Consider the following 144,179-nt stretch of genomic DNA (forward strand, 5'->3'; position numbering starts at 1 on the left):
TGTCTAAATACAGCATCTTTCCATGTACAGTAATCTAAATTACTGTAAGTTAGGTTTTAAACTGAAAGTTAACTGTTTTGAATAGAGTATCTAAACATCTGCAAAAAATGCTGTAGTTGCACAGCGTTTTGCTGGTAGTGAACCTTGACTGAGACAGGTATCCATGAATTTCGGAAGAAGTGGTCATTGACTGCATTTGTATATAAGCATAGGGGCAAGTATCCACAGTTTGGTTCACATAGTCTACTGGTATGCTCGATGTGTTAAGTGTTTTGGGAATGTGTACATGGTATTGAGACGAGTAAAAATTATTGGAAAAACCGTAAGAACAAACTTTTCTGTTGGTTTGTAGATACCAGTTTTGTGTGGCAAGATTGGCAGGCGTGATAAGTGGTACAGTGGTTAGTGTTGTTGGCTAACAAGTAGCTGACCTGGGCTCAATTCCTGGGCAATGAAAAATTATATTGTAAGTCACTTTGGATATACATTTTTGTTGTAGTTCCCTTTTTGGGTCACTTTGTCTCGTTGATGGCCCATGAATTTCATATGCAGCCGTAATAGTGGGAAAATGTCTTCAGTGACACTTACATCTATATTTTACACACATGTACATTTCAACACAAATGCTGTACTGCAGTATAGTTTGCAGCAAGGCTGCAAACAAACAAAACAAAGATGGAAACTAAATACATTTATGAATATTAGTAAAAAACTAAATCTGTCTTATTTCAAGTGTATAATTTAATTTGTCTGTGAAAATACAGCATCTTTCCATCTACAGTGATCTAAATTGCGTCTGGTTTTGAACTGAAAGTTAACTGTTTTGAACAGAGTATCTAAATATCTGAAAAAATGCTGTAGTTGCACAGCGTTTTGCTGGTGGTGAACATTGACTGAGACAGGTATCCATGAATTTTGGAAGAAGTGGTCATTGACTGCATTTTGTATCTAAGCAATGGAAAAGTATCCCATTTAGTTCACATAGTCTACTGATATGCTGGATGTGTTAAGTGTTTTGAGAAAGTGTACATGGTATTGAACAAAGTGTGAAAATGATTGGAAAAAACTGTAATGGTCTCACTTTCTGAAGCTTGTCACCTGAGTCTGCTATCCTTGGGTTTGAACAGGGTACGTATCTGCATACTCCTCATACCTATTTCGTGGCATGGTGTCTGCCACATAGGACACTTGTAAGGCTGGATCAGATGAACAGTAGTCAAGATAAGAGGGTAAATGATGGATACCCATGAGGATGTTTATTCCCACAAACACCTTCACCTCTTCCACAAATGTATTGCACCAGGATGCATTTGAAGAGGCATAGAGGTTGGTGTTTTCCACCAAATTAGCAAAAATGTTGGTTATCTATATGGTTTAGTAGTGTTAATATTTAAATATTAAGTTTAATATCTATTTATTTATTTACAAAATATAAAACAAATACTAATTAAACACATTAATATGATATTAAATGTAATAAATAGGTCTGCAGTACGGTTCAAAACTTATGAATTTGAACTTTAGGGTGTATGTAAAGCTATGTATTTTAATATTTGTAGATGTCACTAATACATATTTGATATCATATTAACAAACAATTTATGCCCTTTCAAACAAAACAAACTTGTAATTGTAATTTTTCTTTTGTTTTCTAACTGTAACTGTTTGTTTACAGAATAACAAAAAATACAGGAATTCTCTGGTTTTCGCAGTAATATGCTGCAGTTCTAGAATTCTATTGGGGTATAGAGGGTTAACTATAGCCACGACATAGCGAATCGAGGATTTATTTTGCGTTATAAATTTCTTCTAAAAGTAATTTAATTTGAGTGGATTAAGTCTAATAATAGGCCACACCTCCAATCGAAGCGTTGGTGTGATCATGGTTCAGATGTAGCGCGGTTGGAGGTGGGTATTTTAGGCACTTACAAGAGCAGACATTATTGCTGGTTGGCGTGACTGACATTTTGAAGCAACGAATCACAGCTTCCCTTACTGCAAGAGCTGTTTTTCCCCCGGTAGTATAAGACCAACCATACGCGTTATTAGCGTATGAGAGACCTTATAGGAGACCGCTCTTTTTATCTGGTGTGTGATTGTAGCATTTTTTAGAATATCCGTCCATAAGGAGATTTACGCCGAACTCCGTTGTGTTGTCGTCTGATAAGGTAAAAGGTGAGTTTTTTAACCAAATTGTTTACCAGTCCGCGTCTTAATTCATTATTCCGCTACAACCGTGGCCTTGTCATTACGTAATGAGGCCTATGCTAGGTTAGCTTCAGCCATTTGAGATGTTTCAGTGGAGCAACATAGGCTACATGGATGGCGTTGGTTAGGTTACATTGTCTCGCCGAGTTTTGTAACGTAATAGCCACACAGATTACAGTTGACTCCGGCATCAAAGTCAAACAAAACCATTTAAGAATAAATAAAGGCAAAGATCATATTTGTTGGTTGATTATTTAAAGACGTTTAAAACTGAGTTGTGCGTATTTATTCACAATGCTGTGATTGAGGCAATGCGGGGGAAATATAACTGTTAGCATGTATCGGCTTTGTGGCGAAGCATGTAGCCGTAGTTACGTAAGTCACATCGTTTCGGCTACCTCTGTATAGCTACACGTTCTGCAGTTATAATTGTTGTCATTGTTTTCCGCAGATAGTAGAGAACTCAACCCTGCGATGTCGGACACGGAGCAGCAAATCATGGAAACTTCTGAAAACGGACACGAAGGAGAGGAGGACTTGAATGGAGCGGAGCCTACCGAAGAGACCGATGCAGCTGAGCCTACCGAAGAGACGGAAGAAGCTGAGCCTACCGAAGAGACGGAAGAAAATGTAACCCTGAACGAGGAGGCAGAAGTAGACACGGAGGAAGTTGGTGAGAAGGCTACCGAAGAAGATTCGCAAAATGGTGCGCCGGACGGCGGACAGATTAACGCCAGTAAAGGGGAAGAAGACGCAGGGTAGGCTACTGCTTCTTTTTCTACGGTCAAACAAAGCTTTAACATTTTGTTGGTTTCATTATCGGTCTTTGTTCGGTGAGCTCTTTGTTGGCGCCATGTGCTCCACGAAGGGGGGATGGGCCCAGTGGTTTGCCCAGCGTTACGTGATTCTCTGTGTTGCTGGCATAGTGTAGTAAATTATGTATTGGTTCTATAATTATTTTGCCATTTGCACTTATGTGGTGTGTGTGTGTCTACTTCCTGTAGGAAAATGTTTGTGGGAGGATTGAGCTGGGACACTAGTAAGAAGGATCTTAAAGATTATTTCTCAAAGTTTGGAGAAGTTACTGACTGTACCATTAAAATGGACCAACACACAGGAAGATCAAGAGGATTTGGTTTTATCCTGTTCAAAGAGGCTTCAAGTGTGGACAAAGTGATTATTATTATTATTATTATTATTATTATTTTTATTATCATTATTAATTTTAGTTTAATTGTAAGTAGTGTCTGAGTTTCTTGTTTAGATCAGTTGATTTATTATGAATAGTTACGAATCCTTTACATTACTTGTCCTCAGGTGCTAGAGCAAAAAGAACACAGACTTGATGGGCGACAGATCGACCCAAAGAAGGCAATGGCAATGAAAAAAGAACCACAAAGGAAAATCTTTGTGGGTGGCCTTAACCCAGAAACGACCGAGGAGAAGATTCGGGAATATTTTGAACCTTTTGGAGAGGTATGTTCTAGTATTGAATTGATGGGTTGTTGCATAAAATCCTTGTGGGAATGCCAGGTACTGCTTTTGTGCCTAGAAAATTATTTTTGCTCATCCCATCCCAAAATATGCCCATTACCTTTTTCCAAAGTGACTACTAGAATGAAAACTTTAAACTAGAATGTGACTTGACACTAGGTTCGCAGATGGTAAGACTAAACTGTCGTTTTAAAACCTGATTGTAGATTGAAGCCATTGAGCTCCCTTTGGACCCAAAGTCAAACAAAAGGAGAGGGTTTGTCTTCATCACTTTCAAAGAAGAGGAGCCAGTCCAAAAGATCCTTGAGAAGAAATTCCACAATGTTAGTGGCTCTGCAGCAACAAACGGCAAAGAAGGACTGGTATGAATTGAATAATTGAATATTGTATATTTGATGTGATGTTTCACAATTTGCATTACATACTGTGATTTGTGCTAAACAGTCATTTAATCAAGACATAATGTGTGTGTGTGTTTCAGTGTGAGATCAAAATCGCCCAGCCCAAAGAAGTATACCAGCAACAACAATTTGGGGGCCGATATGGTGGTGGTGGTGGTGGGGGTAGAGGACGTGGACGTGGAAGTGGAAGTAAGTTTCTCATTGTATTTTGTAGTGCTTAAGAGTTAGGTTGTTGTAATTAGTTTGGTCTTGAGAGTTGTGGACGGATGGAATACCTTTTCTTGTCATTCGGCTGCATTTTGCTAGGTTTCATTGGAGTCTCTTCTTTTGTTTGGTGTCCAACACAGGAACCAAGTTGATCTGGACAGTTTGGGGATGTTTAATGTTTTAATGATGCTGCTAACACTGCTCTCTTTCTGCTCATTGATGCACAATGTCCAAACTTCAACTTATTTTCTCTATGAACAAATATGAATTGCACCAAATTACCAAGTGTGTGGCCTGTTGCATGGGGAAACTAGATTTTGTGAATAGTGTTTTGGATTGCCTGTTGTCTTTCACCAGTTAAAGTGAATATTAATAGTTAACTTAAGTTTATGTTCCATTTGTGAATGTCAAATGTCATTTCATATTGCAAAAGTGTTTTGAATTTGCCAAAGTTAAGCACCTAAATTGTACTTTTATTGTGCTTTTAATTTCTATTTAATTGAGCCATCAAGCTTGCCATATAGCAGATGTCAAATGTGAGAATTGAGGTGCCCCTTTAGCTGATGCTTCTTCTGAGGTGTTTCTTCTTTTTCTTTCCAGGTCAGGGTCAGGGTCAGGGTCAGAACTGGAACCAAGGCTATAACAACTACTGGAATCAGGGTCAGAACAGTAACCAAGGATACGCCTATGGAGGACAGCAAGGCTATGGAGGATATGGCGGCTATGGCAACTATGGAGATTACTCAACAGGTTATTATGGATATGGGGGCGGCTATGACAACAGTAAGCATTGACTTGGAGAAGTTTTTGTCTTACCCATCCGTTGGGGTCTTTGAGACACATGAAGAATTCAGAAATGCCTGCCTTCACCTCTTGTTTTCATCCCTCAGACCAGGGCAACGCAAGTTACGGGAAAACTCCAAGACGTGGGGGCCATCAGAGTAGCTACAAGCCATACTAAAAAACTGCAGGTAATGTGGTTTGAAATGCATCATATTTCCATGCCTGTGTAATGTCTAATGATCGTCACCTCTCGTCATTTCTTTATCACCCCAAACTCATGGGAATGGTTTGGGCAAGTCACCCTAAACATAACAGGAAAATTGCTCTGTCAGTTAGCATTCTGCTAGCTTAGCTGCGCTTTAGAGCCGCACTACTTAAAGCGGAAGTTGAGGAGTTTAATGTGGGAGCTGTGTTTTAAAAAAAAAAAAAAAAAAAGAAAAAAAAAAAAAAAAAAAACCTTGGGTTCAGCTGATGCGCAGCTAACCCATCTGGAAACCGCAACTCTGATATGCAGACCGTACAATGATGCAAGAATGCTGTAAATAACATCAAGTTAGATCCGTGCAAATATCAATGCTATGCTATAAAAAGCCTATATAGGCTAATAATACAATCGCATCCACAAACAAATGTAAGATTTTTTTTCTTTCTTAAACAAATAAAGAATATAACTGTTACACTGTCACCATTGTTGTGTGTTTTTGGTTATCCACAGCCTGTTCATTAGGAATCAATATTAGAACATATTAAAAAAAGTAGGCTACATAAAGTTTAACTACGGCAAGCCTACTCATTTCGAGAACCTCAAATTTAAACAAAGCAACCCAAGCGAATGTGTTTTTTTTTTGAACGACACAAAACCAAATCATGCATCAAATCATGCATATTTCTTAAAAAAAAAAGAAAACATACATGGGTAAAGAAACACATAGCCTACAACACTGCCATCTGTTTGATGGATGTAATATCAGGATAATTCTGGGGGGTGGGGGGTCGTTCTAATCTCTCCTTAAAACAGCATCGCACCAGGTTTAAGTTAAACCTTTTAAGTGACCTAGTGCCAATTGAGATTAGCACAGCAATTGAAACCAACCTGAGCTATAGCTTAAACCACAGGTGCTTATGATTCAAGTTACAGAAGTCATGTGGCTTTTTAAGGCCCATTGTTGCGAGTTTAAAACTGTTGAACTCTACATCGCAGCTAAGCTAGCAACAGAGCAATTGCCCCAACAAGTTCATGGCATGAACAGGCTGTATCTTTTCCATAAATTAGAGTGGCTAGGGCAATCAAAGTGAGGTTGAGTTAACACATTCTCAACTTGACACATCAAACACATCACATGAAGAACTGATTAGTTCTCACATGGATCTGTTGTTGTATGTTCTTTAGAGGGACAGGAGTTAAAAAAAAAAAAATGTATATGGCAGAGGCTAAAGGGTATGTAGCATGTAAACATTTATGTGATTTAAAGATGTCTCGGCAACAATTAGATTATATCTACATGAATTGTGGGTTCACGTGTTACGATAACTGAGTTTAGGCAGATGCACCTCTTTAGATCTCCATTTACACACTCTTGAGAGAGCTGACCGTCTAACTGCTTATGTTTTGTGACGGGCTTGCTAGCAAAGGTATGTATTTGCACCACAACTACACTTACCCATCTTTTCTTGCTGCTTTCACGATCCCGCTCCCAGAGAAGCTGTTTCGCAGCAATGGAACCCCACCATTATCCTTTCGTTTTGCACACCTTCATGTGAAGGGGGTCGGGGTTTCCAGTAGTCAAAACCAGGGGTACGACAGATTTCCCAGAATGTGTCGCAAAAGCTCTAGAACCCATCAATACAAATATTTTTCTTAGTAAAAAATAAATGAACAACTGTAACATGCGTAACAAAAGGGCTAGTATCAGAATGCTTAATGTCAACTAACTAAAGTTTTTTTTGAGCATTTGTTTTTAAGGAGGAATTGTGCATGACTCTCCTGCATTTAAACATTTCATGTCGCATGTACTTTGATGCCATATTATGCTCTACAATGCTAGGCTGGCTGGCTAGGGTCTTGAAGGGCTATCCCATTTCATAGGTGTGTATTTTAACCACTTCCCCCTGTAATTCTGTTTTGAAGGGCAACTCCAAAATGATGGGACACTCAAAAACAAGGGGTAAGTGTAAAAAAAATAAGACATGGGTTTGGGCCTGGGTTTCTGTGATGGAAGATGCTGGAGATTCTGAAACCTGTTCAGCAGGAAAGCATCTCATTAAATAATATGGCAATGTCCTTGTACACGTTATCCTTTGAGTTAGATTAGACTAAATATGATTCTAAATGCGTCATAATCCACAACACTTGGATTGTGGATATTATTTAAACATATTTCAATACAAAACACAGCTAGCTCAAATTAACACTATGTATTACTATTTATCAGATTAGACTGCATACTTCTTAATGCAAATTTCTTGCAAGGAACAATTTGTATATTATGATGGCCTGCGGTGTATGCTAAGTAGATGTAATCAATTAAGGCTGCAACAACTTGCTATCTAACAGCAAACTGACCATGTTATCTGGTTTAAGAGCCGTGTCTTCAGGCAGCCTGTGGTTGATTGCTAAATTAAATTCTATTCAAGTGACCATTTTAAGGGCAATACTGTGCCGAATGGTTGAAACGTAAATGTTTTTTTTTGTTGTGGCTTGAGACCCCAAGCCTGTAGATGGCCCTGTCTCGCACTGGCCTGATTGGCTTGTAGATGGCCCCGTCTCACACTGGCCTAATTGGCCTGTAGATAGCCCCGTCTCACACTGTCCTGATGGCGGAAATGCGGCAATTGTATTTTTACGTATTTCTTATTGGTCTTCTGAATTTATTTATTTATTTTATTTTGAAACCATTTGTCCCCTACAGCCAATGGAACCAGGGCCTGCTGGGGACATCGCAATAAACTAAAAATGTTTTTTCCTAGTTACTTTAAATATGTCTGCCATAAAAGCAATGCGTCATTTAACTACAGGGGGGCTGTGCTGTAGCCTGACTCATACCCCAGAAATGTAACTACACTGTGACGGTGATACAGATCGCAACAGCTGTAATTGGTCCCCCTGCCCAATGTTTGGGGGTGTATTGATCAAGCCTTTGTAGACATTATAGTGAGATTGAGCAAGGAATTGCTGACAGCTGTAACATTAAGCTGTCTACTTTGTCTGTAGTTAGCTTGCTAACACAAGCTTATGCTAACATTGTTAGATGGTTGGCTGACGGAAGCTGTCTGGCTGCTTATCAGAGATTATACCAAACCTAAGATGTAAAATGATTGCGTGTGTGTCGCTTCATGCTCTCATTTCAACATCGCCATTACTTTTACGTACCTAGCTGTTATCAGTGATGTACTGGCATGTGACAAGCCTTCCATTGAACAATAGTCAGTGGGACTGCATGACTGTGCTCTTACAATCACTGCACACCTGCCGTGCCCTCACAACTTATAGATTGAACCTAACGTTTCAACCGACTTCATGGCTACAAATCTGCTGTATCTAAATAAGTGAAGCCACCAACACTGTGGATGCTTGTGCAATCACAAATTGTTAAGTTTTTATCATTGTTATTATTATTCCACTGGCTTTTCCTGTTTCCTGGCTACCTGTTTTATGTAGTTACGGCACATAAACTGCAGATTAGACTGGTTAACAGAACTACAACAGGTCGATGTAAGGATGAGACAATCAATTTCATTTCTGATTTAGTCACTGCATTCAAAAGAAACAAACGTTTTCCTAAACGTTTGTCATTGACTGTAGTGGTGACGCAGTGAAAGACGCCTCCAGTGCTTGATTCACTTCTCACGTTCTTCAGTATAGTCTGACTGGACTTGATTTCAGACAGTGATTGATAGGTTATGATTTTTACATATAGCATGAAAACCCTTTGACTGAACAATATCTCTGCTACCTTCAGTGTCTTTCAACATTGATTGGCTCGTTTGTTAATGTAACAAATCTCAAACAGAGCCTGTGGGTCTTCATTGGTAATACTTTGTCATGTTACACTTCAGGGGTCGGGTTTGGTATATAGAGTTGGAGAGTAACTAGTTGCATGTAACAGAGCTAAGCAACTACGTATTTAGTTAGAGAAAAAAGGGATTTACATTACTTGCTAATCAAAATGTTGGTGGTTCCAACGGATTACATTCTTGTTGATAAAAGCTTTAAATCTTATATGTAAAATATAGCAATTTAGACAGGCTCCATTCATTTGGCAGTATGCACTCTAAGTTTAAGTGCTGTTTTTGATCGGTTCTCTTGTTTGAATTTGCACAGCCTCTCGTCTGCCATTCAAAAAGTAATTAAACATAAATAATTGGGATTAGATTACTAATTGCATTTTTAACCGGGTAATCTGTAACTTATTACTTTCAAAAATAGCCTTCTCTACTCTGGGTATATACAATGAGCTGCATAGCTAAAATATTGTGATTGAAACGGTTTGCTTAAACTACTTTGAAAAGGCAGTTCAAATTACTACTTTTATTTCCTTGTTTTTCTTAATTCTTGCTCCTCACTTTTTATGTCATATGCGGTACGTGTCGTTGCTCTTAGTATCATTATTTAACAGTTTAAATTAGTTACGCTGCCATATTCTATGCCAATTCACCAAATTTCGGATCTTCGGCCGTACAAAATATATTGACTTTCTGTTTTAAATTATCTTTTTAACATGTTTTTTACTTTGTCATATTTTGGAAAATCTTTGGTCAATTAACATGCAACTTGCTGTGACGTTTGGCTGCCTCTTCGCTGGTTCATAGTCAAGTTCATGGTTTTTAAGTAATGCTGTATGATACGGTAATCTGATGACTAATGTTTCTATATGACTTTTTTTTTTTTTTTTTAAGGTCTGAAATAACTGCTGAACAGGAGCCCATGGTGTGGTCAGAGGAGGAACACATTTTCTTTTCCCTCTCTTGGATTGAATGGCAGAATGTGGGTTCATTGGGTTCATGTCTGGACTGAACAATTGAGGGAATGGGGAAGCAAATGTCTCATTTTTTTTTTGTTGTTATTATTTTTTTTTTTTTACAACATTATTTTATCATTCTTCAATTTCCACATTACATTTCCATGATGGAAGTGTTATTTTTACTGTACTTTTTGGTACCTTTTGATTGTAATGTATTGTTGTATTTTACATGTCTGCTGGACTTAACAGAGGTTTACTCAGAACAATTGGAATGCTTTTGAAATAAATGTTTTGAGTTTCTTTTCCCCTTTTCCCGTCCTCCAACTGTCTTTTTCAAGCAACACAATGTAGTTTAAGGTTTGTTTTTTTTGTAGTCATCTAGTTATCACATTCTTAAAAGCATTTTGACGGAGGCCTACATGGCCCTGTGAAAAGGAAGCATGGCTGTCGTGCCCATGAACTGCTTACAGCATGGCAAAAAAATATTGTTAATTTATTTGCAAGAAAATTGCATAACTTTTATCAGCGACAGCTATGCAATTGCTGTTTTCAAGGTAAGTCTGTTTCTGGTTAGCTTGTTTCATAGTTTTTTGACATTTCTTATTTCTTGATTGGCTTGGTTGCACGTCATGCGAGTTTTGCAAGGATTTTAAGGTGGATGCGATGGATATTGAAAATATCTGTAGTGGCTTACAGGGTAGTTAATATAGTGACTCCTTTTCCATTTTTCTTGCAGGAAGAGTAGATTATGGTTGGTAGATGTTACAAGAGCGTTATTGGGAGTTGCCACTTACTGTCAAATATGTCTCTGCCTTAGCTGACCACAGCAATGGGAGAATCATTTCACATCTTTGACCCTAGGGACATACCAAGCTCTAGCCAAAATACAAAGCTTTGGTACCTGTTCTGACTTAACCTGCTTGCTGTACTCATCGATGCCCCCTTTCATCACTCCACAAATCCTGCCTCATTCCTCATACTTTTGGCCTTTTTTCCCAATAACCCCCCCTACACCCTTACCCTAGTTCCACTCTGTTTGCTGGTTCACGAGGGGAGTCTGTCAGAAATGATCACAAAAAGCAGGTAGTGGTAGAAAAAGCCCTTAAACGGCTAGGTTGAGCGAGTCTACGTCGATGCAGGCTTTGCAGAAGTTTTTGCGTGTATCTGCTGAACCTTAAAGCAGCCGGTATGCTTGACTAATTGGTCATTGTGCACGTCAAAGGTGACAACACGGCGCCAAAACCTTTTAATGCTCCCGTGAGTTGCTGTAATCTTCTCAACGAAAGGTGTGGCTACTGAGAAAAATGCCACCTACACCACTAGAAAGGAAAATGTGCCGAATTAGAGCAGTAAAATCTACATGACTAAACTATCACCAGTATTCATTTGTGGATTAACCACTGGAAGCAGCTCGAGGTACTAATGGAGCATAGTGAAATAGCCTAGGCTATATGACATGACCGTTAAACTGGATCACCTTTGTTCATATGTGGATTAAACTGGACTGGATTCAAAGTTTCTGGTTAGTGTTTTATTGCTAGTCACCAACAAAACTAGCAACTGTAGATGAATGTAACGTGTTATGGTAACAAAAGAGGATGCAACTGCATTATGGAGAAGTGTTTTCGTCAAAAGAAAGTATGTTACGTTTTGGCACAGTGTACATGCAAAGTTTTGACCTTCAGGTCTCCATCACACCTGGTTCAGATAGACCTGCGACTCATGTCTCCAAGTCCTTCATTTTGCATATGCACCGACAGGTTCTAAGAATTGGGAGGTATGCGGTCAGCCGAAACAACACCAACACGCGCCATCGGAAATGCTGTCAATTTTGTCACATGCCGCCATGCAGAAGGACTTCAACAAAAAATTAGTATAAATTACCCTTAACTCTACCTCTGAATTGACTGCTTGGTGTTTTTGTTTAGAGTAAAACCAATAACATTTTATTTATATAGCGCCAAATAGGTTCATTACTTAGTAAAATGACCCAGAAGTATGTAAGTGGCAAAAATATGTAATTGTGGATGGGTTTAATTTGTGCGCTGACCACTGTATAAGCGACATAATGTCACCATCATTCTTAAAATATTCCTTGGGAAGGGGTGGGTGTGAAGTGGGGACCGCCAAAGCAAAATCTGGCCTAGGGCTCCGACACTATAAGAGCCGGCCCTGACTTGGCTGATACACAAACAATCCTGTCTTCATCGGTTTGTCTGTTCCCTCTTAAATGCCCCATGTTGTAAGCACTTGTAAGGGAACTGGCAAGTTAATTTGGCAGCTTAGTAGGATATTCATCAATCTATTTTCATGAAATCACAATATCTTGATGGTTATTGGGATGTATAATTACGTGTTTAAATGTATGCTTGGAACTAATTTGATACAAATTGATCAGACTGCATATATGTGGCAATATTGAGGTATTGCAGGTATCCAGAAATCCAAGGGTGGCCATTTCTAATTCTTCTTTATCATTTTTGTTATTAACTGAAGTAATGGTAATGGTTGAGGTCGTATTATTTTTTATTATTACAGAAGTAATGGTTGTGGTCGTAGTATTTCAAGATTGCTCTAGACAACACTACATATTTTGCTTAATGACTTGCAGGATGAGAAGTAAATAATAGAGTGCAGTACTACAAGCGATTGTGGTCTATTAAAAGTCAAAACTTTTAAGTTCAAAAGTTTTTTTTTACTTTATATGGTATCTGGTAATAACATAGGCCTATTTAGCTCTAACTATAGGCTACAAAATGTCCAGTTATGTAGTGGCCTAGCCTAGAAAGAATAACAGCATTTGTACTTGTTCAGTACATATGATGGGATACATTCCATTTTCACTGTTACATAATGGTATGTATGTGTGGGTTTGTGTCTTTTTTTGTATGTATGTTTTTTTCTTTTCACTTTCAGCAGCTTTCTTGTTTCCTTGGTTGGATTTAAAAGAGTCTTTTGGGCAATCTGAGGTGGGGTAATATACGTATGTGTAAGATAAATATTCTGGATGCACCATCAGTGATGTGACCTGGGGTCCTTGGGTGTTTCGGGTCTCTTAACATCAGACACCCTCACCCAGGCGACCCAGCCGGGGCCATTTCAGGCACTGACTTGTGTTCCACTAAGCGTCCTACAAAGCCTCTGCAACCCACCTCTATGAGTTCGTAGTGTGTCTTCCAACCTCTGTCCCGGCACTTTTTCCACCAGTTACTGGTACTTTGTGTGTTTCCTCTCGTTGGCTTCGATACGGTCTTTCCCAGGGCACTGTGAGTTCAAGCATGATCAGTTGTTTTGTCACCTCAGAGGTGTTGTAATGTCAGGCCTTAGTGATGTTGTTATGATGTGGTGAGGAAACAGCTGCTTGCCAGTCAGAGGCCATGTGTAGGAGGCCCGTCCTTCATTTTGGTTGTGGGCGTGGTTTCTCTCCTGCTCTGACAAAGGTGATTGGCTTCTTGTGGGCGTGGTTTCTCTCCTGCTCTGACAAAGGTGATTGGCTTCTTGTGGGCGTGGTTTCTCTCCTGCTCTGACAAAGGTGATTGGCTTCTTGTGGGTTTGGTGGTGTCTGCGGGTGGTGATGGCCATGGCTCTGCTCTCAGCCATCGCCTCGAGCATCGGGTCATGGCGCCAACAACAGCGGCCTTTCCCAAGGGCCTTTGGGCAGCTACTGAGAAGATGTTTTAAAGATCCTCTTCCAGAGCAAAGAGGGTGGTGGTGGAAGGTGTCTCGCTCTTACCTCAGATGTTCAGGTTGCTGGGCTGTGTAGGGCATCGTAGACAGCTTGGAAAAGGAACCAGGTGCAATGGAAGTCAGCATAAAAGATGTTTGACCAGGTAATCCTGCTATACATTCCCATGTGCCAAGGGTTTTGTGCCAGGGACTGATTGCTTGGAACTTTGTGTTGTGTTGTGGACTATTTTGCTATGTAGGGAATTGTGTTGCTTCCGTCCCGGAACAGGGGGCACAAAGACTGCAGGAATAACCTGGGTGCCCTCCTTCAGGCCCCAGTGTTAGCACATGCCGATTTCAAGGCTTCTACACTGAAGCTAGACTGCTACACTAGCTACACTAGCTACACTGAAGCTACATAACTACATAGGGAATATCTTGGAAGGCTTAGTGGGAAAGACGCAGGTATTTATCTGTCTTTCACATGACCATATGCTATCAAAACGAAGCTACGAAACCATACCTAAAAAAGTGTCAAATTGTTGCATAGTGTTACTTTAAACTGGAATTGCTTGTGCTTAAGTGGGCGATTGCGGAAACGTTTCAGGATTACTTTTAGGAGGCATCTTTTAGGGTATACACAGATAGCCGGCCCTTGACTCATCTCCAAACGGCAAACCTGGAGGCAACAGAGCAGTGGAGACTAGCTCAGTTGGCAAATTATAACTTTGACCTTTGACCTACAGGACTGGGTCCACAAACCAGAATGCCGATGCACTGTCCCGGAAGCCCACTGATGTCAACAGCAACTAAGTCGGGGTAGAGTCCCTTTTCCACCCCCCAGGGGGAGCAGATGCTGTGGTGTCCCTGGGATTGATTGGCCAGGCCTGCAAAAGGTAGACCCAGACCTTGGATTGAAGTAGGAAAAGGAGAAATCCCACCGACAGCTTTACCCACAGTCCCTCACGCCTAATGGCCGGATGCTACTGAGGGAGTGGGAAGGCCTGAAGCTGTGTGAGGGGGTCCTGGTGCGATTGAGTTGGGACCCGTCGACTGGACAGCTTCTGACACCGGTGGTGGTGCCAACAGGGAGCAGCACATTCGCTGATCTACATTGAGCTGCTTATCCCTATATACAGTACTAGTGGTCACTGATTTATTCTCTAGATATTAGATATGAAGACTTGTAACTTGTAACTTGATATGCTGTGGCGGTCCTTACGAAGGACCAGGTGGCCCAGACTACAGTGAAAGTTTTACGAAGGAATGTTATTCAGCTATTTGGGTGCCCAGAACATATACTAACTGACTGGGGGGAGCTTTTGAATCCGCAATGATGAGACAGCTCTGCCAGGTGTATGGGTGCACAAAGAACCACACAACCCCTTACCACAATCTGGGCTTGTGAGCGGTTCAAGCAGACCCTCCTGGGGCTCTTGAATACCTTGGACCAGGAGGGGCAAGCACGATGGATTGAATAGCCGCCATACTTGCTACAGGCTTATAATAACACCCTACACATTTCCACTGGCCTGGCTCCTTTTTATGTTTTGTTTGGGAGACATTTGGGAGATTACCAGCCTTACCTTATTACCTTATTATCTCCACCTCAAGCTCGGTGCTCAGCGGACGACTGGGTACAACATCATTAGCGACAGTTTGTAGCAGCTTATAAACAGGTGCAGGGGCACAGTTGCCACCGGCAAGAGTGGGATCAGCATCGTTACAATCAGAGGGCCAAAGCCCTTCCCTTGATCCATGGGGAGAGGGGTACTGTGCAAAAACGTAAGAAGGCGGGTCAGGGGCAAGTAGGGGCCCCTCCGGAGTTCCAGAGCCGTTTGTCATTGTCTCCCAGCTCAATGTAGATCAGCTAGTCTATGTGGGGTGCCCCGAAGGCAAGGAGGGGCCCACACGGACTGTTCACAGTAATAACCGGCGGCCCTGTCCAGGGGGTTGGACTATGGGTAAAGGGGCAGGACCAAGTAGAGAGACCCCAAGTGTTAGGGTAGGGTTTTGGCCAGTCAACTTCAATTATGATTCTAGGCCTGGGGTCCTGGGTTGGAACCTAGACGCTCCAAGAGGGGTAACCTTGGGGTCCCTCCTGTAAGGTTTGGGTATTAGCTTGGTCAGGGGGGAGGGAAATGTCAAGTGTTTTGTGCCATGGACTGATTGTGTAAGGAATTGCGTTGCTTCTGTTGTTATGAACTGGACACTGGGCTGCTTGATGAGCTGGATTGGAGCGTCTGGTGGGGATAGGTCCCTTCCCTCTATAAAGAGGGTAGTCCAAGCTGACGAGCGGGGTGGAGGCACTGACTGGGGGATGTGACACAGAAGTCGGATGAGGAGCCAGGACTCGCACTACCGACACCGGGGATTGCAGCTCAACGCCTGATAAGTATTCCCGAAAGTGATGTGTGTGTTTCTGCTCTTGTGTGTCGGTACCTGTATGATGTGCAGCTCGAGATCGACCGAGGACTGCGGTGCCTGGACTGGTTGCGTGTTTAACTACTCAACGCTCTCCAGCTGCCAGTCAAAGGGAGATTATTGCTTTCCGCATACTGTTCATTTAGTTGTCATTGGATCTCCCCGCTTGATGGCGCATCATCAGAGTGCTACTGGGGAGCGTTCCTGGTTGATCAGGCCTGCCTAGGGAAGATGCTGCCTGAGCCCCACTGTCCTGCTCACTCACTCGGCCTCCATGCCTGCTTGGACTTCTTCCTGGATTAGATGGTGTCTTTCCATACCCTGGGCCTTGCCATAGGGCTTCTATTCTCCACCATAAACACTTCAGTGCGGCCACTGAATGGGAGCTTTAAGATGCTACTAGTCCTGAACAGTACTGCACTGTTGAGTCTGCGGGGAAGGCCCAGCCACTTGCTGAGAAAGCCACTGATCTTCCTTTCGAGGGACTCAACTGTTGTCAGTTGATTGTAATCTTGTACCACAGATACATGGAGACTCAGTCAGACAATGGTCGAAAAATCAGGAACAAGGTTGTATTTACAATGATGCGCATCAAGGGACAGAGAGCATAGCATCACATAAATATTCACCAGCTTTTCTGATTAGAACAGAGAAAGTTTAAGGACAGGAGAGGGTGAGGTACCCCCTGAGTACCGATGATGTTCATTCTTGTATCTCTTTTGTCGAGCCACTGATTTTATCTAGGAAAACTTCCTTGTAAACATCACATGATAAGCTAATGGACATATCATTGGTTATTGGTTTGTTACTACTTAAGAGAAAAAGCAGATTTGACAAGTGACTTGGCACTGCGTTGGAAGAAGAAGCAACTGGAGACATGATGCATCACATCCTCCGACTTCACATCACCTGAGGGAAAAACTACTGGATCAACTAAGGTAAAGATGTGATTTTATTTGTTATTAATACCGTTTACAGGTTATTATTTGAAAAGCGGTCTTATTTAGTTATTTATACCAGTAGTTTTACTGTGCGAGTACGACCGTATAGCGTTTTCACTTCAGCAGAGCAGGTAACTTAGCAAACTAGCAAATTACCCTTTTATTACTTTAGATTACATGTCAATCATGATTATACAACTACTAAACTACTGATATTTTTATGTTTATTTCATTTTGTATTAATCTGTCAGGTAAACAAACTAACTTTCTAAAATTATTTCTGGCTGCAACACACTCCTCTTAGTCTGTAAACTTCGCTCTCAACAATGTACACCTATATAAAAAAATCACCTAGCTGACTCTATTGTTATTCCGTCACATTTTGTCGTACAATTTACTAATGTATGTAGCCTAGCTGGTTAGCTTGCTAGCTGTCAAATGTTTCAAAGATAGAACTGCACATCAAAGAATCCGAGTTGCGGAACAATACTAGAACGCTCTCTCCCCATTTTATCCGCTATTAATTTTATACATCATCTTTATGTTACATGTATCGTGTACATTTGCCACATGTATTCTAGCATGATTATCCTGATATGTGTATGAACTCATCTGCCATCTTTCTAATTCTCATAATAAAACAAGATAACTCAATCACAATGATGTGTTTTTTGAATTTAAGATGGCTGGAGAGAAGAACCAGTATGTGCAGCTGCTGGGATCACTGAGGTGGAGTGAGCTTTGGTGAGCATGACCTCAAGGGAGGGATGGACATCGAAGAAGAGGAGTACTTGAACAGGCAGCTGCTGGGATCACTGAAGTGGAGTGAGCTTTGGTGAGCATGACCTAAAGGGAGGGATGGACATCGAAGAAGAGGATGACCTCAAGGGAGGGATGGACATCGAAGAAGAGGAAGAGGAGTACGAAGAAGAGGAAGAGGAGTACTTGAACAGGCAGTTGCTGGGTAAGTAGGAAGAGGAAGAGGAAGAGTAGAGTAATCTCCCATCATCCTCAGCTGGGTTACTAGGAAGAGGAGGAGGAAGAGTAGAGTAATCTCCCATCATCCTCAGCTGGGTAAGTATGTTTGTGTTTGTGTATGCACGTGCACATGTCTAGTTGTAAGAGTAAGAGTATTGCTTATTATAATAATACCAATTATAACAGTGGAAATATTCAGTGAGTTTACATATGTTATTTACATTTCAACCTTATCATTAATATACTAATATGCCAATTTCTTTATTTTGGGCTTGGTTAGCCATTCCCGGACAGGTCCCATGTCAGGTAGAAAGCATAAACGCTTCTGTGACACCCAAATTAGTGGGTCCAGCCGTGAGCAAATGTTAAGAAGCCTGATTACTTAGTACAGATGTTTCCCATGGGCGTAGGGGTATAAATAATAAAATGACAATCCGACATGACCTGAGATAAGAGGTTGTGAAAACACCCATTCCATCTCACCTCCTGCTATCCAGACACAGTATTCCAGATGGCACTTAATCAGAGGCCCTTACATTCCAACCTAAGTCTAATTAAGAGATATATGGATGCAAAATACAAAGGAATATGAGATTCATTGGATTACTGATTAGTGTCAATCTTTATTAATTCTGATCTTTAGTCCTGATTCACAACTCAGTCACAAGTCAGATTTTTGCAGATGCAGTTTTGCAGTCACGGCCTTCAGCAGATCCAACACCTTATCCGTCATCATTCAGTGCAGCCATTTAAAGACATAGGTCACACAGTTTGGTTTGATCCTTTCTATATGTCACTAGCTCTTATAATCAGGCTTAGGGAGTGGGTGCTTAATGCACGTGGTATGTGTAGGGTTAATAACAGGCAAAACTACTTTTGATTTTAAAGATGTAAAGAGATGGGAAAGAAGGTTAGGATATGAGGTGGTGTAGGAGGAAGATCTTTAGTGGTCCAATGGAAGGACACACGTGCAGTCATATGCCTGTCCAAGATCCAAACATTTTTTAAGAAAGGATACAGTCTGGGACAGAGTAGTAGTTTGCCAGCCATAATTAATGATTACAATAAAAATCATGGGCGGCGTTGTTAGGTCAGATCAATTGATAAATGCCTATAGTGTTCTTCAAAAAACACACAAGTGGTTTTCACGTTCTGTAGGTTGGCTAGGTATAGTCAGCTAAATTAGCTCGTCAGATGGCAGGTATAGTCAGCTAAATTAGCTCGTCAGATGGCAGGTAAAGTCAGCTAAATCAGCTCGTCAGTTGGCAGTCAGATTTTTGCAGATGCAGTTTTGCAGTCACGGCCTTCAGCAGATCCAACACCTTATCCGTCATCATTGTCATTTCATATGGCTCATGTTACTGTACTGGAGGAGTGACCTAAAGCTGTTGGCTTTGATACAGAAAATTTAAGATAGAGAGGAAAACCAAAATGGCTTCCACGGCCCCAGAGGGTGAAAGGTTTTGTGTAGTTAGTGAGCAGAACTGATTCTTGGTGTGGCGTCTGGCCCGAAGGCGATGAGTTTAGAGATTAGGCCTATGTCCATTATGTCTACTGTCAATCATCACCAACTTCTCTCCTGCGTTACACTTGTCATTACCATTATAGCACCACCTACAGTACAGTAAGCTACACCACATCCAGTCTTATATCTTGCTTAGATGGTTAAAACAACTTACTTTGCTAAACGACCATTATGTCTATGTATTATGGATGAAATGTCAAATGGGGTAATGAAAATATTTTACTCGTTCAACATTCTTCTTGTTACCACAGCTTATACAGTTATCAGAATTTGTTGGAACATTCTGAAGAGCCGTATAACAAAATTTGATTCATTGCATGTTTGGATTTTGACTTCAGCATTTTCAATAAACTGTAAAAAGGCCTTTATTCCCTCTTCTTTTCCATCAATTCACACTTACTTTGCAAAATGATTGTGTAGTGAGCAGAGGGGGCAGTGGAGAGTGGGGACTTACCTGTGGAACATCTATCTCATCCATATGTATGATATAGTCCACTGACTGACTGAAAAAAAGTGTCACTGCAAACTTATAGAAGTTTAGTAACAAAACTACATGAAACTGATGAATGTTTAATTGCCTCTATGTAGCTAACACCCGTGGCTACAATGTTCAGAGCTCAAAGGTCTTGGCGACAAAGGTTGACTTATAAAGAGTGGCTTAATGGCAGTTGTTTTTAATGACTTTGCGAAAATGCCTGATGCTTAGAGCCATTAACTATATGTTGCAAGTCAGTTGCAACAGAGCTACAAATTGTTTTTAAAAAAGTCAGATGGCAGTGTGTCAAGACGATTTAAAATGTTGGACTGTTTCCTTTGGAGTTTTTTGATTAATTGTATTAAATTGTGAATATTGTTTCTAGGTGATCAAAAAGATGGAAGTTTCATTGTTTGACTGTTAATGGTGGTGTTAATGTTTCTCTGTGAAAAGGAGTTCTGGGGGCAGCTTTTTTGGGGGGTGTTGGGGGTTGTAAGCTTGTCAACAATGACAAATATAGTGTGGGATGTAGTTGTCTAGCCCTGCAGAACTCAAAGGCTTTGTTTTATAGAGGTCAATGTGTTTTCTCTGCTTACGCTTTCTGCATTCTCTTTTCAGGGCTTTTACCATTTTGGTGAAGTAAAAAAAAAAAAACATTTTGTAAACAGAAATGGAGTTTATTTGAACATGTGGAGTGATCAGGAAATCAAAGAAGACACATAAATGATTAACAGTCCTTAATCATAACAGAAGAAAAGTGTCAAAACCTTTCGAAATAACCAGATCCAAAGTGTATAGGGTCTTTCATGTGTTTGCGAGAGACTAAAATGTCAAGTATTGCAAAAAGTTATTTGGCATTATTGTCCATATTATGATAAACAGTTGTAATCAATGGAGATGACTTTGCTTAACTACTGTAAGTTATCAGTAGCATTTGCAGTATCTTGGAAGTCTGTAAATAGTTATAAGTACAATTTTAGGAGCAATCTTCAATATGAAACAGAGGTATTCAAAGAAATAAAATTTACATTATTAAGTGTAATATAGTACTGCAGAGTATGCATCTACGTACACAGATCTGGTCCATAATGTATCCATTACCTATTTGGAAAGGTATTCTTCCTGTGATCTTTGCTTTAAATTAACTGTTGAGCAATTGTTTTTCTGTCCAAACAGTCCAGCTTTTCTTTTTCGACATGACATATCACTACAATGTTGAGCTGTGGCAGGGACACAGCACTCCAAAGTCATGTTTTTAGTCTAAGAAGGTTGCTAAAGCTTTTCTCAGCTTTAGCTCAGGATACAGGGACATAATTACATTCAGTATATTTAAACTAAAGTTATTGTCTTCATAACAACAGGTTGTTATTTAATGTAGCAGATAATTGTTGATGTGAGGATGAGAATAACACAAAAATTAGAAGAAAGAAAATGACAGGCGATTTGTACAACCACAGTTCTGTGAATTCATTTTTCCTCAACATTATGAAGTGTTTATCAGATGATCCTCGTTGAAAGACTGTTGAATTTCATCCTTGGACCATTCTGAAAAAGAGCAGTCTTAACAATGTGAATTATGGTTGTACATTCTTTTCCCATTTTGAAAACATTTAGTAAGATCCCAACTATGTACTACATTGCTGCTAACTGGAAAAGCAAAATTGTGTGTATATTTATAAAGAATATCTAGTTTGACCCACTGGCACGGCTGTTACCTGTAAGAATCTGATCAATTGCCTTGGCAACCCGCTCTGCATCTTCCATACTGAAACACATAGGTGGTTTGAATTTGATGACACTTTCCCAAGGACCATCAGTGCTGACACAGATCCGTTCATCTTTCAACCTAAGTGTAAACAAACAACATTAAATAAAAGGTTATTTGGAAAGGTCAAAACATAGTCACATCAGATTATAGTATATCCAATCAGATGAATTAGGTCAAGGTTGAGATAATAAATAAGCACCTTATTTTAACAATGTTATGTTATTGAAATGAATATATATTGAACACAAGAGTGTAAAAGGTGTCAATGGATTCTGCCAGCAGAGCTCAGTTACTTTCTGTCCACACTTCTCTTCACGAGTAGATCTATACGAGTATACACCATCACAATCTTTACGCGTTATGTACAGATTTGACACATTATATATTATGAACTGGAACATGGGTTTAACTGAAAGGAAGCACAATTCCTGATAGAGTAACAGAGAAAAAAAGAGGTTCTCCGAATTCCCCCACTGTAAAGTTATATTTCCTCTTCAAGATCATGCCATTTCTGTGTGCATTTGTATGTTCCTCAACCTCCGCAGGGACAGTATGATGGGAGAAGGGGGTGTGGAGTGAGTTGGTTCCCACACTAGGACCCGTTAACTTTAGTTATAACCTCCTGTTCTGCCTGTTTTGCTACTGTCCCGTAACAAAAGGTGTGCCTGCTTTTAAATATTTCTTTCGTTCCTTTTATATGCTAGTCATTTCGATTTCTGTTGTAATATTATCTTGCACTGGATGCTGCAGAAATTTGCAGAAATTGCATAATTGTGTATTCCGATTTTTTCATTTAAGTCGTGCACTGCTTAGTTTTCCCATACTGTAGCGTGTTAGTGTTGCTGCAGGTGCATAGCGATTAAAGGTAACAGCGTTGGTGCTTTCCTGGCACGAGCAAAGTTTGTTTTAGCACCATAGACATTGTGTATAACAAGCAAATCAGTTGCAATATGATGTTAGCATGTGGTTAACCTGTTTTATTTGGCGGGAGTTCAGAAGTAGCTTGCTCACTCCTTTCCCTTTTTATTTTTTTCCCCTTTGATATCAGGTATCATCACCAATATATATCTATATTGCGGTATATATCCACTGTAGTCATGCTGTTTCTGTTAAATGCCTCATTTGCTACGGTCCCGGGACAAGAGGAGCTGTGATGTGGCTTGCTTGCTCCGGGCCAGTCCGGTTGTGGAGTGACCTCATCTTTACCATCTACACAGCAGAGAGGGAAAGTACACCCCTGTTTTACTTATTGGATGCATGCTTTGCAGCCAGTGGCATGTATTATGCTCCTGTCACTTTGTTTTCTAAAACTAAGACCAAATAGTAAAATGAGTACTGTGAACAACATGAGTACTGAGGTAATATATATATAAATATAGGTCACACTCTTTTGTATTTTTTTCAGGTTGTGTCACGGCATCATGCCACACATCTGTGGTCACATGTTTGTTTATGTAAATAAATGTTATATTATTATTATATTGTGATATAATACAGTAATATAACTACCAAGTTATATTTTATATTATACCGGCCACTTCATTAGGTACACCTTCCTAGTATTGGTCTTTGTTCTTAGAAATGCCTTAATTCTTTGTGGCATATTCAACAAGGTGCTGGAAACATTCCTCAGAGACCTTGCCCCTGTTGCTTTTGTGCTTGATTTGAATTGGAGTTGCTGCTGATTTGCGGGCATCTACATGATGCATATCCCCTGTTCCACCTTGTCCCAACTATGCTCTGGATTGGATTGAGATCGGTTGACAGGGGTGGCCATTTATTTGTAGTGAACTGATGATATGAGTTTTGTGACACGGCGTGTTATGCTGCTGAAAGTAGCCATGGTCAGCAGCAATACTCAGCTAGGCTGTGGCATATAAATGATGCTCAATTGGTGCTCAAAAGCGGCCCAAAGTGGGCCAAGAAATGATCCCCCACACCACATGCCTTCAAAATGAATTTGAATATGATACCAAAACTAGTTGCCTGATAAAACCATATCTAATGTTGCGAAGCTGAGCAGTTGAACAGGTATACCTAATGAAGTGGCCGGTGAGTGTATATATATATATATATATTTACGGCTGACAACTTGCCAGATAATGAGTGGCAGGCCCATGTTAAAAAGGAAGAGGCCCCTTCGTGCAGGACAAAAATGATGCCAATGACAAGACCATGGGTGTCTGCATGGATCTGCAAGCCCTCCTCCTCCGCCCCAGATTGAAAGCGTAGGCTCTTTACTACAATACAAAACTAGCCGTCCACAACTTTACAATTTATGACATGACATGGAAAGGGCATTTAGCATAAAATGTCAGGACACTAGTCCATCCCTTCAGTGTCCAGTAGCTAGGTATGGTAGTTTCTCATCAGGTGTTATATTAATGATGCAGATTCTTTGTGGATGAGAATCCCATTGAACTGCATGTCTACGGCTTCCGTGGGATTTTTTCTTCCTTTCCCCATATATCCGGCCCCGCCCCTTGTTCAGAGATGCGTTGCCCACAGGATCTATGTATTTCTTTTACCTGCTGTGAGGTGAAGTGTGTATCTAGATGTGTGAATACAGTTTCTGTGCCCAGTTTCTGTGCCTAGTTTTGTGCTCAGCTTGTGCCTAGAATGTGCCGGGATTGGGATCTTGAATGTGCCACGCAGGTGCCTAGAGTGCCTAATTGCTGGAGTACTTTGAGTACTGTCTGTATTTTGATTTGTGTTTGTTTATTTTGTAGACACATGTTTTGGGCTCGAGTTCCCCCCTTTGTAAATAAATATATATATTTTTATAAGAGCTACCATCTCCTGCACCGTGTTTATCCCCATCTTCACCACCAAGTCCAGTTGTCACATCCCAAAAACGTGGGGTGACCGCCTCGGTCCCTCACAGCTTGATTTGGGTAATTATTTGGTTAATAATACAAAGACACATCCAAGTATTGCAACAGGGGTCCAACTAATGGCAATGGGGCGGGACACACTGCATAACTAGAGCCACAGATGCTCACCAACGGCCCGATATTGGCCAAAGGCATAAGAGCTTATTCCTCACAAATGCTGTGTTCAAATTCATATTTGGAATCAGTCGTGTGGAATCCTGCTGAATGCACTGCCTGAGCTCCTATGAACCTCCGTTCAATGCTGATTTCCTTACAAACCTTTGCTCGGGGCTCAGGCATTCCTGGTTGCATAAATATTTCTGTATCCATCACATCAGTATCTAGCATATCTACCTACAGCATATCAGTATACATATCTTACTTCTGAACCAGGTGTGCTGCCTCCAATGTAGCTGGGGTTCTTTCTGTTTTGTCTTTCACCATCTCAAACCCAAGAAACAACCCGACGCCCCTAGAAAAACACAGCAGTCAAAATCACAATTCCTTACAGGTACAAACAAAAGAAAAACGAAATGACTTAATGGGCATACACTTTTTATTGCTGAGATTTGTTTCAATGTTGTTGAGAGCCAGGGCTCAAAGTGGGCTGGTATGCCCCAGTGCGTATTACCAGAATTTCTTTGACTTTCCTGCAGGTTGCGCTTAATAGGAGGCCATGTTTAAAAATGTTTACTGCATATGGATACTACACAGAAACATCTGGTATTGAATCAGGCTGTACACCTCTTCCAAGCTTGGATGTTCAAGCATAGATGTTCAATCAACAGCACAAGAAAACAAACATCTTTGTCCTGTGTATAACTGAAATGTCTAGATAGCTAGTTGTCTGTAATGTCTCTTCGTCTGCCAGATTGCACCTGAACCACCAGAAATATGATCAAAACGGTAATACGATCAAAACTGACAAAAATGTCCTATGTTTAAATATGTTTTTTTTAACACCACACTGGACTTGAACCTGCATCTTTGGACATAGAAGGCAGGAATGCAAGCAAAGACACTAAAACCTATGTGTCCATGCGTCTGTCACTAGCATTTTACTTACTTTACTGCTATTCTCTGTTACATAAGCAAACACACTTTATTTAACTGTGATCTCATGTTATATTCACAGCACTTACCGCACCTCTCCGATTATTGAGTGTTTTTTCTGGAGTTGTTCGAGGAGTTCTTTTAGATGGCGCCCAACCCGAGTCGCATTTCCTCTGAGATCCTCTTTTTCTATGACATCGAGAACAGCCAGTCCAACAGCACAGGACACAGGATTACCACCGAACTGCATATATATATAAGCAGCAAAAAGACGAAATAACTATATAATATTTTATTTCTTAAATAACATTTAGCAAGAGACATGATTAAAAGTTACTTTCAGACACAGCATCCCAATGCTGTCCTTTAGTGTATATCTTAAGGGCGAAATATACTTCTACGACTCCGTTACTCCGTGGTCACAGAGTTTGCCTCGACGGACTCGTTTTCATTTATGGTTCTCCGATGGTTGTGGGTGTTGCAAAGCAAAAAAAAAAAGATGGCGGCGGACCAAACTCTGTAGATGGTCGTGTTTGTACATAGAAGTTGTTTGTTTGACTTATTTTTGCTTAGAATTTTTTTTAAGTTACCGAGAAACAGACACTGTGCAATGTAAAAACCCTGTTATTGTAACTGAAAAATACGTCTGAGGGGATTTGCGAGGTGTCTGAGCAAGCTGTCTAATGTTGGCATACTACTACCCACAAGGTAAACAGCGATGTATTGACGGATTGACGGAGTCGGATGGTTAAAAAATTTGGGAGGTGCATGTCAGGCCACGGAGAGGTGCTCGGAGAGGGTTTGGGGAGGTGCATGTCAGGCCACGGAGAGGTGCTCGGAGAGGGTTTGGGAGGTGCATGTCAGGCCACGGAGAGGTGCTCGGAGAGGGTTTGGGGAGGTGCATGTCAGGCCACGGAGAGGTGCTCGGAGAGGGTTTGGGGAGGTGCATGTCAGGTCACGGAGAGGTGCTCGGAGAGGGTTTGGGGAGGTGCATGTCAGGCCACGGAGAGGTGCTCGGAGAGGGTTTGCAATGTCGGAGAGGGCTCTCCGTGTCTCCGTAAACGGACGACCATAAATCAGCCTTTACTCATTCAGGTTTGTTACAGTAAACATTATCAACTCAATGACTATTTAGATGCCAATGTAAGTAAATAGGAGAGAAAATGACAAACTAACTGTATTGAAGTATTCCACTCCATTGGACGTGAAGGCTCCCGCTACGTCTTCTGTTGTGGCCACACAAGCCAGAGGATGACCATTGCCCATCGGTTTGCCCATAGTCACAATATCAGGACAGAAATCTTCCCCCTGCATCTGAAAGGCCCAGAAGTGGCTCCCGACTCGACCAAAGCCAGTCTGGACTTCATCAGCTACGTATACACCACCAGCAGCTCGGATGTATCTATGTGGGTAAATCGATTTCAAATACTAAATACTGAAAGCTAAAACATTGATATTTTCTACTCTAATCATTTCTACTCACTCCGCCACCTTTGTGCAGTATCCATGGGGCAAGATGATCTGTCCTCCAACACTAGGCAAGGACTCAGCGAAGAACGCAGCAATCTATTCAAAATAACATTAAAAGAAAGTAAGTATGTAGAAAGGAAGCAACATTGTTGAAACAAAACATTTGTCACGAATCTTTGGAATGGTTTGAGTTCATACCTTACGGCCTTTGCTTTGTACTTGATCAATCACACTTTTGAGAGTGTCAGCATAAGCCTGCGCCGGGTTGGGATGATCCTCCCTGTACATCCCCCGGTAGGTATCTGGCAGAGGGGCCTGCAGAAATGAATACACATTTAGTAGAAGTAGTGGTACTCTAGAGAATATGTTCTTAATCCCAGATGAGATGAGATGAGATGAGATGAGAGATGGTACATACCACATGCACCCATTCTTTTTGGCCTCCCAGCTTTTTAAATTTGTATGGGCTAATGTCGATAAGGGAAGTGAGGTGGCCATGGTACGCACTGAAGAGAAGTGGCAAAGCAGCTTGTTGATCTCAGTTTTGAAGAATAGTCTTTGATTGCAAAACGTTTGATATTTAAAAAAAAAATCCTTACTGTTCCAGCACAATGATATCTTCATTCTGGGTATATTGACGAGCAAGTCGGAGTGCAAGATCATTAGCTTCAGAGCTAAGGATAAAGAATGGAGAGTATCATGTTACACACAATCCATGTATTGGGCAAACGACGGACAAGCATGCTGCAATTAAAATGAAGCATTCTGAAATAAAGAAGGCACATACATTTGACCATTCTTGAGGAGGCTAGAAAGGTAGTAAGTGATAACAAATGGTAGTGACATGAGCCTTATGTTGAAAGTGTCAAATAGCAAACTAATAGTTTAAGATTATTCAAAACTACTGTATATTTTTAAACAACTGCATTCAGCATGGTTTTTAGTGTATTCATGGATTCTTTAGCAACATACCAAGTTAAGAATTCTTCAAAATGTTGGTGAACATTACGTAAGATTTTTTTTTAGAATTCCTGAGCCAGAACTTACATTACATCATTAGCTCAGTGTTGACAAGAAATGTAGACACACACAGAGATTAAAATATCTGAACTGCAACAACCACCAGTCAAATTGCACATCAGTAAAACACTCTACAATTAACATTACAACTCTATGAATGCAAAAACACTTGAATGTGGTGCCAAAGCACATCAATGTCTTCAGCAATCCATACTGAACCAGGAGAAATTAAGCAGACTGACATTTTTTGTCTTAAATTATAGTCGACAGTCAGTTTTCACACTCTCACACATATTGAATGAAGCTGCAGGTTACAACTTTCACAGGTGACTAAATTTGACGTTGGCTTTGCCTTAACTAGCATCTGGAAAGTGCAAACTGAATTAAGAAGATCAAATGAAAATGCCTGTGCCCTTAACAGAAATAAATAACAATGTTCCATTTAGGTTGGGGCAATGCAATATGTTACTAACCAAACCGGGGTCAGGCTGGATGGTAACTAGCTTTGTTCGCAAGCAAGAGGAGGAAACAAGACCAGCAGCAGCTGCTTCTCAAATAAATCAAGGGGAAATGAATGAACTGGAATGATGGCAAATGATGATGACTATGAGATCAGACATGGTGTTGTATTCTGAGTGTGAGTGCATTGTTTACTTGGGCGCTACCCACATCATCAGTTGTGCTGCTCATCCCACAAATGCATGATTCTTAGAAGTTGGACATCATTGTAAAGGTAAATAAACAGGCTTTCCAACGATATAAAATACAATGCCATTTAGCATTGTAACAACAGAGAAATAATCGACCAAACACACATTTCCAAACTTTTTTTGCCGAGTTTATATAATTGCCACCACTGACATGTTTTCTGTACCTACTCTTCTTACCCCTGTAACAGTAACCCTATGAGCACACTGTATACCCACTAGGCTGTTTTTGTATGTATCATGTATATACCATATTATGTTTGTTTTTACATTATGTACATCTACCATGTGAGGGACAGAGGCGTTCACCCGACTGACAGGAGTAAGCAGTGAAGAGGAAAAAAACACGGTGCAGGAAATTATGGCTTTCTTAGAAAAATATATGATTATTTATTTTGCTGGGCAATCTCTCCAACAGCCCCAAACATATATACAAAACAAATTCATTCAGCAAATCCATGTGTACGAGAACGCACATTCAGTCTAAGAATCAGTGGCAATCCTGTGTCGGGGGAGTCACAGCTAAGAACACTTTGGCGGTTTAAGAACACATTTCCATGCGTTCATGAATCCGGCGGGGATCTTTCTTAGGGTTGGTCTTACGAAGTTCGTAAGAAGACATTTAAGAAGACACTTAAGAACATTTTCCAGAAGGAGGTCCAATGTGATTAGATTAGGTTCAAAACAATACATACATACAATACCAACACCAGGAACAAATGAAGCTCACGTCTAGCTACACCTTGAAGACATGGCCGTCTTCAAAATTTAAGTGGAGAGGACTATCGAATGAACTGTTAAATTAAATTAAATGTTAAGTATGTTTCTGAAACATTGCAAGTGCAACAAAGTTTGGCTGGAGCGCACACGTTCTGACCTAAGGTTGCCTTACCCTGAGTTGACAAAGTAGAAGACACAAATCTTATCTGGCAAAGTGGCAGAAAGGCGAGCTGCATAGGTGACTATATTATCATGTAGAAAACGGGTGTTAGTGTTGAGGAGCTCCATTTGAGATGCGGCAGCTTCAGTAACATCAGGATGGCAATGCCCCACTGTTCCAAATGAAAACAACACACATTAATACACCATAAATTCACAAGAACTATAATGTTGGGGCTTAAAGAACAAATTTAAAGAGTCACAGTGAAACCTTATAACACTATTATAACAAAATCTGTTAGTATTTATTGCCTCAAAATGAATTGTCTATCAAAAGACATGTTTTTTTTTTTTTTTTTTTAAATGTATAGCACCTTAATTCTTCACTCAGAATAGCATATACAATAATTAAGGATGACACTTTTCTTGGCATGGACAATATCTTTACTAAATTCTTGCTCATTCACTCACTTTCTGCAGCGACCAAACTACACACCACTATGCGTCTGCTAAATAATTGACCATTACCATTACCTTTACACATGTAGTTGGCATTATCCTTAGCTTAAAGAACAGGACAGAGTAGGAGAACTGCAGGCTAAACAGGCTTCGCAGTTATGTTCTGTGAGCTGATGGCTTGCAAGTCAGAAACAATACCCATCATGCTTTGTTTTCAACTTCCTCACAGAGATGCTGCAGTGACAACAGATGCAGCAAGAGTTTGTCTTTCCTCCAGGAATGGGTTTGCATTATTCTTAGCCTTATATCTCTGACCTAAATCTCCCAAACTAATCTCTAATGTTAGCTATGCTACAGACAATTGTGACATACAAGAAATAACATAATTTACTTTACGCTAGTGAACACATGCTCTTGAAAAGGACGATAAAATCGAAAACATCATCGGGGTTTAGATATAGCCTAGTAACTGTGTTGTAATGGCACTAGTTTATGTGCGGCGCGCAGCGCGCTTTGATACGGATATTGATACTGATATTGTGTGTATGTGTGTCCTACGTCAGGTGATGAGTTCATGAGTCATGAACAAGCAGCAGGTTGATGAGTTACTTTAATAAACAAGTCTTTGGAAATAACTCCCGCTGATTATTTACGTTCGGTAATTCTACAGTAACTTCAAGAAGGAACACAGGAATAGTTTTGAGTATATATTGAGCTGCACAGTCAAAGCCTACAGCTACACACATTCTCAGCCCAATTCTTTAAGTAACACTATGTAACAATTTTACCTCAAAATAACAGCTTCAGAATCTTTTTGGTGGTACTCTGACTTGTAATACGAAGAATGGTGTCTGTGCCACTGCCACAGCACACCTGGTATTGCAATATGTAAGAGTGGGGTACAGGGCACGAGACCTTCGTAATGCTTTATGTCAACACGTAGACCCATGCGCTAGCTATAAGAGGAAACTAGTGCAGTATTCTCTGTATGGACATTACTCTGCCTTGTCAGTCTACATCATTTTGCCGTTGTTTTTGCTGGTTCAATATCCATCAGCTTGACAACAACTACACGAGTACACTGTCCATTTGGGGGTCTCAAAGCATGAAGTATGTATGACAGAGATGTAAAAGTGAGCTACACTCCGCAACTTTAGTGGGAGGTCAGTAGCAAAAATATAACAATCCTTGTATAATGGGGCTTCAAAGTGAACATTTGTCTGCTTCAAGTACGTCTGCCTCTCTCGTTGTTCTTCAGTCACCTGGCATATTTGTTTTATGATTATGCACAGTCACCTGGCATATTCATTTTATGATTATTCACAGTCACCTGGCATATTCATTTTATGATTATTCACAGTCACCTGGCATATTTGTTTTATGATTATGCACAGTCACCTGGCATATTCATTTTATGATTATTCACAGTCACCTGGCATATTCGTTTTAGGATGCCCCCTAGTGGACACTATATATTGGCAGTCTCCACTCTATTTCATCAGATTACAAAATGCCATAAACAGTTATACATTATTTATATATTTACAGTTTAAATGGGGAAGTCTAACATTTATTTTGCAAAAATAAGTATAGAAATGTGTCGATGGCTGCAGTGCAGAATGGAGAAATGCATGGGTAAAACAGAGGGAAGAATAGGCTGTTGTAGTAGTTCTTTTAAATGAGCAGTTTAAATGCCCAGTGAATGTTATGTTGATCGTAGCGGCACTGGTTCGTGTGTGTGTGTGTGTGTGTGTGTGTGTGTGAATGCAGGCAGCGCATCGGCTCTAGGGGAAACTCATCACACTTTGGCTGGAAATACCTCATACTCAGTGCAAATAAATGTCCCCTTAGGGAACAATAAAGATAGTCTACTGTAGCTACCATGGCTGTTTTATTTAACATAGCTACATTTCTATATAAAAAAAATTGTTGTGATAATGGTCCAAAAAGAGCATTTTCTTGGAGGATCCCCCCCGAAAGAAAAATAACCTTAAAAGCTTTGCAACCAAACTTTGTCTGTAGCAGTGACATGTGGACAACTCATATTAATACAAGTTGTAAGCTATTCATTGAAAATAAAAGAGGAAAGGAAACTCTACCGTGGTGTACGTTACTTATGCAATCCAGATATTCCATTCCGTTCTCGTCATACAAATATTGTCCTCGTGCCTTTAGGATTTTAATCGGGTCATGAGAAAAAAAGAGGCGACAGGACTGCCTAGAGAGGACACAGGACAGAACACCAGGTTTTCATTACTTCCTGTGTTTTTTTTTTTACATTTCACCATGTCAGTAATTAAACCGCAATAGCAACCTACCCAATCAGTCTTTTCCGCATTACCAGCGTGTTTTCTTTATTGTGAAGTTCAGCGGCCATGATGAGGACAACCGATGGCAAAAACTATCCTACAGAGTATTAGTACTTTCTCGAGGCTATAAACTGTATGAAGCCTTTCAGACACTCGCTGATTTGATCTGCGTGAACCCAGCGACAATTACTAACATTTCAATATGGCCACCATTCGTCATTTTTCAAAATAAAAGTCGAGGCGCATCATTAGTTTTTTAATTATAGAATACATACAAAAAACTCATCTACCAAACTGTAAGTGCTCCCATAGGTATACTAAATGTAAACGTAGAGAATTCAGAGCAAGCTGGAAAAAAACTTCAAGACTATTTCGTTGGTGGGAAATTAAATCAATGATCCACTAATTTAAAGTTAGTGAATTTAATGAAATCTATATTTGTATTACTTTATTTATTATGTCCATCAGTTTGTGTGTGTGTGCTTTGTTTATTTTCTGCAAATATAATATACACATGGCCCATGCTACCGCACATGCAGGCCACAGCCATAATCATCATGCGCCAAAAGCAAATAGCTACTGAACTGTGATATAGGATAAATTTAGACACAGAACAGACATTTTTTTCGACATAGGATAAAGTTAGACACAAAACAGTTTCATTTTTCAACATATTAATTGTAGAAATACATTGTATAAGCCTACCACATTAAAATTGACATTAATAGTGGCACGTGGCTCAAGTGCTTGCACTGCCGCCTCACAGCAAGGTCATGGGTTCGATTCCCGCATGGGGCGCTGTTGGCTTTGGGGGGCAGGTCCTCCCCAGACCTTCAGTGCTCAGGTTGGCTATCTCCTGGGTCTTTCTGTGTGGAGTTTGCATGTTCTCCCCGTGTTCACAGGGGGTTTCCTCCACTTAGAACCCCAACAGGAAAAACATGCAAAAGAACAGAACACTCTTCGTCGGTCCCTGACCAAGACAGACGGTTCACCTCACCTGGTCCCCAGGCGCTTAAAAGCTGCCCACTGCTCCTGGGGTCCTGAAGGAAGGACAGTCCGGGATGGGATAAATGCAGAAGATAAATTCACAAACGACCTCAGGCCTGCGTGTGTGCCCTGTGTCGCCTCCATGTATTCACGTGTGTTGCAGTGTGTCGCTTGTGCGATTAATGACAATTATTAATAATTATTATTTATATAGACATACAACTTATTGATGGATTCTTAGAAAAAGGCTTACATTCTGTATTTGATTTCATATTCAAGATGACTGTGCTAGAGGCCTATAACTTCCATTTCACCTTTTAGGGCGTTGTTCATCATCTTTTGACACAGTTTCCAATTTAACCCCCTCAGCAACACCACACTTTATTCGTCTTTGAGTAACGATGTCGATAGCCTGCCGTGCCATGGCACGGTCTTCCAACTGTTAACAAAGTCTGTAACAAACTGAAGAAAACCTCAAAGACTTGTTTCCCCAGGGAAACTCAGGAACTCACACAACCTCCAGTCAAGGTAAGTGTAATATGCCATTTAATTAAAATTAAAATATTTAATTGCGATTAATCGCATTTATGTCATAGTTAAATTTGTATCTATTCTAAATGTCCGTTCATTTATTTATTTTTTCCATCATTTTATTTTAATTTTAATGCCCTTATCAACATGGAAAAGTGGATTGGCTTGCTTTATGCAAATGTTTTATTTGATTGAAAACCAACATTGCCAAACAGGGCGGTACAAAATAAAATTATAAAGTGCACATTTCAGGTAAACAAGGTCTCAGCCTATAGTGCCATGGCTTAATATTTTCTTTTTTTCAAGTTTGCTGGGAACATAGCAGTCAGGCCTCTTATTTCAGAAACAATGAACCGTAACAGTTAGGTTACCAATAAAAGGTAAGCCTACTACTTCTTTGCTTTCAGCCAGCTGCCTGTTGACATTTTCAGACAACAGTGAAGCTCGCTTCTTTTGCACAACACAACTTTTAAAAGTAAACTTTCCATTCAGAAGCTTTTTATCATATATTTCGCCGTATTGCGCTCACCATTCACTCAAACCGTAACGTTAGCCAAGCCTACTACACAGTTTGCGAGGCCAAAAAGAACGTTAATCTAAAAAAAAAATGGGTTTGCCTTAACGCCGTTAATAACGCGTTTAACTGACAGCACTAGTTGTGCTATATAATAATAATACTTATATTTTAGCGCTTTGGGGCGTTCAGTTCACAATTGATGGCTTAAAATGAGACCTTCTAAGATTGTTGTTTGCCAGCCGTCAACCGAACAGAAGACAGAACAGAGGACTGAAAAAACAGTACTAGTTGGATTTCGACTTCTGTCATTTTATGCGCATGCTCCATGACGTCTTTAAAGCAGATTCAACCACTCCGCTCCAGCGTTTTCGTGTAAACACAGATTTCTTCTTGACACGGCTCCGTGTGAACGCGATAAAAAAAGGTACCGGGTCCAAAAAAAATTCCAGATACAGGCAATCCAGGCTCTGTGTAAACGTAGCCTAAGTTAAATGTAAGACATGTATGTACATTTTTCTCTTCACTGTAAGGACAGCGTAAACACCCACCCCTTCATTGTTCCATTCACATGGTAACGACTTGGTCATTCATTTCAGTTTTGGGGGGGGGGGGGCTATAACCCACATGTCAGAATCACCAATCTGCCTGAATCTGGCACATAGGGACTCTAAAGATGCTGGTTGATTACTTGTTGCCATGGTGTTACAGAATGAAAACACGAAAGTTTAAATCAGAATTCTTCTTCATGTTTTAATGAAACAAATACAGTTAGGATTTAAAATACAATGCCGGGAAAACATTCAAACGGTTTCAGCTGGAACATTCCTCCATGCATACATCTTTAAGATGAGTGTTCCTTGTTCTCCTCTTCTACCCCTCGTTTAGGCTTGATGAATTTGTAGTAGAACTGGTGAAGGACAATAGAACAAGATACATTTTTTAGTATGTTTAATCAAAATTGACTACACCCCCCTTTGATCTTAAATGGCATTGGAATTGCAAAGTGGTCAAGTGATAAGATAGTGGTTAGTATCCCATTTATACATCCATAAAGAAGAGACCAGTTCAACCAAACAATGGTGGAGTTGCAGATGGACGTGAAGTGAAGTGAAGTGTAGTGACCTGTTATAGCAACACATTAACAAGATAGGAAGACTGTGGGCGAGAACCTTCAGTGATTGGCCCCCAATAACAACGTGATCTCCAAAACCTGTTCGTATCAATGTATACGAAATATTGTGTCAGAGAAATTCGTAAATTTACATACGAAATTTGTAAATTGTGTTACAAAATTCGTAAACCTTGTTACGAAATGTGTAAATTGTGCCAGAGGAGACATTCGTAACAATACATACGTATGACTGGAGCGCATTATTAACCACGCCCAAAATACAACGTGAGTGAACGTCTGTCTCCGCCATATTGAATTGAGAGCTCCCTATTAATTCCATTGTACCAAAATGTGTGTAATTACTTGTGTTCTGCTTCATGAAATACTGTTTTTCTGTTATATTGTTACAATTTAACATTGATTTCTCGTTAAAAATGCAATCATAACATGTTTATTTTACATCGTTTGACCTCACAAAGGGTGTTTCTACGGGGCGCGGATCCCAATTCACTTTGAATGAGGTGACGTCATCAGTTGTTTGTTTGACCTTTTTTTGCTTAGATTTGTTTTAAACTTACCGAGAAGTAGACACTGCACAATGTAAAAACCTCGTTATTGTAAATGAAAATACGTCTGAGGGGATTTGCGAGGTGTCTGGGCCAGCTATCTAATGTTAGCGGCGTGATTGGTTGTTGACCTGTCAATCTCACTATAAACGTTTCACCATAGAAGAGCTGCGTTTAAAAAAAATAAAAAGCACTATAGCATTTACATTTCTCAACCGATTTCACTACTAATATTTGACCATCATTGAGAAAAAATGGAACAAAATCTGCAAATGTTATTATTATGACTATGACTATGTTTTTTTCGAGGTTAGATTTGATATTGATATTGGCTTGATATTGACTTGACACATACAAGCAACATAATTTCAACATCTTCGTCATAGAGGTTGATAAACCACTGACGACAATTCAATTTATTTATATAGTGCAAAAACAATACAATTGTCTCCTTAGAGGTGGTAATAGGGGAGGGGAAACAATCAGGAACATGGCAGAAAAAATGGGCAGATGTAAAGACCTAATCTTACATAAACATATATTTGATCAAATTTGAATATTTTGTGCCCTAAAGACATTACTCTCTCTACCTACAGCCAACGTATCAATACATTTTTTAATAATAATTTGAATGAATTCGTTTTTAATTGTCTTAATTTCTAGAAATATGCAAATAATGTCATTAAATATGCACTGGAATATATCAGATGGGAAGAATTACCCTAGGATCAACTGAGAAAAGTTTGGTGGAGATAATGATCAAATTGTTGTAGGGGTAGCCTTATCTCTGGCCGTTAAAAGAGCTGGGACACTGGGGTTACTATGGCACTGCATGTCCCTTATCTCTGGCCGTCATTTCAACTGTCATGTTGGACCAGAATTAAGATATTAAGATAGGAAAAGACATGAATGGTAACTAATGGCTATTTTGTGTTTCATTTACAGGTCATCCTCAAAGATGGCCGCATTACATGGTGGAAAGTAACATTGGCTTTTTACAAGACCTACATTACACTTGAACAATTCAGCTGTTTTGCTTTTGTCTGTAGGTGCTTAAAAGATAATAGATAGAGATTCATGAACATACCTACTTATTCTCAGAATAATTTAACTGCTCGATTTGAATTACTCTCTCAACTGACGTTACACAAATATTCAACAAATAATTAGTAAAACATTTCATTTATCTTTGTTAAACATTCTAATGCTGAACTAAAGTTAAACTAACGTTCAACATTATATACACAAATGTTCAACAATTCATACACATTTCCAGCGAATATTTTACCATGTTTAAACGTTATTTCTTTCTTTTATCAATGTTGAGCATTAGTAAACTTTCACTTGCATGCAACAAGATAATTGTTAAAAACGAAGGCCTAGATATTGATATTCACTCACTAAAGTCAAATGATATTGCTTTTAACTCAATATAAAGTTAAAGTCTTTTACTCAAACATGAAGTTTATTTTCACTTGTCTATGTAGCACCATCAGTCAACATCATTGACTGGAATGATATAGTCATAAGTAGGTAGTTTTCACCATCAGGTACACACAATGGTCCATAGGGGGCAGTGGTGTGCTTTGTACGGTTGAGGTTTCTGTCCTATTCAGAGAATCTTGAAGCATTTTGTTTCGTGATTTTCTGTTGGAACAGACATGTGTTTTCCCTTGCTCTTGCTTATCCAGGGCATATTTGTATTTTGCAGGTGACCTGGTGTAAATTCTGGTACTCAGTTATTTAGCTAGCTTTATAGATATCATTTTGTCTTGAAGTGTTATTCTTTTTCATTATATATTGAATTTGTCCCAAACCCCACACCAACATATACATACAGGCATGTGTGTATCTCCACGATCCAGTTTTAATTATTTTTATTTTGCTATACATGTCCACCATTTCAGCAACCGGTAAAGAGCCTGAATTCAGGTAGATTTGTGAAAGATCTGGGGAACATCAGTGAGACTTCGTATCTTCTCTGTAAGTAGCCACTGGTGACCGGAAGTGAATGTATCTCTTTTTGCTATCCAATATATGGCTGTGTGAGAAGGTGAATCTGTAGTTTTGTGTACTTAGAACGTATACTCTTTCTGAACTCGCTACAGATAGATAGACTTTCTTAGTTTGGATAGTTGATCAATTTCTTACACTGCTAAATGATGATATGTTAAAACAGGTGCAGTCCACAATTCTGATGAATACATGTTGATACCATTAAATGTGATGTCAACATGTGGCCAAGGTAAAGAGATGCCAGGTGTCGATGAATAGTAACTGAAATGGGAGCTAGTTTATCTGCCTGTGTTTGTGCAGCTGTAACTTAACAGGTAGCATGCCAACCATGTCATCAGCAGCAGGTTAGCTAGATCTTTATTTCTGGCTGTTGATTACAAATGTTAGCTTATAAAAATGCACTCTCTGTCTCTCATACACACTCAAACACACCCCCACAATTCTTGAAATAGCTTTTGATCAGCAGCGAGGGCAAGCAAGGTTCTAATGTATACTATCTACACTAGTCTAACTGCACACTTATTCAAAACATTATTATCAATTCTATGCTAAAGAAAATGTCAAATTAAATGTATTGGAAATTAAACATTGTGTTGGTTTCTATTGAAATATCTTTATTTTCTTAAAGCAACCTTCAGTGAAAATGAATGACACCCCTGCTCTGAGTGACAGGTACTGATGAACTGTAGCGCAACCCCTGGGCCTGACATGCAGTATATGACAATGCGTTAAATTGGATTTAAGGATCCTACATGTCTAATATATTAATGACTACAGAATACAACCTTCTTTGAAATGCTTACCCATTCCACACATGGCAGGTGTAGTAATCCATAAATCACCACCATACAATACAGTACCACTTCCAAATAAATAGTTTTTTTGAGTAGAATGGACATTGCCACTGGCAATTTATCAGCCTGAAAAAAAAAAAAATCAAATCAATGTCATATTGTTGACAGTAAGAACTTGGCTAATCATACACAACATACACTGGATCATAATATTTCAGTAGTGTTCTAGACAAACATGCCTGTGTAGGTCACTGCGGGTTTTCTCTGGAATCATTTGGGGTGGGGGTTGTAGGGTGGCAGAATCATACAGATTCACCAAAGAGCAATGACTATGACATATTGAAGGGCAATGACTATGACGTATTGAAGGGCAATGACTATGACGTATTGAAGGGCAATGACTATGACGTATTGAAGAGCAATGACTATGACGTATTGAAGAGCAAAGACTATGACGTATTGAAGGGCAATGATTATGCCAAGTATTGAAGGGCAATGACTATGACGTATTGAAGGGCAATGATTATGCCAAGTATTGAAGGGCAATGACTATGATATATTGAAGGGCAATGACTATGACAAGTATTGAAGGGCAATGATTATGACGTATTGAGGGGCAATGACTATGACAAGTATTTTACAGAGGAATCCATTGTGTTAGTTTGCCCATGTCGGGGCCTTCGCATGTAGGCCAATATGGATAAACTTTGAGGGTATAAAAAGAAATGTACAGATGAAATTAGAAGTTTGTTCTTTAAGGTCATGGTCATTGTTGCTAATAGGTGGCCAAGCAAAGGCGTGTTAGGAATGAATGTTTATGAAATTTGTCATTAACAATTTCTTTTGAAGATGAAATTGAGGAAGCCTTCTAATTTTTAAATGAAGAAACTGAAGTATGCAGAACACACACAAGACCAGTGGAGAAAGGTGTAAGAGGCTTTGTAGCTAAATCAATCACATCTTGGCTAGCTTGCCAACAACTTTCCTAACACAGTCAAACATCAAGCAAGTGCAACACAAGACAAAGCAAGACAGCAAATACGTTACTGAATAGTCTAGCAGAAAGAAGCCCCCTACCTGGCGGCTCCAGAAACCCTACCACTTTTCGCTCTGGGGGCATGATCGTTAACAGCAAGCAAGTTTGGCTATTGTGTTCTATCATAGCAAGAGTAGCAACTATTACCAGCTATTTTATTCAGGCTTGCAAAAAAACTGCTGTGGGCCTGTCAATGATGGCTATGAAATAAGCTAGCTGATGTTATAGCGGCCCCTCGCGGTTCAAAACAATAGGGGCAATAGTAAACCCAACAATCTCCACGTCCTTCTTCCATGCCTCGTTCTTTTAAAAAATGTCTTTGTAGTCAGACAACGGTGCGTCCAACAACACAGGGAAAGCAGAAACGGCGGTAATCGGCTTCTCCTCCATCTTCAATAGCCCATGTTGTAGAGAAGCTGTATGTCACGTAGTGATAGGTAGCACACATTTTGCTAATAAGCCAGATAACGTTAGCAATCAGATAACGTTAGCGATCAGATGGTGACACACCAACAATTCTTGAAATAGCTTTTGATCAGCAGGGTGGGCAAGCAAGGCTCTAATGCAGTGGTTCCCAAACTTTTTACAGTGCCGTACCCCTTCAGACATTCAATCTCCAGCTACGTACCCCCGCTGCATTTTCATGTTTGTAACCACCACCACGCCCCCTCCCCCCGCGCACATATTCAGCCTATAACAATTGAAACTGTCAAATTGTCAGGGTAGGTCACTAACCTACCTGTAGGGCCAATGATTCTCCATTTAAAAAAAAAAAAAAGAGTTTTCCTTTACACATTTTGGTGAATTCCGTTTTATTCCGTTTCGGCTCATTTTGTTCACCCTGAGGTAGATTGATAGCTTAAAATGAGTGAATAATATGTGCCACAAGTGACCCAAACCTTCTAAGATTGTTGTTTGCCAGCCATCAACAGAACAGAAGACTAAAAAAACATTATTTGCAGGCGATTGGGAAGATGAGCGAATAAATGTGACAGTCTGTAGTAGCGGAGGTGTGTGTGTCAACCGTTGAACAGGGGGGCGCGGCCGGAGCGGAGTTCAGCGCAGACGTGACATTTTCTCAGTGGTTTTGTTTTTTAATTAATGTTTGTTCATCGTTGCGATCGTTGTTGTGTTTATTTGAAAGAAATACAGCCTTGCAGGGCAAAATACAGGGTAATTTGGGCGATTTTGATGCACAAAATGATGATTTCCGTCCATTCTCCGCTATCGCGGAAAATCATTGGCCCTACTATCGCTAAGCCCCGCCCCCCTTAGTTACTGTTGCTAACTCAGACAAGCTATTAGAGTTGACTAGAGTTTACAATGGCAGGTATCAGTGTCAAAACGATATCCCAAGAGGCTTTAGACGACTTTTGGATACAGAACGACCTGATTTCGTCTAGAATCATTCAAAAGGGACTTCATTATGCAATGGAGGGATATGTACAAAATTTCAAACTAGATATGGTGGATGACCAGCTTAAATTGGAGGCAAGAATTTACAGATCACAATGCAAGAGGGAGAAGCCTCATCTCACGCTCATCACGATTGCAGATAACAACATCCAAGACCAGCATTGTTCATGCACCGCAGGGCAAGATTAAATTAATTTACCTTCAGTTCATTTAACTAATCTGGAGGGGCACTGAGATGTAGACCTACGTTTATTAGTTTATTAACTAGCATTACCCTTTCCCTGACAGGACAGTGTCCTAACTGTCTAGCTAGCTAGCGCAGCTAGTGAATAACTAACGTTAACGTTAGCTAGTTTTAACCAGAGATAACTTGCCTAAGCCTAGCATAACATCAGTGGTGAAAGTAAGCCGGTACTATCAATGACAATAATAATAATAATGAGTATGCCTATGATCATGTAGGCTTAGTTGATTGCTTTGGCAGAGAAAAATTCCAACCTAACAAGAGTATGGCAGATACAGTGGCGGCGCCAGAGATTTTTTGCTGCAGGTGCTATGGGGGTGCTCGGCGTTTTACCGAGGGTGCTATGAAATTAGGGTGATATCATACGTGTCACATGGTTCTCTACTACAACACCTCCCCACCATATCGTCATATCTGTTTACATGTTTGCTCTCTGAAGCGTCTTTGTGGTCCATGAAAAGCGCCATACAAATCGATCGTAGGTCTATTATTATTATCATTAGGCTGCTTCCGACAGACGCGCACATAGCCTTGTTCCTCTGCGACGGTCACTGACAAAATGCATGCAGCATCAGCATGTTATAGATTCCGCAATCCCAAATACTTCACTTACTTCATTGGGGGTTAAAGTTGGCGCCAGATGACCACCAGGTCACCACTACCATGTCTGACAAATTAAACTAAACATAAATAGTTCAATACATTCTAAACTAAAGGGGGCAAATTAGAATAGCAGATAGAATGAACTTAAACAGTCAAAGAGTCAGAAATGCTTTCAAAAAGTATATATTATTTCAGGTCACAATCAATAAAAACATAGAAGCTTATGTATAACTGGCTAGCACAGACAGACTGCTCGTCCTAGGCTAGAATCTCAGATTTTTTAAGGCGGATCCCGAAAAATCCCAAAAAGAGACCGCATTCATTAATGTTACACATCTAACAAGACCGTTCCACCTTAAATCTTAAACGGTGTAAAGATGCAGGCCCCTTTTAAAAGTGAATGAAACAAAACAGTAGGCACTCAAAACCACAATAATCAGAGCTAGATCATTGTATCATTGTACAATACAACTCTTAAAGAACAGGCAAAAATGCAAACAAAACTATGCTGGAAAAGCAAAATCCGGGCAACCCAGCAGACCAGGTGTAGCATGGCTAGCACCCTCAGTAGAGGTGTAGGATTGATCTCTTTGACCACGACATTCCTCTTCTTCTAAATCAGATTCAGATACCCCTTGCATTTCTTCTTCTTCTTCAACGTCACATGATTCTTCTACTCGTAGAATTTTGGGTATCAAAAACCGATCCATTATTGTGAATTTGTTGATACTACCGCTTGACTTTGACAGTGCACTAGCTCTCTTTCTCCTTCAATCGTCAGGAAACGTCAACGTTCACGCATGCGACGTGTCTCTGTCGTGCTACGTGAACAATCTGTTCATTTCAATCTGTTATTATTTTCTTTTGTGATTGAAATATTATTATCACACAATAAATTAAATGAAGAACGCAGAATTAAAATAAATAACAATAATAAATAAACCATTATTTTCTTGGGGGTGCTATGGGGGTGCTATGGCTAATCCAGGGGGAGCTATAGCACCCCCTAGCCCCCCCCTGGCGCCGCCCCTGGGCAGATAGCTAATGAACGTAGAGTTGACTGTGTGGTCTGCCACACAGCTTAATCCACCGGAGACATTTGGCCCTGTCTTGTTTTGGTTTGGGAAAAGGGATAACATATACCCCATTGCCTATCCTCTCATGATACCTCGTATCAGTGTTGCATCTACCCCATGCACATCGTTTGACCATTTTTGTTCAACTTACATTACAACAAACCCCCCAAAACAAGAGAAGAATCACGGTTTCTAATGCTACTTTATGGAGGTGTAAACTCAAGATGTCCGAGTGCAGCTGTTACTAAACTGCCATTGGCTCGTCTGCGTTCGAGGGGCGGGACTTAGTGATAGGTCAACTGCAGTGAGACAATGAAAAGAAACTTTGCCGCAGCATGAAAGTGTAGTGGGCGATAGGCGCACATTGTGACACAAAATACAAAGGTTGGCGATTCAGTACCAGTGGCGAAAAAGACAGCTTATCCACCCAAAAATCAACCTAAAAGAAAATTGTAAATTTCAATGAATTTGACAATTTTACATTAAATTACATTTAGTCATTTATGCTTTCATCCAAAGTGACGTACACGGGAGATTTTAAGCTTGGCCTACCATTGATAACGCAATTGCATAGTAGGCCCTTTTTCTTTATTTTTGGAACCCATTTGAGGATTTAGAACTTATCGTTATTTCAATAAATTTGACAATTTTAAGCTTGGCCTTCCATTTTATTGGAGCGATGAGGGACAGGTGGGGCTTGAAAAGGCCCCCTTGTTCAAAGTGGGGAATGACAGAAAAAGATGTGAGAACCACTGACTTAAAGGAAAGTTTTGGATTTTTTTAAAACTGGGCCGTATTTTCCAATCTTTTTAGGTCCACATTTTTACTAGGGACAAAAACTATATAAATCGGTCCAGTTAGAATGCTATAACCTGCAACCTTGAAACGGCTACACAATGTAATTCCATGGGGCGAGCATCTGCATCAATTGAAACCACTTGTTTTAACCACTGACAGGCTCCTAATGTTGTTGTAAGTGTCTGACAACATGGAGATGATCCCAACAGGGATAGATAGACCTGTGTCTGTTTACTTCAATAACTGTAAATAAACTGTAGAAAATGACTTTGAGTTTCAGTTTCTGTAGAAAGTGACTGTAGCAACCCATTCAGATCCTGTGCCACGTCAAAGACCGGAAGATCAGGACAGGTAATACAATGACTTTACAAACAGCCACACGTGCTGGCTTGCCTCATAAGATTCCTTTGTAAAGCCGTTTAGCGGTTGCTGGACTTAGCGTTCTAACATCTTCTAATTTAGATTGTATATTGTCCTTAATAAAAGTTTGGACCCAAAAAGATCAATGGCACAAGGAATTACTTAGCATTTTTACTTCTGTATTGGAATAATGCAGGAACAAATGTTGATGGATTATAAACTATTACCTTAAAAGATAAAATATTTGTAGTATTAGGGTGGACATTTAATACCTGAATATAGCAGATTAACTATTACATCACTATTTGTGACTGTCATTGTGTCATTAATTTTAATATTGTGTGGAAAGTAGCATAATTTTTACAAATGACATTTTCAAGGGGTGTATTCAATTACTGTAAATGCATTGAAATGCATTATAATATTATCTTTTACAGTGGGCACATACACATATTTAAAAAACATTTTAAAGTTAATAAAATATCAAACCTTGTGAAAACAAAATGTACTTCATTAAAAATAATGAATGTTTAAAAATCATTATGCTGTGTGCTTTCAACGGAAAGTATCAAACTACTTCATTTTGAGAGACAACAAATCTGGCATGGTCTGTCACTCCATATGACCACAGAAGCGGTGCTGAAAATATTAAATTAACTTAAGTTTATAACTTAAAAGTATTAAAAACAACTATTTATTAAATAAGGATTAAGTATTATAAATGTATTTTAAAAATATGATAAACTGATATTCATTCGTTGTGATTTAGGAGTAAGGAAAATGTACTGTACGTCTTCAGCACGCTCCATCTGCAGGTCACGAATCCTTTTGAGGAGATCTCCTTTGGAAATAGCTTGATCAAACTCTGGTGTTGTTTCGATATTTCCAGTCTCCAGAATACCTTCAGTGCTCTCTAAAAGACAAATAATTGCTTAACTACAACCCCTTAATGTAGCTTGGAATACAATAAGCTAACTAGCTATGGTTAATGTTGAATCAATGACATCCTATGATTGCTAGTCTATGCAAGTCTGAGATTCTGATTCTGAGATCTTCTTACATCGCGCACACACACAAAAGTATACCATATCACACAATCCAATATATAGTATTTACATTGTTGAAAAGAGGAAAACAGAATTTACAGAGTGTGGGAGTGACTGTCATCATTTTGACATTTTGGGGTTTTGAAAAATTGTCAAAATAACACCTAGTATTAATGGTAGTTAAGTAACTGCTTGAGAGACCCCGTAATTCGATTCTGTTCAATTAAATGTATGTCTCCACATAGACTTTAGACCGATTATATCTCAAGGTGAGCAGAAGCTCACCATAGCTTACTGCTGTTCTTACAACACCAACGCAGTTAACCTAACACTACTGAGTCCGAGCCTGTTTTTTTTTTAGGTAGTCTGCCATGCCTTGATATTTTTGTATATTTCACCTAACTAAAAACATTGAGGCAAAAGTGGCATGTATGATTATGTTCTAGAAGACCTCATATATAATAACATGAGAGTGAAGGAATGTAGTCAAATATTTTTTTATTTAAATCAAATCTAAACAAACCCTTACAAAAACATAAGACCTACAAAAACATAACAAACCTGGGACACCTTGGTCAAAGCCAATAGCCATTACGTAATGGCCCTGGAATGTCTTTGTGGCCCCGTACCCCCCACAGTTTTTTTTCCACATCATGACCCAATAGTGACCACTGAATTACCATACCCTTATCATATGAATAGTAGGGCTGTCAACGTTAACGCGTTAATCTATGCGATTAACGCGGCCGCGATTAACGCAATAAAATATTTTAACGCTATTAACGCAATTAAATGCCTTTATTTGGATAGGACATGAGATTATGACAGGAAGCGAGGCGGAGAAGAGGTGGGGAGAGGATTGGGAAATTACATCAGGCCAGACTTGAACCTGTGTCCCCTCGGGCAATGTAGCCCGTAAATAGGGGGCTTGGCCTACCATTTTATGGGAGCGATGAGGGACAGGTGGGGCTTGAATAGCCCCCCTTTTTCAAAGTGGGGAATGACAGAAAAAGTTTGAGAACCACTGCGGTAGTTGAAGATGGAGAGAGCTGAGGGATTGTTGGGCGGAAAGTCTCTGTTTAAGAACCAAAATGATGGAACAATCGACAAAACTAAAGTTGTATGTAGTATTTGTCAGGCTGAATTTAGCTATCACCTAATGCAAAGCACCCGACAGAAAGCAGTCCCAGGTTAGATGATCGCCAACCCATACTCCACGACTTCTCTAGGAAAATAACTAGACCAGTCCGTGAAAAGGTTACCATTTGGGTTGCCAGTGACTGTCGGCCCATCAACATAGTTGAGGACAGTGGGTGGGCTGATTGAAGTGATTCGAATTGCTTCAGGGGAAATTCTTACGATTTACCGTCGAGGGGCACCATTGTGTTAAAAAAAAAATACAATTAAACAACAGTGTCTAAAATACACGCTGTCTGAAGTGATTACTTGTTTGTTTATAAGATTTAGTCTTAAGAAGAAAAAAAAACTTTTAATCGCGATTCATTAATTTTAAAATGTGCGATTAATTAGGTAATTTTTTTTAATCGATTGACAGCCCTAATATTTACATCAGGGACGTCGGACGGGCGATCAGGGGAGGCAGGGCCTCACCTGTCATCATGAAAAGTAAAAAACAAATAATGATAAAATAAAATAAATATTAATATTTCTCTACTGATCTCTGCTATAAATGTAATTTCTGCATGATTCCAATCGTTTTTTATAATCTAAATCGCTGAATTTGAGCATGTCCTGGTCAAACAGACAGGAGACAGTGAGGCAGCGACGAGCTGTGCCTCATCTCAGATTGCGCAATCCCTCACAAACTGGGTTGAGCGCATGCGTAGCAAAAGCGGATAAACGAGCTATTTAACTTGAATGTGTGCAACAAATTACAGTTGTACAGGGTGTACTAGACCATAGACATATATACATGTGTACATGTATATATGTATATGTACTAGACAGCGATTTATTTCTGTGTGTACAAACCGTCATGGAACGAACTGAACGAATTCGATTTCACGACGAGGATTAGTGTGGGTCATACCGTTTTTCAACCGACACACGTCCGAGACCTCTCTCCCTCTTCAAATTGACATTCATTACAAAACGGGCCCGTTAACGATTATGTTTATGAGCTACTTTATGTAATCATGGGACGAATTATTATTATTTTTTTTTACTTTATGTCCTCTTTCGAGAACATAGATATTATATGTATTTTATGAAGTTTAAATCTTTACTGTCGAATAATACCTATAACGTCATGTTACCGCGATCTGCCTTCGGTCATTGAAGTTACTGTAACGTGATATATATCATTTTCTCCTAAAAACAACATACTTGATTGATGATAAATGTATGCATGATAAATCCGACTGTAAATTACCCGAAATGGCAGCAACTCATTTTTTAGTTGTTAACGTTTACTAGCTAACAGTAATAACAGTAACAGTAGGTAATAGTAATAGGAGCTAACGATATCTTAACTAACAGTAGCTCAAAAATAACTTTACCGTGTTCATTGGCCCGTAATTGGACAGCCGATGCGATTAGAAAAAGGATTATTAAAGCCCTTGGCGTCGTCATTTTTTTCCTTTTATGAAAGGCCTTGTCCTTTCACCCAGCTGCAAACCCCACAGTAAGGTTAGCTTAATTCAACGGTTAAATTGGAACGTTCACCACCACCCCAACCATAGACATAAATACATATTTATTACACGGCTCTTCAGAATGTTCCAAAAAGTACCGTTGATTTGAATGGGACATCCCAACGTTCGCAGGTGATTGGCAACGGGTTTTGTGCTTTCTTAATTCTCATCTTTCATATCATTCCGCAAGTAGTCCGGTCATTTAACGTAACAGACTGATTTGAAGTCAGCAAGTAATGGGTTGCTACGCAACACCTGAAACTTAAGAGTTCTATTTGCTTGAAGAACTATTTTTTCTTAGCGGAAATCACGAAACGGCAACAAAATCATTAAAGAGGTATTTTGGAGGAATGTCTTCTGTCATTATCCAAAAATAAATCCGAAATTCAGTACGAAACTGTATTTTTGGATAATGACCGCCGGATAATACATTATCCCTTACATTTATGTAGGCAGGTGAGTTGAATCCAGAGGGGGCGTGGCAGGAGTAGGGCTCAGTGCCAGCGTGACAGGTACACGCTGTGCTTCAGCATAATAGTGTTGCTTGTCTTTCAAAGGGCAAAGGAGGAGAGAACTACAATACACTCAGTTGCCAGTTTTGCGGAACACTGAGCTGAAAGTAGTTTACTCTAATACACTAGTCCTGCAATAAATATTTGCTTTATGAAGGTTCTGATATTCTGTATTGGCTTAAACTAATTTAGAAAGCTGTTGATTAAACTGTGCGTTCATTATGGAGTCTGCAGTCTGAAGTGCTGTTGAATTGTATTGCGTTGTGCTGACACACGTTTCTATTCTTTTGACCACCCCATTCCAATCAGTGGGGCTGTGCTAAATAACAGAAACACATTTGTGTTTAATTCAATACTGCCTCTGAATAAACCCCGCTACCGGAAAAGTCTGTGTCTCGCCTGAAGTCCCTGACATTATCCCTATATATCACAAATGATGGTTGTGCAACATCATAAATATTGAAACAAAGACTTCTTAAAAAAGTGCTTTGTTAAGCCTGATTCATACTTCAGCGTTTTCAGAGAAACGCACAGATACACAAGCTTTTTCACCCCTTGCAAGCCCCTTGCAAGCTTTTTCACACCTTGCGTGCGTCCACGCGTCAAAAATCTACACAAGCCTACACAAGCCTGCAAGGCTGTGATTGGTCTGCTGGTCTGATGACTACATCCTTTCTGGAGTCTCACATTTCCGGTTTTCATAGCATAATACCGCACTTTTTAAAAGCCAAGTTAAACCCAAGAAGAATTTGAATCATGAATAAACCAGAATAGTGTGTGTCCGATGGAATGTGGATCAGGCCAATTTTTCTGTCCGAGCCCGCCCGCGTCTGACAGAATAGTGATCGAGCCCGACAGCCATTCAAATATATTGTCCAAACCCACCGGAGCCCAACGGAGTCAATGTCTCAACTGTTCATACTAATGACACGTTTTTTTTTATGAATATCCTGCAGACTGTCTCACAAACTTATTCTTGTTGATTATGAACAAACATAACAGAAGAGGTCCGAAGATATGAGCACATTTACAACCCCTCCTTAAACACGTATAAGGAGGACGTTCAAATGACCGCAAATTCATGGGGAGAATAGGCTACTATCCCATTTGCAGGAGACTGCACTTGCACAACAATCGGGGCATATTTGTCAAACGCCGTAAAAGATACTGCTCTGATCTATTCCCATTCCATACTGAATATTCTGTTTAGATCAAAGGTTTGTTTCGACATACCGTGATATTTCAGATGATAAATGAATGCATGAATCGGAGGATTAAAGATAAGACGTGAAGGGTGTCCACAAATCCACATAAATTGCAACATACTACCTTCTCAGAGGCTATTGTCCGACGATAGTTATGTGGTATGCCACTGTGTTGACATACAACTTTAACTGTGATGTGTTTTTGTTTCATTTCGCAACTTATTTACTGTATAATCAACGATAGCAGGTGCCCGTTTGTAAACATTCCACATTTCATTTGCTTAAAACACACAGCAGTAGGCTACTGTCAAATAAGCTGTCACCCGGCTATTATCTGACCAATACCTTTCAAACTCGGTAATAGTATTCACAACTAATGTGTCCTTCATTCTATCAAATATGATGAAGTTTGGTATTGCACTCGTGAGGCAAGCGTGAGTAGAGTTGTGTTCGGTTATCTGGCGCTCTCTTTCTTTCTCTGCCCCATCCACCCTGTAACCTGTTGCTCCATTATACATTATACATTATAGGAGCAAGACCATTATATCCTACAACACTGTATTAACATTAGATGGGGGACCGGGATGAAAATGTGACCTGGAATCATAGTGCGAACATTTTGATTGACGTCGGCGAATTAATTGCAGCGGGACAACTTACCGGACTTTTACCGGAGCCGGAAAGTGGGTGAAAGGCCAATATTGACGTTAGGATACACACAAAATACAAAGGTTGGCGATTCAGTAGGCTACAAGTAGCAAAAAAGACAGCTGATCCACCAAAAAATCAACCTAAAAGAAAATTGACATGCTTGGTTGGTCAGTAATCAGTATAGAGAGGGCAGATAACAGAACAAAACTGTCGCTTGCCTCACGGGTGCAATAATATATGCCGTTTAATCATATTAGGTGGAATGAAGGACAAATTAGTTGTGAATATCGCCGAGTTTGAAAGGTAGCCTATTGGTCAGGTAATAGAGTGACAGCTGATTTTCTTTCTGATTTGACAGTAGCCTACATCAAATGTGGAATATTTACAAACGGGCACCTGCTGTCTTGGATTATACAGTAAATAAGTTGCGAAATGAAACAAAAACACATCACAGTTAAAGTTGTATTAGGTAGTATTGATCGATATGAATGGATGACATGAAGTGGTGAAAAATGAATATGAAAGTATTTGTTCGGTGAATTAGCGCGCGTTCTCTCCAAACAGACGCAGTAAACGTTTTTTGAATGTCATCCTCTGAGAATGTAGTATGTTGCAATTTATGTGATTTCTTTGCAGATATATAAATGGTTCCCCAAGGATTGTGCGTGTTGCAAAGCAATTCAACGCCAGAACTGTAGGTTTTATTTTGAGTGAAGTAAGCATATTTATTGCAGCAGGACAAAGGCAAAAATCTTACCGGAGCATGAAAGTGTAGTGGGCGAAAGGCTTGATGTTATGAATACATGTGTGAATACATCTTTTAAGGACGGCCACAGCGCTTTAAAACGACATGTTTATAAGTTAAATTATTCGAAGGTGAAAGATAGAAGGCGAGAGAATTGCCAGGTGTACCTGTGAAGTGGAGTTAACTTGCGGCCCACACCATTGTATTACAAACACACATAGCCTACATAATGAGAAGGTACACCTGGCGATTCTCTCGCCTTTTATCTTTCACTTTTGTATGTAACTTATAAACACGTAATTTTAAAGCGCTGTGGCTGTCCTTAAAATATGTGTCAATAAACGAACTTCTACATCATGTGAATCAGACATGTTGACTTCACTTCTAATTAAGATATTTTAAATATGAAATGTTCAATGCCTTATCGTGCTGATGGCTGACCTGAGCCCTAGTATGATTTCTAAATATTTGTCGAAGACGGCCTGGCTGGTCGGGTCCAGTTGGAAGAGGTGAGGAGATATGAACATTTTTACAACCCCAATGATCTCGGTTGCCATCATTCACTGTGTGTGTGTACAACAAGACCTGGTAAATAAACAAACCAACGACTTTCACACACAAAGACGTCGTTCTCTAGGTCGTCTTCGACAAAAAACGTTACTCCACCTATTGTTCTGGCGGTGAATTGCTTTGCAACACGCGCAACCCTTTTAGGAACCATGAATTGAAACGACTACATTTACACAACAATTAAACAACAATTTACACAACCACAGCCGCTGTTGCAGAAGTATGCGCCCGCCTTTAGTTTTCACAGGTCTGCAGAATTGAACAGATCAGGCCTCAATGAACAACTTCAGCATAGAGAGTTCATCCACCTGAAAACTGGCACCTATCTTCCTGCCATCACTAGACAGTTGATTTTTTAACCTAAACGAAGAATTTAAAAAGCAACACGCTGTAGAATATTATAACAATAAACCTGTACACTGTAATAGTTTTAAATCATTGCTGAGAATGCAAGTGATGTTTACCTGGGCCAGAGATGTAGGCTCATGGTGTGAATGTTGATGATGGTGGTGTTGGAGGTAAAGCTGCTGCTGGTAGTCGGATCATTTGAACTGTGCAAAAAAATGAAATGTTAAACTTTCATGTGACAGTGTGTGAGAAGGTGAAATCCCCCCTCCCTTCTCACCATGCCACTAGAGTGGACAGGGACTCATGTTGGCCTACAAGAGCTGGAGAAAGACTTTGACTCCCCCACGTTAACGTTAGCTAGTTTTAACCGGAGATAATTTGCCTAAGCCTAGCATAACATCAGTGGTGAAAGTAAGCCGGTACTGTCAATGACAATTGATAGTTTTCAGGTGACGTCAGAATGACCAGCTGGCGGGCAAAAAAAAAAACATTCCACAGCTGTCTAACACTGGAGTTTATACAGGAACCGACCACCTTTCATTCAAGATAATTTAATATCTCCGCTTTAACATTGTCTGACTTAGGTAGGCTAGTAAAATGCTAGACAGATGTTGCTCGGTTGGCTGTTCAAATCGGCGAGGAGACAAGCCCGGATTTTGTTTTTATCGCATTTAAAACCTGCCCACGTTGCTGCCGGCTGATTGTAGACGTCTTCTGGGTCAACTTTTCTCGGACACACAGTAAAGTAGCCTTACTTTTGAAGCTGGCAATAAAAGCAATCACCCTGTTCTGGTCGCCTCATTTATCAGAATAACTACCTAAAACGGGAATAGATCAAGTAATAAAGTCAAGAAACAAAGCATCAACACGATTCAAATTGGATTACCCGGCTTCTGCTCTGAGATTGCACAAGTACCTAAGCAAGTAGGCTAGGCTAGTGTATTTTGTCATGCAACTGGTAATACTATAATGCCAGTAGAAAATATATTGGAAGATAATTTAAGTTGTCATTCGCCAGACCAGGTGTTCTTACAAGTTTAAACCAGGAAATTGTGTCAAATGATAAAGAACAGGCTTGGGTAGGCTAAAGGCTGCTAGCTAACAGCAGGTAGCTCGCTAGCTGGTAGCTCGCTATTAAATGGCACTCATCTTTGCTCTGATTATGAAGATGTTTTTTTGTTTTCACCTTCCAGACGACAGCGTTGTGAACCCATCCACTTCTGAAAATTAAATAACCATCTGTGCTTTTGTAGGCTTTCAGTTTTTGAGATGTGTAGGGGGACGGATTTTCTATTAGATAGATGTAAATATCTCCACACTGGAGCTCAGGCAGGGACTTCGTCGAGGTTAAAGAAATAAAAATGTCAGCGGGTGCAGTAAATGGATAACAAGTTCCTAAAATTTTATTTTTTTCTAAATATCTCTGTCTGGCTATAGTGGTATGGTCTGTGGTTGATGGCGATCGTAGTTGAGTAGGCGGCACTGCTCGAAGTTGTCCACTGTTTGTCGCCATTTTCGCTGTTCTTTTTGCCCGCCAGCTGCCAATTGTAGTCACGTGACTGAAAACTATGAATAATGTGAATAATGAGTATGCCTATGATCATGTAGGCTGAGTTGATTGCTTTAGCAGAGGAATATTCCAACCTAACAAGAGTATGGCAGATAGCTAATGAACGTAGAGTTGACTGTGCTGTCTGCCACATAGCTTAATCCACCGGAGACATTTGGCCCTGTCTTGTTTTGGTTTGGGAAAAGGGATAAAATATACCCCATTGCCTATCCTCTCATGATACCTCGTATCAGTGTTGCATCTACCCCATGCACATCGTTTGACCATTTTTGTTCAACTTACATTACAACAAACCCCATATGGGCTGCCCTATTTAAAGGGTTCCTCATTTCATGAGGGGAGAGGCAAGAAGGTTTAACACTTCCTGGTGTGAGGTTAAGTGCAAATCTGTGTTTAGATGATTGAACTTTGTTTGCCTAGTTTGTGCTCAGATATGGTGCCTAGTTTGTGCACAGGTATTGTGCTGAGTTTGTACTCACAAATTGTGCCTCGTTTGCAACTAGTTTGTGCATATATATTGTGCCCAGATATTGTGCTTAGAGTTTGTGCCAAGATTTTGTTGGTACTGTTTGTGTTTTGATTTATGATTGTTTCTTTTGTTTCAGAGACTCCCCTGTAAATAAATATATATATATATATTTGTATACGAAAGCCACCATCTCCTGCACTGTTCTCCATCTTCACCAAGTCAAGTCGCCCACATCCGAATAACATGGGGTGCCCGATGAGCATGTTCTGGAATCCGTTGTTTCACCCAGAAAATTGAGTAATACAAGGAGATGGAGTGCATGAGTAGTTGTAGAGAGATAGATAGATAGCAAGAAAGAAAGATACAGAGATAGAATGAAAAACGAGTAGAGTATGGAAGGTACCTGTTATCTCCTAGTTATACAGTTAGGCCTTCATTGACAGGCAGTGACGGTTCTACACGGTGGCCTGGGGTGGCCCGTGCCCCCGTACACATGTCCCTGGCCAAAACAAATCCTAAAGGAGACATCACATAAAAAAAGCACATGCTTAGATTTTAGTGTGAATAGCAGTGGCGATTTTAGCCCGAAATTTCTGGTGGGGCAATTTTGTATGATGATATGTTCGTTGTCATGACTGTTCGCCAGCTAACCAACCACCAGAATTAAAAAGTTTAAATTTGAAGAAACTATAAACAGAAAACAATACTATTATAATATTATTATTATTATTATTATATTATTACTATATATTATTATATATGACTACCTAGCTACTATTGGTTAAAAAAAATCTTATAATTTGTATGTGCCCCTCTGGTTAAACACTGGCCCCCCTAGTAAAAATGGTCTAGAACCGCCACTGTTGACAGGGACAGAGACAAAGGGAGCCTTCATATAAGCGCAGGTAACATTGCTTTTCATACACTGTAATAATGGAAATGAGAATCACCCAGAGTTTCAGCTCCTTGACAGCTGGGGGCGACAGACAAATTTTGACCATCAATGGCCATGAAGTTCTACTGACTTGTTTGACTTGACAGCCATTGGTGAACCCCTTGCTTCCTTCAAACTTTGTACTTCCTCTTTCTCAGATTCCATGGCAATCGAAAGAGGGGGAGATTCCAGACGTCCGTAACTGCATAGTCCCGTCACTACCCGGAGTTTTCTAGGTAAATAGTGCCGCAAGATTACGTATATTGGATTTAAGTGTTTCAGACACTCAACACATTACTTAAGCCTGAGCAGGAATAGAAAGTTCTGAATCTGTTTTGAAATGTGAACACAATATAGCTAACATTAGCTAGCGTACCCTACCGCTAGCATTGCTATCTACCCACTAACGTTCATAACGTCACCGCATACCCGCAGCACAATAGAGCTAACCAGGATAGCTGGCCAAAATCACTCATTCGTTAGCTGATATTACTCACTATGTTTAAGTCTAAAATACTTTGATTTGGAGTTTATTGCACCGTATTCTAGCGTATTTTCCCCTTCACGTCAACTGGAAGTGTCACCTGTATGTTAGCAGTAACTTAGGTACGGCGATATAGACCTTGTAACAGTAGCCTAACTTGTGTTAGCTAATGTTATCGAACTACCAACGAGGTGAGGAATGTAGCTAGCTAGCTAATGGATCGCTACCTAGCTACCGTATTTGCTCGTTGGCCTTGCTGGTTAGCCAGCCGGTCAAGTTTATGTGAATGAACTTACAAATAGTGTTATGCCTCACGGAAATGGAGGGACTGTCTCCCATCGTGTCGGGTCCAAATGCACAATAATTTAGTTGGTGCTAGGGAACAGCTAGCTGTGTTTTGACGACTTAACTACAGTCTGTATTTCTAGCTTTACTCACTGAAACTTAGAACGACAGGCTAGGAAGCTTGGCTAACGTTAATTCATCAGCTAACGTTGCCGAAGTAAGCTAACACGGCATTTTCGCTTGGCTTGTCTTGTTTTTGATATCTACTAAGCTGCTTGAGCTGACAGAACGTACGCCTGTGAGCGCTGAAAACATTTTCACACATTAACATTTCGACCCCCTTAGGCACTTCATCTGTAATGTTATTCTTAATTTGTCTCCTGCTTTGCATGACGCCCAAGTCTAGCTAGCTAGCTAACGTTAGTTAGTACCCTGCCACAAAGCTAAGCCAAAGGCGCTGAAATGTCAGTAGCGATATCGTTAGCTTAACACTTAGCCGAGCCCCACAACGAGGAACGAATTTGCTATAGCTAGTCAGACAACTGGCAATACTACTTGTTGCAGTTGGAGGGTAACAGGAAGGAATGTTTTAACTCAACCTGCCTACAAGTTACGTTAATGTATCGCTCACCGATGTGTTTCTGTGTCGTAAACGTTGCTCTCAAATTTAGGTTTAGTGGTACTGGATTGAAGCGCACCGAGGCAGTTGTTCGTAACGTTAATGTTGTTCGCACTATCAACTCGCCAGCTAATAAAGGTACAAATGCATAATAACCTAGGCAGTTCAATGTGAAGGTAGGGGACGTCCGTATACATAACAATTGTCATCAAGGTGGAGGTAAGATGTGTGGATGATGTGGTATTTTGGATAAGTGGGAACGAATAGCTGCTGGTGCCTAATGCTTTTGTATGAATGATCATTTGGGCTTTCTCTGCATTTCAACGTGTCCAGCACAGACATCGGTTGACGTATAATGTGGATTGCCCGACAATCCAATCCAATGTTATGGTCTGAAGCTTATATGTAACGTTATTTAACGTTTGAAATGTAGTTACTGTACACAGGACCTATTTCTCAAGATAATGCTATCAAAGTTTTGAAATGAAACCTCTGTTCCTTCCTATTCTTTCTTCCTATTTTCTCCTGAGCCCATAAGTATAATTCTCATTTGTGATTTGCACCTATGGTAGGCTAGTGCTAGGTTCTTTGAAAGTTTGGGGGCCGTGTGGCTGACAACTTTGAAAGAGAGATATTTAAGTTTTGCACACAATTTATTTGTTCTGTTTCTGGAGTGGTAGCCTTCGCCTTCTCTCTCTTCTCAGAACAGCCTATTGCCATGCATTCTACAACATAGGGTGTGTTTGTAAACGGCCACTCCAAGCGCTTCCAGCATACTCTGGCACTTTCAAACTTTTTGTAATTTCACAATGCAGTTGGAACTGTCGTTCGGTTTTTCGGAGTGTCATACAACCCAAAGTGTTCCGACAAAGAGACTGTGTGACGTTAGTCTAACTGGAAAAAAATGGCTGAGGATGTTTTGGGAAAGTTTAACAGCTGCTGATGGAAGAATTGCAGATAATAGCCATTCAACAAAATTGCTTGCACAGTATTCATCATCCTCACTTTCATCAAATTCTTAATTGAAACAAACACAATTTCAACATGGCTATTTGTGTAAAAATAGTGCATTACTTCGTAGAGAGATTGAACGCTCTGTTTTTTCGAACTACAAAGTTTCATTCCATTTTCAGAATGCCACACGGAATTTGTCAAAACGCCCATAGAATAATATTTGCATTAAACATATTCTGTACTATCAACTTTTTTGTTAACTGAAACACAACAATTATTTTTTTCCTTTTCAAAGACTACCTGAATAATCAAAGCCACATATGTCTTCTATGAGATTGTATAGTTATTATTTGGTCCAATACATCATATTCCTTGTTTAATGGTCGTCTTCGCAAGTAGCACCCATAACCACTTCTCGGTTTAGATGAGTCCATACATAAATAGTGGATTCTCCTAACCAGTTGCTACCATCTGACAGACTCCTATTTTAATCCATAGTACACAAAGGTTCAAAAGGATATGCCCATTGTCCACCTTCAGAGAAAATAGACAGGTGATTGGTTGTTGCGTAACTGCACAACCACAGGGCTATTCACTCGTCGCTCATGCGCCAAGACTGCATTTCCATACATGTGGTATCAATTTGGTTTGTAGATGACGCTGTGTCCGAGCTATGTCCGTTTTTTGTAGTTTTCGCATTGCTTTGTATCGCAATTAGAATTAGAATTGAGACGTATACAATACGCATGAAAATGTGCTTTTTAAGAGCAACAATGAGCCTTAAAGAGGACATTCTGATGGAGCTAGCCTGGATTCTTCTGAAGAGGCATTCGAAGAAGGGCAAGATCGTTTCCTCGACGTGTAAGTATATATCTACATTTATGACTGCACACATGTATTATACTGTTAGCATGAATTTCATTATGTTTTTCCAATGGCTAATATTAGCTTGCCTACCTTAGCATTGCCTGGCTAATTAGCAAGAAAGCTAGCAAGCCAGCTAGCTGGCTAAAGTAGCTAGTGTGGCTAAGGTAGCTAGCTAAGATGCAACCTATTCCTCAGACTTTGCTTTTCAGTAGTCTAAGATCTAGTGACTTACATTAGGTGCATGTTATAACTTATGCATGCAGTCTACATAATATAGCTGCTGTGGTGTCACCCTCTGCTAAATACCAGACCTTTACCTTTATTGACGTAAAAATGACCATGTTCTGTTTGTGTTCGACTCATGGCATTAAAGGACATGTAATTATACAACCTCATAGCTGCACAACAGCACAGGCACATTGAGTACAACCTGTGTGTTGTTATTTTGCAACGTCTGTTGTAGGTACCTGTATGCATCTAATAATAAAGTAAATAAAGTAAGGTTAGCGTTATTATAATAGCATTATTAGCATTAATTGTTAGCATCATGGCTGCTTTTTTGCCTGGTTCTTGCATGCTTCTGGTACCTATATGCTGGGTTGTCTATTTGTGTAACATTTGCCACTTTTTGTCATTTCAGAGAGGTCTCCGCAGGAGGCACATCTGGCTCTTTCGCTCCCCCATCACCTAACTTTGCTTCAGAGACTCCTGCATCTGCATCTGTGCTCTCCCCTCTTCCAGCACCCCACAGCTCTTCTGACCCTTCAGGTCCTTCAGGCCTTCCCCCAGCTACATGGCAGACGAGGGTCAGAATCAGTGTGAGGACATCACATGCACTTTGTCCTCCCAAGAGGAATTCAGCAACACCTACACAGCGATGTAGACGCCTAGACTAAGCAACCTGAGCATCTAATCAGCAGTCGCGTGCATCCACTGCCTCTGGATCCCCTCCGCGACCTCGTGGGCTGTGTTGTGTGCCTGCTGTAATTGTGTTGGAGCGCCTCGACGACTTCCTTCCTTCCTGAAGTAAAACTGGAAGATATCCAAGGGTCCATAGTCGCACTTAAAGTCCAGCTGTACTCCTGGAGGCCATCTAGGTCAGAATGCAAACTTCATCCTCTTCGCCTCGGCCATACCATCTCTCTGCCACTGGTGATGATGGGGATGGGGGCTCGGATGTGCTGCTCCTGTCAGAGGTTGGCCCTGATCCACTTCTGGTGTCTGCATCACTGGCTTAACTTTGCATCAGAGGCTGAACTGGGTGCATCTGTCCTTTTCCCACTCCCAGGACCCAACAGCTTTTCTGACTTCTCAGGTTCTTCAGGCCTTCTTCCAGCTACAAGCCAGACAAGGACCAGAGGCAGTGTGAGGCCCCTCACCAACACTGTGTCCTCCCAAGAACACTGCAGCCACACCACCATCGTGTCCTTCAAAGAGGAGTGCACCCACCCCTAAAATCCAACCATTCGTCCACATCGTAGCGGTAACAGCACATTATAAGCAAAGTATTTTTGGTGTGGTCATTTCTTTTTTTTATTATATGAAAAACTGAGACCACTGGACCAAATCTCACAACAAGCTACCTCAATCTAAGTGCAATTCCTCTGTAATTGTCAAAACCACAACAACATGCATAAAAATGGACTGCTTGAAGACTGTGGTGTTCTTATATAGTGATTTGGATAGGTTTTTTTATATAAGTTTTGGAAGAGGTTATGGTCCATCATATAAGAAAAATACAGTACAAGAATATGTTACCCTAAAATTAACTCAGAATGGTTTGCTGTAGGACAGAAAGCAAGAAAAAAGATATACAGTGACAGATATTTAGTTTTGTATTTGGTGGTTTTGGATAGGATATGAGACACTTCGTCGTCTAAAGATACCATATGAAAGCGCCTGTGTAACACCTTTTCCTATCTGCTTCAAAAGGTGTACACATACGGCCAAGATGTTGAATCAGGAAATGTAGTTCTTAGTTTGCTAGGCCTCTCAAAACCAGGTTTCAGATTGAAACATAACCGCTTACTATTTTTCTTTTATTTGCAGTCTGGAATGGGTTTTGATAAGAAATGAACAGTAGGCGGTCATGTTTTTTTATGACTTGTGTTGCTGTTCTGAAATTGAATCTAAAATGATAATAATAAAACATTTGAAGTGACTGCAGTTGATGCCCCAAATGTCATCTTTTAATTTAAGCCATGAATGATGGTGTGCTGTGTGTAGAACCATGTTATCAAAGTGCTTCTAACATTGAAAATAGTTTATGCTGCAGTCTATACTCATATTATATTTATATATTATGTAATTTTATAGCCTATACTTTTTTTTTGACTTTATAGAAACAGTAAATAGACTAATGCACTAAGTGTTATTTAAAATAATCTTTAGTTCATTTGTCTACTGAGTAATGTGCACTGAGCGTACTTTATTTATTTTATTTTTCATATTCAGTTAAAAAGTACCGTACAGTGATGTAGGCCTACACTTAGGGGTGGGCGATCTACCCCCCAAAAAAATCATACCACAAACTTTTTAGCACACGGTCCAAGAACTGAATTGTGACCTTTCTTCCCAATTTTGAAATATACTGCAGAGAATATCCAGACTCAAACCAGCCTATGGACTATGGTTTATTTGTACCATTTAAAACACAACGTTACATTAAAGACACTTGTTCTCAAAATGGTCATTATAACCTGAGATGAACTTTATTTTATATATTAAACAAAGTTGTAATCAACAGTGAATAGAAAACGCAACCATTAAATAAGCTTTTTTTTTTACTCAGAACTCTGGTATAAAGAATTGTAGTGAAATGTAAACAAAAAAGGCGTTGTAAAATGTTAAACACAAGTGCACTTTTCAAATTCTGATTTGAACATTGTAAGAAAAATAAATCTGGACTGCTTAACAGTTTCAACTTCAAGTTGTGATCAGCAGCCAACTGATAACATAATAACTAGTGCTGTCAAACGATTAAAATATTTAATCGCGATTAATCGCATTTGTCATAGTTAACTCAAAATTAATCGCGATTAATCGCACATTTTTATCTATTCTAAATGTCCCTTCGTTTATTTATTTTTTCCATCATTTTATTTTCATTTGAATGCCCTTATCAACATGGAAAAGTTGATTGGCTTGCTTTATGCAAATGTTTTATTTTATTGAAAACCAATATTGCCAAACAGGGTGGTACAAAATTAAATTATAAAGTGCACATTTCAGGTAAACAAGGACAGCCTATAGTGCAGTTAAACCATGGCTTAATATTTTCTTTTTTTCAAGTTTGCTGGGAACATAGCAGTCAGGCCTCTTATTTCAGAAACATTGAACCGTAACAGTTAGGTTACCAATAAAATGTAAGCCTACTACTTCTTTGCTTTCAGCCAGCTGCCTGTTGACATTTTCAGACAACAGTGAAGCTCGCTTCTTTTGCACAACACAACTTTTAAAAGTAAACTTTCCATTCAGAAGCTTTTTATCATCCATTTCGCGGTATCGCGCTCACCATTTACTCAAACCGTAACGCTCGCCTACTACACAGTTTGCGAGGCCAAAAAGAATGTTTATCTAAAAAAAAAAAAAAAAAAATTATAAAAAAGAATTCGCGTTAATCTCGCGATAAAAAAATTAACGGCGTTAAAATGGGTTTGCGTTAACGCCGTTAATAACACGTTAAACTGACAGCACTAATAATAACCATAAAATAACATAAATTTGCATCAGTGTCTTAAATCCCAGAACTTTGAATGTTGTCGTTTCAACTGCTCTCTGTTTAATAATAACTGTTGCATCAACCCGGATGACGCAATAATAAAGTTCTGATCAGTTGTCTTGCATTCTAAGCAATCTGAGCAATGAATCTACATGTGACGATACTCACCAAGAGTGTGGCACAGACTGCTTAATCCGCCCCTTGTTCCTTTGCAGTATATTCAGTGATTGCACATAAAGTCTACTTAAATCCCTACTATGCCGTCAAACTCGTTAAATGTGCCTTAGCTGCAGTCAGAGCATCATCTTTTTACGCGTTAATGTGGAAGGCTTTACTGTCAATTAACATGTACGTGTAATTTAAATTACTAAGACATTGCCAATGCAATGAAATACATATAGCCTGCTACTCCAAATAACTACCTTTTAATGTCAGCCCTGTTCAACCAAAGTAACTAACGATATAAAGCTACATGCACAGATCTTATCGAATACATTTCTTAGAACAATTGGCACAATAAACTACACAAATAAGGGTACATCAATTTTATTATTAAAGGCCGGTTTTAGTAGAAAGCCCTTTCACCAACATCAAGGAACTGCCCAAATTCATGTATGTTTCTTTTTTTTTTTGTACTTATGTTAAACAACAATTGTTGTGGAGTTTAGCAACAAGTCGAACGACACAACAAGAAGCAAGCAAAACTGCAGCAATTATAACATCAACAATTATAATAGCAATTAACTTAGGAGAGAAATGCAGTGCTGATGGAAGACCTTGCCACACCTGCCACAGGTTACCACCTACCTGAAGAGCGGTAGTACTGCATCATGCAGGGATCCTTTCCTTTGCAGACACTGAGGCTGTTAACGACGGCAAACGGCTCACAGTCTGAGCTGCTCTCCAGCTGCTGCACACCGGGCCACTGAAGATGAACAGTCTTCCCTGAACTTAAGGTGGCAAGTTACCTGGCCAATGAACTCAGAGTAGGTCGTTTTTAAGGAGTCAAATATATTGACAGTCCTTACCTCACACAAATAATCTGTACAAACCCCAGGGATTGGTGCAGGCACTGATGACCGAAGAGATAGAGGGGCCTCCGATGTGGTGGTGATGTTCCCTCTGGAGTGATGGATGACATGATTGTGTAGTCAGGAGTGGGGCTGGAGCAGCAGGACCTGAAATCCTCCACCCTCTCAGTGAAGCGTGAACAGGCTGGCTAGACTGGGCACCTGTGATGACCATATCACTGTCCTTAAAGACCTTATATAAGGTACACATTATATTTAGGGCCAATGATAAAAAAAAAAAAAAATGCATTTTCTGTTTCACATTTTGGTGAATTCTGTTTTTTACCTCACCGTGAGGTAGATTGATGGCCTAAAATGAGTGAATAATAGTGCCCTTCTTAGATTGTTGTTTGCCAGCCATCAACAGAACAGAAGACGAAAAATGTTTTGTTTAAATGCGATTGGGAAGACGAGCGAGTGAATGTGACTGAATGTGGCTTTAGCGGAGGTGTGTGTCAGCCGTTGAAAAGGGGGGCGTGGCCGGAGCAGAGTTCAGCGCAGACGTGACATTTTCTCAGTGGTTTTGTTCTTTAATTAATGTTTGTTCATCGTTGCAATCGTTGTTGTGTTTATTTGAAAGAAATATAGCCTTGCAGCCCAAAATACAGGGGAATTTGGGCGATTTGTATGCACAAAATGATGTTTCCGTCTGAAAGTTGCAATTCCGTTTCAAAGTGTACATTTCGTCTGTTTTCCGTTATCGCGGAAAACCTTTGGCCCTATATATTTCAAATGCAGTATATATTGAGACAATACCATTTATACCGATATAGTTTGATGTTACAAAGCCCGTTTCTTCCATAAAGCTGCTAGTGTTTGCTTCTCTTATCCTCGCTCTCACACTCGCAGTGCGTGTTTGCTCCTTTCTCTCCTCTCTGACACTCAGCATTCTAGCAACCACCATGGCTAACCTCGCAACGTCCTAGCAAGCAGCATAGCAACAACTTCAATTACCATAGCAACCACTATGACTACCCTAGCAACCACCTCAACTTCCGCAGCAACATCTTGGCAACCACTACCATAGTGACCACCTCCACTACCATATGAACACCCTAGCAACCACCTTGAGTATCATAATGACACTGTAGAAACTACCTTAACCACCGTATCAACACCTTAGCCACCGCTATAGCTACCTTAGTGACACCCTAGCTACCACCATAGCAACAACCCTAACTACCCTACCAACCACATAAACCACAATAGTAAGACCTTTTCAACTGCTGTAACTACCCTAGCGACACAATAGCAATGGGTGGGGAGTTGCATTCTTTGATTGGCACCTGCGCTCCTCCCAGCTCACTTATTGTTGTGTCCCCTAAATGCTTTAAATGTATCCCTCCACTTCTGTACTGTACATACTAGGGATGCACGATATTGAATTTTAGCCGATATGCCGATATTTACAAGCTCATTTTGGCCTATTGCCGATACCGATATATACACCTCTGCTTTTTAATTATTGAAAAGTCTCTCCTGTACTAGAATTAATCTGTTATTATGATAGGGTATTGCTGTAGATACAGGACATTAATAACTTGATTTGTATCATTTTAGAAATATACATTCACTCATGAAACTATTGAAATGATTTCAAATATGGCAGATTTATTTATATTTTCACGTCACAGTTTTCATACTTGAACAGTACGAACTTGAACAGCTACACTCTGGAAATGCAACTTCGCTAACTTGGCAAGCTAATGTTGGTTAACTGACTTACAGTTTAATAACATCCCTTTTAGGATTTCTAGACTAATCTATGTAAGGTTATTGCCAAGTTAGCTATATAAATTCCATATATGCAAAAGTAAGCCATGTACAGATAGCGTGGGCTCGTGACATAACATTTCACATCCCGTCAAATGAGATCATCAACTTTGCTGGTGTCACGTAGCATGCAAGCTAACTAGCTAGTGTTGTCTAGCTAACTAGCAACTTATTAACTTCTATTAGCGCGCGGCAGGTAATGTTGCAAAGCGTTGCACGCGGGTGGTCTGCATCTATGCATGCAACCTATGTTACGGCCAAGCTGTCGTCTCCTCTTCCATCTCCTGAAAAGTTTCCTGACAAATAGCATGTCAACATCCTCTGATACTGTGAAGTACTGCCACACAGCCAACGTCTTGAATTACGTTGTTGGCGCTCATAGTAACCAAAACATTTGCTTCGCGTGCGCATAATTTGAACGTCACTTTATCGGCCAGGTACATCGGCAGAAATGTTCATATCTGCAGATGCCGATAATTAAGTTTTGAAGCTTTTATCTGCAGATACCGATGTCGTGCCGATATTATTGTGCATCCCTAGTACATACTGTAACCCCTTCTGCCATGCATGGGGTGAAATTAATCCTAATGATTATTCCACAATACATCACTGAGTTTCCTTAGCAATGCATTGTTTTTTTTTGTGTTTTGTGGGTAGTTTCCAATTACACACATGTGAAGGTTCTGAAAAGCTTGACTGGCGTAGCAACAGTAAAAAGAGGGGCGGGACTTTGTAAAAAGTCACTTGGAAATGTCCAATGTGGCAAAGTACAGGTTACAGCGGTGTTTGAAACCCTTTTAACAAACAAACTGGATAACAAACTGGGTCGCTTCCATAGAAATGTATTGTGCTACACCTTCCTTGATGACAAGAGCTGTATAAACCTGAAGTCTCTAAGTCTCTAGGTACTGGATTAGGTTAGGTTGTGTCAGTTGAAAGTTAAAATCGTGATGTTTAGTTCCACAGTCAGATGTACAGTGTACACTAGTATACAACTAGTATAGATTCTTTTCATTGAGAGCAAAAAAAAAGAAGAAAAATGGTGTTTTTCGTTGGTAGACAAATGTAATTTAGAAGTCTGTAAGAAACACAGTCTTAAAGAATCTTTCTGCCTAATACCTCAGTCATAACTCTAATCAACAGACCTTATTCATTACTCTGTTATGATGAAATGTCTTTCTGTTACAGGCACCTGTGGAGTTTGTCACCCTCTTTGAGAATATTGAGGTGTTCTGGGCTCTGTTGCATCTTCGTGATCTGCCTTGTGCTGGTCCTGCAGACATTTTGCCAGTCAATGGCTCTGATGGACAAACACAAGGTCAAACGACAGAGGCTGGACCGCATCTGTGAAGGTCAGAAATGCACACCAAATATTCGTTGAATGCGAAGATTGAAGTGGGACCATGGTTTGATAGCATGATTATTTACATGTCTGAAACCAACACAAGCTCAAGAAATTAAGATTTAGACAATGTTTTGGAAACTTACCCTGAAGTGATTCTATCAGTGGCGGACCGTGGGTTTTAATGGTCAGGCCTTCAATGACTTTATGTTGAGTGAGTAAAAAACAATTATCATTATCATTATCATTTAAACACATAAATTATCATTTAAACATACTATTCAAGCATTTTGAGATGAAAGGGACAGAGGAAATGCATGGTTTAAGCAATGTTACTGTTGCTAGCCAGGCTGTTTTGAAGCAATCCGTTATGTAACTATATTTCCCTGTTTTACTAAAGCATCAGCTTACAACCAATCGAGATGATCAAATCAAAAAAAGAGAAATCCTTTCGATTATTAAATTATTGGCCATCAACTGCCAAACGTGGTTTAGACAAGCAGAACCTATATCCAAAGGGGCACCAAAGGACTGGCAACGTAGTGGTGTATAGTGTAAGTGTAAACACTGGTGGGAAGCCCTGCTGGACAAAAAAATAAATAAAAAAATCACAAAATAGTGCATTCATGTCACTTTCCTGAAAAAAAAACTGACTAATAACAGGGAGAAATACACGTTTTCTTTGCTTTAAAAAGCTGAAAGCATAACGGAACAATTGCTAATGGCTAACGAGATGCTAGCAGCTAAAACTAGTGAAACCTCTTGAAATGCACTCACTTTGACACTATGACAAACTAGTTAGTCAACAACTGTCCTAACAGTCAAACATCAAGCAAGTGCAACACAAGACAAAGCAAGACGGCAAATAAGCTACTTACTAGTTCGGCAGACAGTAGAAACCGGGCGGCTTCAGCCAAACCTACATAACCCAGTAATATGCCTACGGACCCTGGTATGGGAACGGCACGGAAGCGATTCTCCATACTAAAAGTCATTGTAGCGCCCCAATTTTTTTAAGCTGTTATTTTAAGGTAAAACTGCTTATCCTAACCCTAACACTGAAGTACAATTACTGCATAATGCCACTTTAAATTTCATTTGATTTCAGTACGGTAAAACCAAATATTTAGATTTAACCTTCCCAGGTCAACAAAGAATGTTACTTTTATGTTTTGCCCTGAAGAGTGGCTTTGTGCCGTCCCAGGGCTATAGTGTGATCGGATCCCTTTCAGAAGCTTTGTAATCCAGCCTTGAACTGTCTTTTTGGAGACTTTGTAAATTAAATCCATAATGATAAATTCAACACTGAATGCTGAAAACAATTATTCTTAACATGGTTATTTTTTTACGGTCTTTTTTTTTTTTTGCCAATCCCATGATGCCTTGGGTTGAGTTTGTCAACCAGTCAGAGGCTGTGGTTCTGGTGGACCGGACATGAGTGTGGCAGCTGTGATCTCAAACACATCGAGAGAAGGAAGCGATCGGGAAAACGGGCAGACCCAGATAGATTAACACTAAACTAAAATTGTATTAATGAGTACATTATTATTTTCTTATTTTGAAAATTGTTAGGCTTTCAAGAGCCTTCCCTGACAGCCAGCCGCTGGATTCCATAGATAGTGTACATAGTGATGCATTTGACACGATGAGACATTGTACTGAACTCAGGAAGGCGATGTGGGAAATGTAGGTTGGTCCAGAAATAATCAATTACGTAGCTATGTTACGTAAAATTTCTTCTTAACTCCACTTAGGAAGTTCCCGGGACAATTCGGGCATTCATGAAAGTTTTCTCATCTGGGATTCGTGATTGCGTTCACATTAATCCTACAGACATCCTCAGATTGAAATAATTATAATAATAATACGAGAATATTTGTATCATTAACAATTACGTTTCACATTTATAGTCATGATTCCCGAGGCCGAAGCATCGTGATGTCCTAAAATACATAAAAGCACTACACAACTTTAGGCATAGTTGAGATGTTAGATAGCAAGCTAGCCTCAATTGTTTACATAAGTAAAGTTAACATTAGCTTGTCTTTAAAGCACACCATGGCTCGAATAGCATGCTAATCGTTCATTGGAATACATTAGTTTCAACAAGTATGCAGTAATTTGATGTCAATTGAACATCTATACATATTGTGTCCATTTGTGCAAATCAAAATGTATCTGATTTTATGCCACTATGTTTGATGTAATTTATCAAGAGGAAATAGTAATGTAAAACATTAATTCAAGGTTATTCATGACATGGCTGGGACAGCATTGCCAGGGATAACATAGTTAGAAACCTTCCTTACAATGAATTAGCGTGACTGATCATCCAATGTAAATTTGATGGTAATTAAGCATCCATAGCCTACATATTGTGTTGAGCCAGTGGTGATTTTGTATTGTATACATTGTATAAATATATTGAGATTTGATCCACCAGTGTTGTGGATCATTAAATGCACCGTGTCTATAGTCTCCAGGCGTCATATAACATAGCCAAGGCAAGTTCATTTTTTTCCCAAAAGTTATAACAGACTTGGGTTATCAAAAGTATTACAATGGTGTTGGTTGTTCAGTTTCCCCCTACTTGATCAAGCTACCACAGAGACCTGATTTTGTGTGCTGACCAGTTCCAAGATTCTCCATATTTAAATGTATTGTTATGGTTATTTGGTAGTGTGTTGGTTATTTGATACTGAATAGTTAACTTCTTTTGGTGCTCTCTGACCTGACTCCACTAACCCTGCCTTTCAACTATACACGCCTCAAGCACCAGTTAGCCCTGCTTGGCCCTAGGGCAACTGGCCTTGGCACGCACTGGTTCGCCTGCGAAACACGGCTATGAATGCTGTAGGCTATAGGCAACAGTTTGTGAAATATATGGTGGAGAGGCAACCAGAGTCAGGAGAAGAGGAGAAAAAGAAGAAAAAACTTTGGGATGACGTTGTCGGTAGGAAAACTGTATAATCAGGGAAAGTGTATTAAAACCGGATGTCGTCACTTTAAGCCGGTCTCTGGTTGGATAAAGCTTCTCAGCAGAAATGGACAAGGACCTTTACTTTTTAGTTGAGAAGTTGTGTTGATCGCCTGGCATGCAAACAATCGGTTTTCTTTAAATTATTATTATTTTTGTGAAGTTATACGGCTTATGTGAATAAAGCTATCTACACAACTTTTTATATGTCTACATTGACTCGTTTAGTTGTTCATGTGGTACACGTAGGTCTTAACTGAAGCTAACGCTTAGACCAACAATCCATTGGAACACATAGTAGCTAGCTAGCCTCGCTGCTAATAAGTCTAACGTTAGCATACTGATATGAATAGACCCATTATAGTCAGGTGGCTTAATGCTCAATTTACTTGTTAACCGAACTTTTACGAAGTCATACAACTAAACACACAAGTGACTTGTTAACCTATGTCTACATTGACTCGGTTAGTTGTCCATGTGGTACACGAATGTTGCAGAGTATTGTCCTATTGTAGGACTTAACTGAAGCTAACTCTTAGACCAACAATCCATTGGAACACATAGTAGCTAGCTAGCCTCGCTGCTAATAAGTCTAACGTTAGCATGCTAATATGAATAGACCCATTATAGTCATGTGGCTTAATGCTCAATTGACTTGTTAACCGAACTTTTACGAAGTCATACAACTAAACACACAAGTGACTTGTTAACCGAACTTTTACGAAGCTATATGACCAAACACAAAGCTAGCACTGTTAATTCCGCTATAGCTAGCCAGGTCAATTAGCTCGCCTAAGATACTGCAATTTAAGCTAACCAATTACCTCATTTCCCCCAAAACCCATCGATTACATGTGTTTGTGATGTGTAACATATATCCTTATTCAGTCATTCAAGTTATTAACGTTTATTTACCGCTAGCGATTACACGACACAAGGGTAATTCAATCGCTATTAATGTTGAACTTGAACTTCAACAACGTCACACAATATTAAAAGTCAGGCATCGGCATGGTTCCTACAGAATAAATCAAAGGTCCTTGTCCATTTCTGCTGAAAAGCTTTATCCAACCAGAGACCGGCTTAAAGTGACGACATCCGGTTTTAATACACTTTCCCTGATCATACAGTTTTCCTACCGACAGACGTTCTTACATTTTGTATGTTTGAACGTGTTAGGCCTTTAAAAAGTGGAACATTAGCCTACACAATACATGCATATCAGGCAAAAAACGTCAAGGTTTAACTAGCTAATGTTAGAAAGCTTAAGAACTTATAGCCTAGATTTAATGGTACAAGCCTAGTCTATGGGGGCAAAAAGCTAACAAGTATTCAGGTTTGTGACTATTATTAAGTCCGTTGAAAGGCTAGCCTATACATCAGTCTCTCATCTAATAATCACATTTAGATTATTCTTGATAATTTTGTCCGGTTTACTAGAGTAACAATTCCATCCCAAATGTGATGTTAATAGCAAGGACACTCTAGGTTGACTAAAGTATGACAATGTCCTCAAATCAGTTTGACTGTTACCAGGATGTCATCCTAGGGGGGGCAAGTAAATTCAACATGAATAGATAATGTCCAGATCCTACCTTTCTGCCATAATAATTAATAATAATTAAGACCTTTGTCAGGTTTTTAATGGCACACATGACACACTGGAACACACATGTTATAGTGTAGACTCCAACAATCGTGCTTGACATGACTTTATTCTAATTTGATTCCATCACAAACTGTTAAACTGTCCTGCCTGGCAACCATAGACGTGAAGCTAAAGAACTGAAAATGTAAAACTGAAGAAACTTAAGCACCCTTTTTAGGGCCAATGATTTTCCGTTACAAAAAAATGCATTTTCCGTTTCACTTTTGGTGAATTCCGTTTCAGCTCATTTTGTTCACCCTGAGGTATATTGATGGCTTAAAATGAGTGAATAATATGTGCCCTTCTGAGATTGTTGTTTGCCAGCCATCAACAGAACAGAAGACTAAACATTTTTTGTTTTAAATGCGATTGGAAAGACGAGCAAGTGAATGTGACTGAATGTGGCTTTAGCGGACGTGTGTGGGTCAACCGTTAAAAAGGGGGGCGTGGCCGGAGCAGAGTTCAGCGCAGACGTGACATTTTCTCAGTGGTTTTGTTCTTTAATTAATGTTTGTTCATCGTTGCAATCGTTGTTGTGTTTATTTGAAAGAAATATAGCCTTGCAGCCCAAAATACAGGGGAATTTGGGCGATTTTGTATGCACAAAATGATGTTTCCGTTTGAAAGTTGCAATTCCGTTTCAAAGGGTTCATTCCGCGAGTTCCGTCCGTTTTCCGTTATCGCGGAAAATCATTGGCCCTACCTTTTCAAGTTTGTTGTCTTGCATAACCTATGCTGCAAGTTATGGCCTACAACTACACAAGATTATTATTAATCACAATGAGACAAGAGTAATCCTTTAAATAGCAAAATATAGGTTAGGTGAACAGAACTGCCGCAGTGAATAAGCCCACTTACCCTTCTTAAGTTTGCTGGTATTTCAAATCTTGTTATAGGCTATCAATCAAACCCAGAGAGCGGCTGATGTTTCCAATGGAGTACACCTTCCTTGTAGTAACGGAACAATTTGATAGGCTAATCGCCATGACAATCAAAAATGGATTTTCCATTCTTTGCCACTTTCGTGGATGTGGTGAAGGCATTGAAGGGTGGAGCTCAGACTAAAGGGTGAAACGTGATTGGATCTGTTTTCTCCCTATGCTCTCTAATGGGAATAGGAAGTGGTCAGTTTTTGTGATTTGCTCTAATAGAATAAGATAATAACAATAAGATATAGTTCCGTTATTGATTTATTGGCTTCGGAGTTAGCTAGCTTAATGAAACAGAGGATAGGTGTGGGTGACACATATTCAGAAGTCTTTTGAATTTCTGGGGTTCTTCCTAGCTTGTGCCCACATGGCTTTTCTCCAGTAATCCCAATGCTTTCTGTTTTTATTAGTTACAATGATCCAACGTTAACATGAAGGCACTTTCTTTTGTTGGATTCATAAAGACACCATTTATTTATTTGATATGTTTTAGTTTCAGAAAATAAACAATGTATTTTTGCCTATTTTGTATCTTAAAAATGACAACCATTCATTCAATAAATGTACTGCATTTCATTTAGCATTAAAATAGACCTATGACTTAAAGTAGACTCTAAAATATAATGAGTAATAAGTAATAAAATTGTTTTAAATGACTAAATGTGACAAATTAATTAACATTTTCGTCTAAAACATTATGACTAAATTTAAAATAGCTGTCAAAATGAACATACTGTCCAATGTGTATTATGTGAAATATATGCCTATATGCCATGTCCACAACAATATTTTATTTGATTACACACATTCTTCACATTCAAATGATTAGCAACAATGTATATGGGCTGAAAACGCAAGCAGTTTTTCAGCTAAAGCTTTAGGTCATTCTTTTTTGTTCTCTTTGCTCTGTTATTGTGTTCAGTGTCACAATAAATAAAACTATGCTGAGTCATATTTGTGTAAACTCCTGTAATGATACTCTACCTTGTCAGTCGACATGGTTCTTTGGCTTCTGACGTTGTCTTTGACGGTTCTATATTCTTCAGCTTGTCAACAAATGCACATGTACCGCATTCTTTGAGAGGGGCTTAAAGTGTGATTTATTTTGACTACAGTCGTGTTAAAGTCCTTAAAGCATAATGGGGCTTTAAACCACCCGTTTTCTTAAGTTAAAGCCTTTGGTGGCCTTTTTTTCCACTTTTCTGTAAAACACTATTTGTTATCAGTGAAGGTTCCAAGGCATCGGAAGCAGCAACCACAGATTGCACACAGTTGCAATTCATTTATGTAACTTAAGAAAACAATGTTATTATTCGATCACCTTCTCACTATTAATTATGTTATGTGTAAGTCAGAGCCATATGACTTCCATCATTCAATTTTAATTTCTTTGAAGTTTGTAGATTAAAAATATCAGCAATAAAAATGGACCCATGTAACACTTCTGTCAGACAACCTTTTGAAAGTGATCACTAAAGAAGTCCTTAGTCAAGTGGACCAGCCCTCCAATGACATTCAAGTCTAATAACTGCTACAGTACCGCTGTGGGGTCTTGGCCATTTGGAGGTAGTCAGTGACTATGGATCATGGTCACTCTGTAGCAGTAGCATCCTCATAAGATGCTTTCAGATCAGATTTGATCGTGCAAAAAATGCATAGCTCTTTGCATGGTCTTGAGGTGGCATATGTATTATAGTTGTAATTTGCATATTTGCGACACCAAGAGAACATTTTGGTAAATCGGTTGATTTAACGGTCCTCGTACCAGTCGTGAACAGAAATTATTTTGCATTGTTTGTACCCTATGCAGGTCTAATACTGTCATAATTGAACTGTCAACGTAAGTCATACTAATTACATGCGAAGAAGGGGTGTAAGGAAAATATCAATTCAGTTACGAATCACGATTCTTGACACAAACAATTCTTAAACCATCGCAATTATGAAAATGTTATTATTATTATTATTATTAAAATCACACCCCAAGGCTCGCGAAATTGATAGGCTGGCATCCCGGGACAATCAAGTTTTTCTGTTGAAGAATGTACTACCAAAATGTAGCAACACCCTGTCTGATGGGCTATCAGAAATAATCCCCAAAAGTATTTCACTAAAAAGAGGGAATTTTATTGGCCTTTTCTGACTTGTTTGTTTGGTGGTTCAAAGTTTTTCCTCCAAATATTAATCTTAATCTCAATTTCCAAATTCAAATCTTAATTCTCATTGAGATTTAAAGATCGAGACGAGTTGCAACCTGGCAACAGGGCTTGAATCCTTAATCTTTGAATGACCCTCCACTGGGCTATGAAGCAACTCAAAGGTTGAACGTGTGTGTGAGTATACAAATCACTTTGGATTTTTTGATGCAATGAATTCATGAATTGAGGTATTTATGGCTGTAAATCACCATGGCGACTGCAGGTCCCCTGCCTAAGACCTTTGGGAACTACTTTGGGAACTTTGCAGACCTTGAGGACATACCACTGAGCCAGAAAAACATTAACTTGAATGTTTGCAGTAGAAAAATGTGAAGTTTTCAAGGCCAAGAAATTCCCTGAAGCACAAGATAAATTATGAATCGAATGAATTTTAGATACTTATTTTAGTTTAGATACTTAATTTAGTTTAGATACTTAATTTAGTTTAGATACTTATGTTAAATTGATACTGCACAATTTGATGCAATCACTGAGATAGGATGTGCTTATTGTAGCACCCCCTTGTTGCCCGATTTGTTTCGTATTTGTACATGGCTTCTATGTGCCATTATGAATGAGCCTAAAATGTTTCATGAAGAGCAGCCATTCAAACTGGCAAATATTGGCAGATTTGGCTGTTTGGCGGCCATATTTGCGAGCCAGCAAATTGGCTTTTTAGGAAATGTTGGACAATCGCACCAAGCTATTTCAGATTTTTAGTTTAAGTAGTTCTTGAGATCGTGCAATATGTTGTGCCCTCTATGGACAAGAATTCACAAAATTTGGCATGCATCCAAAGATTGTGCTACTGATGGGTGTTTTGTTTGGTTAAGTTCGAAGCTTTACATGACAAGATATTGTCTAACTTTTTGTCAGGATGATTTGGACATTATGAACACCAAATTTCATGACAATCGGATGAAGTGCCCTTTTCATGAAATTGAAATGGCAGGAAATTCTGAGGAGGGAGAGATGAAATAAATGTGCTTATTGCAGCCCGCCCTTGTGGCCAATTTGTTTCATATTTTATATATAGCTTCTATGTGCCATTATGCATGATCATACAAACTTGGACTGCTGTAAAACGAGTGTCCAATTGCCACTTTGGGAAATAACCAATGGTATAGTAGAACTATACCCAGTTTTAGCTTACGTGGTCCTTGATATTGACGTGTCAGTTGTAGCGCCCTTCATGGATGAACTTGCGTTCAAAACATATTGTAGTGATTGTGCATGCCACGTTTCGTTAGGTTTGCATTAGAAGATATTAGCCGTGGAGGCATTACAGGCTACGTCTTCAAATTCGATTGACGTGCAGTGTTTCCCCTAGATTTACAGCTTTGGGGGGGGAATCATGGTGTTCATGTGTTTCTTTTAATGACAGCAGTCAATATAACAACTAAACATCGGAACATGTCTTTTTATGACAATTATCCACAAAGTGTGCAGCTTTTGTCGCTGCAGTGGTGTATCTTTCTGGGATTCTGGAAGAACATTTTTTGAGATATTTGTGGCCTAAAATTCCTGATTTCGCAGGAGCTTTTCCAAAAAGTTGCGATGAAAGTTTTTATTTTTAGGTTTTTGTTGCAATGAAATTGGCGAAACAAGTTAAAGTTGCGATAAAAAGTTGTGAATTGTCCTCTTTGTAATTATAATTGAGTTATTTGTTGAAAAATAATTGATTAATAAACAAACATTAATTCGTCAAGAACAAAACGATTGAGAAATGATCCTCTTAATAACCTCACCAATATGCCAAACAAAAGATTACCAGGACTACAAAAATGTAGCAAAATAGGCTTTACTTATCCACAACGAAGTGCACATGTTGGCATTACAAAAGGACCAGTACGACTGAATACAATTTTATGAATGTCTCAGCCTTCATATGACGAAAAAAAAAAACAGCTTGTGTCACTATGATCTGTGTCGTCATCTGACGTCCTGCCTGTGTTTCTGCCGTTCTCATTGCTTATCAATCTGTTTTGCTATCCTTGTTGTCGTCCAATTTCAAGTCATCCATTCTTCAACACTAGCTGCTACCTTGTCTTCAAACAGAAAGTAACGTTACATCTCCATGGCAACAGCTCTTGAGGGTTTGGCAAATAATCGGATTTATTGCTTCCTTCATTATTCACAGCAAAATAAATAATTTTCGTTACATTTCATAGATTTATTACCATACTCTATGTAAAAAGGGCCACGCACAACTCGCGGAAAATGATAAAAAATGGAAGGCACATCTATTTCTGAATTTTCGGTGCGGACATTCTGTACGTACGTTCTGTTTCCACGTCTGTTGTAGCCATTCTCATTGGGCCTCATTGTCGACCCTACCTAGAAAAAGATCTCTGCCGGATTCATGAACGCCTGGATATTAGTTTTTTTAAAGCTTAAAAGTATCCGTAACTGTGCACTGATTCATATTCAGTGAACTGCGCAAACAGGTGCGCGTGCCAGAAGGGAGCGTGAGATTCAGTGAACTAGTAAATGATTGCGACATTTCTAACATACAACTCAGAACGAAGAGCACACAGTCTGTTGAAGCCTAATCTATTAAAGAGTAGCCTAATCTATTAAGAAGGTCATGGATCGGTGGCTTAAGACAGGGACAATGAAAAGAAAATTAAATGAGAATGCCTCTGACACAGACAAGGAGAAGGGTCACTCCCGCCGCGGAGCTGCATTCAAACAGCATTTTTTTTCTCCCACTGCGGAGACGCAGCAAGATGACTTTATTCTGTGTTGTGTGACGTTGGATAATGACAACTCATGATTATGAAAAGTTGACTACTAGGATGGCTATATTAATGCCAGTCGGCTAGCCTACGGTTGGTAGTGAATTACTGCGGTCGCATGGTCGGTATGCGCATCGTTGTGTTTAGTGATACATTGGCGTGTCTGAGTGTGTGATGGGAGTATGAGGCTGTGAGCGAACTATAGTTTGTAACTTAACCAAGTCACGCATGGAGCAGGGTTCCAGATGCTTTGTCTAGCGCATTGTCATATCTATAACTAGCCTACCGATAAAAAAAAGGAGTGCCCTCCCGCGAAAATCACGTGCTGCTAACAATTGTCTGGTGCCAGGTCTGGGTAGGAGGCCTGTTGTTCCGGGGATATACTATTTAGTTGGATGGTCCGCAAGTTTTTTTTTATTGGCTAAGTGGTCCTTGGTCTGAATAAGTTTGAGAAACACTGCTGTAAATGTTAGACCCAGTGACAAGCTGGCATGAAATGGCTTGCATAATACTAACTACTTACTAGAGTGAGGTCATGCAGGGAAATATCAGACTGAGGCTGTAACGTATCGACCGAGCGATAGCGACAATCATATCATTAAAACAGGCAATTTCTGAGGTAACAGCAGAAACATTTTACTTTCATCAGGGAGCAGCATAACCAGTCTATGTTCAGTACCAAATGTCCCTGAGTGAGAAACCAGAAAACACTTTCAGTGCAGTTTGTCAATTCCTAGAACTTGACACTGTTATTTTAAATGTACTGCCACATGAACTAAAGTGCCATAACATTTGTTGTGCAAACACTTAACGTCAGCATTTTTATATAGTAGCAGTAAAATAAAATAAATACTTTGTGTAATTCTCAACTTAAACAATGTTATCAAAACAAACACAAAACTAAAGCATATTGCCACTGCCAGGGCATTAATGTTAGAGTGTGGTGAAGCGCCAAAAAGTTCACTGCTGGCAGTTACTCTGCTGTACGTAGTCTGCCGAAGCCTCCCTCCACTGTCTGTTTCGTTGAATGATTTGCAATTATCACATGTATGTATATATGTCTGGCGATTTTAGCCTAACTTTGTTTGGTACTCCATGTAGATCATAAACCCTTGAATATACAAACGACTCAATTAAATCGGTTGAGAAATGTAAACGCTATAGTGCTTTTTATCCAGCTCCACTGCAGCGCCACCGTTCACTTGCGTTTGTTTACAGTCCAGCCTTTACCCTCCCAAGATGGCGGTGAGTTGGCACGTCGCAGCAATCATAATCATATATATGTCTATGGCAGCAATGCCCTTCTCCATGTTTGTTTATCCGCCCATTCTTTTCTTTTCCGGTTCCGCAGCAGTCAGCAGCAGACTTTTACAAAATAAAAGCCTGTGAGCAACAGACTTTTACAATAATAAAATAAATAATAAAACCTGCGTTAACGCGCGATAAAATAATTGTCAGCGTTAATTAATTGATGCGTTGACGCAATAATAACCCGTTAACGTGCCCAGCTCTAGTTTATATATTAATTCACTTTTATTTACATAGTGCAAAAACCATACAATTGTCTCAAGGTACTTTACAGAACCCAGGGCCTGGGATACGTGGGGTATATGTACATAATACATACAAACATAAGATGGTATATACACGATGCATACAAACTTGGTAGTGGAAAAGGTGAAAAGAGACTACAAGCATCATCCCACAGTGAAGAAAGTCTGGACTAGGAAACAATGTGTTATTACTACCTGTACCTTCTTTAATGAAGCCTGGAAGAACATATATCCTCTTCCTCTCCACCTTTCTCTTGGTTCTTTCTGCTTACTGATTGGTGCAACCTGTTGAATAACTATATAGTCTTACTTATCTGTGTTTCTATGGGTGGTCATATGTTAATATGGATGATCCTCCAAACCCTTTTGTAATTAGCCCGTTTTCACCACCTTTTTTCCTTTTGTGAGAGTGACAGACTGAGAAGATTAACAGCACACTTTGAAAGACCCAGTACGTTTGGCTGTTAGATCGAACTTTTAAAAAGAGAAAATTCAAGGAAAAAAAATAAATAAACGTTTTCCATTACGTGACACCTTTTAATGTAATTTTGGTATGAATTTAGCAACATCAAAACCATATGATTCATAGGTGATGGCTGATTCAAATGTTGTGTGCTGGATATAAATATATTATGTTCTAGGAAGAAACTTGCATGAAAACGTTAGATTTTATGTTAAGATTATTATTTATAAAGAGCCATAATGCTGGAAGAGGCATTTTTGTTTTGAACAATTTATAAACAAAGTTGAACATTTTGTAGTATATTTTCTATATAGAAAAGGTTGATGCTCTAACATCTGGAATGAACTTGAGCCTCATATGATCTCTGCAGGCATTCGCCCCCCAATCCTGAATGGGCCCATGCACCCACGTCCGCTGGTAGCCCTGCTAGATGGGCGGGATTGTACCATTGAGATGCCCATCTTGAAGGATGTGGCCACAGTGGCGTTCTGTGATGCCCAGTCTACCCAAGAAATACATGAAAAGGTGAGTGAAGTCTTCACATAACTGGCATTTGGCCACAATTTATCTTGCAAATGCACAGCTTTGCAGTGACTGAGAAGTGGACAAAGGGAAGCATGTTCAAGAGACTGAAAGTGTTGAAACCCAATTTTACGAAATGTGCTTTCTTTTTGATTTTGAGTATTGTACCTGCCATTAACCCTTAGAAATTGGGAAAAGCTGGCAGCTTTATTAAATGCTCACGGTTAAGGTATTTAGCAGATGCTTTTGTCCAAAGCGAGTTACAAAACAATTCAGTAGAAGAACATTACACAGAGCAAAAGTATCTGATTTAAACATTTTAACTAATCAACAAATAATAATAATGATGCTGATAACAACAATTCCAAATATCAAAACTATTATTAAATTACTTATTAGACAGACAACAGTTTGAATGATTGAAGGACATTTTGGAAATGATCCGAACTGACTGAAACATTGACTAAATGCATGATAGCAGGTAAAATTGTAGGTGAGAGACTGAAGGGTGGTTGGAATTGAGTCCAAAGGCCGTGTCGTACATCGGCTACGTTGAAGAAGCACAGACTCATGGAGACTTTTTCATTGAGAGGGGAGAATGAATAGTCTCCATGAGGCAAGGTAAAACCTGTTTAGAGGATCAGAGAATTGCGCTCAAATGACAGAAACTTTTTCAGTAAACCTCATCAGCAGAGAGGGAGGTAACTAATGGTGGAGGGTGAAGGAGACTCTTGAATGTAGAAAAATGGTTTCTTGCTCTCAGTGGCATTGTTTTAGAGGCCGTTAGTGAGGGGGGGAGGCAGATACCAGAGACGGATAGTTACCAAGATCATTGGCATCTCTAGATTTACGCCTTTTTCTCTCAGCAGCTATAAGCTCTTTTTGTACCCTTTGTACCAATATTATCCAAGGGTGACAGGGTTTTGCACGATCAAGTCTTGTGGAAGGAGGACATACATTATCCATATGTCTGTAGCATCATTAACCTCGTGATGAGAATTAACTCGGGAGTAGGTAGATTTGATGCAACCAAGGACGGGAACTCATTGCTTGAGAAACTCTGAGGTTAAGACAAAACGAAGCCACGGGAGGAATAATAATAGATGTTCCAAAAGCAAGATGGCGGAGTCTTGGGACTCTCTTACTGGGAAATATTTTATGTGAATAAAAGTTATCTACACGACTTTTTATATGTCTAATCGACTCGGTTTGTTGTTTATATGCTACACGAATGCTGTGAGGTCAAACAGAATATCGTAGGTCTTAACTGAAGCTCTCGACTATTACTATAACACTTTAACCGAAAACCCATTGGAAACACATAGTAGCTAGCTAGCTAGCTGCTAAATAAGTTACATATAACGTTTTCGTGATTTAACTGGCTGATATATATGAATTGGATAGAATACATTAACAAATTATAAATTAAATGAATCAGCCCATGACTGACTGCCGCAACATCTATCATTATTTTTTGGGGAGTTCAGAAGCTAATGTGCTACATTAGCGCAGCACTGCACCTGAACTTGCTACTTGAACTTTGCTACAGCCAGTGATTTTTCTGACCACGCCCCCCAGGCGACTTTACGCCTAGCGATTTAACGCATGTAATTTGTGCAGTGGACACCCACCGTGATTGACCTGGGGTTTAAAGGCGCTGTCCTCGTCCTTATAATCCATTACACTTTTCATTGAATTCAGCAAAATTCTCCTTACGTTCCTGTAGATGCACAAACAAAAAACTGCAGTATTCATGCACAATCTTGACTGTAAAAGGGAAATAAATTGGATTAGAATTCATGTTTTTGAGCACTCACACAGAATGGACATTTAGAGGACTCTGAGAGTATTGGAGTACAATTGCCGACTGCATCTTTAGGAGGAGTGCATCAGGTGTAGGATCGCAACTAACGACTCTTTTGATAATCAAATATTCTATCCATTATTGGAACGAATAAGAAACTGTTCAGATTATGTTACTCAATGGCTCTTACAGTTACTCAATGGCTCTTATCTATTGACTTTTAAATTTAAAGAGGTTTTTTAAGGCATATGTTAACTAACAATAAAGATTCACTGTTCATTGTCATTAACAATTTATTAATCACTGATCAAAAAAGAAAACTGTTTGAGCGTTCTAAGTCAGCGTGAAAAAACACATGCAAAGACCAACTATTCGACAATAAATTTGGTGGCAATAATTTGAGATGACTACATTAATTATTTGTTGCACCCATAATCACATGCAAATGGATGAGCTTGCAAACTTTTATTTGAATATACCCAACAGGTACTGAATGAGGCCGTAGGTGCATTGCTCTACCATACAATTACACTCTCTCGAGATGACCTTGAAAAATTCAAAGGCCTTCGTGTTATTGTAAGAATTGGGAGTGGTTTTGACAACGTGGACATCAAAGCAGCTGCTGAGTTGGGTGAGGCAATACATTTATGATTCAATTGCATCATGTTCGTGTCAGTCTTTTTCCAATTCCTTGTCTCCATTACCAAAACTAATCTTTGTTTTTTGTATTCTCTCCTTCTTTCATCCACAAGGTATTGCGGTATGCAATGTTCCAGCCTCATCTGTGGAAGAGACGGCAGACACGTCCATGTGTTTAATCCTCAACTTGTACCGACGTGTGACCTGGATGCACCAGGCTCTGAGAGAGGGCACTCGGGCTGCCAGTGTAGAGCAGATCAGAGAGGTGGCCGGTGGAGCTGCTCGCATCAGAGGGGAGACATTAGGCATCATCGGTCTGGGTGAGCACTGGAGTTCAGATTGTGTAGTTATACATGTTTAATTACTCTAATCTATATTTGTTTCAATCTCTGATCTGAGCCCCAGTCAATCAATAGGCCTAAGTGGGTTTTGAATAAGTGAATGTGATCTCAGCTCTTCCTGCTGGAGGTGCTGGAATGTGAAAACAGTGAAGAAGTTAGGGAATACATTCCCATCTGCTGAGGATGAGGATCTATCTGACTTGTGTAGGGTACAGATTAGGGATGGGCATTCGATTAAATTGTCTTAATCGATCGTCGGGAGAATTAACGATCGATTTTCGATTAATCATTAATATTTTTATATTAAAATTCACTATTTATAGGCTATATTAAAATGCAGTGAAAATAGAAAAAACACAGCGTGTTTCCTCATTGAGATATTTATTACAAGATGAACAACTCTTGTGGCAGTTAAACTTACAAGATGGACAACTCTTGTGGCAGTTAAACGGGATCCGTTCAATGGTTACACTTGAAAATATGCGCTGCTGTACTCTTAAGCAGCGGAGCCGACAGCTAGAAGCCGGTGCTCATAAACACAACTGACCTTCGTTTTTTTTTCTCTATAACTAATTAATCTCACATTTTGAAATTCATTCATCTAGATTCATCGTGATTAAAAGTTTGTTTTCTTCTAAAGACTAAATCTTATAAATTAACGAGTAATCACTTCATTCATTATTTTAGACACTGTTGTTTAATTGTATTTTGTTCGTGCTCTCTCGCCATCAGCCAAGGAATGTATGCGAGACACAATGGTGCCCCTCGACGGTAAATCGTAAGAATTGTCCCCTGAAGCAATTCGAATCACCTCAGTCAGCCCACCGTCTTCAACTATGTTGATCGGCCGACAGTCACCCGCAACCTAAACTGCTACAGCGTTGGTAACCTTTTCACGGACTGGTCTAGTTAATTTCCTAGAGAAGTCGTGGAGTGTGGGTTGGCGACCATCTAACCTGGGACTGCTTTCTGTCGGGTGCTTTGCATTAAGGTGATAACTTAAACACGAGCTGCTTCTGTGATAGCTACATTCAGCTTGACAAATGCTACATACAACTTTAGTTTTGTCGATTGTTCTGTCATTTTGCCTCTTAAACAGAAACTTTCCGCCCAACAATCCCTCAGCTCTCTCCATCTTCAACTACCGTCTCGGTCTCTTCTATCTAACTGACTGCAGACAAGGGGCGGTTTCGTGCCACGGGTCAACGCGCACCGGAAGTAAACAAAGTTGCGTTAACTGCGTTCAAATATTTGATTGCATTAATCTCCGCCACAATAATCTCATAGAATAACGCGTTAACTTTGACAGCCCTAAAATAAATAAATTACACGCACACTACGCAACAGAACATGCATTAGTTTTAATCGATGAAAAAATAATTTCATCGAGGAAATTCTTAATGATCAATTAATCGATCGTCGATTAATTATGCCCATCCCTAGTACAGATTGACATAGCAATAGCAGCAATAAGGAGTTCTGTTCCAAAACTAGCAAGCTAAATACCTAAAAGGCATGCAAAAACCTTACAAACACTACTAACAGCCCACTTCGCACTGATAGAAGCTTGCTAGGAGTCTATTGGCAGTGTAGCTGGCAATGTCATGCTGTGTAAACTTTTCTTCCATTTTGCCGGGTTTACCAGCCCGGAACACAGAACTACATAGTGCATATCTTGGATGGCTAGTGGGAAAGACACAGGTGTTTATCTGTCCTTCACATGACCATATTCTAACAAAATTAATTTGAGAATGGTACCAAAACTAGTTGCCTATAAAACCATACCTCAAAAAGTGTAAAATTGTTGCATAGTGTTGTTTTAAAGAAAATCATTTCAACAAACTTGTGACGATCGTGGTGCAACGGGGCACACAAAAATGTCGGCACACTCCTGCCCCGTATTTACGACCGCTAGCACACACAAACGCGTATGGATTTGCACAGCACACAAACATACACACCTGATTGCACGAACGTCAACAAAGTTGAAACATTTATTTGAGTGAACCAAGTTGGTGCACAAACCTTGTTTCAATGAAGATGGATAAATGGAATTACCAACTTGTTGGGAGTTTGTGTCTTCGGCTAGCTGGTCAGTCCAACGCAAAGAAGCGCCGCCGGGAACGCAGAACATTTATTTAGTTTGGATTTTGATTACGCTGGCTGATTCCCTGTAATGGCGTTGGGGACAATATAAATGGTCTTGGCCAAACCACTTCGGTGAGGTGTCTTTTAACAGGCCTGGGAATATGATTTTATTACATGGTTGTTTCTTTGATGTTGTTTAGCACATGGAGATATACCATATTTGTGTTTCAGGGTCTGTCTTGTGATCTATGTATTATTTGATTTTTTTTTTAAAGATTTATTTTTGGGCTTTTTGTGCCTTTAATCGATAGTGTAGTGAAGAGTGGGACAGGAAATGAGAGGGAGAAGAGCTGGGGAGTGGACAGGATAAATCGGGCTGGATTCGAACCCGTGTCCTCCATGGGCGTCAAGCCTGAATGTGGTCGGGGCTACTGCTTGCGCCACAGTGCATGATCTATGTATTATTTGATTTTTGTGTATACCTCCTTTTCATAAATGGTGCTGGCCACCTCTTATATAGATATGTTCTGTCTAAGGGGAGAGTCTTGTCAGGTATGTGCATGTGTGCTGACCTGTTGAATGTTGTCCTCTGAATACTAAGAGGCTTAGCAGGTGTCTCTAAAGACTGCTGATGGGTTGTCCTCTGCTTATAGAGAGGCTAAGCAGGTTTTCTTTTCATTGAGACTGCTGATGGGTTGTCCTCTGCTTATAGAGAGGCTTAGCCGGTTTTTAGACATTATTGAAGAGTTAATAAAAGCATAACTTTGAACCCTCACTCTGTCTCTGAGCTTTTTGGCCATACCCAAATATCGACAGTAACCCGAGACTCGGTCCGTCACAAACCTGAATTAGAAAGAAAAGATTTTGAAAGCAACTCTGCTCAATCTGGCCTGACTGCATATAAGCTATGAAAAGTAATCTTATTTAGATCATAGGTATAGTTGAGGTGTTTGGCAGATGCTTTTGTCCAAAGTGACTTTTAAAAAGAATACTAAAAACAACAAATAAAGCATAATGTGCATAATATTAATATCAGATTATAACGAAAATCCCATGTATCACAATGATGACAATACTATGAAACATCCAATAACTTAAATGTTCCACCCGTCGATTATAAGCGCTAAAACAGGTAGCCGTTTACTGGTGACAATCAATCAATAGAACAGTAGAATATTTGAATCAATTGGCACCCAAGATCAGGCTCCTATCTAAATGAATGGGGAGTGATCCATAACTCCACATAGGGTGGTCAAACAGACATTAAAAGTACATTTGCGTGAATCCACGCTCAAATAAGACTCGATTTGATCAGTGCACATGCACGAAATGTTGCAGCGTGGCTATTGCTATAGTAACAGTGAAAATAAACAGAATGTTCAGGTGATAACTTCTCCGACAATGCGATTGACTGTCGTTTAAAAATGTAGGATTCATTCTGTTTTTAAGTTGTGGCCGAAATCTATGCTATGGACAACTTCTTGTGACGTGACAAATCCAAACTTCAAAGTTCAAGCCATCTTTCACACTGGCACGTGCACATTTCTTCTGGCTTCCAGCTATGCACTGCAAATACTAAAATTGGGAATTTGTTTACGAGACTGTAGGCCACATGTGAAGACTATTACTATTCAAAATGATTTGCACAGTATCGACTCATGGACCTAACACATCAAAATGTATGTGCCAGATGCCAGATGAAAACAATCCGAAATAGATAAATTACACTTCCTACTTAGCGTTCAATCACAGAAATGTTCTGTGTCTTCATTCCCACATGAAACTCCATTATACAGAGTGCAAACCTCTGTGAGACGGCACTGCCAGCAAAGACTTCCAGTATAGTGATTTAAAATAGAGCAGAAAATCACAGCACCGTTGTGGTTAAGGTCTCAGTCCGTTCATTTAGCTATCCTAGCTTAAGGAGTTATGTTAGCAGATAGCAGTTGACAGGGGGTGTGTTCGGATTTATAGATAGCTGTCTAATCCTTGATCTCTTGTTAGACAGGTGTCTGACGAGAGAGCTCCTTTCGGGGGAAGGTATCTCAAAAACCGTTGATTTCGAACAGTCTATTAAGATAGCATGTACGGCAACATTACGCTGTGTCATCATGCTGTGTGTGCTTATCTGCTAGCTAGCAGCTACTGTTAGCGACCTGACTAACAGATACATCGCTAACGAAACAGACTATTTTTGTTAATCAATCATGACATAAGAACATAGTACACTGTTTATTTCTCGGTAACTTTAAAAAAAAAATGACCAAAAAAAGCAAAGAAACGTACATTAGTGAATACTTTTGTGGAACTTCGACCGTTTCATCCGCCACCTTTTTTTTTAATTTGTCTCTGGTTAGGGAATGGCGCAGAGAGTTATGGGTAATACCTGCCGCCATAAGACAGCAAGGCAGCTCAGATGCTCTCTTAAAAAATGACCGTTATGTGACGTATTTTAAGGTATCTTACTAAAGCGGAAGAGAGGGTTTAAGACATTTCGAACAGTCCTTGCTCTCTTAATAGGAAGGAAGGAAGGAAGGAAGGAAGGGAGCATTTTAAGCCTATTCGAACAGGCCCAGGGTGTGTTAATATGAACTAATTAGCTGCCAAGTTAAATGTATGTATTTGGGGGCCGAGCAGTGAAGCGGCACAGTGTTTTTACCTTTTCCTATAATCATTTTAAGAGATGAATTGATGTCAGCTAGATAACTAAATGTTATTTCAGGCAAGAGAAACTCTGCCATTTAAACCATTTAGGGTTATTTAAAAGTGTCCTTAGCTAGTTAGTTAGCATAGCAACCAGGCAACAAACAAACTATCTATTTGAGAAAAATCAGCTCACCAATACAAGACGGTCTTAAGGCTCAAAGTGATCCCAACCACTGGCGAATTGTGTTAAATGGCTACACATAGCCATTAAAGAGCTGCACATTCAACTGTGAGACAGGATACTAGTAACACTTGCAAATTTATGCAAGTAATTGGTGAAAGAGATTCAGGTGATTCAGACTGTTTCTTGCAACTAAATATTGGCTCAGGACCATCCAGTGTCCTTGCCCAAGCAGAGCAAAGCTGATGGGAAGGTTAACCTTGTGTTTCAAGAGCTGCCAAATAAACAGTGAAAAGATTCCTAGTTACTAAAAAGCTATGTTTGTTTTTCTTTTCTCCCTAGGCCGTGTGGGTCAAGCAGTAGCCTTGCGGGCAAAGGCCTTTGGGTTTGGGGTAATCTTTTATGACCCATACCTTCCCGATGGTGTGGAACGATCCCTGGGTCTTCAGCGTATGGCAACCCTACAGGACCTTCTCATTCACTCAGACTGTGTGTCTCTGCATTGCAGCTTGAATGAGCACAACCACCACCTCATCAATGACTTCACCATCAAACAAGTACGTTTTGTAGCATGCCAACACACCGCAACAGACAGCACTTTTTGTTTTTATTATTCTCCAAGTTAGTGGTCTTCCAGCTATGTTTTTCACCTATTTGATGAACATTTAAATGTTTATTATTTGAAAGATTATGTATTATTACTGTTGGCGGGGGATGAAACATGACAATGATTTTATAAGGATTAGATTTCAAAGTTCTGAATTCTGCAAGTCTTAAAAATCCAGCGAGTAAGAATATGCCGTATAACAGGTCTGTTAAGTCTAGAAAGAGCTGATGCTGCCGTTTTCAAACATTGCAAAATACTAGAAAGTGGTGATGAAACTCCATGGCTGTCAATATAGTTACCTAAAACGACCCTTAAAAATTATATTTGTCGAAAAAAACACATGCTATAAAAAAAGCTATTGTTTTTGGGTCAGTATGAGCTGTTCTATCTGCTAGGATGTCCATTTCAAGAAAGCTAATTTAACATGCTAGCTTACTTTCAATGCATTATATCCATGTTTTCCTATGTCTCCAAAACCACTGATTCTGCTCCCCTCTACACACACTGTGTGTTTTAACAATTTTTTATTTTTTAGATAAGTTTAGACCTTAGCACTTCAAAATGTGACCTAGCCTCTCTGATGATGGTTACTGCACATACTTATTACTTGCTTAAATATAGACTTTTTCATTAGGCTCAGCATGTTGGCGATGCTACTATTTCTACTATGCTGATCTTTATTAGCATGTGAAGTTCTTACCATTTGGGGGGTAGAAGACCACTTCATTACTCGATGTTTCTGTTCTGCCTAGCATCATAACATTTTTCCCAGGTTCAAACTGGGTGCATTTGCCTGCAGTGGGTGTGTTCTACTGTAACAAGGCTCAAGTTTTTATAATGATAATTTATGAATTAATACTTACACACATTGTCTTTGATTTAGATGCGTCAGGGAGCTTTCCTGGTGAACACAGCCCGGGGGGGATTGGTGGATGAGAAGGCCCTGGCACAGGCCCTGAAGGAGGGGAGGATACGTGGAGCAGCCCTGGATGTCCATGAGACGGAGCCCTTCAGGTCAGGAAAAAGGGGATACTGTAGAGCAGGGGTTTTCAACCAGGGGTCCGTGGCCCCCTGGTGGTCCGTGACGGCATTGCAGGGGGTCCGCAACATGAGCCTATGTTGATCAGTTCACCATTGACTTTTTTTAATTTTATAAATATACCTGGGCCCGTCGACATATTTATGTCTGAATAGCCAAGTCGCATTGCCCAAAATACTGATGTACACCCATATTCAGTGAAGAAATTACACTGACAAGTATTATAGGCAGAATATGTGTGCGGGGGGAGGGGGCGTGGCGGCGGCGGTTACAAACATGAAAAAGAAGCGTACGGGACTGTAAACTGTTTTGGGAATCACTGGCACATCAGTGGGCCGCGGATTACTTTCTAGTCAGAATGGTGGTCCCTGGGACAAAACCGGTTGAAAACCCCTGCTCTAGAGATTGCTTTTTTTTTGTACTGTCAGGTTACAAAATCGAAAGTAAATGTCCTGTAGAAAGCATAAACTCCATGGTTGCAACATCTGCATGTATAGTTACAAGAGCATGCAAAGGTCATTTCAGATACAAAATGTCTCGGTTAATAACAATTAATAAACAAAGGGTGTATAACTAAAAAAAAAATATCTGACATTTCATGGTTATCCTCGCCACCTTGTAGCTTTTCACAGGGTCCACTGAAGGATGCTCCTAACCTAATCTGCACTCCGCACACATCCTGGTACAGTGAGCAGGCCTCCATTGAGGCCCGAGAAGAAGCCGCTCGTGAGATGAGGCGTGCCATCACAGGTAGGTGTTCACTATTCCCCGGTGTGTTTAGTTGTAGATATTATATATAAATATAAAAGGTTTAAATAAAGGTTTAATAATAAAAACTTGTTTGTAGTAAACGTTACGTCTACAATCCATCCGGGTTGCAGCTGTGCACATGTTATCGGCCTCCACGTCTAGGGAAGCTTAGGGCTCTTAACCCAGCTATTTAGGAATTCAAAGACTGACGGTTATTTCTGAAACAAAAGGCAAGTTATCTCCCTCACTTGAACAACCCTGGACCCACCACACTTAATATACATGGCAATATAAAAGCAGCCATATGGTATGCTGTGAACTTTTCACCAATACATGTGGGCCTTTTTTTCTGTACTTCCCAGCCAGCTGGTCTTTGCTTTTGTAATTCTTTTACAATGAAATACCCCAGCTTATTATATGGCTTTTCAGAGTGATGCGAAAAGTTCCATTGATTTGATGGGACCACCTAAATATTCTAAGGTCTGATATTTATTTATAATGACCGCTTAAAACAATTAATGAGAGCTGGCAACATGTTATGTGCTTCTAATTCACATCTTTAATGTCAATCTGCAAGTAGTCCGTTCACTTAACATAACAGGAATCCATTGTGACTTGAAGTCAGCAAGTAATATATTGCTACGCAACACCTGAAAATGTAAAGTTCTGTCTGTGAAGTACAGTTTTTTTCTCCGTGGAAGTCATGAAACGGCAGCAAAACCATTCCAAAGAGGTGTTTTTTAGGGAATGTCTTATCATTTTGGGGTGGTGGGGTCCTGTTCGACCTCTCTGGATATATTTTTTCCAATACTTACCGGCAGACTTTACATTATCCCTTACATAATAAAGTGTGTAGTTTTTCCTTTTCCTTGGACAGTCATTTTTCCAGGATTGGATCTTTTGTTTGACATGGAATTGAGTTATCTCTCTTACGTTGATAGGGCGCATCCCAGACAGCCTGAAAAACTGCGTGAACAAGGAATATCTGATGACGGCCTCCCAGTGGACAGGCATGGAGGCCACCGCTGTGCATCCAGAAGTGAATGGAGCTGCAGCTTACAGGTGAGTTATTGAGGTCATGACCTAATGAAATGAGATCAACTATTGAATCTTGATTTAAACAGTCCTTCCATTTTTTGGCGATTCCATGATCATGGAATTCAACGCAAAATTTGCAATTTGACATATTTTGCACAATGCTACATATTTTGCTTGATTACCCCATAAATTGCAAATAAAATGGCAGAAAATAAGCCTTGATGTTAAATTGCATCTTAATTCCACTTCTTCTGGCCTCATGATGGCGGTAAGGTTACGCACAGTCTGTCTCACTGCCACGGCTTCATGTCCCATTCGTTTGGTGTCAGGTGCATGAGTGAAGTTGGCTTGATATAGAGCATTCAATTTACAATGACGTTCACGACATACCAGCTTCTTTAACAGTTATCTTAATGAACGTTAAATAAACTAATTATGCATTATGTTATTCTGCCTTGTTTTCAGTTGTGAAAATTGTAAATAGTGTTCCAACATGACATTTAACTTCAAGCATATTGTTGCATCCGACTGTTTAGTCTGCAGTTCATCTTGCACGGAGATGGCATTTCAAAATAGTCAAAAAGTCCCTTTCAAAATTCATGCATATTAAAGGATTATTTGTGTAGAATATCGGTGAGGTAAGGCCAAACGGTCAGCAAATTATGAATAATCATGTTTTCTGTTCAAGTTTATTAAAAAAATTAGTACACGATTACTAATGATGGCTGTTCAGAAAATGTAAGATAACTTGTGATTTTGGAATATCCTTCAAAGTCGTATCAAAAGTTGGGCCTAGTTCTATTGGACAACCAGTGCATGACATTTTATTTCAACTCAACAATAACATTCAAGTATCATTCAAATTTGACCAATTTGTGAAAATCAGATAAACGAGTGTATGAAGTGAGGACATAAGTGCACAGACGCAAAATAAAATAGGTATCCAAATCTTACTGGTGTGACTTTTATCTCCGATATCATTTTTGATAGTTTGAGTGATAGAGTGATGAGTGGAGGTTATTGAGAAACAAACATTGCAAAATTTTCCGCACATTTTTACAAAATCACGACCACAAAATCTGTCATTTTGATTGCAAAAGTCAATAAAACCTATTGATTTAAAGGTGTACAGTCTGCGAAAGGTTGTAGTTTATTGAGCTCAACTGCCAATCAAATGACACCCCGCCCCCTTTCATGTGCTTGAAGCTATGTGTTCATGAGCTGATCTTGTTTATGGCTCTGCACACAGTCTTGGCTCTGTAAATGGGGAAGCATGGTGGCTTGGACAAACACTGAAGTTTTTTTGAGCGTACACACAAGATGGACAGCAAGGAAAATGTGAGGAGCACTTGCCCGAATTTGACAGAAAGTGTATTTGATTTAGAACTGTGGACTGCACTTTGAAAAGCTACACCCATATGTATTACATGCGTGATAAAGAAATGACATTAACATTTTACTTTCCAATAACTAATTTGACAAAAGTATCATATAAAAAGTATTTTAGTTGCCATAAGTGGCCATAAGATTTCTTTTGATGCTTCCAGTTCCAAGAGGCGTTTGGCAGCATACTGTGCAAATCCTCATGGTACGGCAGCAAAAGGGTAGTTTAGCATGAAAGAAAGAACTAACTTCAAAACACAGAACAGAACTCAGGAAAAACCCTAAACCACTAGAGAAATAGGACTTAATTACCCAGGCACCCTTACCACACCTCACTCTTGACAAAACAAAAACAAGTAAATGTTGACTTTGAAGATGCATGTCCTCCCGCATGGCCTTGCTCCTCCCTGAAACACAAATGAATGACCAAGTTACATATTATTGTGAATTGAGCACGAAATGAAGGGGTGGATATTCATGCTGCCTACTTGTGCTGTGACTGAGAAATGTGGAACTGTACTTTTGACTATGATCATTTGGAAATAATAATTTTAATTGTCAGTGGATTTGTTAGAAAGAAAAGGCTTTAATTATCAATGCTATTATTATCACTGTTGAAGCCCCCAACTCCATAGGATTAACTGTTCTACCCCTAATGAGCAAAACATCTCGTTTTGTTGCTTCTGAAATGTGTCTGACCTAGGAATTCTAAATTATACTTCTAGTAACTCACTGAGGTACAAATTCATGCAATATTTGAAATGGCGCTGAAGTTCCTGCCATAGTAGTGTGTACTGTACTGTAACAGTGCAAGCCGTATAGAAGCAGATCCATATGACTTGTGTTTCCTCTTCAGGTTTCCCGCTGGCCTGATCAGTGTAGCCACAGGAGGACTGCCTGGCTCAGGCGCTGGTGTAGAGAGTATAGTGGCCGCCTCTCTACCCATGGCCCATGGAATCACCCCTGTCACCCAGCTCCCTCACACCCCGTCACCAGGGCAACCCACTAAAGCAGAGTCTGACAGAGACAACCCGTCTGACCAGTAGCAACCTTTTAAGTACATTCCATCAGCCAAGGCAATTAATACCCTTTTAATGTCTGTCACCCCCGACACACTCTTTCCTCCTCTCTCCCAAACGGGCAAAATCGGTTGCTTCTCACTTATTTACCCTATTCCAGGTGCATAGGCAGCAAAATATGCAGGATGCTACTCAGATTCATTTCCCCATCCTCCTTGTCTTGGTTTTTCATGTTTGTTCACCACCTTCATATTGTATCCCCTTATGTCCAACTCCACCTTCAGCAATAAGTCTTTTTTTTAAAGACTGTAATCTTATTGACAATTAGCTTGGTGTGCTTTAATGAACACTTACCCTCAAAAACGTACTCAATCATTGGTAGTTTTTTTTTTTTTACAGTGTTTCTTGACCGGTTTCTTAAAAAAAATTGCCATCTTCTGTTCCTGAACAGTTTTGACCATCCAGAATACCTCCCCAAGAATCAATTTCAGGGTGGTGGTGTTGTCTCTCCTACCCCTCTACCAGAGTTAACTTTGTGTATTTCAGTACTTTTTTCTATCCTCAGTATTTCAGAAATGATCTGCCATTGATATTATGTTCCAGGTCCTTGTAGCGTGTGTGTGGCGTGATATGTGCCTTTGTCACCTACTGAAGTTCAGTTCTTAGACTGCATTTATGCTCAGGAGAACTGTCAACTTCAGGTTCAAGGAAGACTTGTTGCAAAACCGTTTCACTGAATTCATGACTTCATATCCTTTTGGAATGGTCCAGAGAGGCCTCGAATTACGGACTTTTTCTTTTCCATTAATGAGTTTCAGACTCGGCAAAGAATTGAAGTAGAAAAACCCTTACAACTTGTGTCAGAGTGTCAGTCCACTAATGATCACTGTGACTGCCACCAGCTGTGTAACCGCTCTGAATCATGTTGATGGCCATGATGGTTCACAGTGTCTCTAACTTTAGCTCAATGCTTCTATCAAAGCATGCAACAGTAGGCAAGCTATAAACGTGGATGGGAATACTACTGAAGAATATGATTGCAGGAAGGCCCCCAGTGCCTCCACAAGGACTTCTGAAGCTGGATTTTGATTTACTTTCAACACTGTCTTTTTCCAAGCCAAAATGTCCTTCCTATTTTTGCAATTGTGTGCCCCCTTCTTATTTCATCTCTCTGATTGTCTTTTGACTTCCAATGAGGCCTTCTCTTGTTGACACAGCAACATCCTGATCAGCCCTGCTGTTTCCTCAATCACCAATCTGTGTCATCTGTACCTCTAAACTGTCAACCTAGTGCTTCAGTTTAAGACGAGCATGACTATTGTGGTGGATTTTGATTCAGCCAATAGGCAGAGCTACCCTACAGTTCCTTTTTCTAAACTGTAAGTAATGTCCTTAAAGCCCGATTTGGGATCAGTGGGTGTCCAGGTGTAGGGGTTGTTTTATTTTTTTATTTTTTTTTCTCCTTTTTTTTTTTTTTTTTTTAAGTACACACAGTGAAGTAGCATTCTGATCCTCACATCTCTTTATGGTCATAGTCAGTGCTGTCTACCTGCTAAAGTTAATCGATAGGGATTTAACCGGGTTTTCAATAAGAAGTACTCTTTGGAATATGTTAAGTTCGACGATATCCATCCATTTTCCTTGTAGATTTTCAATATGTACGATTTGTGTAAATTAAAGGGGTTTATGGAACGGCCATACCAGCTCTGACTCTGCTAGAAGTCTAAAACATAAAGGCCACAATTTTTTTGTGCATATTTGATTCTGTTATGTTTTATTAACTGTAAAAGCTCATCACATCTGGTCATGCTATGTAACCCTGAATGGACGGCATTCATAATGTCTTTCCCAGTATGCATAACAAATTTTATTTTGCTCACTGACAAATTCCACTTTCCAAAAGAGAATTTTTCCCTCATGATCTATGAACCTGCACTCTCAAAATTGTTCTGTGTCAGTGGAATAACTTGTTAGTACCTCATTAACAGATATTGAATGTATGCTTGAAATCTTTTCTTTTGTATGAATACTGTTTTAGGGTTTGGAATAACTAGATCTCTCCTTGTGTGACCAGATGGTGTGTGGAAGTATTGAGCTTTTTTCCAGAAGATTTGAACATCTTAACACTCTGTGTGTCTCAGGCTTCTTGTCAGTCTTTAGACTTCTTTCTGATCTTTTTTACTGAATAACCTACATGTAGGATTACCAAAAGCACAACGCTTTTGTCCTATTCATTTCCTCTCTTGCATCATTGAGATGTAGTGATATATTTTATAGATTGACAGTTGACTGTGGGCTTCAGGATTTTTGCTGTTTATTATACATGATGGAAAAAAACGTTCATTCTTTTTCAAGATGTAATATTGCATGCTAACTAAAAAAAGGGTTTTCTTGGGAAGTTATGAGAGCCATGCTTTGACTCTGCTGGCTTTGAAGACTTTGCAGTTGTACCAGCTATAAACCAGCCCAAGACTTTGGACGAGTTGGTTGATGTATGATAGCCCTCCCAGATTCATGATTCAAGTGAGTTGTTGTGAGAAGCTTCATGCTTATTCAACTATCTATGAGAGTTATTAAAGAAGTTGTATCAACCATAGTGTACGGGAATATTACAAGATATGACTACTTGGATACATGCTCTTACCCACATTATGACCTTCACTCGTCATTTACATACAGCTTATATGGAGTCTTTGGGCACCCTGTGTATGTATTGTTTTTTGTAGATGTCTTTCAGTTTAGTAGATCAATTTATGTGTATTTTCCTAATTTTCTCATTACATTTTTTTTATTTTTTATTATTTTGGGCATAATTGTGGTCTTTCTCTCAACTGATTTGGCTTTGTGATCATCTGTACACTACGTGTTTGTTGAACCCTGTCTCTTTATGTTGTTGGTGTTCTACATGTTGTACGGAAACATTTCATAAAATGTTCATTTTCAAACTTTATTTCCCTTCAAACCAGGTCTATATTGCAGTCTCCCACTCAGTCAATTCAACAATAAGCCCCTTTTCATTGTTGTGATCCTTTTGAAAAGTCATGTAGCTTATCACTGCCTTAGAACTCAAATTGACATTGGCTTGGTGGCTCCCAATATAGATATATACTCATTTGAGAACTCTTGACTAAAGACATCTCTAGTGTTACACATATCACAGAGGTAACCTGGTCATCACTAATGTGCGCCGCCTCCGAGACTTCATCAAAAAGTTATTAGTTACCAAAGCTGTATAGCTGTTGTAAAAGTGGTTTATGAATGAAAAAAGGGACGGCGAGGATGGATGTGGACTGGGAAAATCACTTTTCTCTCAGGGTCTAAATGCAAGCGAATTCTACAGTCATACTCAATCTTAAGGTTGTTGACCATTTTCCCCATGTTCTTTTTTTTTGTTTGTTTTGTTTATGTTATGCTCATACCAGATAACAAATTATAGAATATTTTAAATAAACTGAGGTAACTGTTGACATTTTGAAGTGTATTTTCACAACATGTAAACAAGTTGGTTTTCCCCTTTGTTATTTCTGTTATTCCCTACACATTTTTGTTGTGGATTTAAAGCATTTCCTTTCATCTTAATGCAAAGAGTTCCTGTAACTAGGCTCTTAAGCTTTACTTTGGTTTTGTTTACTTTTTTAATAGAAACAATCATGTTTGTGATGGTTACTTCCACAAAGTATTTTAATAAAATTGAAAAAAAAAAAAAAACTTTTAAGTCCATTTCTTTATGGGTGGCCATACTTGTCATAAAACTGATTGTAGTAACAATATCATTTACACATGGGTGACTCATTGGGATAAGAGTAGTTACAGACAAGTTTTGCAAGTTTGCTTTCTTGTCCTCTTGATATTAATCATTCTTAGCTGGTGGAAAAATCAAGTATTGTTTACTTTTGTAGTTGTAGAACGGCTGTATTTAGTGTCTTTAACACCATTGTCTTTGCTGCTTTCTTGGATGCATCAAAATTAGTTCTATCTCTCTTTACAAGCACAAATAGTTGTGGTTCCTATCACCATGTTTAGGTAATATTATCTATTAGTAGCAAGTAATTAAGTAGTGCCATTCAAGCACCATACACTAGTGTCACCGGTATGAAATGTTAGTCTGTACTGAAAGAATAAAGCAGCATTAACAACACCAAGATGTGGGAGATTAGAGGCCAGTTTGGTATGGTTTCCATGAAGTGCAATTATGTTCTATTTTCATATATGAAAAAATATATATTTGCTTTTTGAAAAAAAAACAGGCCATTTTTACAGATTTACTAAAAATAATTGTGGTGCTTTTCATTTCATGACAATAAGGGGGCTGTCCATAACTGCTGGTTCAAGTAAGACCTTAGTCCTTGTTCTCCTATGAAGAAGAATTATGTCATGATGTTTCTTGTTTGTGCAACATTTGTGCATGCAGAATAAAACATTGGGCTCAACCTGTATTAGAGAAATTAAACATTTAGTTTATATGACCTCAGGTCACCCCATTTATGTCTAAAAGATTCCAAAGTAGTTGCATTCATTTGTCCATCATAAGGGCACGTGTGTGCAAGCAGAAGGCATTAAAGCTTCATAATTTATTTTATGTAAACCAGTTACATCATCCACACTGTTGTGTGCTGGAATGGACCAAAGTGCTACAGACGAGCCTGAGCTAAATGCATGGGGTGCTGCATCTGCTCCCCCCTCCCCTCCCCTCCTGTAGTCAAGTCAAAAAGGCCCCTTACAAGTGTACAGGAACAGCCCACTGGTCATCTGCTTTTCCACAGTGGTCCATGAACCACTAGACCCACAAGTTTAAGTAATAATTAGTTTTGTCTCATCACCATAAATATATTTTCCCCATATCTTAAGCTTAACCTCTGTACATACTTTTATGTGGGTGATCTTAAGCAATGGCTTCTTTTTGCCAGTTTGATGGACAGATAGTGGATCCTTTCACTTGCACTCCAGTTTCAGCCACAGAATTTTGTAGATGTTTCTGAGTGATGGCTGGATGGTTTGATGCAACTTCCCCTTTCTTATTATGGATATCAGGGGCATCGAAACAATTTGATATTTTCTTGGGAGTCTTTTCCTGAAAAAATCATTTGAATAAACTTATCTCACTTAGGTGGTATGCTCTTAAGCTTTCTCTTTTGTTTCACAACCTGTTATTTTAATATCCAGAAGACGCTCTTTACTACTAATTATGTTCAGTTATGGCAGAGATGTTATAAGGACTTCGTTTATGGTCATTGGCACAGGAAGTGGGATGCTGAGGGTGTTGCACTGCCCTCTAGTGAGAAAATACTGTCACTGAGATTAGGTATTACATTTTGAAGAATAATTTCACTGAGATTAGGTATTTCATTTTGAAGAATAATTTCACTGAGATTAGGTATTTCATTTTGAAGAATAATTTCACTGAGATTAGGTATTTCATTTTGAAGAATAATTTCACTGAGATTAGGTATTTAATGTTGAACATACATTTATGAGAAAAGGCTGAGAAAATAACTAGTGCCTATTTATGGGTGACAGAGATACTTCCGAAACACTGTTAATGACTTCAGGATATATTAATCAAGTGCCTTGTATTAATATATACCTTGTATGAATAATGTGCTTATGTAAGCAGGAACATGGCTTTTCTGTGTTTCTGTGTGTGTGTAACTTAGATTATTAGGTGCCACTTAGTCTGCATATGTGCAAGAGCATGTTTGGACCAGAGGTGATAAGAAGGGTCGAACTGTGCTTCTTTCGACCTTGTGCAAAACTGACATCCTTGCATGGCAGAAAGCCTAGTAAGATGACCACGGACGTCAGAGACCCACCATGTGGTTATCCCTGCTGACAAATAGTTTTGGCGCCAGAGAACGCTAAACTTCTATCTATATAAACCTTGTGTGATGTGTTTAAGAGTGCTTCTCGCTCGTCTGCTGCAGTGTGGGAGTGGGAACGGGCTCCCTCTCTCTGACCTGCCGGGACGTGGGTGAGCCCAACGAGCTTGTTGTTGTTTAATAAATATAATTATATGCAACTCCGGAGTCCTGAGGCAACTTGAGTGGATTTTCACCTAACAATGGGAGTGAAATGAAATCCTCATAATAAGATTAAACTGTCATTCAAAAGTTTGGGATCACCCAGAAAAGAACACATGTTCCAGGAAAATACTTTTCCCCATCGTGTAAGGTGCAGAATTTATTATAATTATAGTCAAAACACTGACAGTGACAGTGAAGTTAGAAATAATGATTCCTGCAATTTTGTGCTTGAAAAATTGCTTTCATCAAAGCATTCTTCAAATGCAATCATAACACACTTTGCAGCATTAGAAACGGCCTCTTCACTGAATAGGTCTTAATAAGTCCATAATTTGTAGCAATGCTTTGGGTCTCTGTCTTGTTGTAGGATAAGACTGGCTCCAGTCAATTGCCATCCACAGAGATTGCAATGGAGTTATGGTCAAATGGACTTGACAAATCCTTGTTAAAGGCTCGTTTTACTCTGTACAAATGACATACTTTAACAGCAAAGCACCCCAGAGATCATCAAATGTTCCTCTCTTGTGCTTGAGGGATGGTGTCAAGCACTCCTTCAGCATCTTGTCATTTGTTCTGTGCCTCATGAACTTGTTTCTTTGTGATTCAAACAGATTTGGCTGTCTATTTACATTTACTCATCCAGTCCATTCATCTCCATCCAGTATCTGTTTCCTTCTGCCCATTTTAGTCCTGTCCTTTCATTGGTCAGTCTCGTCATTTTGTTTCCCTTTGAAACTCTTAGAAGGCCAGCATTCCAAACCCTCTTCACTGCTGCGGATGAAACGGGTGTTTTATGGGTACTATTTAATAAAGCTGCCATCTGAGGCCCTATGAAACATTCGTTTCTCAAACTAGAGATGCTGATGTTCTTATCCACTTGCACAGCTGTGGACTGGGGCTTCCCATTTCTTGTTTGTATGCTGGTTAGAGCCAGTGTACACTGTTCTGTGAAGGATATGGAACACACATTTGTTAGATATCTTCAGTTTCTTGCCAATTTCTTCTAGGTCTGAATTTCATTCATAGTCAAGTAATTCATTTTGGTTAACATCTGCTTTGCTTAAGTATTAAAAAATCACCATGTAGGCCTAGTTTTTTTTATTTCAGTTTTTGAATTTTTCATTTGGTAATGTAATTACCAATAGCCTACCATGATACAAGTAGGGCCTATAATAAAATCTGATTTCTGTAATGTCAGATAAGCCAAGCAACCAAACTGCCTGTCAGAATAGAGAATTTTCTTGAACTAGAAATGAACTGAGGAATTCACTATCCTACCCACTGTTCAACTATCCAACGTGTTCTTTCTCGACAAATAAAGTGCTGTCAAAATAAAGACTGAATTGACATTCACTGATACTACAAAGGTTGCTAGGCTGAGAAAACTACAAATGGTACCTCCTCAATGGGTCAAATCTCTTCATTAGAAGGTGTAGAACAAGATTCTGAAACAAAAAGTGGGGAATTGTCGTCTGGAATTGCGTGTGCAGCCTTTGAAGCCTGTGGCCTACTCACCTCTATAGGCCGATTTGACGTACACATTTGAGAAATACAACCCGGAAGTAACTAACTCCTTTTTTCTAGGCTATTAGGTTCGTCTGACTTTCCGAGTTGGAATTCCGACTTCAGGGGTGTTCTTGTTGAAATGTCTGACTTGGAACTGGGAAATCCCGACTTCCGAGTACAACTGGAACGCACCATAATAGGCTACTTAACCAAAGTTATATGTAGGCCTAATTTACTATCTTAAATTGGAATCTACAATCACCATATATGCCACAGTCATACATGCAAATTATGATTGACTTTTCAATTATGTTTATTTTCATCACTAACCGTTAATAGGCTACTGCTCATAACGAACATCTTGTAGCCATAGTTTTAGGCCAAACTATTACTTTGACACGTTTTTAACAGCCGCCATTGACAAAACCCAGATGTCTTATTTAGGATTATAAAATAATTTCTATTTAGACTGGCACAACACTTCTCATAAAATCGGAAATTGCACAAGTGTGAATCCGCCGCATACAACATTACTCTGTCATTCCCCAAGGGGGCAATCGAGCATTCGAAATGCGTACCAGTCATGGGAGGGTTTCTCAGCCTGAGAGGCCCACCTAGTTTTTTTTTTTACATCAAAGAACTTTACTTCTGGAGTGTTCTGTCTCTTTATATGACCGTTGTTAATTTGTGGAGAAACACAACATTGTATGATGGGCTTCATAACCTAGTCAACTCACTTTACGGCCGCGTAACAAACGATTTTCTACAAATATTCTAAAATGAACAAACAGGCAAAGTCTTGACCCTCAGGTCTTCATCTCCCTCCACCAGTTCTGTGCAATCTGGGAACTGTGCCCTGCAACATGTGTCTCCAGCTCGTTCATTTCGCATATGCGCCATGTGAGCAAGGACAGGAAATGCAGGTATAAATTCTGCTTTATGCTACAAAGTAGACAAACAGTCAGCGAAGGGCCCAACAGGAAGTAGCCGCAATTCGTCTTTACTTTTTACTGAACCCTCTGAAGTGGCTCCATTTACTTATTTTACCCCGTTTCACCCTGGCTGTGTTACGTATGCGTTGCAGCTGCGTGACCTGTTGATTTATATTTCAGCGCCCATGTTAAATGGTTATGCACACTGCTTGGGTGAGACATGCGTCAGACGCAGCTCGAGCCGCACTGCAGCCACAAGTCATGGAGAGTTTTGGCATGGAGCCTATTTTTTCACACGTGAGGTAAGCGTGCAGAAAGCGACAACAAAGAGATGTTTTAATAGTCATAATCATACCATATCATATCCTGCCAGCAACATTACGTAAATTGACACCTTCCATTGATGTATGGGCTATGTCACGGATATGACGAAAATAAATATTATATTTTTAACCATTTTAGCAATTGCATGACATGACATCCCCCATGAAAGGGGAAAACTCTTTCAGGGGAACACAGATTTTCTGCCACCAGCCCCCTTTGTGACGTAGACTGTGACGACACGGAAGCCACTCACGGAAGTCGGTGAAGTTCGAGGAAGCTAAGCAGTTGCCTGGCACCGTAAAACACAGATATTCATACATTATTTCACAGTCCGTTTAATATGGTAAGGTATCGTGTTCCACGACGCATTAAGTAACTAATTTAATCAAGATCTGTGTTAGCAAGCACTTAGTTGATTATAGCATACCTTTAGTGCACGATTCATTTGGAAGTAGATTGTCTTAGATTAGTTAAACAAATGACTAATTTAACGTTAATAGCTAGAACAGGTAACGTTAAACAACATAAACCAAGTTAGCTAGCTAGCTAGTTAATAAGCTAAATAGTAAGTAAGTGATTTAATTTACCTTTCGCTACCGCCGAGTTTATTCCACGACAATGTTAATTGTATTTAAAGCATTTAACATTACCTAGTGGCCAGACGCATACACATTATCGATAGCTAACCTTGTCCGTAAATTAACGTTCGACAAACCACTGGATACCTTTGTTGCTAGCCAGCCAGTCAGAATGTAAACAGTTCAGCTACTTTACACGTAACTTCTTTCGGATAACGTCTTCTAACAACATCTTCAGTGGAAAAAAAAACACTAAGTAAAGGAGCATACATTAAACCCTCAATATTAATATCTATTCGTTTTACATGTCTGGTTTGTATGAATGAAATGCCGTGGATTTTACATGAGCCAAGGTTAATGTGATCTAACGTTAACATTACATGCAGGCTACTGGTTTCAGAAAAACAAGTGCCACCACAAACCAACGAAAGAGAGGAGGTTCTAAGCCGGATATTACTGAGGAACAGAAACAGGAGATCCGAGAGGCTTTTGATCTGTTTGACACAGATGGCTCTGGGACTATTGATGTGAAGGAACTTAAGGTAACTGTTATCTTAAACTCGTCACCTCAAAAGGGCCGACTGGCAACAAAAAGCTTCCCCTAAATGTGCCAAGTGGCCCCAATTTGAAAACGCCAACACGTTTGTTGCAACAAACCAACACGTTTGTTGATCAACGAATCATTTATTATAGAACACAATAAGTTATTTGACTTGTTTGTGTTCGGCTATACTATTGAATCTGTGCTGCTCCCTACTTTCCCTTTCTTTTTCAGTGTCATGTTCACCTGTTTGTTTAGATTGTACAGTAAGTATTTAACAGACACGATTTTAACTGCTGGGCTGGCTTTCAAATATTGTATGCCTTATAGGCTATAATACGAAAAAAATTTGACGAGTAGGCTTGGTCTAGAGAAATTAGCAAACCATTCTTATTATTTTATAAAAGGGAGAGTTCAATTTTACAAATTTTCATGTTTATTTTACCCATTTACACTTAGAGAATCCCAGCGTGAACACTAAACATTTGTGCACTGAATAGTATTTTAGCTTGAAGTGCCCATCCCTACTTCATACAACATGAACACCACAACTAAGCCTAAAGCATTCCGCTTTATGCGACACAATGACTGTTGAATAAACGGCAGTGGTCAATACATGGGTTAGTTGTAAAATTACAGAAAATACTGTAATGCGGTGTATATACGGTTTATTTAATATTCGGGAAAATACGGTATCATTTTGTGCTTTGCTCTATGTGCTGAGACCAACTCTATCATAGTCTTTTAATTGATACAAGACACCCCGACCCCCCCCCCCCCCCCCCCCGCAGGAGCTCCCCTCAAGATTTTTAGGAAGCTATTACTCGGGTACTCTATAAAATGATATACTCGTGTTCCAGTGTCACAGACTCAACACTGCACAGCTCCGATCCTGTTGAAGAATAATTCAGGATTTATAGCCAGTCAATACTTCATTTTGTTTTAGACATTATTTTGGGGTAGTTTGCAACCATTTTGCACTAGGTATAGTGTTAAGGCTGATTGTAGATATAAATAGTTATACATTTGTACTAACACCTCAGATTAGGTTCATGAAAATCTGTAGCGTAAAATTAGGTAACTCAGGGCCCCATGTTACCTGACATTGCAGACATAACATTATGATGGTTTTTTTCTCTACCTCCAGGTTGCAATGCGTGCCTTAGGGTTTGAACCAAAGAAAGAAGAGATTAAGAAGATGATTGCAGACATTGACAAAGAGGGCTCTGGGACCATTGATTTCAATGATTTTCTCTGCATGATGACCAAAAAAATGGTATATTATTCAAAATATATAAGGAGGGGGTGGGGATTGTAGAATAAAACACCAAAACCAATTAACTGAAGGTATAGAATTTTGGACAATTTTAAACATTAAGTGATTTTTTGATTTTATATGATGAAGTGGTCAGATATATCTTTTTTTACTGTTACACTATTATTAATGAAGCGTTATACCAGTTCATTTTTATTCATATTTTATCAGAGTGAAAAAGACTCCAAGGAGGAAATTCTGAAAGCTTTTAGACTTTTTGATGATGATGGCACTGGAAAAATCTCTTTTAAAAACCTCAAAAGAGTTGCTAAGGAACTTGGAGAGAATTTAACCGACGAGGAATTACAGGTACCTGTACCTTTAACTTAGCAAAAACAGTTATTATTTTTTTCATAAATTTGAAGGGGAAGTGATTCATGCCTAATGTCTTGTTACTTTGTTGGGAAGGAAATGATTGATGAGGCTGACCGAGATGGAGATGGAGAGATCAATGAGCAGGAATTCCTCCGGATAATGAAGAAAACAAGTCTGTATTAAACTTGAATTGTATGTTTTATTTTTCTCCACTAGAGACCTTTGACTGTTATTTATTTTTGTAATAACGAATACAAATTTATGAGCCTGGGTTTTCTGCCTGAGGTGTATTAACACTTTTGTATGATATATTAAAAATAAAAAAATGAAGATTAATCTAAATGATTCTGTGTTCAATATCTTAATTTTTTTTAAATACATTTAAACTTTAGAATGATCTACTTTGTTCTCAACAATGCTGTGCCTATAACAACATGACTTGCAGTTTGTCTAAATGCAACCATTTATTAACTGTTTTTGCTTGACTTTCCTGCCCACACATGATTATAACATAATTACAATGCTACTCTCTGTAGCTGTCAAATACTTTATTGGGAGTATTTTGAATCACATTATCCCAAAGATGTTTTATTTCGTCTGAGAACATTTGAAGTGTATTGGTTTAACTGTAGTAGAGTTAAAAGTACAGAGTACACAACAACAATGGAACTGTGCATATAAAAGGGAAATTAAGATAAAGACAATGCTTAGCCAAAGTTGACAATGGAACAACAATATAAAATGAATCTCAACAAACCCTGAAAGCAACTTTCTAACAAGTACACAATTTATGTAAACTTGAACATGTGTGGATATAATATATACTACCACAAGAAAGACATGAAACAAAACTAAACAGAAAATAAAGTCAAAACGAGAAGTCCCTATCACGGGGGGATGTAGGACCGTCACACTACAGTGCATACCGAAACCGCACAACGGTGATAGCAATTTTTTTAGTGCCAAAAGATTGGTGGAGACTCTACCCTACATAGCATAAGGGGCAGTGCCGGATTAAGCCTCGGCTGGCCCTAAGGCATACTTTGAAATTTTAGAGAATGGCATTAGAAATTAGAAATAATTAAAAAAAAATAATAATATAAATTGACAAAAACGGCTTGTCCATTTTTGTGGACCGAATTTTTGGCTGGCCCTAAGGCACGTGCCTTTTCTGCCTAATGGTTAACACGGCACTGATAAGGGGTGTCACCCCATAGCCCCGGCCCTCCACGAATATGTATAGTCTGCTACCTTTGTAGACGGGAAACTCCACAAAACATTTTCACAGGGGAAATTGATTAAGAGATCCAGCTGTGAGCAAATGTCTCAGGGCCCATCCACACGGAACCTGGATTGCCTGAATCCGGAAAGAAATCGGATCGGCCTCTCGTCCACATGAATCCAGCGGATTGGGTCACAGAATCCGCAACCTTTTGAATCCGGTCTCCAGAGTGGGTAGATACGAACCCGCCAGCGGATCGGTGTTCGTGTGGATGCCCGATCCGCACACATCAACTAAATCGATGTTGTTAAGAAGCTGGTTAGGAAAGGGATGACATTAACAAGCCACATTTGAATCTATCACTGTTTAATCTCATTGCATCAGACCATTGTTCAAAACCGGTTTTTAAAAGTGTCAGAAGCAGAAGCAAAAGTATATGTAACCCTTAGGGAAATGAACTTAAAACAGTACAGAACAAGGAGCAAAAACCTGGCTTGCTGTCAGGGGTTTATTTATTATCAGCAAGGTCCTACTATGCTAAGGTATGCCTTTCTCACTTGAGTCCTGCTTGGAATTCAAATGGTCCCTCTCCTCTCCCTTTTGACACCATGGCGATGTCTGTCTCATCATCGTCCCCCAGCTGTGATAGGCCAGAGGGCTATCCACCCAAGTGGTGTCCAGATTTCTGAACCGAGATCTAGAGAAAATAGGCCAAGAAGTAAACAACAAAACAACCCACAGAACAACAAAATGAAAATAACAGAGTGGGGATTCATCTCAGTCAGTGGTCAGATGGTATTCTCACTTAGTCAGTGAAACAGCCGTGTTAGTTTCATTCATACCACAGCGCGCGCACACAGACACACACACACGCACTCGCTCGCTCAGGACACGTGACGATTGACACGAGGGGAAAGATTCATTAATTAAAAAAAATGAATTTGGGTTCCAACACGTTGGTATGCAACACATAACACATAGTTTTAGGAGATGTCTGCCTCCTCACTATTCAATGGCGTAATTCGACTATCAGACAGCGGCTGGTCACTTGAAAGGGAGCTAGAGAAATACTTACTCCTGGGCAAAAGGTTTTTATCTCTGACAAGTGAACCCAACGGTGTCCATTCCCTAAAGAACGGAAGCAAGATGTGTTAAAAGTGGACTAGAGGTTATAAGTGCTTACTTGTACTCTTAAACCAATGAAGTGACTAATGTTATCTCCTTGGGGTTTGTAGGCCCACTGTATTTTAACAAAAGCATCCATGCTGTCCTTTAATCATTCAGCAGTAACAATTTCAGGACCTTTCAGGACCCAAGTGTTCTTATTGGGTAGGTAAAGGAGAATGGTGGGGCCCATCACACTCCCATAGATAATGGTAATATATATATATATTAGCATACTACCACCCAAATTACAACCCCAATTCCAGAAAGGTTGGGACGATAAATGCAGATAAAAATGGAAAGCAGCACATTTTATATTTTCTTAGAATTATATTCAAACAAAAACTGTATAAAGACAATGTATTTGATTGATTTTGAAAATGCATGTTAATTCTGAAATAGAATAAAAAAAAATGAATGAAGTTGGGTTGGTCAAATTGGCCAAGCGGACGACCTGGGCTCGATTCCCAGCCGCTGCCAGGTGCTACTGAAAGTCGCTTTGGATAAGTGCGTCTGCTAAATACCTGACAAGCTGAAATATCAATGTGGTGTTTAACATGTTACAGTATATAAGGACCCTCCAAGAAAGGTCTTGTCTTTTAAGAGCAAGGATGGTTTGAGGCTTGCCAATTTGCCAACATATGCGCCTGCAAATAATCCAGCACATTGAGAACATTCCGTGAAGACAGATCGGAATGATTTGCCAATTCTACCTTCTGCAGTGCAGAATATATTACAATATTCATGGCCAAATCTCGATACGCAAAGGGCAAGGCCAAAAACCACTCATAAATATGGGTAAATATGGGTAATCTCTGATTCCTCTAACATCACTGTTTTAAAACCTGTCATGTGTGTTTAACGGATATCATGATATACTTCTGTGAACCTATGTCAGTCAACATTTGCCGCTGTATCCACAGATGAAAGTCAAGAATTTACCAAGCAAAGCAGAGTTCTTACACAAACACCAGAAGTACCACCAACATTTCTTTTTTTTTTTTTAAATCATCATCTCAACTTGTGGGGAGATGGCACTGTGATAAATATGTCTTATACTGCCTCTTTTTCTGTTTCGATTAATATGTGTGAAACATTCCAGGGCCACAGGAAGATACTAAATATACCTTATGATACAGCTCATGGGGACAAATCTGTTTTGACTGTTATTTAGACCAAGAAAACAAGTCAAAGACTTCCCGATTTCATGGAAAAAAGCAAAATGAGGAAGAATGGTGTGGGTGGGGGATATACTGTGCCCCAAATGGGAATAGTAATCAAAGAAAGAGTTATGAGAACTGTATCGTCAATGTTCACGCATACCGCCTTGACTTCAGACTTTTGGTCAAATCTCGATACGCAAAGGGCAAGGCTGAAAACCGCTTATAAATGTGTGTAATCTCTCATTCCTCTCACATCACTGTCCTGCGTGTTTAACGGATATGATATACTGAACCTTTGTCAGTCAACATTTGCAGCTGTACCCACAGACGAAAGTCAGGAATTGACTATGCGAAGCAGAGTTCTTACACAAACACTATCCAGAAACACCACCAACATTTCTGAGTTCAGCCTCTTCTGAGATTGATGGTAGACCAATCGAAGCGTGGTTTATGGTCTTGTATTACTCCCTTTGGTTTTTATTAGCATTTTTCATTTTCAAACTTTTTCTTTTTCAATTACAGCTTTTCTCGATTGCTTACACACATTTAGTGAATCATGGGTCAACTTAATCTAATGCTCACACCTTCTTTGCACAGCATGAGTCTTCTCTGGCGGATGGGTTAACTATTTCTCATTGCTTTCACACAAATTTCTTTGAGTTTTAACACACTTTTCAAAACAGTTAACACACTTCTCAGAGAAAGACACGAAACCTAATTGAACAACCATGTCAACACATTGCAGACACTTAGTAGCAGCCTACTGAAACTGCTCTCTATATTCTAAATATCGTCAGCACCTGTGTGAACTCTCTGTGCCCAACTAATCAAGTAGTTCTCAATCTATAAAAGAGGTCAATAGATTAAAGTTGATACCAAGCATGGATTGAGGAGGCCGCCACCAACAACCTCAGCAAGGACTAGGACGAGGACAAGGAAGAGGTCGTGGTAGAGGTAGAGAGGCCCCTGTCAGGGGACCAGGCTTTCGTGTAAGATGCTCTAATGAAATTAGGGCAACAGTCATTGATCACGTAGTCAATCATGACCTCTCCATGAGCCGTCATACTGTGGCATCAATTGTTCGTACGTTCTGCAATGAAAATGACACTTTGCTGGCCTTTACAGTCAATTTACTGTACTGTGTTTCACTGTATATGCACCTTTGTCAACAACCATTTCTATACTTTTGTAAAGTGTGTTGCCACAATACAATGCAATACTGTAGTTTCACTAAAGTCATTTACAAAATATACAGTAGAATTCTGATTACTGTATATTTACAGTATTTACAGCCTATTGCACTATTTTTACAGAATCAACACACTGGCCCACACTGGTGGCAGAGGGATAATGTTCACTGCAGAACAGATTTGACCTTTTTACTGTATATTGAAGCCCTTCATTTCTACTTCTTACAGTATCTACATTTTATGTGGAAAAATGACTGCAATAAATATTTTTGTGTCAGAATCTTTGCCATTTTGTACACAGTACAACAAATATAAATCAAAGGTGTTGACAGGTCCTTGTTTAGAATATCTTTTACAGTAATTAGCAATACAAAAACAGAACTACAATATTTTACTGCATACAAATGTTCAGATTTCAAATACTTTCTGAAAGTATATTCCCTAAGTTAGAGTGCTCAGTACAAAACCCAAATTGTAGTACGTTGTCAGTGGTAAAACAGTCAATACTGTGAGGGTGCTGCACAAAAGTTGAAGTGATGGTTGCAGAGGTTGATATTGATAGCTGTAGTTTCAATTTTGTTATCCATTGTTAAATAAATGAGAAAAACATACATTTTCAATTGAGCACAAATTGTAGGTTTTGATGGAAATGTTTGATTTTGATGGGTGTGTCATTCTGCAAAACATCATATAGTGTTTTGGTCATTTCGTCTTCTGTTAAGGGCTGAGTGTGAGCTGTTTTGAAAAAGTAAACAGTGAATGGAAAAATGTGCCAAAGCAATCGAGAAAAACTGTAATATGTGAAACATTCCAGGGCCACAGTGACATACTAAATATACCTCCTGATACAGCTCATGTGGACAAAACTGATCAATATGTTTTGACTGTTATTTAGACCAAGAAAAACAAGTCAAAGACTTCCCGATTGCATGGAAAAAGCAAAATGAGGAAGAATACTGCCTTGACATCATATTTCTGCTAAATGTTCAGAACTGAACTGTCTAAACTGTCCAACCAAGGTGTAAAGCAGCATGTATCTTAAGAGACTAGAGACAACTTCAACTAAATGTACTTATAACAAATGAGTCTATGATTGAGAGCTACACTGGATGCTGAACCGAGGTATTTGAGTACTCTGAGATGAAATAATTTATTCCAAGACCCATACCTCAAAAGAAATAATAGATGATTCACACTTGCATGATATTGAGAAATACAGTTATTTAACGTATTTATCATTCACACGTACATTAAGGTTTATAGGAAGATAAAATGCCACATTGTAGATGTGTGTCCCATATGTTCACAGCTTGCCTGATATGTGCTTATCTTTCACACACATTTACATATTTCATAAACTGCAGACAATTTGTCTGACTCTTCGATAGGAGACAGGATGTTTATATGTATTTTTGGCATGGAGAGGGAGGTAAAAGTTGACAGCATGACACAACTGTACTTACATCTTGTGTTTTCCACTTGCGCACTTTCAGTGACTCTGTGGTGAGACATCAGCACTTTCACTCAACAGTGTTTCCTTCAACAAAAAAGCATCTGGAAAAAAGAGATGTTACGCTATGGGAATTTGTACAATTCACTACTGCATCTGCATGTTTACACATGCATCATGATATTGTAAAGAAAAATGAACACATTCCATATAACATTGGTCAGGTTTCCATTTGAAAGCTGTGAAAACTCTCACTTTGGCCCTGTCAGAAGGAAGACAGGGTTGACCTGTTCATGTCGAAGTTCTGAGATCAGCGCTGAGTCATTCCGGAGGTAGGCTGCATGTTTAATAGCTATTCTTTAGTCACTCACCGGATGCCACATCCAGGAGCAGATGCATTTTATTGTACGTACATTCATTTTCTCTGAAACAAATGTACACATGTCTGAGAAGTGATCTTAGATACACATTTCTATAAAAGAGGCCCCAGATATGAGGCTAAGTCATTTTCCATGTCAAAATCTGTGATTATTGCTCCTGATGTGCAGTGTGCCATCAGTGTAAAAATGTAAAATGTGTATACATTGTAAGTCGCACATATGTAAGTCGCTTTGGATAAAAGCGTCTGCTAAATGACTAAATGTAAATGTAAATGTAGAATGGGTACGAGCAACACTAATGAAACTCGTGCTGTTTGAGACAGATGAGAAGGTTTGGGCCTGACAAACAAACCTAGAGCAGAACAATGTGTGAAAGGACAATAGTTGGAAAGCATGTTTTCATCAAGTGACACAATACACCAGCTGAAGAACTTGGGAGTGCAGCGACGAGAGCACCAGGAGCTACAGGATATTGCAATGGCCCCCAGGAGCCTCCCAGCGGCGATACAAGAGTCCATCCTGCTTGGTGAGGCTGGGCCACTGCGAGCAGAGGGACTTGGTCTCTGGATCTAGTGCTGAGACGTAGGCCGAGGTCTGGTCGCTGGCACGCCTGCATTGATGTGAAGGCAGCCAGCTCGATGGAAAAACTCAAAGTCTGTTGTCTTGCAGAGTTTCGAGCCACCATACCAGCTGCCCCTCTGTCTTTTCGAAGTAGCCACTAGAGGTGCACAGCAACATCATTATCTGTATCTGTATCTGTTAAACCAACAAGTCATCTGTCTCTATCTGGATTCGGATAGAAAAGCGGAAGTGGTCATGGCTTATACCGGAAGTCATGTTATCACAGTAATCAGCTGTTGTATTTTCTAACTTAATATTCCTTGTCATTTTAAAATGTGAAATGTTTAATTTAACTGTGAAATATATTTCCACATCCTCATACTGTACTTTTCATGTCTTTTTTTATTTCTCTTTTTAACTAAACTAAGTTTTATGAACAGTCTGAACCCCCCCCAGCATGTCCATATGTGTGTGGTACAGTGTACCCCATTTTCCACCATGCTTAACAGGGATTTCCTCACCTTTGCTTTAACATCACTGTACAAGTTTGGTCCAACTGTATGTGAGAAATGCATGCGTGAGGGTACCCTGTAGCATGGTGCAGTAACAATTAGGACCCCTCAAGAATTAGCTTGGCAGTCAGGTGGTTGTCTGAGTATGCTGAGTACACAGCCTTTATTGATGGTTGTGGATGTGAATTAGCCCTTGCTGAGGGGGCCTGGGCAGACATGCTCAGACAGGGATGTTTGAAACGCATATGGCTACTGATGTTGTACTGATGTTGTTAAATGTTTCACATCCCCACCTCTGCTTAGTGTGAGCTTGTACAATTTGCAGCTAACTAATAGGTCTACGGTATGAAGCATGATAACTACACCAAGGGTACTTCAAAACCTTACCAGCTATATTAAAAATAAAATAAAAATGAGAGCAACACTATTACAAGATAACATCATTATATGCTTATATTCACTTCCAAATTTGGCTTTGAAATGTTTAGTAGGTCTACTATAATTTATATTGAAATGCTATTGCCTACATAAGCTGTAAGCATAGGACGCACATTTGTCATGTTTTATACAATTACCATTACTCCAGACGCTGTACCAGGTTACTGTTTTGAATGTTTCTCACAAACAATACCATAATGACAATTGCTTTGTCTTGCTGAAGTGTATGGTGCCAATTCACACACAAGACACCAGCTGCTGCCAACGCTCGTCTGATGATGCAAGGGACTACACTCACAACTCTACAGCAGACAGTAAATAACAAGTGTAAACAGAAGTAAGCATGTACTCAGCTGTCCCAGGCACATGGCTATCAAACCGTTTCTGTCTGTTTAAATAACCATGAAATACTGGGTAGCCTGTTAGCCCTGGGCATTAAAGCGCACTGCAAGAACAACTCACAGTTCAACCACCCTGTGCTTACCTGTAGAGATGAAATGGTATGACAATTTGATATCATGATTATAGTGACCAAAATGATCACAATTAAGAGTATTATTGCAGCATTTTTAAAATGTGAGAAAAATGTTCAAAAAGCATTTACAGTGCCCTCCACAATTATTGGCACCCCTAGTGAATATGAGCAAACAGGCTATGAAAAAATATGTCTTTGCTGTTTATCCTCTTGGTCTTCCACTCAAAATATTCATAAAAATCATACTTTTTCATTGAGGTAAAATAATTGAAAGACATTTTTTTTTTTACATTAAATAAATATTATTCTCCAAAACATGTGTGCCACAATTATTGGCACCCCTTAATTTAATGTTTTGTGCAGCCTCCCTTTGCCAAGATAACAGCTCTGAGTCTTCTCCTATAATGCGTGATGAGGTTGGTGAACACATGGCACGGGATCTGAGGCCATTCCTACATACAGTATCTCTCCAGATCCTTCAGATTCTGAGGTCAACGCTTGTAGACTCGGCTTCAGCTCATCCCACAGATTTTCTGTAGGGTTTATGGGACTGTGATGGCCTTGGCAAAACCTTCATTCTGTGGTCGGTGAACCATTTTTGTGTTGATTTTGAGGTGTGCTTCGGATCATTGTCCTGCTGGAAGGTCCAACCACGGCCCATTTTAAGCTTACTGGAGGGGGCTGTTAGGTTTTTATTTAATATCTGCTGGTATTTGAGTCCATGCTACCATGTATCCTAACAAGATGTCCAGGGCCTTTGGAAGAAAAACAGCCCCACAAAATCAAAGATCCGCCACCATACTTCACAGTGGGTATGAGGTGCTTTTCTGTATGGCTATCTTTCTCTCTACGCCTGAGACAAATATGTTGTTTGTCAATCACATTTGTTGTTTGTTGCCAAAAATCTTTATTTTGGTCTCATCTGACCATATAACTCGGTCCCATTGAAAGTCTGACTTACATTTGACAAACTGTAGGCGCTTTAGTTTGTTGTTGATTGACAGCAGAGGCTTTTTTCTGGCAACCCTCCAAAACAACTTGTGGTGATGTAGGTGGCGTCTGATGGTAGTTTTGGAGACGTTCTGACCCCAAGACTCAACTAATGTCTGCAATTCTCCAGCTGTGATCCTTGGAGATTATTTTGCCAGTCGAACCATCCTCCGCACGGTGCGTGGGGTCAATGTACACACACATCCTCTTCCAGGCTGATTCTTAACATCTCCTGTCGCTTTAAACTTCTTAATTATTTTCATGATAGTGGAAATGGGTATTTTCAACTGTTTAGAGATTTTCTTGTGTCCATTTCTTGATTTGTTTAGCTAAACAACTTTTCATCGCACATTGTCACTGTGTTCTTGGGTCTTTCCCATAGTGATGAATGACTAATGAAATTTGGCCTGTGTCACCTCATATTTGTGCGCCAGTGGAACAGGAAGTCACGGTTAACCTCTTAAGAGTTCCTAATCAAACAGGTGAACTTAAAAATGTAAAACATGACTGAAAATATACTTCAGTTAGATTTTAATTATAAGATTTTTCTAGGGGTGCCATTATTTAATTTTCTTTCAATAATTTGACTTCAATGAAAAGGTAGGATTTTCGTGAATATTTTGAGTGAAAGACCATTATAACATTAGAGTGTCCGTTGTTTGTTTGCTGAACCCATTGTTGAGTGGAAGTAACCTTTTGGAGAATGTCATGTCTTGTGTCATGAAAAGGCTCAGTAAGTGGGCGTGGGCTTGAACAACACCAGATATTAGCCATAGAGACGTTATTGTCCATGCCTTCAAATTTGATTGACATGTAACTTTGAAACAGTATGATGAATCAATTCAATTCAATTCAATTCAATTTTATTTATATAGCGCCAGAACAATAAATTGTCTCAAGGCGCTTTACAGAGCCCAGAGCCTGGCCCCCCTTAGTGCAAGCACAATGGCAACAGGAGCAAGGAAAAACTCAGGAAGGAAGGAACCTTAAGCACAACCACAGCACATAAGGGGTGACCCATCTGCTTGAGGTCGGCCGGGAGGAGATAGGAAGGGGGGATGGGGGGAGGGTTGTGTGGCAGAAGGGGAAGGGAAATAAGAAATGTTGTACACAGCATGCATTTGGTAGATGTACATAATATATATACATAACATCAGGTGGTATACACATGATACATACAAAAACAGCTTAGTGGGTATACACTGTGCTCATAGGGTTACTGTTACAGGGGTAAGGAGAGTAGGAACAGAAAAACATGTCGGTGGTGTCAATTATATATATTACATATAAATGCTAGCATAGGGTATGGGGTAGAGTAAGTGTACGGCAGTGCGGTGGTGATGGGTGCATGTGGGCAGAGGGTTTCTACAGGTAGACTGGGTGGAGAGACTACAGCAGCGTCCCATAGCGAAGATAGTCTAGATTAGGAGAGAAAGAAAAGAACAGAGTGAGTGGGTAGAGTTTGGCTGTCCATATGCGTAGATGAGGAGTAGTGGTGGTGGAGTAGCCCAGTTTTATAGATTTGGGGGATTTTCTATGCGTTTAGTTGAGATGTTAAGTTATGTTGGTTGGCTTGGTGCATGCATGGGGAGCTTTAGTCATAAGCCTAATAAGGGTGGCAGGGTACACAACAGTGCCCCGTTGGCATGATCCATGTGGTCCGGATACTGTGGAGATGATGCACACCAAATATTGTGCAAAATAAATCAGCACCCTCTAACAAGCTTGTTTTACTTTCACTCTCATTAGTTTCCCTGGGTGGACATTGACAGGAGTGGCTACAGTAGATTCTGGTGCTACAGATGTTCGAACCCATATGGTTCCTGAGATAAGAGCAAAGATGTATGTTTGCATATTATAGCGCTCCCTACAGGCGAAAGTCTGTCATTACACTAGTGTGAGTCATTTCACCAATTTAGAATCTATGGTTCAATTTGGTGCATGTGCAACTTACAGTCTTTGCTGGCCATCACGTTTCGCAGGAGAACAATCATAACAAAAACAATCTTCAAAGCCTGGACCCCTAATGGCACTTACCAACTTATTCAAATGATATAGGTCATTATGTTTTATTTAGGCCCCTTTCACTACAGGGCCCTTGGACTCGTCTTAGTACACAGATGAAATATAAAATGCATATCACCACCAAATTAGTGAGAACTAATGTGAATAAGTTACAGAAAGGATTCTGGACACAAAGGCAAAAGCTGATTGAACTATCGACTTTCGAACTGACACAGACGCTTTCAAAAGTTTAAGAAGCCTTTGCCTTTGGACAGAATGCGTTCTGTAATGTACTGGACCCAAAGCCCTTCCCTGCATATCATACTATCAGTAATATCATGGGTGGAAATCTTATATCACCTTTAAGGGGGAAAATAGCATTAGTGATTTACAAGAGCGATGCCTGAGGGGGACATCAAAAGTGGCACCGAAAGTAGCCTACGGTTGAGGTGACATAATATATTCATGAGAGAACACATTAAAGAAACCGTGATCCAGGGAGTCTCCACCATCGAAGATTTGTTTTACTATTGAAACACAGACAGGGCAGCAGAAAAGCCAGAGAATATTAAAGAATAGTATCATCTGACTCTGGAATCCATACCCCTGGTGACAATGACAAGGTCTGTTACATTTGGCACACCATATGATTCGCGGTCTATGAAAAGACTGGTCAAATGGTAGGCTACACTTTTGAACAAGTTCTTTTAATACAGAACACATTACACCGCAAACTTCCACTTCTTTCTGCAAGTTGGCATCTCAATCTTTGCCTCAATGATTATCCAATAAATGCTCGTTGTAAACGTGTAGCGTATTCATGAGCTATTTTACATTTATGAATGACTAGGAGGAGAATGATGCTCATGCATGCCCGCACAATTCAACGTAGGCGTACAGGTGTGTGACACACACTTCTATAAATCTGAATATTTCCATGTGTATGTAGACTCTAAGGTTTGTGGCTACACAGTGTTTTAGGATTGAATCTACGCTGACTTTTATAAATGAGGCCCCTGGCCCCTGGCCCCTGGCCCCTGGCCTGATTCAAATCAAAAGGAGACAGCAGTTTGCTCTAGTGGCCCCTAGCCTCTGGAACAGCCTCCTCCACAGAATTAGGTTAGCTTCTGTAACAGCTTCTTCTTAAGCCTACTTCTACAAATGTGCTTTGCACAGTGTCTGTATCTTAACTGTAATCTTAATCGCTGTGTATTGTACCTCTAATTCAATTAGTTTCATACTTTCTTTAATTGTTCATTTTAAACTGAGGCATTCCTTTAACTGTTTTCTGGCCAAAGTTTTCATTGTAATGTTTTCTCATTTTAATGTAATTATGTTGCACTTTGTGTGAAATGCTACAAATGCTATACAAATAAAGTTAAGTAATATTAAGATCATTTTTATTTTGCACAACAATATTTTCTATTTTGAAATACATTTAGTTTTAAAGCTCACATAATAATAAGTTGGATTTTATACAGACATTGGTAATTGTGATGTTAGCAAAATTGACATGGAAATGAAAGAAAAAATGGAGTAAGTAAAAGAAATACATATGACACCTAGAAATGTACAAATCATTGATCATCTAATGATTATCTGTTGCCTGACGATTGACAAGTTCATGAACTGTACAATTCATGCTTTGATTAATGTATAAGTGATATGACATAAGTCCTTGATTACTTATATCACTAAGTTAAGTCCAGCACGCTGTGATGCTGCTGTGTCATCAGTAATTGACTCTCTTCAAACTGATGTGTAAATGTGTGAATCTCATTTCTCATGTGCATGTATCTTTGATTCCTCCCTCCTCCTTGTATCCCTTCCTCACTTCCTCAATGGTTTTCTCAGACGGAGCTAAGACCTAAAGAAAGGAAGGGTTGGGGTTGAAAAATAGAGAAATGAGAAGTATCCCCTATCTTTAATAGAAACAACTATTAACATTCCAAAAAAGAACATGACATGTAGTCTTCAAGCATAATTTAATTACAGTCAACTTGTTATGATGGCACAGCATGTCAATTGCAGTACCCTGATAAGACATGAAAAAAATATGGAAATAATAAATAGGCCTTGAAGAAAATGGTTGGACATCAGTTATATAGGCTATTAGGCCAAATGGCTATGGAGGATGAAAGTAACACCTGTTGCTAACGTCCGCACCAATGCAGTACCCCTAGATATTCATAATACAAGTATCTATGTGTACACTGTGTTTCATAAGCAGTGGATAAAATGAGCAGTTTTAGTATGATGTAATATGATGTAAATATCTTTGAGTGTGGCCATTACTGTTGGAGACAGATGGGCTAAAGTCATGGGCACCTGATTGGATTAACACAATTAAATACAATTTTGCAAGCTAGCAACATGATACTGTATAAATGTGAAGACTTACTGTTCTATCTATGTAAAAGGCATAATGATCATCATCATATATATACAGCAAGATACACACTTGATGTTGACAAGGGGTATGATTACAGACATACTCTTAAGTACTATAGCCCAGCGGTATTCTATCTAAAATAACACAAGAAATCATGATATGTTGTAAAATATGGGCGTTGTGGGAGGCTTTCATGACCTTAACTGTACGTTACTTTGGTCCCGCATGCGTGATAAATTAGGCCTGACGAGGAGAGACGAAAATAACATTGCGTTTGATCCACTGTTTCTCAAATGACACCTAAACACTTTTGTCCAGGTCACTGCAACTGTATTTAATAGAGGGCAGGTGTAGGTTGTAACTGTGTTTAATAGAGGGCAGGTGTAGGTTGTAAGCCACAAAATACAGGCTTTCGGCCTCAAGGGATCTCTTTGTAAATTACGTTCAATTACTTTCGTCCATGCTCTCCCCTATTTCATTGATCCCCAGGAGGAAAAGTGCAGTGTTGCAGCAGCAATTCACATAAATCACTAAAGCACACAAAACACACAATAAGGTAGGGTCAGGTAAATCAGTTTCTTAGTGTCACTGGCTCTGATGCTGCTGCTATATGCTATATATCAAATATACCTTTGTAAAAAGGTACGGATAAAGATGCTATCGTGACTAAGCATGGGGAGTTTGAGCAGTGGAAGACAGAAGTAAATTCCATGATTGAATACTAGAGCGCCCGGGTCCTCTGGCAGGCGTGGAATACCCAAACCCATAGCGTAATCCTTGAGCGGACGCAACAGGGGCAAACCCATAGCGTAGACCTTGAGCGGACCAAACAGGGGTTTTTCTCTCATCTCAACACTGTCCCCACCCACTCATTGTTTTTTTCTTTAGATGAGCATGACCTCATTTCCTTGACATAAGCAACCAATTAGGTTTCTTTCAGAGACCAATGTTTTCAGAAGAGGCCTCTAACTTCCTCTAAATGCGTTACAGATTAGTCAACCCCACTGAAGCATAAACCCTATAAACGTGACATTATCATGTGGATGCTGTACACACACGGCTTCAACATGATGCTAATGTTAATGTCAATGAAAGCTTCATGGAGCAATGATAGATTTGGGCTAACTTGTCAAACAAACCTCATATGATTTCCTGTTTTTGTTGCAAAACATGCATCTCTGTGTGGGTGGCCACTCAAAACCAGAAGGCCGCTCTGGGAATCTTACCTACAATGGCTTTTTTGCAGGTTTGCTGATTCAGAACGAAACCGACACTGAACAACTTCCTGTCGCTCCCTGAGTCGGAGGTATATTCACATAGACAAACACACCTCACACACAAGCAAACTCTCAGTGTGAACACCCACGCATAGCTTACAGCGCACTTTTATGACTCATGCGTTACGGAGGCCAGTGGAAAAGAAAAAGTCATTACTCACTACTTGTCTCCTTGGTTCCAGTTTTCCAGTGTCGAAGAGGTTTTCCTTTGTCCTGATGGATTGAATGTATATGCACATATGTACATTTTACATACATATATATATACACAGGTAAGACAGGTAAGAGCATGCCAAAGACTCCCATGAAAAGCATCTACTGTTCTTCAGAATTATTTCACTAAAGAATTAAAATGCAACTGACGTTTTTGTTTCTTGCAATGATGTGCTGTGCTTTAGCACAAGCTGCGATGCCCTTGAGGGACCTGACGATGCGGCAATTGTATTTGGATGTAAAAAAGTTAAACAAAACTATAGAGGTAGGTGAACTATCTCACTCATAATGTTGATGTGTAATCCACTTTGCTGACTGGGACAACCGAAAACATCTCTTAAAACAGGAAGAATACAATGACAGTGTCATTTTAAATGAGTTTTCAAAATACATTCTCTTCTGTCCTTTTAGCACCATGGATCCCTAACTTTGAAAAACCCTGGGACTGATATCAAGGTGAGTAAATCATGAATCAAAACTGATGTACATAACATATACCTGGAGATATTTGTAGGTGACAACATTGGAGCACGTCTAGTTTTATCCTAATTTAAAAGTGATTTCTTACACTATACATCAATTATGATGACAAGGATGTTCAGCAGTGCTTACGAACATTTGATTTTTATGCATGTTTTTGGAAAGTAGCAGTGGGTGGTAGTTCATCGAAACTGTCCAAAGAATCGAAAACAGTCAGCTGTCGTACTTGCATGCTTTCTGTCATCTATTTTTGAATTCTACGCTAATTAGGCAGAGACTCTAAAAACTGTGAGATATTTTGTCCACTGTATAATGGTGAGTTTTGGGAGTGGAGATCAACATGTAATTTGTAGTGAGATGAGTGAAATGATGGACAACTTGCACACTGTACATTAGTGCTGATTCAGACACGTACTTCTCTACGTTTCCTTTTTTGTCGTTTCAACTTTGTCTTTCTTACTTAAAAGGGTAATCACCCTCTGTCCTCGTCCAGTTCGTTTGTATAGTGATAAAGGCCAACCACCTGTGAGATACACCGTGTTGGCCAGAACATTACGCTTTTTTCACTAGGAAAAGACATCTTAAAATGTGTGGTCATTAAAGACAAAACATTTATTTGTCATTATCCAGTCACAGCAATAGATGTCACTAATGACCGGAGCAAATCTTATCTTATCAAATCTTATAAATTACAAATTAAATGAATCATTATTATTATTATCTGAATAACAGAACTAAGATCACTTCTGTGAATTTCCTTATGAAACCAGTCTTTACGTCAATGTCAGAAAAGCGCCTCTAGACAAGCTTCCCTTCTTTTGTCATTTAAATGTCTTGCCCTTCAAAGGGAACTGCTTACTGCTGTTCTTCTGAAAAGTATTTATGTGCATTTCTATCAGATGTCAATGAAGAACTCTATTTTTTTTTATTTCACCTCAAAGGATTGTTGTATAACGTCAGCTCTTCAGTGCTACAGAAGTCAGGTGGACCTTCTCAAAGTCAGCAGTAACGCATTACTTTGCCATAAAGTTCAGAGAAGCCTGCGAAAGCCTCACATTGTAAGTCCAATTGTAATGACTGGGACCATTTCAGTAATTGTATATGTGTCTGTGCACTTATATACATATATATATATATATATATATATATATATACACAAATATTTGTAAGTCGATATGCATATCCATATAGTTGGATATATATACATTTTTACAGAAAACATTTTGCTAATAAATGCTTTCATGTTTTAGTTTGAGAAACTGAAGGGAATAAACATCAGCAGACAAGACTGTCAAAAGGTAGGTTTTCAGATTGTATATTTAAAAAATCTTATTGATACTGATACCATCAAAGCTTTCTGCTAGTATATTACTGCCACTATCATATTTCATATTCTATGACTTCAAGTGACATGAGAAACACTCTCTTGCAGAACCAGTGCCAGTCCTGTGATTCATACCCAAGTACAGACAGCAAGGAGTTTATGACCAAGTTAATTTCACTGCTTGAAATGGTTTGTACATATTATTTTCCCACTTTCTCTCCTTCCCTCTCATTCACACACACACACACACACACACACACACACACACACACACACACACACACACACACACACACACACACACACACACACACACACACACACACACACACCACACACACACACACACACACACACACACACACACACACACACACACACACACACACACACCCACACACACACCCACACACACACACCCACACACACAAATAGCGAGAGATGTGAATTACTGTGTATTTACAAAAATATTTTCTCTTCCAGGCCAACAGCAATTAGGATGAAGTGGGAGCTTGTATTTAAATACGAAGACACTACTCCATGAAGACGTCAGAGCTACTATGTATTATATTATTATATTATGGTATTTATTTAATTTATTGACAAATATACTTAAATAGCTTTCAAAATTGTTTGGAATACTTTTTTCTAAGTGTTGGCCTGTGTAAATCATATTAATTTCTACTTGAAAACGCTGCTGCCATATCAACCTTTTCAGTTCACTGGCTGTACATTGTTGTGAAGATTTGCATTTTATAGCAAAGTTATATTACATGATTGAATATTATTCATGTTACATACATTCATCATTAAAATGTTCCCAGAAAAATGTAATATTGTAATCATCTCAAACCTTGGACTAAGTCATTAGGAGAACTTACTTTTACAACAGTAATCTCAGTGTGCAACTAAAACAGTGGAGGAATGGTTTAAAAAATGTCAAACTGTCCTTCTAACCCCCTAGAAATGGTAGGAAATGTTTCATCAAGGTTAATATTAAAGGCAAAGATTATCATTCTCAGGCTCATTCCACAATGGACTGTAGGGAAGTTCAAACAATGTCTCCCATTAAGATGAAATAGATAAACTGTTTGTGTATTACTAGTTTAGCATATGACAAGGAACATGTGGGGAAAGGAAAACAGGATGACACACACCACGCGTCAGCCATCAGTGAGGTCACTAGTGACGTTCCCTCTGAATCTCAGTATGTGGGTAGATGAAGACGCCAGTTGGACATTTAGTAATGGTGCTGCAGGAGGGGGGATAGCCTTGGAGACACAATTAAGGCTCTAAGATTATCATTTTGAAAGGTGATGGTGAACAAATATTTGAGAGAGCGAGTAGGTTACTGAACATGCTACGGTACTATGCTAAGGAAGATGTTTTCAAATGACATTGTTTATATCCAACAGGCAGGATATTGTGTGCCTAACTAACAAATCGTTACTCAATTCCCACATACCATAAATGATAATCTTCTGACACGCTTGCCGTAGGAATAGCAACTATTGAATATTAACGTGTTAAAGAAGGGCAAGGGGGCGGGGGAACTCCTCCTTCTTCATTCACTACATTGATATCCGAGGAAGAGCTTGCTCCAGTGATGTCACATTATTTCTCACAAGATTGTTTCTATGTGTAGCCTTTTTTAACATCATCCGCAAGTGGGTGTGATCACTTTGAACCCAAGAGCCCACAGCTTTTCATTGATGAGCTGATTTTGAGTTTGACTTTGCTTCAGGCTATGCAGCAAACAGTGTTTCCTGGTTGCTGTGGTTGTCTAGTTGCTATGCTAGCTAACTACCTTTAAACGGTTTAAATGGCAGAGTTCCATTTGCATGACATTATATTTATTTATCTAGCACGTGTTACATTCTTCTCAATTTAACTTAAACCATAATAGGACAAGGTAGAAAGCCTCTGGGTGCCTGTGCAGCTTAATATTAACACAAGTTCATATTCACAAATATTAACATGAGTTCATATTCACAAATGCTAAAGAGTTCATATTAACAAACTGTTAAGGCTTGTTGAGAACCGGTTCCCAGTGGATCGATTCCTTGGAATCGTTAGCTAAAGTCCTTAACGATTCCGCTATGGATTCCAGTGCCGTTTGCGCATGCGCAATGACGTCACACGCAAGAAAGCCTTGTTTTGTTTAGACCGCAGCCAACATGGCGTCTAGTGTGGTTATATTACACGCGAAAAGATGACCACAGGGCCAAACGTCTATTTCGTCAAAGGGGAGAAATATTACCAATATGCAGAAACATTTGCCACACAGCATGCAATAACTTTGCAGGAATGTCACGTTTTTGATGCACTACGGAGTGACGATAACGTTAATGAATCTCAACCAAGCAACAGCAGCGTGGCTAACGCTAGAGCTTCATCTATTAATATCGAAGGTAAACTCCTCCAGACCCTGTCTATTGTGTTAGTGCCGTTTGTTTCATCGTGTCAACCAGCTTTCACTGCTTGTTTATGTCAGTTTTAGTTTTAGTTCAAGGTGAACACATTTTTTTTTTTAAACAGCGCTGTAAATGGCATGTTCAAATATTATATGGACAGCTCAAACTTGTATATCAAGGACCCCTAAACTGCCGCAAATTAGACCAGGGAGGGATCCCATGGGATAAGATTATTTTCCAGGCTCCCCCATTTGAGTTTAGATGTTTTATTACAAAAATGTATTTACGACACCCATTACCAAATCAGTCATACATTATGCTACTTAGAATTATAGTCAAAACTTATTATGTTTTTCTTTCTGGGGACCCCCTGGCACCCCATGAAGGAAAAATCTCATTTTATTTTAATCTCATTTTATTTAATCTCATTTTATTTCGACACTGAACCAAAGATGTTTAAAGACTGAGACACAAAGGCCTAGTAAGACTGGGCAAGCCAGTGTGTGAGAATGCCCCGAGCCGGCCATCTCACGATGTGGGGTGTAGGCTGCTGGATTGGGGTTGCAGGTAGGCAGGAGCACACACAGCACAGGAGACAGTGGCTTTCTTATAAAAAATAGCTCACAGGGACTCAAACCCCAAAACATATATACAAAACCAGGGACTCGAACCCCAAAAACATATAAACAAAAACCAGGGTAATCACAAACCCCAAAACATAGAAACATACACTGAACAAAACTAAAGCTTTAAAACAGGCAAGGTACAACTCTGTACTCTCAACAGGTTTTGTCTATGTACCTGCCTCAGCTTTCTTCCAGCCTGTCCAGTCTGTCCAATCAGTCCCAATTGGACCCATCCACCGTTGCGTGGGAACCCGGACCCAACCATTACGGTGGGGGAGTCCAGCCCTTCTCCCCTCGTGGACCACAGTGAGAAGGGGGAGGGACTTCACCTTTTCACACAGTGCCAGTTAAGAAACAACCAAAAGACGCACGACCCACCTGAGAATGCCCAGTATGCCAGATGACCAGTCCATCCCTGGCCTTTACTGCTTCCAGCTTTAATAGATCATGTTCTTCATCTTTAATAGATCCTGTTCTTCAGCTGTAATAGATCCTGTTCTTCAGCTGTAATAGATCATGTTCTTCAGCTTTAATAGATCCTGTTCTTCATCTTTAATAGATCCTGTTCTTCTGTTCTTCAGCTTTAATAGATCCTGTTCTTCAGCTTTATTTGATCCTGTTCTTCCAGATGGTGGTACGTCAGTGGCCCTGAACAAGAAGGGGGCAGGATTGCGTTTGCGATCAAGAGAACAAGTTTGAGTGACAGATGGAAAGGCACCTGGAACAGTGATCAGCTGATCACTACACTTCAGTCTTGCCTTGTGGACGAGGAGACACAATCACCATCATCTGATAACCATGCAGTCATCAGAACAGAATAGCAGAGAGGAACTGGAGCAATGTTCAGATCCGGTTGCAGTGTAGTGCAGAAAGGTCGGCCCAGGCCTGGGAGAGCTGGAAGTGAGGCTAGATAAATGTTGAATACTAAATGTTGGCATGTTAATGTCTTGTTAATATTAATGTTAATGTCAATGTTAATGTTGGACATTTTTGCCATAAAGTTAGTTTTCCCTTACTGGTGACAAAGAGTTCATGCGAGAGTTCAAGTGTGAGGTTACAGAAATGACAGCAAAAGGGGTACAGTAATGTCTGCGGAGACAAAGACTTAGCCCCCCCTTGAGATCGTTGTTTTCAGCGCATTCACTAAATCCAACATCTTAGACCCTGTGTTAGCAGCAGTTTCACTTGGGGACATTTCACAGCACACTGCTCAGCACTGTGAGAACAACGAATCTATTGTCTGAGAGTTGGAATTTAAGAATTCACTTTTACAATCATTTTTACTGCATATGTGGGCTATTAACAGCTGCATTGTAAATTCAGTAGTGGGTAGCTTAGGGTACCTATCCCCACCCACATTAACCACTCATCCAGTAGTATTACCTTTAACATGGATCTTTCCCATAGAGAGTCTTGCTTAGCACAGTTAGCTCTTAAAGTTTCTCTTTTGGGGACGAGGACCAGACATTTTGGGGACATCCACCCATTATGATATAACATACATTACAAATAGTAACAGTCGAGACAGTATTTCCAGAAATGCAGTTAGTCATTTGTTTTCTTTTATTTCTTCAGTTCTATAAAATACGGATGGATGACCTTACCGTCATAACACCAACCCATGTACAGGCAAGATGGGTCCTGGCGGAACTAGAACGTATGGCCACTTGGGCGAAGATGATCTTTAAGCCCAAGAAATCAAGATGTCTGGTGATCCAAAAGGGCAAAACAACTGAGAAGTTCAAGCTACTTGTTCAAGGGGAAGTGATCCCGAACATCCAGGGGAACCCTATTAAATGCCTTGGGAAGTGGTATGATGATTCCCTGTCAGACAAAAACAGCATCTCCAGCACTTTAAAACAAGTTGAAGAATGGCTGAACAAAATTGGCAAGTCTGGCCTGCCTGGGAAATATAAGTGCTGGATCTACCAACATGGCCTACTCCAAAGACTTATGTGGCTTCTCACCATCTACGAAGTGCCAATAACATCAGTTGAAGGGATGGAGAGGAAGTTCAACAAGCACCTTCGAAGATGGTTGGGAATACCCCCCAGTTTTACATCAGTGGGGCTCTACATAAGGTCGGGTCAGCTCCAGCTCCCCCTGTCCTCAGTTGTGGAGGAGTTTAAAGTTGCCAAGTGTAGACTTTCCCTCACATATAGGGACTCCGAAGACCAACTCACCAGGGAAGCAGGAATAAGAACAAGATCCGGCAGGAAGTGGGCCGCCAGTACTGCAGTTAACCAGGCAGAATCTTCTCTGAGGACCAAAGATACCATCGGGAACCTTTGCACTGGAAGGCAGGGTCTAGGAACATCCCATTTCCAGCAGTGGTCAAAGTCCACTCCCAGGGAAAAGAGGACCATGATCCAGGATGAAGTCCGAAACCTTGAGGAAGAAGGAAGAAGAGCTAAATCCATCGAGCTCGCAACTCAAGGTGCCTGGACAAGGTGGAACCTTCCCAAAAGAACCATCACGTGGAGTGAGATGTGGCGGTTGGAGCCGTTCCGTATCTCCTTTATGCTCCGAGCAGTGTACGACACCCTACCGACCCCAGTCAACTTGCACAGGTGGGGAATGAGGGAGGACCCACTGTGCAGGTTGTGTGGCGGTAAAGGAACCATGGCGCACATCCTATCGGGGTGCAAAACAGCATTGACCCAGGGGAGGTATAGGTGGCGCCATGACAAGGTGTTGGCACAGCTCGCAGACACCCTGGAGCAAGAGAGGAGAAAGAAACGTCCAGCCAAAACTAAGCCACTGTTGAGTACCATCGCCTTTGTAAAAGAGGGTCAGAGACCAGCCGTCCAAAGCCAAGCCAAGCAGAATCTCCTGCAGTCAGCCCAGGGATGGGTTTTGGAGGTCGATCTGGGGAGGAAACTCCACTTCCCAGAGGCGGTACTGTCCACAACCCTGAGACCAGACATCATCATGTGGTCCCTAGAGGGGAAGAAGATCATCCTGGTGGAACTAACAGTCCCGTGGGAAGAGAACTGTGAGGAGGCGGCAGAGAGAAAGAAAATGAAGTACCAACAACTTGTCCAGGACTGCCGGGACAAGGGGTGGACAACATGGCTGATGACAGTGGAAGTGGGTTGTCGAGGATTCCCAGCTCAATCAGCCTGGAATCTGATGACAAGGGTTGGACTAAGAGGCCACCTGAGGAAAACAGCCGTTCGTAGGTTGGGAGAAGCGGCAGAGAGAGCCTCCTGTTGGCTCTGGCATAAGAGAGAGGACACTAGCTGGAAGCCTGGAGGAGGGGGGCAGTGACTTGGCCAAGCACTGCTGACCCGCCAACTGGAGAGTATTGTGGTTAAGGGTTGAAACACTCTAAGAAGGTTGGGGACCACCTGATGACCCCTCCTCCAGGCCAAGGCTTCATCCATTAGAAATGGATTGAAAATTGCATCTTTGATGTATTACAAAACTGTTGTTACAACCTCCTGAATCCCATTGGCATTATTATTACAAGTTTTTCACTTGACATGTATCAGTGGCCTATTTGTCAACCTTAGACACCTTTGTAGATGGCACAATGTAGCACTGATTTAATAATGTGCAAAAGTTTTCTCTTTGCTCCAGAATACCGGTCATTACAAATGCAAAAGGCACAAGTCTACCATAGAAGTAGTTCTGATTCAACACTATAAATACTATTAACTATATGTTCATGTTTAATGTTTATTAACTGTATGTTAATGTTTTAGCTGCATGATTGTGTCTGTGCAGAGGAAACATGGAACCCAAATGTAGTGTAAATAGCATATATTATATTATATTATAATGGTGAGGCTGAAGTATTATTGACAATGTGTCTTATTTCTTGATCAGCATCGATAAATGATCTACTAAAACAAATGTCTTTGCTGCCTGTAATATTTGCTTAGTTTTGACCATAATGGAATAGTGATTTACCCAAATAATACAAAAGTGAGAAACCTTAATAATATCAACAAAATATTATAATTACACATCTTAACTGAAAAATATTCCAATCAGGAAGGAAAGGTAACTGTCCATTAAATGTCCATCGATGTTGTCCACCCATCCTCTGAGGACCAAACTCTCCATGCTTTTACAATTGCAATTGAACTGAGGTTATTTGTCTGACAATATTTATATGTACACAAGTATAATGGCTATGACGCTGATTGTGTTTAAATGTAATTTTAAAAGCTGCTTTAATAATTTGTTCACTGCACAATCACTTTTACGTTCCATGTAAAGATAGGATAGGATAGTTTTAAGTTCATTCATGTGACTCCAGTAAATAAGCGATAAACCTACCTGCTAGTTCGAGCAGAGGGAAATTAAAATAATTATATTCTAAGCATTTTAATGAGACAGCGGCTTGGTAAATGGCAGAACTTGACCACAAGGGGGCTCTGTAACAATACAATTAAAACATTTGAGTTTGTATCTTGATGAAATCAAAATAATTTGTTCTCATTATTGATCTTCTATCTGTTACCTTAATTGCATGCACCACTCATGGTCATTTCTGCCAGGCAAAATAAACTGTATAAATAATAAATAATAAACAGTACCCAAATGATACCCCTGCAAGAAGGACCTGGAGGAATGGGGATGGACTGTATGTCACACAGCAGAGAACACGCACACACAGATAATGAAATTCACCACAAGGTAGCACTGTGATGATATAATAATAAAAAAAAATCATGGTTAAATGGTATTATGTTTGTTGAATCCTTCACTGGTCCTGAAGGGGTTGTCATTGTTCTTCCTGCGGCCACTCTTTACATATCCTCTATCTGTCCAGGCTCCAGTCACTCATATCTTCTATCTGTCCACTCACTCATATCTTCTATCTGTCCGACACTCATATCTTCTATCTGAATATTTTGAATATTTTTAAATATTTGTGGATTGCGGTACACGCATTTACAAATAATCTTGAGACATTATTCTCTCCATATTACAGACACTTGATAGATGCACTTGTACATCAAGTTTGTTGTGACTTTCAGAAAAGGAACACATACACACACAATAAAATACAGCAGAGAGTGAAAGTTATTTAAATGTTATTTAAAAAAAAACACACACGCACATTACAAATAAGTAGGGCAATTCAACTGCTGATTGGCCAACACACAGCCAGTGGTCCCATCAGGGGAGGGGGAGGATTAGATTTAGAACATTTCTATACATCTCCACAACATAACCTGGGGAATAGTGCAAGTGCAATAGAATTCTTCCTAAGACTACTTACCCCTTTCACACTTCACACAGCCACTTCTCTGTGAACTCTGCCCCACACACCCTGCACAGATTTGACATGTGCATTCCCTGCTCCTCCACACCGAAGGATGCCTTTCGCCATCTTGCCATCAATCAAGATGACCTCTGCAAGCTAAAAATTGTAAGGCGACAATGAATGAAAAAATCATCAGATTAAAGACTTACTTGGAAGCTTACTTTGCACCCGAGAACTCCACAAGATGTGCCACCTTGTTGCAGAGGATGGCTTATCATTGCACCTGCATATCACAGCGGGGATAGTTTAAGCCTTTACGTTTCTTGGAAACACACTCGAAACGAATTGAAAGCAGGATTATATGCCTCTTCTTCAGTTGTACAGTAGCTCAGGCAATTAGACATGGTGCCGCTAGGTTATACCCTCGTTTAAACCCTACAGTGGCTATTTGACTTGTGTTTGTGTTTGTGTTTGTGTTTACTTGTTTAGTATTTGTAATGACCACCTGTAGGCCCTTTTTAGCAAAAAACAAAAGCAACGTGCTTTAAGTTGGCCATGTTTTTCAAAACATCTGGGGTTTTCTATGTTTTTTTTCTAAGGCAATCGTTTGTTTTTGAGGTTTGTGCTTGCAGTGTCTGGCTGTGTTAAGTTGTGACAATCAACGGTTAACATGCACATATTTGACCCATGTTGTTGAACGGCTGGCAGAGCAAACAGCACTTATATGTGGTAAACCCAGAGTGTAAATCAAGCAGATTAATCGAGTGATGAGAAAGGCGCCCGCCTGGGATTTAGATTTCGAATCTTGTCACAGCACTTGATTATTATGCAAAAATGTGTCCAGCATGCTTTGTATTGTTGTCTGTAGATGATATTGACATGGATATGCATTTTACATTAAAGGAGCGGGGACACCAAGCATGTAAAATCGGTACTGCATTCCAAATTCCAAATATTGGAGAGCGTTTAAACTGATCTACCTCTCTCTAGCCTAGCGAACCATCTTCATTTGGCAGCTGCTGATATGAGGTTATGTGTAATGTGTGTGTGTAAGTGTCTGTCTCTGAATATGTGTACGTGTGTATCGTATCTGTCTCTGAATGTGTGTGTCTGAGAGTATGTGTGTGTGCTGGTGTCCGTCTCTGAATATGTGTGTTTGTGTGTGTTTGTGTGTGTGTGTGCTGGTGTCAGTCTCTGAATATGTGTGTTTGTGTGTGTGTGTGCTGGCGTCAGTCTCTGAATATGTGTGTTTGTGTGTGTGTGTGTGTGTGTGTGTGTGTGCTGGTGTCAGTCTCTGAATATGTGTGTTTGTGTGTGTGTGTGTGTGTGCTGGTGTCAGTCTCTGAATATGTGTGTTTGTGTGTGTGTGTGCTGGTGTGTGGTATGTTGTGCATGTCCGTGTCTGTCTCTGAATATGGGTATGAGAGTGTGTATTGGTATCTGTCTCTGAATATGTGTGTGTGTGTGTGTGAGTGCAGTCCACATATGCACAAAATGTATGACAGTTATAGGACAAAAATGTTATATAGCCTAATGGATTTGGAAAAGTTGTTCTTTTTGACTTTCACTCATTCTCTCTCCAGAACCTCCCTCCACTCTGTCCATCTATCTATCTATCTATCTATCTATCTATCTATCTATCTATCTATCTATCTATCTATCTATCTATCTATCCAATTCCTCTTTCTCACACTCCATATCACTGTATTGCTCCATTTTCAGAAGTTCAAGTTTCTCTTTTTCAGGGCTTTCCAGAGTCTCACCAATAGGGCAGGATGGACTCGTTCACTTTAGTAGGGAAAGCATCTGTAGTAGCCGTGGATCTCAGGCACAGCTCTGAACACCCATGCAAATTGAGCTGAGTTCTGTAGTTTCCCATTTTGTTCTTCAGTCGTTGTTTCCAACCGTTTCCAGCCATTGAATGAGTCAGGTTCTTTCAAACAAGGATGCTTCTACGCAGAAATGTGCATCCTCTGGATAGGCCTTGTATTTGTACATTTCTTCAGCTACTCTACTCAGGATATCAGACTTGATTCGGGAGCTGACAACATTTTGTGACTTACTTGTGACTCTAGTTGAGTAGTTTTGAGATAACACAGACTCAGGGGATGAGAGGATTATGGTTTCACTTAATGTCATCGAATCGCAGTCATCAGACTCAAGTGAAAGAAAATTAGATGATGTTGTCTCAGTGGCACTGATCAGAGGTGGATTTGAGACGATGTGATCTCAGTGGTACTGATCAAAGGTGGATTTGTTTGCTGGTTTATCACCTCGATTGTCCCCAAATCCTGAAGTTCAGTGGTAGAATTAAAATAGAAAATCAGATTGAAGAAGTTGTTGCCAAACTCTTGGTCCATGTATTGCAGTCTGATGTTGCCGTTTTACCCAAACGTAGTCGTTATCTTGTTGAGAAGGTCATCCAGTGGCTCTGGAAAGCCATTTGGAAGAATTCGTTCAGTGTTGCTGTCCCCCAAAATCACAGTACGGTTAGTAAGGTTTAACACGTGAGGCAAATCAAAAGGAGCACCACTGACTTGACAAACACTATTTGACCACCCTGTGTGGCAGAGTGGCGGTCATGATTAAGGATAAGCAACTGTAGAAAAGACACACTGAAAAGAATTCCTTATTGTTCACAAGGTTCATTTAACATCTCTAAACGGCGCATATAAAGTAGCTCAAAAGGTCCGAACATTGGGGTCAGTCAATGCAACTGTCTCTTTTTGAACAACTCTGTGGAACTATTCAGTTTTATGAGTATGTATTCAAATGAAACACATTGAGATGAAGACAGATAAGCAGAGACAGACTTTTTTTTGTAGGTAAAATATGTTGGTAAGAACATGGCGGGCAGCTCGTTGGGTTAGTTGTAAATTGAAGTGCTCAATAAACTCGCAAGCTTGTGAATTGGACTAAGTTCGGTGCCAGGTGTACGCTGGATGCCTCCAGATATTTGAACCGTTAACAGAAATAATAACAAAACCCAGGCAGCTGTGTTAATTGCGTTCGTTTAAAAAAAAACCATTAAAATATAAATATAAAGTAATCACAAAAATTGACGTACTAATTTTGACAGCAACAACAACAATAATAATAATAATAATAATAATAATACCAATTACCAAACCTATAACCATATAACTGTAAGCTTGTAACATGACAGATAGCAGATGATGTTTGGGGAGTGAGTTTTTTTTAAAACGTATTCAATGATTATACAGTGTAGCTCTAGAATTACACTGACTGCCTTTTAAAATGGTTGCTTGCGTTCAGTATTACATCATCAAATGGAACCTTCAGTTAGCAACATGATTGTACTCCTCAAAGGGTGGAAGAGGTGAGTTTTGAAACGCTTTGACTATAAGGCTGTCCTTAATTTAAATCACGTAGGGGGTGAGTGTATGAGCAGTCACAGTTTGTAATGGGAGGTTTTTTACCAATTGATTGCTTCATCTAGACATAGAGAAATCATAAGCAGAAACATTTTGTAGAATCATGAATTTCAGGTGTAAGTGTGATGTTTTGATGTTCACTTGCCTGTAAAAAAAATCACCTCGTAATGAGGGTGTTTTGCAAGGGTTTGGGGGAGTGCAAAAGTGCTTAACGGGCTACACTTGGCATGATTCTGTCAAATAGTGTTAATGGAGTCAGTTAACAACCACACATGGTGGCAGGTATTTGGGGGATTTTCCCTAATAGGTGCTGGTGATTTTTCAGACTTTTTTTTCCATGTCATGAAGTGTGCTTTCAGAGGTTTCAGAGGGAGGGATTTCCCTCACTACAAAGCAGAATTCTTACTAATTACGACCCAGATTATTCTGTTATACAATCAAATAGTTCAATATAGACATATAAGCGTAGATGCAGCATTGCCCGCTAAAGCCTATTGTTGGGATACGTCAGTGTGTCTGCCATACTGATCAGGCTAAGACTGACCCGTAGTAGACTAATGCAAGTTATGCCCTTTATTCTTAGGAGCCTTTTGCATGGGCGAACAATGAGAAACGTATGCTAATGCCTCCCTGATGTTGTGTGAAGTAATTAACCATTGTTTTCACATCCCCTCTATGCTCTGGGGTTCTTCTTGCATTCTACCCCCGTGACTCTCCCTTGCCCACCTCCCTTCTCCAGCATGATCAGAAAAACACACAAAAAAAAAAAACAATTGTGCATCTTTCCATGTCATTCCCACCCATCTGGAAGGTACTTCAATGTGTACACCCCAATGCAGCCCAATTTCCTCTCAGAGACTAATGTTTTGTTTCATTTCAAAAAATGCTTTTTTACATTAACTGACATAAGTATCCCGGTTCAACATGGCAGTGCCATTCACACCCAAACCAGAGACGAATGCGGTGTCTATGTTTATATGCAGTCCTTTGGAACGGCATGTCATCCTAGCAGCCTCCTTCTTGAACCACATTTAAGCTCGTATATATGGCAAGGAAATACTCATGAATGATAAATAAAATGTCCCATTAAATAACTGATGGATTAATGTATTGACTGTCTGTCTCATGCCAATTGGCCCATCCTCAAACCCAAGGTGTGTACTTATCTACCGTTCAAAGTGAAACTTGGATTGACCACAATCAACTGAAGTTTCCTACATGCACGCTGACGCAGATACGTATGTGGGCTCTTGAGAACTGCAACATAGGAAGCCCCAACGATCAACCACACATTTTCACCTAGATGTCACATAGGGAAACACACCACAGTGCCTGGACAAGTGTATCTACCACAGCCGCAGTACAGCCAGGGTTTGGGACCAGTTTGCAATGTTGCGATCAACAGGGTATTCAGACAGTGTTGTTTTGTTGATATATAATCTGTACATTATAGATTTTCTACAGTAGTCAAGTGTATTTTATAATAATGACACATACACATAACTACTGAACACAATTGGTGAGGAATTATACTGATACTGAACAGACGGCAAACTCGACCCAAATGACTGACCACAGTCTAGTCACTCTGAGTTTCAGTTTAAGCTAGGACAGCAGTGCACTCTGTGGTGTCTGGTGAGTTATGTCAAGTCTGACTGGATCCAAAAATACAACAATGATATGCATTCAGATAGATACTTGTGTACATAAATAGCTAAATGAGCATGATGACATACATAATGTAGTTTCTGGAGAATATTTTAAACGTGTAATGTGTAGTTCATCTGGTATGAGAAGTATTCTTTTCAATAATAAGAACAATAAAATAAATATCAAACTAAGCTAAGCTTTTAATAATAAACTAAGCTTGCCATCAAGTGTAATGGCTTGTTAGTGCCTTGAGATGAATGAGTGTTTATGCTCAGTGCATGATCATATGTCCAACTTAGCCATTCTGTATGGTGTTCAACCCCAACCCACTTCAAAACTGTGACACATGATACACTGATCACCAAATTAAACTCAAACGCAAGGAACACAGTTAACTAAGGTAACAAAACAGAATGGAACAGACACCACTGCATGGTGCCGGCGCCAGTCCAGGGTGCAACAGAGGTTTTGGGATGAGTAGGCTACGAAACAAACACCACTTGTTTCATGACACTGATATGACGTCATCATGTTTGTGTCTGTTAATTCTTGTTAATTGCAGTATTTGCTGCTTCTGTTACTTGGAAGAAATCATCAAGGTGTAGGTTCCCGTTGTAACCTCCACTGAGATCCATATTGCATATGTGTGGGATTCATGACACTATGCTTGGTATGCAGCGTGGAGCGTTTGTAATACCCTCCAGCTTGCTAGCACATGCACAGAACAATGAGCTGTGGCCTATACAAGGCTAAATTTGATGAACATGTGTCTGAGTGACGTCTGGTGACCATCTAGCTCAGAGAACAACGATACAACGTAGCATACATTCACTACCATATCAATATCTCTCCACTTCTTATTGCGTATGTTCTCTTCTGGGCTTCCTACGGGCTTCTGGCCAGGAGCTTTTGGCCCGCCACGTACCTTTGGGTCAAGCAGGGCGAACTGGTGCTTCAAGCGGTGTGACGGTGAAAGACGTGGTTGGCGGAGTCACGTAAGAGAGGTTCAGGGTTCCGGGTTAACCTCGTGTTTTCCATTTCTTTCTTCTTTTGATCAATGCATTGTTAGTGATGTTGAACATACAGTGGCATTAAAAGCAGAGAAATTGGGTACTACCAATTACAATTTATGGTAAGAAATGAACAAAACAGAGAGCTTGCCCTGCGTTCCAAACATGAAACAGGTATATGCTATAGAAATGATGCAATTGTAACTGTGTGCGTAATGACTTTTTTTATTTCAATAAAAACCACAGCAGGGTCAAATTAACACAATATGTATGGATGTTTAATTACAATCAAATTATTATTTGAGTGTTAACTGTACACTCCACAAAGCGAAGACCAGTAACAACAAACAGCCACTTCATTTTCCATTATATTCCTTTTCTTAACTTATTCTGCTGTAGGTCGTAGGCGACTGGCATCCAGACTTTATCACACAATACCTCAACTTGAACTTCCCACTCACTTGTGAAATGGTCGGATGGGTGACGTTTACACCAAGGTGGCATGTTATGGGTGGGCTTTAGGGCAATACTGTAATGCCCGGTTGTACAAACACAAATGGTGTTTGTTCTCACACCTTGAGGTCGTAGGTCATTTGCCCCAGTTGGCCTAAAGAGAGACCTAGTTTGCGCTAACCTGAAAGCTACTCTGACTCCATTCAATTATTACATTTCCTACAATATTACCAGTTCAACAGTTAATTAGTTGAGATTCAACATTTTAGCTGTTTTGCTGTAGATGTTGAAAATATTATATAAAGATTATATGTGATGATTCAAGAAGCTTGGAGGAGAAACTGTCAGATGCTTTAGAGAGTGGGTGAGTACAGACCCTGACCAAGTCTCCCAGCACAAGTGGTACACTCCTCCTGTGGGCATCATAATACCCATACAATCCACCCCTCCTGTGGGCATCAAAATACGACCCACCCATAAGACCCACCCCTCCTGTGGGCATCAAAATACCTATAAGACCCACCCCTCCTGCGGGCATCATAATACCCATACGATCCACCCCCAGTTTCTCCCAGGCTTCCTAAACCGTAGTGGACTGCATGAACCCCACTGGCCATGGTTCTCTGCCATGGGTCCACACATCCTTACAGTCAGATGGCCACCAGGCCACCTCAAGAATCCTCAAGAGGGTCTTCAGTCTGCTTAGTGGATGGTGTCGGAAATTCTCAAGAAAACAGGGGACCAGACTCTCTGTTACCACAAACTGGTACTTGTCTCCTGAAGCTCACCAGTGACCTCTGGTACAAGAGTCCTGTGGCATGATGTACCCTACCCTATCGGGCCTACTGGTAGTAGCAGCATCTCTAACCGTGCCACAGACCTCGGAGGCCTTCTCCCCTGCCTTTCTTATTTCTGATAGAGCTATCAGCAGATCCGGGGAACAGTGTGAGGTGCTCATTCAATTATATTTATATAGCGCCATAACAATACAATTGTCTCAAGGCGCTCATGGCAACATATGCTGCTGTAAAGGTGGGTGGACAAGGCTCTGGGGGTGCTCAGGACAAGGCATCAGGCATGTTTTGAAGACCTTTCCTGTACTGCACCTTAAACTGAAATGGTTTGAGCCGTAAGATCAAATGGGTCAGCCAGGAGAAGGTTTTTAGACAGTTGAAGGCAGCATGGTTCTGTGTAGATGGTCAAATCTGTACCTTTAAGGTTGTGTCGCCACTTTTTAACAGCCCAAACGGCAAGGCACTCTTTTTCAGATGTGTACATTTACATTTACATTTAGTCAGATGTGTAATGACTGCACTTGGTAGCCCACAGACCCCTGGAAGCATAGGCCATCTCCCCTTCTGCAGTCCTCTGGACCAGCACTGTTCCCAAACCTAGATCACTGGCGTCCAGAAGAACTTCAAAAGGAAGCAAGTGGCTTTAGGCTGCACCAGGATAGGAGCATTAACCAGTGCATATTTCAACTGGTCAAAGTTCATCAGGTGGTTTAACGGAGCTTTACAAATCTGCAAAATGAGGCGATAAACTAGGGATACCACCCAACAAGGCCAAGAAATCTGATCCTCCAAACAGGGCGATGTTTCCTCAATCTCCCAGCATCACTCCTTGCTCCGTTCTCTCACCCTAAGCAGGGGTCAGTGTCTCAACATGGCAAATTCCACAGCAAAAATCCACAATAGCATACAAGTCATGTGTCTGGGAGTCTGATTCAAGGTGTAAGGTGGGGCATATCAGGAAGGGGGAACAATCTGGAGGTCTGCCTAGGGGTAGTTGGTCTTACGTAGGTGTGAAGAGACAGGAAGGTTTGGCTGACCATTTGAATGTTTAACGAACATGGCGCTTCAATGTGCGGAGGCTTTTGGTGCCAATTTACTTAATGCGAATGTTAAACATTCTTGTGGGGAAGGATTCACATGAGTTGCAACTATTAGAAAAGTATATAAAAAACACCATTCTTCACCACCATCCCAAGAAAGGAGCAGATGTTACTAACAGACCACAGCACACTATCAGGCTCCATCAGATCTCCATTCACTATAGCCTCCACCTCATCTGGATCACCACCCAGTGTGGACAAGATAGTTGTGTGGGCAGCGCCATCTTTAACTTTTCTACTATTTCTACAAAGCTGTGTTTGTGCATTTGCTTTTCCTATGTATCAATAAAACTCTTATTTCTATATATTCTCTATATATTTCTATCTATTTCTCTGTATATTTATTTTTTCTTTCTCCAATAAATTAATTCATGTCCTTGATTATTCTGTAGCCCATAGGGTAACAATAACTTGAATATATGCAACATATAGCAAATGAATGTGCACATGAATATATAATCATTAACAGCAGTATGTTGGTTATATTATATTATAATATTATTATAATTACTTAAAATTGTATTCATTCAATTCAATTCAATTTATATAGCGCCAAAACAATAACATTGTCTCAAGGTGCTTTACAGAGCCCAGGGCCTGAACCCCCTTTAATGCTAGCACAATGGCGACAGGGGCAAGGACAAACTCCCTGTTAATCAGGAAGGAACCTTAAGCAGAACCACGGCACATAAGGGGGGGCCCATCTGCTTGAGGCCGGCCATGTAGAGATGCAATTAGTAGGTCCTTCATAGGCCGCAAGGTGAACCACGAAAAGTCCTTTAGAAATCGAATCCCGCTCCACAGGCGTGCATCTACACAATATTTAGTTCATAAAAAAGAAAGAGTCGTGCTTAGCTACCAAAAAAAAGTTTGTCGCTAACTTTCCAGTCAATTTTTGGTGCGTCTATGTTTTATGCCGAACTAGTTTCTTCAGAGCGCACAAGGATCTTGGTCGCGAGTGCTGGCACTTTTCGACACGTGATCATGCTACACCAATAAGGTAGCTGCTTTTTGTCAACAGAATGGCAAGATGGCGTCCACCATGCCTTCATCGAGCAGTACGGAAGACGAAGAAAATACACCGGAATGTCTTAATAAATCAAAAAACAAACATTGTTTTATGCATATTACTTCAGTCAAGCACGAAGAGGTACATTATTTCACCACTACACGATGGAATACATACAGGACAAGCCTACAAACGTGGCTCGGCTCTGGAGGTGCAGTACCACAAAGGCTGTTATAATCAGTACACCAGGTTTTTGACGAGGCCTGAAAAACCAGAGAAAGAACAGTAAGTTATTTATTAAATTGCATTTCAAGGAGCTACTAACTTAACATTATATAAGTAAACATTCAATCTGCATTCTGTTGTATGTGCACACAATCACAACCCTTATTCATGTCTTTCCTTCTCATTTATATGTGTTCTAGGAATGAGCCCACGTTTGATGTCAGCTATAAGTTATTCTGTGAGAGGATCATTCGCCAAAGGCTGCTTGTCAACCAAGAAGAGTATATGATACTCCTGTGACTCTTAATTGTCACTGTTTTGTTGTGTTGCAGACAGGATATGTTGAAGAAGAGGCTGACTCGTGATTTCCCCCATCAGTATCAAAAACCTAGAACGGTCATGTATAGAGCTGATGCAGGGTCACAACGCATGCAAATCTTTGGCCCGGATCAGAGGACCCCAACCCAATGGAAAAAGTTTCTCTCAGAGGGAACAAATACCGAATTCCTGTATGTTGTATGGAAAAATGCAGACCTTACAATAGTGGGCAAAAACCTCTGCTTGCACATACAAATCAATGTCACTGTGTGACTGTTAAGGAGGGTGTACAGTCTGTTTGTGTTGTTGAAGACCTGCAGTGTGATCATGAAGAATGTGACACAAGGGTGTTTTTACATGCACAACATGCTGCACAGGAGCATAAAGCTGTCATTATCAAGAGCTCTGACACTGATGTGGCAGTCATTGCTGTAAGTGTGCAGACAGATTTCCCATGCAGTTTATATGTTTTCACAGGGACTGGCAACAGGACACGTATCATTGACATTACCAAGGTGTCATCAGCTCTCGGAACCAGTGTGTTTTCAGTCTTGATCGGAATTCACACATTCTCTGGGTGTGACTCCACAAGTGGAGGCAAAGGAAAAAGAAAGACATTTTCTGTTGCATGTGAGAAAGATGAGTACCTAAAGGCTTTTACAAGTTTAAGTACTAACTTTAACTTGGAGCAGTCAACATTTGCACTTCTTTGCCAGTATGTATGCCACTTATATGATCAGCCAGCTGCCGATAATGTAAATGAAGCTAGGTACAAGGCTTTCTGTATAGCATCATCAGCCTTGCCAGAATTATGCATTCCCCCTACTGCTGATGCCCTCCATCAGCATTGCAAAAGGGGAAACTACTAGGCTGCAATAATGAGGTCCTGTCTCAAACAAAATATAAGTGCTCCATCACCTGCTGGATATGGTTGGCAAATAGAGGATGGGACCTTGCACATCACCTGGATGACCAGAAACCCGGCCCCTGACTGCGGCTGCAAAGGTGCCTGTGAGACAGGCAGATGTTCCTGTTTTTCTGCAGGATTGTGTTGCACAGACTTATGTCGTTGCTGTAATTGTGCCAACACAAAAGAAACTGAGGAACTGGAAGATAACCGTCCTGACACTGACAGTGAGGACTGAGTGTCCTTAATCTGTTATTTCTTATTTAGTTTTGTACAGTTTTATATATCATATTTCATATTTTTCATGAAGATTGTTTTTATGGTTCATCAGTGTTGTTTTCATTTGTGAATGAATGAATGAACGAACGAACAAATGGTCATTGGTATAAGTACAATTACTGCCTTTTATTGATAAAAGGAAGGAGGTTTTTTTGTCACATACATAGAAATACTTACGTAAAGCATGTAGTGAAATTTCGTTTGGTGTTAAGCTTTTTCTGTGCGAGTGTGAAGAAAGAAAGATCAAGAAATATTTTTCATAAATAGCAAGAGGGAGTATAAAGTGCAGTGTGTGTACAGTCCATGTGCAAGTGTGAAAAAAAGTGTAATTGCTGTTTATATAGTCATTGTGTGTGTTCAGGATACGGAATGCTTGAGGAAAGAAGCTCCTTCTCAGTCTCTCTGTTCTGGTCTTGTAGCAGCAGAGATGTTTGCCTGACCTCAGTGTTTAGAAAAGTCCATGGTCAGGATGTTAGGAGTCTTTTACAATACTTTGGGCCCTGGTACGTAGTCTTCTCTTGTAGGTCTGTAGGGAGAGGTGCTCTGATGATGCGGTACTGCTGTCACAGGCTGTACAGTTCCCATACCAAGTGATGATGCTGTCAGGACACACAGCTGATGGGTGCTGATGCTCTGAACTTCCTCAGCTGACGTAGGAAGTACAGTCTTTGCCTTGATTTCTTCAGTGTGTGCTGGGTGTTCACAGTCCATGTTAGATCGTCAGTAAGGTGTATTCCCAGGTATGTCAAACTTGATCTAAATGACTTAACATAAGCATAACATTATCGTATATTTGCCTCATTGTTCTTCTTGGACGCGGCTATGTATACAGCACTATTTAGAATCCATTTAGCTCACTTTTGAGGATGTTCGGGTGTTTTCCTCTTGATCGGTAACGTTGAATCTAACCACGGGAGCCGCCATCTTGCCATTCTGTTGACAAAAAGCAGCTACCTCATTGGTGTAGAACGATCACGTGTCGAAAAGTGCCAGCACTCGCGACCAAGATCCTTGTGCGCTCTGAAGAAACTAGTTCGGCATAAAACATAGACGCACCAAAAATTGACTGGAAAGTCAGCGACGAACTTTTTTTTGGTAGCTAAGCACGACTCGTTCTTTTTTATGAGCTAAAGATTGTGTAGATGCGCGACTGTGGAGCGGGTTGAAACGAAAACAGTGTTCACCTTACGGCCTATCAGAACTTTGACTGAGGCCGTTTCACTGCTGTGAAGGGCTCTAAAGCCAGATTGGAGAGCTTCTTCATTATTGTTTTATGTGGAAAAGAAGTAAGTTGCTTTACTATTACTTTTTCAAGTATTTTTGACAAGAAAGGGAGGCTGGATATAGGCCTATAGTTATCAGGATCCAAATGACGTTTTTTGAGAGATGGTTTGATCACTGCTATTTTGAATAATTGTGGACCGTATCCTGAAATGAGTGAATTGTTAATTGCTAATTACACCAAGATTTTGAAGGTTTCTTTAGTGTTAAGGAGTGTTAAGGAGATTGAGGCCATCGAGTGTGGGTAGATGGCTAGATGGTTATAAGATACATATTGAATCATATACAAACTGTATCTATACCCAGAAAGTCTAAACCCACAGTAAATCACTCTGATAGAGGTATTAAACAGGAAAATATGATAAAGATAAAAACTCTATCTGCACACAACACTAGCAGTACAAACCTAAAGCTGGGCCTTATTAACATGGGGTCCTTAACATCGAAAAGCTGCACTTATAAATGAGCTGATAACGGACAACCACATTCAAATACTTTTCCTAACCGAAACCTGGATAATTCCTAGCCTTAAATGACTCCACTCCACACTCGAAGTCATGTCAACTGGCACGTACGTGGCACAGGACGTGGAGGTGGAGTAGCAACAATTTCCTACACCGCCTTAGGTATTTCCCCAAGACCTGAATTTCACTTTTTAAGTCCTTGTACTTCATCTTACGCATCCAAACTGGAAAACCATCCATTCGGTCACTCTTGTGACACTATAGACCACCTGGCCCCCTACACTGAATTTGTATCCGAGTTTTCTGTCTTCCTATCCGCCTTGGTTATAAACTCCGATAAAATCCTCATAGTGGGATATATCAATATCCACATGGACAATGAAAATAATAGCCTTACAATTGCATTCCAATCATGAATAGAATCTATTGGGTTTTCCCAACATGTAAACGCGCCAACTCATTACCACAATCACATCATTGGCCTTGTTTTAACACATGGCTTAGAAATTGACCACCCTATAGTTCTACCTCAAAATACTGCCCTTTCAGATCACCACCTAATAACATTCAACATGAAATTAGAACTCTGAGCAACATCAGAATTAACCCACTTCTACAGCTGTTTGACAAGACTACAGCATAATTCATATCAAAACTACCAGCCGCACTGGCCACGGCACTGAAAGTGGCGTAAGCACATCTCCACCTCATATCGACCTACTAACAGATGGTGTCATATGTGCGCTTCACTCAACCCTTGACAGTGTTGCACCACTGAAAAAGAGAATACGAAAACAGAAAAGATTGGCCCCATGGTACACTGATCACACTTAAACAAACTACACAGAAACTAGAAAAAAATGGTACTCCACCAAACTTTAGGTGTTCTACCTGGCGTGGAAGGAAAGTCTTCTAAACTATAAACAAGCACTTTCTAAGGCAAAATCAGCTTACTACTTTTCGTTGATTGAAAATAATAAAAACAACACAAGGTTTGTCTTTAACACCATTTCTAGACTAACAAAAAAACACAATACAATGTAACGTTCCGTTCCTATAATCTTTAATGGTAACGATCTCTTGACCTTTTTCAATAAAAAAATTCTAACAATAGCAGAAAAAGAAAATTCACAGACCCATATCCAACCTCCCTTTCTTGTCCAAAATACTTGAAAAAAGAATAGCTAAGCAACTTACTCCCTTTCTACATAAAAACAATATCGAAGAAG

General features: G+C 39.8%; 5 protein-coding genes and 1 long non-coding RNA gene across 13 annotated transcripts; 4 read left to right on the top strand and 2 right to left on the bottom strand.

The window, feature by feature from the left end:
• Nucleotides 1-2,018: 2,018 nt before the first annotated feature.
• On the top strand, nt 2,019-10,365 carry hnrnpaba (heterogeneous nuclear ribonucleoprotein A/Ba). Of its 4 annotated transcripts, none has more exons than XM_031587270.2 (10): nt 2,019-2,168; nt 2,664-2,966; nt 3,213-3,381; nt 3,526-3,684; nt 3,909-4,064; nt 4,184-4,292; nt 4,911-5,093; nt 5,201-5,281; nt 7,222-7,258; nt 9,990-10,365. In XM_031587270.2, exons 2-8 carry the CDS (start codon nt 2,683-2,685, stop codon nt 5,269-5,271), a joined length of 1,131 nt encoding a protein of 376 aa, XP_031443130.1. In that variant the 5' UTR covers nt 2,019-2,168; nt 2,664-2,682; the 3' UTR covers nt 5,272-5,281; nt 7,222-7,258; nt 9,990-10,365. The 4 variants fall into 4 exon arrangements, with proteins under 4 accessions (XP_031443130.1, XP_031443128.1, XP_031443131.1 ...); XM_031587268.2 differs by having other exon boundaries at nt 2,020-2,175; nt 2,660-2,966; XM_031587271.2 differs by having other exon boundaries at nt 2,020-2,175; nt 2,660-2,966; nt 4,911-5,060.
• A 10,359-nt stretch (nt 10,366-20,724) lies between these two features.
• phykpl (5-phosphohydroxy-L-lysine phospho-lyase) lies at nt 20,725-32,781 on the bottom strand. 2 transcript variants are annotated; one of them, XM_012834899.3, is made up of 12 exons: nt 32,611-32,780; nt 32,392-32,510; nt 29,847-30,006; nt 27,827-27,901; nt 27,646-27,733; nt 27,426-27,542; nt 27,241-27,323; nt 26,934-27,159; nt 25,847-26,001; nt 25,087-25,176; nt 21,779-21,909; nt 20,725-21,608 (listed from the first exon to the last, which is right to left on the bottom strand). In XM_012834899.3, exons 1-12 carry the CDS (start codon nt 32,667-32,669, stop codon nt 21,547-21,549), a joined length of 1,365 nt encoding a protein of 454 aa, XP_012690353.2. In that variant the 5' UTR covers nt 32,670-32,780; the 3' UTR covers nt 20,725-21,546. The 2 variants fall into 2 exon arrangements, 1 of the variants encoding a protein (XP_012690353.2); XR_004166001.2 differs by lacking the exon at nt 20,725-21,608 and having other exon boundaries at nt 25,852-26,001; nt 32,611-32,781.
• Nucleotides 32,782-55,479: 22,698 nt separating this feature from the next.
• LOC105906715 (C-terminal binding protein 1) lies at nt 55,480-96,746 on the top strand. 3 transcript variants are annotated; one of them, XM_012834906.3, is made up of 11 exons: nt 55,480-55,596; nt 66,322-66,485; nt 79,352-79,506; nt 81,794-81,938; nt 82,060-82,266; nt 87,545-87,759; nt 88,693-88,823; nt 89,471-89,598; nt 90,540-90,660; nt 91,886-91,974; nt 92,876-93,010. In XM_012834906.3, the coding sequence occupies exons 2-10, from the start codon at nt 66,428-66,430 to the stop codon at nt 91,941-91,943; spliced, it is 1,218 nt and encodes a 405-aa protein (XP_012690360.1). In that variant the 5' UTR covers nt 55,480-55,596; nt 66,322-66,427; the 3' UTR covers nt 91,944-91,974; nt 92,876-93,010. The 3 variants fall into 3 exon arrangements, with proteins under 3 accessions (XP_012690360.1, XP_012690359.1, XP_031413934.1); XM_012834905.3 differs by lacking the exon at nt 91,886-91,974 and having other exon boundaries at nt 55,481-55,596; nt 92,876-96,746; XM_031558074.2 differs by lacking the exons at nt 66,322-66,485; nt 91,886-91,974 and having other exon boundaries at nt 55,481-55,596; nt 92,876-96,746.
• LOC116218012 lies at nt 62,690-76,768 on the bottom strand. Its single transcript, XR_004162629.2, has 3 exons — nt 76,752-76,768; nt 73,570-73,571; nt 62,690-62,772 (listed from the first exon to the last, which is right to left on the bottom strand). It is a non-coding gene; the product is annotated as an uncharacterized LOC116218012 (long non-coding RNA).
• Nucleotides 96,747-102,038: 5,292 nt separating the features above from the next.
• On the top strand, nt 102,039-104,911 carry cetn4 (centrin 4). Its single transcript, XM_012834911.3, has 5 exons — nt 102,039-102,163; nt 102,785-102,940; nt 104,087-104,215; nt 104,426-104,563; nt 104,663-104,911. Exons 1-5 carry the CDS (start codon nt 102,161-102,163, stop codon nt 104,750-104,752), a joined length of 516 nt encoding a protein of 171 aa, XP_012690365.2. The 5' UTR covers nt 102,039-102,160; the 3' UTR covers nt 104,753-104,911.
• Nucleotides 104,912-119,890: 14,979 nt separating this feature from the next.
• Nucleotides 119,891-122,355, top strand: il21 (interleukin 21). Of its 2 annotated transcripts, XM_031587531.2 has the most exons (7): nt 119,891-120,059; nt 120,186-120,265; nt 120,412-120,456; nt 121,422-121,538; nt 121,731-121,778; nt 121,913-121,993; nt 122,288-122,355. In XM_031587531.2, the coding sequence occupies exons 2-7, from the start codon at nt 120,197-120,199 to the stop codon at nt 122,300-122,302; spliced, it is 375 nt and encodes a 124-aa protein (XP_031443391.1). In that variant the 5' UTR covers nt 119,891-120,059; nt 120,186-120,196; the 3' UTR covers nt 122,303-122,355. The 2 variants fall into 2 exon arrangements, with proteins under 2 accessions (XP_031443391.1, XP_031443390.1); XM_031587530.1 differs by lacking the exon at nt 119,891-120,059 and having other exon boundaries at nt 120,091-120,265.
• Nucleotides 122,356-144,179: the final 21,824 nt, after the last annotated feature.

This window comes from Clupea harengus, chromosome 20 (assembly GCF_900700415.2).
Source record: "Clupea harengus chromosome 20, Ch_v2.0.2, whole genome shotgun sequence".
In the NCBI taxonomy this organism is placed as follows: Eukaryota; Metazoa; Chordata; class Actinopteri; order Clupeiformes; family Clupeidae; genus Clupea; species Clupea harengus.

What these genes read in the sequence shown, in the direction of transcription:
- hnrnpaba (XM_031587270.2), top strand. Translation starts at nt 2,683, where the DNA reads ATGTCGGACACGGAGCAGCAAATCATGGAAACTTCTGAAAACGGACAC. An exon ending in AGGCTTCAAGTGTGGACAAA is followed by an intron (nt 3,382 to 3,525) that starts GTGATTATTATT and finishes ACTTGTCCTCAG; the next exon opens with GTGCTAGAGCAAAAAGAACA. An exon ending in ACGTGGACGTGGAAGTGGAA is followed by an intron (nt 4,293 to 4,910) that starts GTAAGTTTCTCA and finishes TTTTCTTTCCAG; the next exon opens with GTCAGGGTCAGGGTCAGGGT.
- phykpl (XM_012834899.3), bottom strand. Translation starts at nt 32,669, where the DNA reads ATGGCCGCTGAACTTCACAATAAAGAAAACACGCTGGTAATGCGGAAA. An exon ending in CATAAGTAACGTACACCACG is followed by an intron (nt 30,007 to 32,391) that starts GTAGAGTTTCCT and finishes CATTTGGAACAG; the next exon opens with TGGGGCATTGCCATCCTGAT. An exon ending in AATTGATCAGATTCTTACAG is followed by an intron (nt 21,609 to 21,778) that starts GTAACAGCCGTG and finishes GCTCTTTTTCAG; the next exon opens with AATGGTCCAAGGATGAAATT.
- LOC105906715 (XM_012834905.3), top strand. Translation starts at nt 66,428, where the DNA reads ATGGCTCTGATGGACAAACACAAGGTCAAACGACAGAGGCTGGACCGC. An exon ending in CCCAAGAAATACATGAAAAG is followed by an intron (nt 79,507 to 81,793) that starts GTGAGTGAAGTC and finishes TATACCCAACAG; the next exon opens with GTACTGAATGAGGCCGTAGG. An exon ending in GATGAGGCGTGCCATCACAG is followed by an intron (nt 89,599 to 90,539) that starts GTAGGTGTTCAC and finishes TTACGTTGATAG; the next exon opens with GGCGCATCCCAGACAGCCTG.
- cetn4 (XM_012834911.3), top strand. An exon ending in GCATGATGACCAAAAAAATG is followed by an intron (nt 104,216 to 104,425) that starts GTATATTATTCA and finishes ATATTTTATCAG; the next exon opens with AGTGAAAAAGACTCCAAGGA. An exon ending in TAACCGACGAGGAATTACAG is followed by an intron (nt 104,564 to 104,662) that starts GTACCTGTACCT and finishes TTTGTTGGGAAG; the next exon opens with GAAATGATTGATGAGGCTGA.
- il21 (XM_031587530.1), top strand. Translation starts at nt 120,140, where the DNA reads ATGCAACTGACGTTTTTGTTTCTTGCAATGATGTGCTGTGCTTTAGCA. An exon ending in AGTTAAACAAAACTATAGAG is followed by an intron (nt 120,266 to 120,411) that starts GTAGGTGAACTA and finishes CTGTCCTTTTAG; the next exon opens with CACCATGGATCCCTAACTTT. An exon ending in GCCTGCGAAAGCCTCACATT is followed by an intron (nt 121,539 to 121,730) that starts GTAAGTCCAATT and finishes TTCATGTTTTAG; the next exon opens with TTTGAGAAACTGAAGGGAAT.